The sequence below is a fragment of the Tetrao urogallus genome, assembly GCF_951394365.1.
Source record: "Tetrao urogallus genome assembly, chromosome: 21".
NCBI lineage: Eukaryota > Metazoa > Chordata > Aves > Galliformes > Phasianidae > Tetrao > Tetrao urogallus.
Window position 1 is genome coordinate 2,244,667 of NC_136834.1, and position 140,015 is coordinate 2,384,681.

Consider the following 140,015-nt stretch of genomic DNA (forward strand, 5'->3'; position numbering starts at 1 on the left):
GCACCTTCCTTTCCTTGTTCCAAGGGGTTCCAGTCGCTGCCCCGTCTTCCAAAAGTCCAAAGGCAGCAACACAAGAACCACACAGTGATGGTCGGCCACCCCACGCCCTCTGCAGGGCTCAGCACAGGGAAAGGCGACCTCCTGAGGTATCTGATTGCTTTCTCGTTGATCCACCACTGGTATCAGAGGGGCTCGAGGTCTCACAGCAGCAGTGCGTGCCACCAGGCCAGGCAGAACGTCTCAGCAGCACCAATCCATCTCTGCCCTGCATCCCCCTTTCCCCAGCACCACGCAGAGAAGAGGACAGGACCAGGAGCGCTGCGGTCACCCTGTCAGCTGTCACCGTGCTCAGCAAGCAGTGCCTCTCGCTCCTCACCAGCGCTGGGCCGTCCTGTGCGATAGGCGAGGAACTGGAACGAGATCTGAGGAGGCCTTAAGGATCTTTGCAAGGTGAGGATCGGCACAACAAGCCTGCAGAGGCCGTCTGCACCGTGAGAGCAATGAGCTGAATGCAGCTATAAGCAAAGCATTCAGCTCTTGCAACACTGCATTAGTTACAAGCGTGGGATGCAGGAAGTCACAGCCCCAAAAACCATCCCCACCCTGAAGGAAAACATGGAGGAGGAAAGGATACGATGACATCCAGGGAGAGGACACCCAGGCTGCCGATGAGCCAGGGCAGGTGATGCAGGATGTAGTCACCTTCGCTCTGCCCTGGCTCCGGGTTCTTCAGCAGCACACTGGTACCATACAGCAAGTTCCCCAGCATCACCAGGGCAAAGAGCAGGAAGGAGACACCGGCCGTGGATTTCCTCCGGTACTGGAAGGAGAGGCTGTGTTACATGGAAATAAGCTCTGAAATGTACTTATCCATTTGGTGTTAATCATCCTGCCACGGGAAAAGAGAAAATGGGAACTGACGCAGTGCTGAGTGCCTTTTGGTTCCCTTTTTGCTGGCAGATGTGGAAAAAAACAAAAGCTCCACGCTGACAATATTGTTAAGTTGGAGGGGAATGAAAATGAATCGGGCTTCAGAGCATGCTGTGACACAGTGAGAAATGAGGGAGCTGCAGCCAGCAAGCAAAGAGGAAGGAAGAAACTCACTGCCCTGTTCAGACCAAGACTTTGTGTGCCTCCTGCCCTCACTTACGTTGGTGTAGATCTGGGGGAGCCGGGAGCAGAGATACAGCACGGAGGAGACGGAGCCGATGGTGAAGCCAATGATCTCAGTCTTGCTGATGGGCTGTGGACAAGGTCAGCCCTGAGCAAGGCCTCACAGCCACCCACAGTGGGACTCCCCCAGCCACCCCCATATCCCACCTCAGGGCCAGGCCCCTCCAGGCCCAAGGAGAGCAGAGATCTCCCTCTGAAGGCCGCAGGATCGAGGGCTGGGCCTGCGTCACGGCTCAGCACCGTGAGGGTCGTGGCTGTTCCCAGCAGGGAGAAGAGGCAGGCGGCGTTGATGGAAGCTGTGGCTGTGGGGAGACAAGTGGGGGATGCTTGAGGTGGGCTGTTCCTTCTGCAGGGCTGGGTCTGGTGCTGGGAGTGAGTCTGAGCCCTCTTATCTCCATCTGCGGCGTTGGGATCCAGCAGTGGGGCATGTGGGTTTTTATCTCAGTGATAAGAGCCATTTGTAACTTAGCAGGGAGGAAACCACTCCTATCTCAGCAGTTTCTGTGGTTTAGGGTTAAAATCACTCCAAGCTTTTTGCTAACTGTTCTGCCATGCTGCCCCAACCCTGCAGCCCACCCAGCTAAGGGACAGGGGTAAGAGGGGCTCTGTTTTTGTCACAGAATGGCTTAGGTTGGAGGGGATCTCAAATATCACCCAGTTCCAACCCCCAACCTGGCCTTGAACACCACAAGGGATGGGGCACCCCACTCCTTGGGGGCGTCCCCAAGGTCCCCTTGCCCCACTTATGTCCCCACAGATGGGCATTAGCCACAGCTCACCTCCTGCACCCCAGTTCTTGGCTTTATAATAACCGTACAGGGAAAGCATCACCAGGTCTGCCAGCACGTAGTACACAGCGGTGTACACCTGCAGAACAAGGATGGCAGCTCTGAGCACACCCAGACCCCAGCCTTGGGGACAGGGGAGCGATGCAGGGCAGAGCTGAGGGTACCTGTAGGGGCAGCTGGTTTGCCAGGAAGGAGCCGATGAGGTTCAGGAGGTCTCCACCGAGCCAGCCCAGCAGGAAGTAGATGGAGAGCGCCCGGTCCATGATGCCTGTCTTGCAGGCTTGGTAGAACTGCCTGCAAGAAGGACACAAAGCATCAGCTCCAACCTGTTCCATACCCCCTGAGGACCTCGTGGGGTTTTTCTCTTGCTCCCAGCACTCAAACGTGAGGCTTGACTGAGAGTGGGGGCAAAAAGCTGGAGCACAGATTGTAACGAGAACTCTAGAATGGCTTGGGTTGGAAGGGTTAGGTTAGAAGGGACCTTAGGGACCATAGAACCACAGGATGGTTGGGTTGGGAGGGTCCTTAAAGATAATGTAGAACCATGGGATGGTTGGGTTGGGAGGGTCCTTCAAGATAATGTAGAACCATAGGATGGTTGGGTTGGAAGGGTCCTTAAAGATAATGTAGAACCATGGGATGGTTGGGTTGGGAGGGTCCTTCAAGATCACACACACACAGGTTGGCTTTGGCTGGAAGCTGCCTCCATTTCCTCCGCACTCAGCACACCCAGACCACCAGAACTCACAACCACGACCCCTTCCTCGTCCCCCACGTCCCTCCAACCCAACCCCAAAGCTGGGCACTCACGGCAGCGCGGCAGCAGCGAAGCAGCCGATGGAGATCAGCCCCAGCAGCGCGCTGCCCACATCGCGCCCGTCCCGTGCGCACTCGCCCAGCAGCCGCAGCACCCAGCGGGCGCCGTCGGGGCAGTCGGAGCCATTGCCGGGTGGAGGCGATGCCCAGAGCCCCTCCGCCATGGGGAAACGCAAAATACGGGCAGAAAAGGAGGTAACGCCTGGAAGAACATTTATGCGTGACGGTCACGGAGCGACCCGACCGAGCTGAGGTTGGCTGTAACGAAGCCCGAACCGCACCATCACCCCCTTACCTCGCTCGCCGCTTTTGGTTTGCTTTTGTTTGTTTGTTTGTTTTTAAGGGGAAAAAGTTACTTTTTGAGAAATCTGCTGCTTTCCAGAAGTTGGGATGTTGTTGTTTTTTGTTGTTGTCTTTCTTTTTCTTTCTGGAAGTTCCGCTCTCCCCAGAAGCGCGCTGATTCCTTACAAACCGCCGGCTTTCGGGGCCAAGCAGCGGCGTTCCGCCAAACTTCGGCTGTTTTTCCCAAATCCGCCCGTTTTCGCGATGAGATCCTGACCCGGCGGGGCCGCACTGCGCACGCGCGCTCTCACATAGCCCCTCCCACTCGCGAAGAGGGCGTGGCCTGACCCTCCTCACGCGCATGCGCAGTGTGGGCACAGCGAGATCCTCCCTCCCGCCCCGCGCATGCGCAGTGGCGGCGGCAAGATGGCGGCGGGCGGAGCGCGGCCGGGGATCGTGCTGGGCGCGATGGAGATGGGGCGGCGCGCGGGCCCTGAGGCGAGCTCCGCCATGTTGCGCGCCTTCCTGCGGCGCGGACACCGCCTGCTCGACACCGCCCATATGTACGCGGGCGGGGAGTCCGAGCGCATCCTCGGCACGCTGCTGGCCGGCGGGGAGCAGTCGGGTACGGGGCGGGTTGTGAGGAGAAAAGCGCGATCTGTGGCGTTATGTGGGGGGAGGTGTCTCCCCCCGGACCCGGGGAGAAGGGAGTCCCTGATTGCTGAGGTAAAAGGGACTGGTTTTGAACGGTTGATCCCTGATTCCAGAGGAGAAGGGCTTTCTTTGCTGGACTGAGGTGTTTCTGAGGTAAAGAGGCCGTGATTTGTATGGTAGAGCCCTGATCCATGAGGAGAAAGGCCTGTCCTGTGCAGCTGGCATCTTCCTGAGAAGGGCTCCGTTTCCGTGGTGGTTCCCATTTCCAGGGCAATCTTCCTGAGGAATAGGGCCTCTGCTCAGCATTTCTGAGAAAAACAGACCTTGGTTTGCATTGCAGAGCTCCTGGTCTGTGAGGAGAAGGGTCCTCCCACTGTGCTGATGTATTTCTGAGGAAAAGGGGCTTCGAATTTTAGGGCAGATCCCAGGGCCTCAAGGAGAAGGGTCTCCTCTGTTATCCTGAGGTATTTCTAAGGAAAGGAGAGCCTGGTTTCTATGCAGACCCCCAATCCCTGAGGAGAAGGACCTCCCTCTGCAGGCTGACGTATTTCTGAGGAAAAGGGCCTTTGATTTTGGGGGCAGACCGTCACCCCAAGGAAGAAGGTCCCACTGACATTGTGTTTCCAAGAAGAACGTGCTTTGAAAGCACCCTGAGCACACTGTACCCCATTCCCATCCGGGTTTGGGAATATCACTGCTCATTCCTCCTTTCCCTTTGCAGTGGAAGTGGCCACCAAGGCCAACCCCTGGGAAGGGAAGACGCTGAAGCCAGAGAGTGTGCGGTCACAGCTGAACACATCCCTGGAGAGGCTGCAGAGGACGAGCGTTGAACTCTTCTACCTCCATGCCCCCGACCACGGGACCCCAGTGGAGGAAACGCTGCGTGCCTGCAATGAGCTGCACAAGGAGGTAAAGCAGAGCTGGGGCTGCTGCTTGTTTCCTTCCTGACACTATTTCAGTGCTTGCTGTGCTCCTATGCAGTGCAGGGTGTGCATGGTGCTCAGGGGAAGGAGGCCAGGTGACCAGGGGAGTGCCAAGAGCTGCAGCACTGCTGCATGTTCACGTGGTGCCCTTTGCTCTCAGGAGCATTGGAAATTGTTGGAACTGATGAACTTTGCTTTCTGCTGTGTTAACTGAGCCAGTTAATGTTATTCTCATAATGGGCAGGGAAGAATTCATCAACTCCATTAGTCTGAGAATTGAAACTGGAAGGTGTGAATTCAAAACATGAAATGAGGGTTATGTTTTTGTCAGGTGTTACATTGCAGTGGGACTAACAGAGAACTCTGGGCTGACTTTCAGTGGTGTCCCCTTCACCATACACGTTTTGCTTTTCATAGGTTTTCATTTCATAGGTAAACTGTTTTTAAAAGCTGGATCTGAATGCTTTTTTGTTCCTCTGCAGGGAAAGTTTAAAGAACTTGGCCTGTCGAACTACGCAGCGTGGGAGGTGGCAGAAATCTGCACCATCTGCAAGTGCAACAACTGGCTGATGCCAACTGTGTACCAGGTGAGGTCTGTGGGAACCCTGTGCTCTGTGTTACAAACACAGGGGAGCTGCTGCAGTTAGCCCAGGGAGTCCTTTTGGGACATGGATTTAGAGAGCTGGGTGAGATCACTTCCCAGAAAGAGCTGAGTGTGTGCTTTGTGCTTGAGTCAGTGACTCTCGTGATGGGGAACTGAAGTAATTGTTGCATTGTTTGCAGTCCTTTAGAAAGTCTGTTCCTAGGGAATTAATCATGTTGTCTGACCTCAATCCACCCTTCTGGGTAAAAGAACTCAGAGAAGGGTGGGGAAGAAGCTGTCCTGGCTTCTTTAAAGCACCATTGATCAAACACCCCTCCACTGTTAAAGGGAATCACATTTCTGAGGAGGAATTTTGCTGCTGCAGTTGTTTGTCTTGGTGAAACGCTGAATAATTTTGCCAGGGTGTGCATCTGCTGCAAGGGCAGATCCCAGGATGTTGGGTTTTGTTTGTGAGCAGCCATTAAAATGAGAGGAAAAGCAGGATGAAGCATAGAAATGCATAACTCTACCCATTAACTGCACTGCTGGCAGGCAGGCTTGGAGTCACTGCTAGATGACACCCTGGTACCACCTGATAAGCAAATCCAGGTCGTGGTTTAGCAGCCAGGATTTGTGCTGGGAGGTCTGAGGCCACCCTGTGCTCTGTCTTTGTGCAGGGCATGTACAACGCAACCACCCGGCAGGTGGAGCTGGAGCTGTTCCCTTGTCTGAGACACTACGGGCTGCGGTTCTACGCCTACAATCCGTTGGCTGGTAGGGGGAGCTGTGACGGGAGGGATGTGGCTGTGGGTAACCGAAAGTGGCCACGGGGTTTGTTAAGGTGTCACCTGGATTGGAGATGCCTGGCTGGGCGCGGAGGCTCGGAGACGAGGCGGTGCCTTGGAAGGCAGTGTAAGAGCTGGTGCTAAACATGCTGCTGACACTTTGCAGGAGGGCTGCTGACTGGGAAGTACAAGTATGAGGACAAAGACACACGTCAGCCCACCGGAAGATTTTTTGGGAATGACTGGGCTCAAGTCTACAGGGACAGGTGTGTCCTGAGCTGATGAACAGGGAGCTGGGGCTGCATTTGAACAAAACCACCCGAATCCTAACGATCAGCTGGGAGGGAACAGAACGGACTGAAGCTCACCCTGTGATTCTGCAGGCTCGTGTCCTTTCTCAGTGATGCTGCCACCCAGGGTTGGGGACACTGAGCACCTCGCTTCCTCCTTTCAGAGGCGGTTGGGCTGTGCCTCGTGACTGAGCTTTGCAGAGCAGTTTTTAGGGTCAGCTTCCCCCTGCCTGGATTGCAGAAGCCTGGGGGCTACAAACAGCTGTACAAAGCTTTTTCAGAGGCCTTTCACGCTTGCTTGGAATTTATGATTCTCGAGGGCAATGATGTTGATTTACTTATTTTTTCCTTCTTGCAGGTACTGGAAGAAGCACAACTTTGAAGGAATTGAACTAGTAGAAAAAGCTCTGAAAGATGCTTATGGTTCCAATGCACCAAGCCTGACCTCGGCCGCACTGCGTTGGTTGTACCACCACTCCAAGCTGCAGGTCAGAGTTGAACAGCATTCAGAATTTGGCTAGGGAGGCAAGCTGGGGTTATTTGGGGATGAACGATTCCCCTTCTGGCTTCACAGGGCGCTCTTGGAGACGCGGTGATCATTGGGATGTCCAACATGGAGCAGCTGGAGCAGAATCTGAACTACAGTGAGGAGGGCCCACTGCTTCCACCTGTAGTGGAGGCGTTTGACAAAGCCTGGAAGCTGACTGCACACGACTGCCCCAACTACTTCCGCTAGACTGGGGAGGGAAGAGCAGGCAGCCGAGCAGTAGGGAGCATAAATGTGAGGCTCTCACCCACGCTGCCCTCGGGGTGGCAGGCTGTGATTTGTCCCGTTAATGGAGCTTTGTAGGACCGGCCGTTCTGTGCCTACGCTGCCCCTGCCAGCACTGCAGGCGTGGGGCCTCGTGCTTTCTCCCCTCGGGGACCTTTCCCCAGCACATGCTGTGATTAAAAATGCACTTAATCAAGGGAAGTGGAGCACATAAGTGAAGGGTTTAGTTCTGCTTTCAGTTAATAACGAATCTTGAGTGTGGATGAGAATAAACCATTTTTTCTAATGCAGTCACTGTCTCTTAACAGCAGAGCTTTAATCTGTTTTCCAGCTCAGAAAAAAACCTGAGCCAAAATGCCTGCAGAGCTAAAACTGACCGTAGTGAAGCAGAACTGTGGCGCAGGGCAGAGCTGGCTCCCCACGAGCTGTGGAGGCCAACTTGGGCCTGAAACGTATCTCCCATTCCTCAGATCCACTGTACTCAATAACAGGCAGCACTGGCAATTTCTGAGAGTTTTATATATGTTTTTATGTAAAAAGTAGTTAGATCATCTTTAAGAATGTCGAGTTAATCGCGGGTCCTGCTGCAGACAGGGAAGGAAAACATCCTCATCTTTCAGCTCTAAAATAGAACTGTCTAGTGTCCGAGCACAAGGACTGCTACAAGTCCTCACTGATGTCAACGTCCTCCTCTTCTTCCTCCTCTTCCTCTTCTTCCTCCTCATCCTCCTCATCTCCTGCAAGTTTCTGGAAGTCTCCGGTCTCAGAATTCCACAGGAATTTGATGGTCACTTTGAACTCTGCCATCTCGTAGCCGAAGAGTTTCTAGGAAAGGACACAGACTCGTCATCCCACCTCGTCATCCCTGCGGCCAGGCCAATGGTACAGATATTAGGTAAGCTGATCGTGAGAACCACACAGAACGGTGCATTTCCCTGGGGCAGTGACTGTGCCTGCAGGGCTGTGTTGCATTCTCACCAGGACCCGTGCTTGCTCGGGGGTCAGAATGTCCCCTTCTTTGCAGACTTCATAATCTGAAAGCAGCGTCACCACTCCTGCAAGAACAAAAGCTCTTGAAACAGCCTAAGAAAACCCACATCTGGCTTCTCAGTGGAACAGTGCATCACTGTTTGCACTGCAGAAGCAGAGCACAGGGCTGGCTTCCTTCCTTCCTGTGACAGCAGTCAGGGAAGGCTGATGCAACAGGAAGAAAACAAGGCTTTGAGCACCAGCTTTTCTCCAAAGCTCAGTCCCAATATATAATGTTCTCCTTAAAAGACTTTGCACAGACTCAGTGCAACAGAAGGGAAGCGGCTCCCTCACGTACCTTTCTTTAAAGCTGTTGGCAATCCCAGCTGTCGCAGCTGAGGCTCCATGGAATGGGGGAACTGCTCCAAGGGCCCCGTGTCCAGGCTGACGGTGTACGTCGCCTTGTTCCCTGCCCTCGCAAAGTCCACCTCCTTGAAGCTGGAGAACCACCTGAGGCAGATTGGCAGAGCTGCAGAAATGGTGGCCCAGGGACATTTTTTGACAGAGCAGAACAAGACGGTGCTGAGCTGTGGGCTTTGTGCTGCGTTCTGCTGATGGAAACGCCCAGAGGACCTGGGTGCAGCTCACGGCGGTGTCGATCAGAGCAGCAGTGAGGGAAGGAGCTGCCTGCGTGCATTGCAGGCTCAGCTGCACAGGGGCTTCACACACACACATACTTACTCATCCACCTCCTCCTTGGTGCGATTGGTGAAGAGGAGACCAACCTCCCCCCTCAGGTGCTTGCTGACCTGTGAGACAGGAGCACAGAGGTGCCGAGGCAGCATTGAGGCTCAGAGTTTAGGCTGGAAAAGACCTTCACGACCACTGCAACCCACCACATCCTGCAGTGCCACACCTACAGCCGTGCCTGTTCTGTTTCCAACTGAGACCCCCCACCTTATGCAGGTTCTCCCGATACTCGCTGCTCGGCTCCCGGCCCAGCGCCACCATCATCACTTTGTTCTTCCCGAAGAAGATCCTACAACGCAGCGGAGAAGATGATGAAGATCAGAAGGCTGCGAGGCCCGTAGTGTCTCAACCCCCACCCCAGCCCTGCGCTCACCGGCTGTGCTTCCAGGCGTTCCGCACGTCCTTCAGCTTGTTGTTCCTCATGTTGGCCACGGAGAAGATGAAGATGTGTTTGTAGGTGTCCACGCATCGCCGCAGCTGCACGACAGCGGTTAGCGGGGCCGGAGGGATCGGGGGGGGGGAGCGGGACAGCACGACTCACCTCAGCGATCAGGGCCTGCTTGGCTTCCAAACCCTTCCTGGGCGTCCGCGTCAGGGACACTGCGGGGAGCGGAGCGGGGGGATGCGGTTAAAGGGGAAGGGGGAGGGGGGCACCGCGGTCCGGGCCGCGCGCTCACCCTTGCGGTCCCGCTTGGACTTCGGCATGGCACCGCCGTGCTTCGAGGCCCCCCGGGCGCCGCGGGGGCTGCCGGGATGTTGTGGGCTGCCCCGCGCGATGCCTGAGCGCAGCCGCACGCCGCTCTCCGTCGAATTCCGCTCAGGCAGCGCGCGGAACAGCCCCGTGAGGCGCGAGGCCCCCGGAGCTCAGCGCGGGGCACGACGGGAGCGCTGTCATGGCGGCGGGGCTGTGGGCGCTGCTGCTGCTGCCGCTGGCGGCCGCCGTGTACGAGGACCAAGTGGGGAAGTTCGACTGGTGAGTGCCGGGCCCACACCGCGGGCTTCTCCCTGCGGCTCGCGCCCGTCTCACGCTGCCCGTCCCCGCAGGAGGCAGCAGTATGTGGGGAAGCTGAAGTTCGCCTCTCTGGAGGCCGCGCAGGGCTCCAAGAAGCTGCTTGTGGGCACCGAGAAGAACGTGGTGGCAGCGCTCAACTCCCGCAGCGGCGAAATCCGTGAGTGGGGCGGGGGGAGCCGGGCACGGGGTGCTCGGGGTGGGCCTGCGGTGCTGCTGAGGGCGGCTGCTCCTGCAGCTGCATTCTGCCGGTGAGTTGTTTGGGGTGGAAAAGAGCTCCTGGATCCCCCGACCCAGCCGACCGTCCCGCTGCCCGTGTCCCTCAGTGCCACATCTCCACACTGAACGCCTGCAGGGATGGTGACCCCACGCCTCCCTGTGCAGCTGTGCCAGCAATCACCGCTATTTCAGAGCAGAGATTGTCCCTGAAACCCAACCTGCACCTCCCACAACGGGCAGTGAGGACACGGCTGTTTGGGAAGTCCCGAGGCTGTGGGTTTGAGAGCAATAACCAACAGCTTCGTTGTGCCCACCTCCTTCTCCCTTTCTGTGTCTCTCAGTGTGGCGCCATGCAGATAAAGCCACCCCTGAAGGAGCGATCGACGCGATGCTGATCCACGGGCAGGGTGAGGAAATCACAGCGGCAGCACACAGGAGCCGTCCTGCTGCCAGAGCTCCCGGCTCTGCTGCCCCGTGCCGGGCACAGCTTCTGGGTTCACCTCCCCTTTGCTCTCTGTGCAGATGCCATCACCGTATCCAGTGCTGGGCGCATCCTGCGTTCCTGGGAGACCAACATTGGAGGGCTGAACTGGGAGACGTCGCTGGACACGGGCAGGTAGTGTTGGTCGGGGCTCTCTCCCACCTTTGTCCCAGAGATAAGTTAGCATTAAGTTAGCAAGCTTAACATACCTGGACTGCAGGACAACAGTTGGGAGATTAGACTCTGAAAATCGGGATGTTGTGAGAACAGCTGGTTGGAGGTTGGATCCAGGGCTCTGTTAACTCCCAGTGATGAAAATGTGGCCTTTGGGCATCTTGCATGCACAGATAATGAAGTGACTCAGAAGCTGTAGGCACTATGGCTATTAAGTGTTCAGCAAAAGGAAAAATTCACCCTGTTTGATAACCTGCAGGCTCTCTAATTTATCACGTCTGACTTATGCTTAGTTTCCAGACCGCGAGTCTGGTGGGGCTGCAGGACGCAGTGAAGTACGTGGCAGTGCTGAAGAAGGCAGCCATCTCCCTGCACTACCTGTCCAATGGGCACCAGAAGTGGGTAGAACACCTGCCAGAAAGGTGAGAATGTGTTTGAAGCAGAAATTTCAGATTCAGAGCCTGACATCTTGGGAGGAAAAGATGCTGCGGTTCCCTCATGTTCTTGAAAAGCTTTGGAAGCGACAACATGAGAAAACGACGCTTCGTGATCTTTGTTTCTCTCACAGTGAGAATACTCAGTACCAGGTGTTATATTCCCGTGGGGCTGGAGTGATCCACGTGCTTGGAGTTGTCCCCCAGAGCCATTTGAAGGTTTTAACGCTCAGAGTGGAGGATGGAGAAGTCATAGAACAGGTAGTGCTCGATTATGGATCCCAAACAGCAAATTTGATACGAATGAACGCAGTGCGTGGAGTTGTGTCAGTGAGTTCATTCTTTAAAGACAGTTTTGCTGTTGACATCTTTGTCTCTTGATGTCTCTCCTGGCAGACCAACGTAGCAGCGCCGTGGCTGACAAGCTTAAATGGAGCCTGCGGTGTGGTGGGGGAGGCAGTGCTGGTGTGTGCAGACACAGCCACTCATTCGCTCTATGTTTGCTCCTTGGAGACTGAGCAGGAGATGAAGCAGATCCCACTGCAGGTAAGCAGTGCTGAGGGACTTCATATGCACTTATCCAGCTGATTTAGTGCCTGCCTGCACCTTGGAGCACAGCGGTTCTCCTACAGGTAACCTGCACACTGACTGAGGATGTGTGTGATCCATAAGTAAGAGGGAGAAAACTGTACGTTGTGTCTGTCTTAAATCAGTTTGTCTGGATTGGTGTTGCCACAGCCTCGCTTCAACAGCAGTCCAGGTCTTATTGCTTTTGCTCTTTGTTTCCCATGATAGACGTAACTTCCTCACAAAGCGTCTCTTGCTGCTGATGAAAGGAAGCGATTCGTTTCACGGGGGAAGAAGTTTTCATGAATGCACGTCTTGTCTTCCTTCCACAGTCACTTGACCTGGAGTTTGCTGATGGCTTCCAGCCCAGGATCTTGGCTACTCAGCCCAGTGTGATCAACGCTTCGAGGACTCAGTTCTTCCTGCAGCTGTCTCCGGGCCACTTCTCTCTGCTGCAGTGCAAACAGGGGCTGCTCAGCCACCTGCGAGACTTCCAGCAGGTAACCAGGAAAAAGGCATTGCACTGGGAGGCCAACAGAGCTTACCGTTCCTTACGACAGCCAAACACCCCTCTGCGTTCCGACCAAGCTGCTGAATTTCTCTTTTCACTTGTGCTCTCTGCTGCAGCATTTGGAAAGCATTTGGTTTTATTTATATCATCTGCTGACACGTTTCCAAGCATTTGTTTAGTTGTGCTTTGTTGCTGACAGCTATCCTGGGTTTGGGGTGAGTGGTTGCTGTGTTTATATTTGAGGAATGTTTTCAGCTTCAGAGAGATTTTCTTGTCACGCAACACAAAACTTGACCATGAAATCTCATCTCCTGTTAGCTGCAGTCTGGATTAATTTGCTACACAGGTAGTTTTTGTTGAGTTTTTGTTTTTTCATGGTGTTGTATGACTTATTGCTGCTCTTTTTCTTTTTTTTCAGGCAGCTCTGGTGAGCTTTGCAACAACTGGGGAGAAGACTGTTGCTGCTGTGCTGACCTGTAGGAACGAACTGGTGGGTACAGCTAGTCAGAAGTGTGTGTTGAGCACAGCTCTGTGATCTGAACGTGCCTTGGGAGTGGGTTCCACACTTGTATTGCTTTTCAGGTCTGGATGATGAGTAACTTTGGAAAGAGTGGGATTTAATGCAGTGGTAATGCATGCAGATGTTGGTTACACCCAGATAAGGCTCACCTTGTCTGAACTGTTGGTATGCAATGCAGAAGCCCACCTTACTGATCTGCAGCAGATTTCAGTTCTTATGGGCTCTGAGCTGAGCACAGCCTCGTTTTTAGCAGCACTGTCTGCTGTTTGCAGAGCCAACCTGAGACTTGTCAAGCACACAAAGCACTTTATTTATCATTCTCTCATGGTGTGTGGAGCCACGTTACCTCCTGTCTTCCTCGTTTCAGAAACCTGGAAGTTCTGACGGCCTTCATGGAAGTGCTCTGGAGGATCCCCAGAAACAAGTATGAGGGGGGTCGTTCCCATATGCAGTAGAAGTTCTTGACAGTCCCTTTCCTTCCTTTGCTTGTGGGAACATAGAGCATAGAAGATGTTAAACCTGGGTTTTGGAGGCTGATGTTTCACGCCAGCTCCAGATAAATAATCTAAAAGCATTTTGAAGCCATAGTTCTTGCTCACGTGAGATTCTGCTGCAGAATTTGGTGTGACAGGTGAGTTTATCTCAGTGTTTTTCTGCACGATGTTACAGGAATCCTTAACCTGTTCCAATCAAACCTACAACATCAATCTTTACCTGGTTGAAACTGGACAAAGGTTGCTGGATACCACGATTACCTTTAACCTGGAGCAGAACGGTGCCAAGCCAGAGCAGGTGAGTGGGAAAAGATTGCTTCAATGCTGTGATCTGTGGAGCCTGCAATGCCCTTCATACCCTGACGTGGCATCATTGGTAGGGCTGTTGAGATCAGGTGAAAAGATCACTGCATGCAGCTGTGCTGTTTGCTCTTCTTTCACCTGAGAGTTCGCTTTTATCCAGGCAGATGCTGTGATCACAGACCTGACTGCTTGGTTTACTCTTTTTCTTTTTCCCTCAGCTCTATATCCAGGTTTTCCTGAAGAAGGATGACTCGGTGGGCTACCGAGCCTTGGTGCAAACAGAAGACCACATGCTGCTGTTCCTCCAGCAGCCAGGTGATTGGCACAAACAGCAAACCTGGCCTGGGTTTTACCAGCAACCTTCTTGTTCTGGAGGAGAAGAAAACTCCAGTGCTGTAGAACCCAGGCCCCATGTTTTAGGATTGCTTTCTTTGGAAACTGATATGCTGTGGAAGATACTGCAGTCTTGCATCATCTTTCAGCCTCAAAAGATGCCTCAGCTAGGACAGCTGTTCTGCTGTGCTCTTTGTACAGGGAGAGCCTGTCAATTTTATGGTGTTTTATTTTTAGTTTAGGGTGTTGGGTTTTTTTCTGGGAGGGTGAGGGCACAGATTTCAAACATGTTACCGTAGGGTGAGTCTGAGCCATGTTGTAGATCTTGGTGTTTCTGCAGATAACACATATTTGCAGGAAGGGCTGGAGGTCCATCTCAGGGATGGGAATGTCCCAGGGCTTATGTCCTTACGCTTCATTTTGATTTTTCCAATATCCTGTACTTGGTTTTTTTAACCAGGAAAGGTTGTGTGGAGCAGAGAGGAGTCGCTGGCAGAAGTGGTGAGCTTGGAGATGGTGGATCTGCCTCTGACGGGTGCACAGGCTGAGTTGGAGGGAGAATTTGGGAAGAAAGCAGGTGAGCCATAGACTAATGGAATCACCCTTCAGCGTATGAGCCTGTTCGTTTTTCTCCCTGAAGAAATATATCACTTTCTTTCTCCTCTGAACTCTGATTAAGATTCAAATTTCCCCTCCTGGCAATTAAAGCGAGCAGAAATAAACCCATTTCTGCCTTGACTTTTAAGTCTGATGCCAAAGGCAGAGGACACAAACGTATTGCAGTCAGAACCGATCACCATCTGTGGGTGATTTCCACCACTCCCCCTAAACATTTCCCTTTGATCCCCTTAGAGAGCCCTTTCTGGAAGACCCATTTGCAATAGCTTTTGTTTTTGCTTTGTTTTATTCTTCTCGCTGTCCTGGATGCAGCTATTCAAGGTAACCTCAGACTGCATGCAGTGTTTTCTAATTGCTTCTAACTAACATTTCTCAGTGGAACTTGATTTTCTTTCTGTTTGCATTCCTAATAGTGAAATACACTTCATGCCTGGTGTTTTGCTTCTTTCAAGTAGCTGAATATCAACTCTTATTGGACAGAATGGTGGTTTTTGATGTGTTTGGTTTTTTTTATCTTAACAATCATTTCTATTGATCTGAGTGATGGATGTAGAGGGAGATGCAGACCTCACAGGTTGGTTAGCTTCAGGAGGACACGAGCAAGAAGGGATATTAAAGAAGAGGTTATGCTCTCTAGATGAGGGTTTGCTTTCAGTTGATAAGAGCATATCTGGGGCTGAGATGTAAGGGGGAAAAGGTTGGTAAAAGCCAGAGGGTCTGTGACAGAAATGGGTATAAATCTGCTGCTCTGGAGGGAAAGGCAGAGGAAAGCAGGTGGTGTAAATTCATGCATGGCAGCGTTTCTTCTCCTTGCTGAGGCTGTAATCTCAGATATGGAGGGGGATGTGGGTGATTTCCCTTCGTTACCACCACTGGTCTGTTTGCAGATGGATTGCTGGGGATGTTTCTGAAGCGGCTGTCCTCCCAGCTCATCCTGCTGCAAGCCTGGACTGCTCACCTTTGGAAGATGTTCTACGATGCCAGGAAACCCCGGAGCCAGATTAAAAATGAGATTAACATTGACAATCTAGCCAGGGATGAGTTCAACCTCCAGAAAATGATGGTGATGGTCACTGCTTCAGGAAAGGTGAGGAAGCCAGAGCAGTACTCTGTTTCTAGACTGCAGTGAAGAGCCTCAGTGCTGAATTTCCCCCGTTTTTACCTGGGTTTTGAGAATAATGTCTCGAAGATGTGCAGAGTACATTGTGGTAGCTTTGAGGAGGAACTGAAACTCTTATTTCGTACCCCAAAAGAAGGTGCAGTGCTTGAATGTGAGAGCAGTGTTCTTAACTTTTGGTTTTGCTCTATCTCTGCTCAGCTTTTTGGCATTGAAAGCAGTTCTGGCACCATCCTATGGAAGCAGTACCTCAGGAACGTGAGACCGGGTGCCTCCCTCAAGCTGATGGTCCAAAGAACAACAGCCCACTTCCCCCACCCTCCACAGTGCACCTTGCTTGTTAAGGATAAGGTTGGTCCCTCTCCTCCGTCCCTCAAAGCATGGTGTCTCATTAGAGAAATGACTTCAGTGCTAAACAGAATGCTCTGATGGAGCAGCTGAATTCTATTCTTTTGAATAATGAACAGTGGCAGATAACTGGGAGGAAACCAGCTCTTTTGTCTGTCTTAGATAAAGTTCTGCATCTTGTTTTGGTTCTTAGGAAACCAAAATGAGCTTTCTGTACGTCTTTAACCCCATCTTTGGGAAGAGGAGCCAAGTAGCACCCCCTGTTTTGAAGCGTCCAGTTCTTCAGACTTTGCTTCTGCCTATTATGGATCAAGACTACGCCAAAGTACTGCTTCTGATCGATGATGAGTACAAGGTAAATTGCTTTGCCTGGAGACAGTTTTCAGTGATTCCGTTTCCTTTGGGAGCAGAACAACAACAAAAATTGCCGTTAAGTCCCATTTTACCCAAAACTAGGGGGCTATTCTGGTAAGGCAGACCTCATCCTCCTTAACTGATTCAAAGTAATCTGCTGTGTTTTCTGTTTGCCTGTTCATTTTTCACCTCTTCCCATTGTTCTTTGCTTTCCCAGGTTACAGCTTTCCCAGCAACTAAGAATGTTCTTCGCCAGTTGGAAGAAATGGCCCATTCCATCTTCTTTTATCTAGTGGATGCCGAGCAGGGAAAGCTCTCTGGGTTCAGGCTGAAAAAGGTATGGAAGGAATATGACAATCTAAACGATGTCACCTTCTTAAATGCTGTTTGGGTAACAGTAGATTACTTGGTTTATTGTTTTTTGCTTGGAATAAAAGCACTTCAGCTGACTTGAAAATTCTTTCAAGCTTTAAAACGTGTCTCAGAAGCATTAAAAAGGAAGCTCCTCATGTCTTACTGGTTGAGGTGGTGTCTGGTGAGGACAGATAAACTTTACCACGTGGTGCTTTTTTTCCTTGCAGGACTTGACAACAGAGGAGAGCTGGCAGGTGGCCATACCCACCGAAGTACAGAGGATAGTGACAGTGAAAGGGAAGAGATCCAGTGAGCACGTGCACTCCCAGGGCCGTGTGATGGGAGACCGCAGTGTTCTCTACAAGGTGCCGTGGGAGCTTTCTGCTGATGCAAGATTTCGGCATTTGTGGACACTGCTTTGAGCCTTTGCCACTTTGTTATTTCTTTCTATTTATATGCATCAGTATCTCCCATCTTCCCAAACAATGCTAATTGTGTTGCAGGTTTCTTCGGCAGTTTTTTTTTTCTTGCTGCAGTTAACTCAGGCATCAAATGATGGGGAAACTGCTTGATTTCTCCCTCTTTGCTCTAATAGGACAATTGGTGATATGCCTAGCTCAAGGTGAAAGGCAGATAAATGCAGTGCCTGGGAGGTGAGGATCTTACCTGATTCTTCTTTTCTTGCTGCTACAGTCCTTGAATCCAAACCTGCTCGCAGTGGTGACAGAGAGCACCGACACGCACCACGAGCGCACTTTTGTCGGGATATTTCTGATTGATGGAGTCACAGGCAGGATCATCCACTCATCAGTACAGAAGAAAGCCAAGGGACCTGTCCACATCGTCCACTCAGAGAACTGGGTGGTGGTAAGGAGCGTTATTCTGTTCTTACTCTTGATTTTTAGGAGCTAGGGGGCAATTGCCAAACTTAACTGGAGAAGACTTTTGAACATCATCAGTGATTTCCTGCTACATCTTTGCTGTTGTGCCCTGCGTTCCTAAAATCCTACTCTCATTTCAGTACCAGTACTGGAACACAAAGGCACGTCGGAATGAGTTCACTGTGCTGGAGCTGTATGAGGGCACAGAGCAATACAACGCCACGGCCTTCAGCTCCCTGGACCGCCCCCTCTTACCTCAGGTCCTCCAGCAGTCGTACATCTTCCCCTCTGCCATCAGTGCTATGGAGGCCACCATCACTGAGCGAGGCATCACCAGCCGTCATTTGCTGAGTAAGTGCTTGCTGCTCTGGTCTGAACATGGCGGTTATTCTTGCATCAGTCAGGCACTGTGCTCAAAACCAGGCCAGTGTGCTTCTCTGGCCAAGATCTTGCTTGCCTGTGGGCTGCCCTGGATTCCTGGCAAGTGCTAGAATGTGCACTAGGAGGGTGTTTGTATTACCTATTAGAAAATGCTGTCAGAACGGATGGTTTTTAAGATTCATTTCTTCTAACATGCAGTCGGACTTCCCTCCGGTGCCATCCTCTCCCTTCCCAAGGCTCTGCTGGATCCTCGCCGACCAGAGATCCCCACAGAGCAGAGCAGGTAAGGAAGGCACAGCAGCTGTTATTCCTGTTTGAAGATGGATAGATTTTGTGTATAATAAGAGAACGTGATGTAGTGTTCAGATGTGGGGCAATTCTTGCAGGAATTTAAGTGAAGCTGCTTTGTTCCCTGTATGTGACAATGGAATATATGTAATACAGCAGGTCTTATCATCAGCAAAAACCCTAAGAGACAAAAGTTTGAGTAACTGGCTGTTAGAGTGACACATAAAACATTAGAACCCTAAAAGGAAGCTGCTGCAGTGCAGTCTGACCCATCTGGCGTACTTGATTGCTTTCTTGCAGCAAAAACAAATCTGCACTAGAGCAGAGCTGTTCATTTTGCTGTTTTAGGGCAGTAGGCTGTGCTGATCAGATGAGGAACTGCAGATGATGTCCTTTGCACGCTGTTTGGATGGGTTATGATATCTCTTTAAATGCCTTTCAGAGAAGAGAACCTGATTCCCTATTCCCCAGATGTGCAGATCCACGCTGAGAGGTTTATCAACTACAATCAGACCGTATCCCAAATAAGAGGGATTTACACAGCCCCCTCTGGTCTGGAGTCTACTTGTTTGGTGAGCACAAGGCAGCAGCTTCTGTGTGGAATTGTGCAGTTTGTGGGGAGAGCAGCAGGCACTTCTGATCATGTGGCTGCTCAGCACTCCGTAATTCCTTCTTTCAATCACAACTGCAGATATAGGATGATTATTTTATGAAATACCAGCTCATGATGATGTCTCTTTAGGTTGTGGCTTACGGCCTGGACATCTACCAGACCCGTGTGTACCCCTCAAAGCAGTTTGATGTCTTGAAAGATGACTATGACTACGTGCTGATCAGCAGCGTCCTCTTCGGGCTGGTGTTTGCCACAATGATCACAAAGAGACTGGCCCAAGTGAAACTGCTGAACCGTGCCTGGCGGTAGGGCTGCAGTCACAGAACAGTGGGGCTGGGAATGGCACCTGAGGACTGTTCTGGCTGAGGATCTGCGACCCAGCAGGGCTGTGGAGTTGTTAGAAATTCCAGCTGGAGTGACTGCAATGGCTGCAAAACATCTTGCATTTTTACTGGAAGATACTTGAGAAGAGCTCGTGCTGCCTGTAAAGAAATGGAAGAGAAGCGGTGGAGAGACACCGTAATGTAATGACTTTAAAATCTCCCACACCTCCCAGCAATCTCAGTTAAAGCCCTAAAATCTGCAACCTTCTTCTTTTCCTGATTTTAATGAAGGTAATACCGAGAATGTATCTTTGAGGGCCCCCTGCTGCCTCAGAGCCCGCTGTGCCCGGACCTTGGGTGTGTGTGAGATGTGAGGATGAGATGAGATGAAATGAAAAATGAAATGAAATGAAACGAAACGAAATGAAATGAAATGAGCATACAGCTCATTTCATTCACAAGGCTAAAAGTTTCCCACCTGCCCATGGAAAACTGCCTCTTAATTAAATTGATGGGGTGTGGGAGCACTTGGAATGTAAAATCTCACCACGTTCTTTATTTATTACGATTAAAACATTACTTTCTTCCGGTTTTTAAATGTTTCTGCATTGAAACTGTAACACAGTGTACAACTGTGGGCCTGTTAAACACGAAAAGCACCACTGGGACGTGGTTTCTGGCAGCACAGATCCACTTCTCAGCAGGGTTCGGACCCGCAGCCTCTGTGGGGCTTCTCATCTCCGTGTGAGATTTCAAACCCCCCTCAGCACCCCCTGAGGCTGTGATTGGCGCCGCCTCCTTCCCGCCTTCAGTTGTGCGCATGCGCCGCTAACCGCGCGCAGTACCGCGCATGCGCCACCCCTAATCCTGCTGACTCACGTACTGCACAGGCGCATAGGCTCGCCGTTCCTCCTCCAATCAGGGTGCTGGACGCGCGCATGCGCTTTGCCTCACTTCCTGTCTCGCTGCTCGCAGTGGGGGGGGCGCTTCCGGCCCGTTCCTTCCCCCCCCCCCCCCCCCCCTCCCCCCGGCCGCCGCCGCCCCCCCCGGCGCAGCACAGCGGCAAGATGGCGGCGGGCGGCGGCGCGGCGGAGCCGGGCTGGGAGGTGGCGGTGCGGCCGCTGCTCTCTGCCTCCTACTCGGCCTTCGAGATGAAAGAGCTCCCTCAGCTTCTCGCCTCCGTTATCGAGAGGTGAGGACGGCAGCCGCGGGGTGGGCACCGGGCCTTGCTTCCCTTCAGGCTGTGTGCGGCCCTGAGGTGTTTTGGCTGGGCTGCGTGGGGCCGCTCCTCGGTGCTGTGTGCGTGGTTGGGTCCCTCGGTGTAAGAAAGGCGTTGGGGCTCCAAAGAGTGGAGCTGAGAGGCGTGTGTGCTACGGGGAGCTGAGGGAAGGGGGTGGGTCGGGCTGGGGAAGGGGAGGCTCTGAGAACTCATCGCTTTACGGCTCCTAGAAGGAGGCTGTGCTGAGGTGGGATCGGCCTCTGCGCTTCTCCGGTGATAGGATGGGAGGGAACGGCCTCGGGTTGCTGCACCAGAAGAGCAGTGATGTGCTGGCACGGGGGTCACCGGCCATGGAGGTGTTCGGTATGGAGATGTGGCATTCAGGGATGTTGCCAGTGGTTACACGGGGTGGGTTGGGGTCGGACGTGGTGACCTTGGAGGACTTTTTCCAACCTGAGCCATTCCTTGAAATGCTGCTGGGAGAGGTGTGCTTCCTCCCCTGGCGTTGAGGAAACCCTGTAGAACTGTGGAGTCCTGCAGGGCGGAAGATTTTGTCACGCCTAGTGCAGAGGAAAAAATAGCTCATTACTGTGCAGAACCGTGCTCTGCTGTTCTAAGAAACAGCCTGTCTATAGATTTTTCATTGAAAGATGCACTCTTTGTCACTTTTTTTAGAAGATCAGTAGTGAGGGGGTTGGCATCCCAGGCATCCATACAAACTGGATGGAGCGGTCCTTGAGAGCAGCCCTGTGGAGAAGGACCTGGGGGTCTTGATAGATGAAACACTTAACAAGAGCCAGCAAATGGGATCCTGGGCTCCATCAGAAGAGGGGTGGACAGCAGGGACAGGGAGGTGATTCTCCCCCTCTACTCTGCTCCTGTGAGGCCCCATCTGGAATACTGCATCCGAGTGTGGAGCCCCCAGTACAAATAAGACAGGGAGCGGTTGGAGAGGGTCCAGAGAAGGGCCATGAAGATGATCAGGGGACTGGAGAACCTCCCCTATGAAGGCAGGCTGAGAGAGCTGGGCTTGTTCAGCCTGGAGAAAAGAAGGCTGCAGGGTGACCTCATTGCAGCCTTTCAGTACCTAAAGGGAGCCTACAAACAGGAGGGCAATCAACTCTTGGAAAGGGTTGATAACAGCAAGACAAGGGGAAATGGTTTGAAGTTGGGGGAGGGGAGATTTAGGTTGGATGTCAGGGAGAAGTTCTTTGTTATGAGAGTGGTGACGTGCTGGAACAGCTGCCCAGAGAGGCTGTGGATGCCCCGTCCATCCCTGGAGGTGTTCAAGGCCAGGACGGGGCCCTGGGCAGCCTGGACTGCTATGAAATGTGGAGGTTGGTGGCCCTGCACGTGGCAGGGGTTTGGAGACTCATGATCCTTGAGGTCTCTTACAACCCTGGCCATTCTGTAGTGCTGGTTGGTCCACAGTGTGGTTGGGCGTCCTGGTGCTACAACAGTGAAATCGCCAACGTTGTTTGCTTCAAAATGAATTAAGATGCTCCTTTTCTTGATAGTTCTTCTATTCCCAAGTTTAAGAATTATCAACTCCCTGACATCCTCTTATTAGAAGATATACTCAGGAATGAATAGATGTTGGTCTCATTTCTTGACAAAGGTCATAGGAGTACTAACATAGAAACACCCAGCTGCAGAGGAACACAGTTTAGAGTCTGTGACAGTCAGATGATGCTGATTTTTCAGGAAAGGTTTTCAGTAGTGAGAGAACTGCACCTGCTGTTGTACCTTTCTGTGGTGGAGGGTGTTTTGTGCTGCTGCCTTACATAAAGGGTCTATTTCTGGCTGGTTGAGATTTGGAAGCAGAAGTGAGAACGAGGTGGTATTCGTTGCTGAAGTGTTATATTGATGGCTGGCTTCTTAGTTAGCATGAGTAATGATTTTCCCTGGTAAGCAGTGTTATTTAAGCAATAAATCACAGCACAGTAGCCTGAAGTTGTTATCAAGTGTCACTATATATATATATGTATATACATATACAGTATAACACTTGAACACATGACAGGTTAAGCTGTTACCTTTTTTCTTGTTATTTGCAAGGACTTGATGACGATGATTAGCAGACAGGTGCCTTCCACTTTGCACTGCTCTAACAAGACCACAGCTCGTTTAAATAAATCTCAAACCTCGTATTGTCCAGTTGGGATGAAAATGCCTGTCTGGTTCAAGTATCTGCACTTTTCTGTTCTTGTCCCTGCAGGTATTGTGTGTTGCTCAGCTTGACAGTGAGCTCATTTGGAGCTGCCAATTTCTTCTGTCCTCCGTTACTCCCAAACTGTTCTAATTTCTTCTCTTAAAATACATTGTGTGCACCTACAGCCCCTTATTTAGAGCTGGCTGTAAAGCAGAAGGTGAGCAAAATGAGCGTCTGACAGCAGCACGAATGCGTTGGCGCATCCAATGTCTGCTAGTGCTGGTTGTTGCCAAGCCTGAGGAATCGTCCCTTTGGTTGGGAGTGGAGCCTCTGCCTCCCAGCAGCTCCCCTGAATTGAGGTCTTTTTCCCAGAGGTGGAGGAGCCGCTGTTTTCAGAAGCAGAGTGAAGCTGTCGTGCCATCTTTTCATCCAACTCGCTCATTGCCTGAGCGTTTCTGCCATCTGCAAATGGGAAGGCAATTAATTTAAGTATTTAATGAGCGGACTTCCACACCACTTTGTTGTGTTGGAGGACTCGTGGGCTGGCCTAGCCCTGCAGGCAGAGCTCTGCTTCTCACTGTGGCCGCCTTCAGGTTGGTGCAGATGGGACGTGGGGCGAAGCCTTCCCACAGCTGCCTTCAGTGTGTCATCTGTGCAAAGCATGGACGCTCTCTGTGGCCAGCAGGCCTCACAGGGAAACCTCAGAGATTTGACTGTACTGACACATCTTTTGCTTTACAGTTTTTACTTTAGCTTTGAGTTGACACTGAATTTTCACTTGGTGTTGATTTGTGTGCAGGGAAAGAACGGCAAACGGCTGTAAAGCTCTGAAATCACCACCCTCTGCCCACGAGGCTGATGACAGCAGATGCATTCTTTTGGACTCTGTGCTACCTGCCAAAACTCTTTGCTCCTCTGCTTGTGCACATGCCGCATTGAGTATTTGTTGTTGTTATGCAATGGGCTGTTTTGATCCTTCTGTTTTGCAGAATTGCATAAACTGCTGTTGGCTCTGCCTTGTCAGAATGGGAATGCCTGTGCTGCAGCCCTGGCATCAGCAGAACAAACAGCCCCAACTTTACGGGCAGCTGACTTTAGAGGAACTTAAAGATTAATGAAAGCTGACAGGAGGGTGATTGTTGGAGAGGCTGACTTCTGGTGATGTAAAGGAAAAGTACTGGCCATACTGGGGGCTGGTTTCTTAAACTTCCAGTGCAGGCAGTAATTCTGATGCCCTGATCTGTCTCCTGCTGCAGGACTCAAGCTTGAGGATACACAAATGGGACGCAGGACAAGATGCTGTCCTCAACACTTTGATTTGGAAAGAGCGTGTGATCTTAATGATCTTGTCTTACACGTGTTAATGGATATATCTTGTTCTGAGTGTTGTGTGGCAGCCACTATTGTGCCGTATCAAATTGACGTATCCCTTCTTCTCCTATTGCAGTGAATCAGAAATCTTGCACCACGACAAACAATACGAGCCTTTTTACTCCTCCTTTGTTGCACTTTCAACACATTACATCACTACTGTGTGTGGTCTCAGTAAGTGTTCTCCATCCTCCAATTTTACCCTTGTACAGCGACTGAAGGATAGTGAAAGTAGGCCCAAGCTGTTCCTTTGGGATTTGTCTCAGGCCCCATTTGTGAATCAGATATTAATGTAGAGCACAGAGTGGTTCATTCCTGCTGGCAGATGGAAAGGGAAACTTGACTCGTTTTGGCATTTGGGCACCTCCTGGGGGGTGGTGGCAGCTTTTTGGTTGCATATTTCTTTTCTCAGCAGAAAGGTAGTTTGGGTGAGCTTGTTTTGTGTCCATCAGTTCCTTTTCTCTGAGCTCTGACAGTATTAACTCATAAATGTTGCAAGGAAAGCCATCGTATATGCCTGTGTTAGAAGGTTTTATCCTTGCTTTCCTGACATTTCTTAGGTTACATTTTAATGAGACCAAATTGACACTGCATTTCTCTGTTAGACATACAGTGCATGCATGCATTCTGCCTAGCATTCTGCTTTATTGAAAGCATTAAGAACATGCTATACCAATTTACTTAAAGACTTGCTCTAATTGGTGCAACCATCTGCTTTTTCAGTACCCAGAAACCAACTGCAGTCGGTGGCAGCAGCATGTAAAGTCCTGATTGAGTTTTCCCTTCTGCGTCTAGAGAACCCAGACGAAGCGTGTGCTGTTTCACAGGTAAGTACAGATTTTGACCACGTGGCCCTGAGAGCAAAAATGGACTCTGGCCTCTAATTCTATAAATATTTGCTCTGATGTTGTGCAGAGCAAGAATGCCATCACGATCTTTGCTATGAGATCCGATTGGATCTGAGATGCTGTGGTTACATTACTCATAATGCAGCAGCTGAGGGTAAACAGTGCCACAAAATAATTGGAATAGAGATGTTTATGATGTATTTGATACCTTTTTCTTTGTAGAAACACCTCATTCTGCTGATAAAGGGGCTGTGCACAGGCTGCAGCCGCCTGGATCGAACGGAAATCATCACTTTCACAGCAATGATGAAATCAGCCAAGCTGCCTCAGACCATCAAAACCCTCTCTGATGGTGGGTGGTTCAGTTTGTGATTATATTGCTGTGGCAGTGGAGCGAGCTATAGCAAATGTGAAGTGCTTTGATGTATGAAATGATGTTTTGCTGTTCGCCCCGCAGTAGAGGACCAGAAGGAGTTGGCCTCCCCAGTGAGCCCAGAGCTAAGGCAGAAAGAAGTACAGATGAACTTCCTGAATCAGCTGACATCAGTCTTTAACCCCAGAGTCTCAGCATCACCATCTATCATGCCAGAGACGCAGGTAAACAGCCCCAGAATAAAAGCAGCCTGATTTCTAACATGAATATCAGTGCACTCAAGGACTTCTCTGAGTTCTGTTGCTGGTGCACCTTGCTGCTTTGTGGAGTCATTGCAGTGCCCTATATTTTTTGTGCTTCTGTGATATATTTAGTATGTGCTTGATTTTAGGTGGAAGGAGAAAACGAGGATCAAGCTTCCGCAGATCAAACCTCTGCAGCAAAAACAAAAAGCATATTCATTGCTCAGAACGTAGCCAGCTTGCAAGAACTGGGTGAGGATCAGCTTTGTAGCACTGCGGGGATAAAGAGCGCAAGAGCAAGCATTTCTCCCGATGGCTGTTAGATCTGTTCTGCTTAGAAGCTCTCCCGTGGCACAGTAGCAGTAAAACACTGTTTTTGTTTGGTAGGTGGCTCTGAAAAATTGCTGCGAGTGTGCCTGAACCTCCCGTATTTCTTGAGATACATCAATCGGTTTCAGGATGCTGTGTCGGCCAACTCATTTTTTATTATGCCAGCCACGGTGGCAGATGCCACTGCTGTACGTAACGGGTAAGACTGTGCCATCACTCTTCTTTGGTGTATGCTGGATACACTGTATGAGAGAAAACATTGTGCTGCTCCCACGAGCACTGCATAGGTTGCATTGCTGATCCTTAACCTGTGTTGTTACTGTAGGTTTCACTCGCTGGTGATAGATGTGACCATGGCACTGGATACTCTGTCTCTGCCTGTGTTGGAGCCCCTGACACCCACACGGCTCCAAGATGTGACTGTTCTTGCTCTCAGCTGTCTCTATGCAGGTGACTGATTTCCTCTATTTTTAGGTCTCTAAGTCATTCTTGCTTCTTCTCTCTGTTACCCACACGTTCATGGCTCACCCCACAAGTAATCTTCGTTATGGATGCACCAGTTTGCCCCATACTGCTAATGCAGGGCCTGGGGCAATGTGAGCTTTGTTCTGGTGGTACTGAGGTTCTGATATGTTCTGCAAGTGCAACTTGGTGACTCAGGACCTTTTTAATAACCTGTAATTTCTTCCCTCTTCTAATGTTCAAAGCATAACGCGTGCATGTCTGATACTGCTTGTTTCTATGTGCTAAATGGGAAGATTGGCTTATAAGAAGACTGTTCCCTTTGCTTATTTTCATCCAGGTGTGAGTGTGGCAACTTGTATGGCCATCCTACACGTGGGTACCACACAGCAGGTACGGACTGGATCTACGAGTTCCAAAGAAGAGGATTATGAAAATGATGCTGCTACTATTGTACAGAAATGTGTAAGTAGATGGGAAGGAGTGCATTTGTTTTGTTTTTTTTTTTCCATTCTTGGCAAGTGAAATGTATAGAATTCGTATTTGTTTGGATGCAGCAGATGTATATTATTTCTTGGTGTTAGTCTGGCTGATAAAGTAACTGGGTTGGCTAATTGTGGATAGGAAACAGCAATCATATCAGGAGTTTTAAAAGTGTGTGGGCTGGTTTAGTTATTGCCCAGTGCTTAAACATTATTGTGGTTTTGTATCTATTTGCAGCTTGAAATCTATGAAATGATTGGACAAGCCATCAGCAATTCACGCCGAGCAGGGGGTGAGGTAAGATCTGTGCCCATCAGGAAGCTCTTATAATGCTGTTGTGTTTTGGCATTTGGATTCACACTATTTCGTCTTTTTTTTTTTTTTTTTTCTCCCCCCTCAACCTTTTGGATGATAGCATTATCAGAACTTCCAGCTGCTTGGGGCCTGGTGTTTGCTAAACAGTCTCTTCCTCATCTTGAACCTCAGCCCCACAGCATTGGCTGATAAGGGGAAAGAGAAAGATCCATTGGCTGCTCTTCGTGTCAGAGACATTATTGCTCGGACGAAGGAGGGCGTTGGGTCTCCCAAGCTGGGACCTGGAAAAGGGTATGTAAAGACCCCCTTGGAGTAGTCATTGTCCATGTAACTGTGCAGAGCAGAATTACTATGGAGTCCTGTTGGTCTCGCCACGTGAAATTCAAGTCTTGATTCTTGAAAAGAAAATGAGTCACCTTTTCTTCCTCAATTTAGCAAAGCAGTTCCTCAGTCACCTCACTCAATCTGCTTTTTTTTCCCCCCCTGCAATTACGTTTTATCTTTTATTTTTCTGTAGACATCAAGGGTTTGGTGTTCTGTCAGTGGTGCTTGCAAATCATGCCATCAAATTGCTGTCATCCCTCTTTCAAGATCTGCAAGTGGAGGCATTGCACAAGGTCTGTAGGTAGTTCTTGTGAAACACTTGCCCTTCTCCACTGAAACACATTTTGAATTCTCTCTTCAATGCTGTCTTCCAGGGCTGGGAGAGTGACGGCCCACCAGCAGTGCTGGATATCATGGCTCAAAGCACATCGATCCAGAGAATCCAGCGGCTGATAGATTCTGTGCCACTCACTAATTTGCTGCTGACTTTGCTGTCTACATCATACAGAAAGGTAGGAACTGACGTGCAGCTAGGGAGGTATCTGAGCAACTCCTACTGAGTGTCATCTGCATGGAAAATTCTCTCTTTACAATCTGTGAATATGCAAAGAAGAATTCTGTCAGTGTCAACCAAAGGCACTCTCCCTCCTCGTTTGGAGACGGTAAATTTGACAAACTTGTTCTAACAAAATAGCTCTGTAAGCACAGTGGCATTTGTGAATTTAACGACAAGATGAAAAGGCTGTGTTCAGAACAGATGCTTTCATGTTAAAGCTGTTACTTGAAATGTTGCTTAAATTCTTGGCATGCATAATTTATTTTCAGCCATCCTGCATAAATTCTGATACAACTTTAAGGGAGAGGAATCTTGAGGAAACTGTTAATAAAGCGCTTGACTAGAATTGACTGGAAGCAAATTAAAATGCTTTAGGAAGATAATTTGTTTTCAAATTCTTGTCTTTCATAATCCTAAAATTGAATTTGTTCTGCTGTTCTTGTAAGGCGTGTGTCTTGCAGCGTCAGAGAAAGGGCTCCATGAGCAGTGATGCAAGTGCCTCCACTGATTCAAATACTTACTATGAGGATGATTTTAGCAGCACTGAGGAGGACAGCAGCCAAGGTAATAGAGTTTTCAACAAAGAAATGAAGTCAGGATTTTATGCTGTTTTTCAGACTTTGTGGAAACCTGGCTACTGGGATTTTGCCTTCTTGGGCTAAAATAACATGTAATGCTGAAAATATGAAGCAGTTTGTGAGATCTGTTTGGCAGAAGCAGTGCTGACTGTACTGTTTTATGTAAACTGAAGCCAGAGAGGCTGGTATGTGGCAGTATTTGCTTGAGAGGAGAGTGGAAATAATTTCTTCTTGTAAATTCCTGCTGTAAAACTGCTGAGCGTTGTGACTGGAAGGGAGAAATGAAGATTGCAGATGCCTTAAGTCCCTTGCATGAGGTGGTTCTTCACAATCCTGTGCTTTTGGTTTGTTTGCCTCCTGTGTCAGATGATGACAGTGAACCAATCCTTGGGCAGTGGTTTGAAGAGACGATATCTCCAAGCAAAGAGAAAGTGGCCCCACCACCACCCCCTCCACCACCACCTTTGGAGAGCTCTCCTAGAGTCAAAAGCCCAAACAAACAGACTGCTGGAGAGAATGGGAACATCCTGGCCAGCCGCAAAGACCCAGAATTGGTATGGAAAGGTCTCCAGGGTTGATGAAATGATGTGTGCTGTAGCTAGCTGGGTTGCCAGGTAACGTGATAAATGTCAGGTATTAAGTATACTGCTGATGGAGGATTGGCTTTGAAGAAGCATATTTGGTTTACTCTTCCATCAAGTGGAATATTGCTGCTGTATTGGTTATTGCTAGGGAATCAGACTGAAAGTATCAGTTTGGGTTACAAAGGAAGAGGGAAAATGAGGGCAGAGCTATAAGTAAGATAAGTTGCTGATAGAACGCTGTAAGCGTTGGGGAAAGACAAAAATAAATTCTGCTGCCAAGAGCTTTGGAGACTTGAAACTTTTTTTGGAGAATTACTAAAATTATACAGAGTGCAGTGAGCTGCATTGCAGTGAGTAAAGTAAATCTCTCTGCTGCCAGGGATGTTATTAGGGAACTTGATCTGTTTTGCTGACAGTTCTGGCTTTTTTAATGTTTTCTTATCCTCCCTCGGGTTTTGTTGCTTCTACAGCATGTTTCTCATTTTTTCTTTTCAGTTTTTGAGCCTGGCTTCAAACATTTTGAACTTTATCACTTCTTCTATGCTGAACTCCAGGAATAACTTCATTCGCAACTACCTGAGCGTCTCTCTTTCGGAGCAGCACATGGCAACACTTGCTAGCATCATCAAAGAAGTGGATAAGGATGGGCTTAGGGGTGAGTGAGCAGTACTTCTCCTTTAGAAAGCACAGATAGTAGAATTTGCAGGTGTCTATTTTCATAGTTCCATACAGAAATCATAAATATGGGACAGCAGCAGTAGTGAATGTCTCGATCTCTGTATGACAGGCACTTCAGATGAGGAGTTTGCTGCTGCACTGTACCACTTCAACCACTCCTTAGTGACCTCAGATCTTCAGTCCCCTGCCTTGCAGGTAAAGCTGTGATGAATATATAAATGAAATGAACAAATGTTGGTGTCTGTCAATGCCTCTGTGTGGAGTCTGCAGCTGAAGTAGCGTGTTGTGATTCCACTTGGCCCTAGAGAATGGTATTTTTCAAACAGAGCTTGGGATATTTTGGATCCAAGTTGAATGACACTTTGCAGTGCATAAGCTTAACATCAGAGTTCAGGTTAATCCGCTGAATTTCGAAGGTGATGAAGGCTGAAGCAGAAGTGAGTTTGTGTGTTGTGTTTTGGAGACTTGCCTCTGTCCTGTGTGTTAGCAAGAGGCATTCCTGCAGATTGACTTTGCTGTCAGGATTGATGCCAAAAGGCCTTGGAATTCTCTCAGGAGAATCAAGTTAATCCCTTTGCTTTCATGTGCTAACTCTGTAGCCTCTAGGTTTCTTTGCTGGGTCATGGGCTGACCTGACCTAACACTCTAAGTAGGGCTCGCTTACCAGTCAGTGTATTCAGAGCCTATGCTTTTAGTTGTCTGCGTTTAAAAAACCTTTTTTTACACTTTTGTTTTCCCCCAAAAGCAGCTAAACAACCTTTTTGCTGAAGCACAAACTGCAGGCTGATCTGTATGATTCTGCCAAAGCCTAATCTGTCCTGCTGTGATTCTGTGGTGAATGAGTAGAGATCATTAATGCCATTCTGTCCTGCGTTGGTGCTGAAGTTCAAAATGTGTAGTGTTTTAGGTGGCAAAATGACAACGTAAACATCCTCAGTAGCTATGTGATACATTTAGGATTAGAGAAATATTGCTGTATTAGCTTTTTTCAACCTCTGGGAGCAATATTCTTTATTCAAATCATGCTTTTAATTAAAGAAAGCAGGCAGGACTTCCTTCTTTTCACCAAGTTTCTGCTTTATTCCAGAACACACTTCTTCAGCAGCTGGGGGTTGCCCCTTTCTCAGAAGGTCCATGGCCTCTCTACATCCATCCCCAAAGTTTGTCGGTGCTCTCAAGACTTCTCCTCATTTGGCAGCATAAAGCCACTGCCCAGGGAGACCCTGATGTCCCAGAATGCCTTAAAGTTTGGGAAAGGTGAGATAATTTTATTTTAACTTGAAAGTCAGTCACCATCTTTGTGAAATCGCCAGTATTGATTAGAAGAACAAGCAGAAAAATGAAACAATAAAAATATTTCTGTAAGCCCTGGTTAAAGAGATCTTCAAGACGTATCTAAGCGAGAAGGAAAGGAGTGCATGAACTTTCTGTCCTGTTGTCAGGTTTGTGGGCACGCTGAAGCAGAATGCCTTGCAGGGGACCCTTCCCAGTGACGCAGAAGATCTGAACGTTGAACATCTCCAGCTGCTGCTGCTTATTTTTCACAACTTTTCTGAGAGGGGCCGCAGGTCGATCATGATGCTCTGTATCCAGACAATCGTGGAGCTGACAGTGAACATGGACACCCAGCAAAGTTCTGTACCGCTTATTGTGGCACGCCTGCTCTTGGTGTTTGACTATCTGCTCCATCAGTATTCCAAGGCCCCCGTGTACTTATTTGAACAGGTAAAACTTTGTGATGCTGCAATGTAGTTCATTGCTCAGCAGAGATCTGTGGCAGACAATCGTTTGGTGTGTTCTGATCTCTTTGGTTTTGTTACCAATCTTTCAGGTTATAATAAGAGATCAATTCCAGTTGTTGATTCCTAATGGCAGGTTCAGTTAGAGTATACATTTGTGATGTAACTGCTGTCCTAATAAATCCCGCTGAGGTCAGGGTGAAAGCCCTGCCTTCATCTTTCATGGCTATTTTGGGTATTCACACACCATTTCAAATGCCTTGTATGCACTGTTCTTGCTTTAGCTTGTCCCCGTTGAGTTATGGCACTGTTCTGATTAATGAGATGCTAATATTTTGTGTGTGGCTTTCTCAGTAGCTGGAAGCTTGTTAGGTAGGATCCAGGGCTTCCCTCAGAAGCTGAGAAAACTGTTGTAGGAATGGGATTGTTTGTATCTTATGGCTCTTTGTTTTGTTACTGTGGTTCCCCTGCTTAATGACTTAATGCTTTTCTGCTTAGGTGCAATATAATTTGCTGACTCCACCCATTGGTTGGGTGAGTGGATCCCAGGACAGTAGCAGACGAACTTCTGTTCCACTCTATCATGGTTTTAAGGAGGTGGAAGAAAACTGGACCAAACACTGCTCATCGGGTAAGAAAGAACACGTGAGCAGTTTTTTCTTCCAAGATTTGCTTTTGCAAATAAGTGTGAGCCATTCCTATGGCCTGGGTACATTTTCCTGCCTTTGACAGGCATACTTAAAACAGATGAAAATGCGTGTAGTTATGCTTAAATGATTTTAAACAAAATTATTGCTGTTTATCACTTTCCAGATGCAGTTCCACAGCCCAGGTTCTACTGCATCCTATCTCTAGAAGCTTCTGAAGATGACCTGAACCGTCTAGATAGCACGGTACTGGGATTTATATGTAGAGACCTTTCTGTAAGCCTTCCAAGGGCAGCGTTGGCTTGACAAGTGCCAGGGCAAACTGATGAGAAGGAAGGGCCTGATGCAGTGGCTAGAGCAGGAATTTTATCCAAATGGAGTGAAGAGTAGTGACTGAGTAAGACAATGTGGGATTCTTTGCACTGAGTTGTGTGTCAGGGAAGTCCACTTGCAAATTCAGATGTGCTACTATGAAGCTGTGTTGGACAGCTTGTAATGCATACGATTCAGTTATTTATGCTGCAAAGCAGAGTCCTACCATACCCACAGTTGTTTCTCAGTGCTGCTGAAACATCTGAGGCAAAGATATGATAAGTAGGGTTACTTCTCCATCAGTTTGATCAAATTCTCTCAGAACACCTGACAGAATTAACTTCCTGAAGTCACGTTTTGCATAGTTTTGGTATGTGGGCATGTTGAATACTTAACAGAAAGTATAAATAAGTGCAGATGCAAAACAGTGATCATGACTTGTAACCTCTTGCAGGTTTGTGAGGTCCTTTTCTCTAGGACTATGAAGTATGATGAGCTTTACACAGCGCTGACTTCACTGCTTGCAGCAGGGTCACAGTTTGATACACTCAGGAGGAAAGAGAACAAAAATGTCACTGCACTGGTAAGACTGTATGTGTTGCTGGAGTGTTGTCTGTGCTGAGCAGTAACAGATTTTCAGTCTTATTGTTTTCAATGAAGTATTAAAAGTATTCTGGACAAGTGGTTGGAGTAATGGAGAACTTAAAAATCCTATGGCTAATGGTAATCTTTTTGGTGGTGGTATATCACTGGAGGATTTTTAATCCATAGCGTGCTTTAGACTTACTGTTCCTCCCTGGTAATGCCAGTAGGTCTGCCTGGAATATGATGAGACAGAAAAATCTTGTGTAATCCTTCTTTTTTTTCTTTTTTCTTCTTTCTTGCTCCTCTTCCTTCTATGCCTCATTGCATAATATGACAGAAATTCAGTTCACCACGCGTTCGCCCAGTTTAGCACATCTACATGAGTCTATGACTCTAGTCTATGAGTCTAGAGCCCTGATGAGATAATTTGAGCAGCTATAATGCTCGAAACTGATCTTCCTTTACTAATTTATCCAACCATGCTTTTGTTTAGGAAGCCTGTGCACTTCAGTACTACTTCTTGATACTGTGGCGGATACTGGGGATATTGCCTCCATCCAAAAACTACATGAATCAGTTGGCTACAAACACACCAGAGATGAGTGAATGTGATATTTTACACACGTTGCGCTGGTCTTCTCGCCTGCGAATCCCATCTTATGTCACATGGATCAAGGTTACAGTCTCATCTTCATTGGGCTGTTTTGTAATGTTGTTTATTAGTAAGAATGTCAGTTTCTTGTTCTTTTGTGCTTAGTGCATGTGGGATTTGTTGTGTGGGCATGGTGAGAAGTGGGAACTTGTCTGCGTTTTTGAAGTGTTCTAGCCTGGTAGTTGGCAGAATGCTTAATTATAGAGTGGTCTTCTTCTGGCATCTGTAGGATCACCTTACCAAGCAGGGGATGAAAGCTGAACATGCTGCTTCTCTCATTGAATTGGCCTCCAACAAGTGCAGCTCAGTAAAATATGATGTGGAAATAGCAGAAGAATACTTTGCTCGACAGGTGAACTGATGCAAATGTAAATGTGCACATGGAACATCTGTTCTTGTGGAGTGATTTACACTTACAGTTCCATTCCTTTGTATTTTAAGATATCTTCATTTTGTGGCATCGATTGCACAACTATTCTCCAGCTGCACGAAGTTCCCAGCTTACAGTCCATTTACACCCTTGATGCTGCAATTTCCAAGATCCAGGTTTCTCTAGATGAGCACTTTACCAAGCTAGCTGCAGAAACTGATCCACACAAGTCTTCAGAGATGACCAAGAACCTCCTACCTGCTACACTGCAGCTTATTGACACTTATGCTACATTTACCAGGTAAATCCATGGCATCTCTGATAGAAATGATGTTTCCTTCTGTACGTGAGGGTTTTTATTTTATTTATTGTTTTGGCAGAGAGAGGTTGGTCTGTTAATAGTCCAGTCCAGTTACTCTAACTTAGATCCTTCAGACTGACCATTGCTTTTTAAAAGAAGACAAAGCTATTCAAGCTGTAATGTGGTCATTATTTCCAAGTAGCTTGATCTTTCAAGATTTTCCTGCAAGTTTGTAAAATCAGCTTTTCCTCCAAAGATGAAACCTCTTCTTACCACTCTGTAGAACAGTGCTGCTCAAGGTTATTTCACTCATTATTGAGACTGTCAGAGACCATCAGAGAGAGGAGGGGGGTGTTAATTCTTAGATTAAGAGTCTGAAGTCTTCTAAACTCTCATTAGCCTCTATGTAGAAGAAAGCAAAAGTAAATCAGCTTTTTCTTTTGAGCAGATGCTTTTGCTGGTAAGAAGCTTAGAGGAGATAAAAGCCTCGAACTCTCTTAGTGGTATCACATGAAGTGTGGGGCAGAACTTCACAAGTTTGCTTTCTTATCTGTCACCATATTGACACATTTAGTTATGAAATGCAGAACTGCTTCCTTGAAGTGAATCCTTTCCCTCATGAATGCAGATCTTACTTGCTACGTAGCCTCTCTGAGGAGGGCTCCAGTGAGAACAGACCTTCTGAAGAGAAGCTACGAGGTTATGCTGCTGTCCTGGCCATTGGATCCAGCCGTTGTAAGTCCAATACTCTAGGTAAGCATCCTGCAGAGTTCAGATTTCCTTTTGTGCACAGGTGAAGCTTTCTGCAGTGTTTCCAACGTTCAGCTTCAAAGCTGTGTGCTGGCTAATGTGTTCTTTTTCTTCTACCACTGTGTTCAGATCACTGTATTATCCTGTATTATCCAGCAGCACACGGGGAAGTCTGTTCTTGTTAGTATTGTAGCAGGTGAAAAAGAGGGGCAAGCCTTGAAAAAGTAACTAACTTGTGAGCTTATCTGGCTTACTGAAATGCTTTTATAACTGTGCTGGTGCTCCACAGAATAGCATGGAAGCGTATGGCAAGATGTGAAATAGTAATGCGTTGAAGACAGCTGTGAATTTGTATTTTTGCCACGTCTCTTGTTGTACTGATGAAGTGAAAGAAGCTGCTGCAAACTTCAGGAGTATTTTTGACTGGTAGAAAAGTGTGAGAGTGGCCTTCAGCAGGATAATAGGTTGAACTTAGCTGCAATTGTGTCCTGGTTAACTCATGATCTAGCTTTAAACAGTTTTTGGAATCATTCTTGTTTTCAACAGGACCCATGGTATTACACAGTGACTTACAATTCTGGATTGATTGCAGGTCCAATGCTTGTTCAGAACTTACCATCAGCTGTGCAGACTTTATGTGACTCATGGAACAACATTCATACCAATGAATTTCCAAACATTGGCTCGTGGGTGAGTCCAGCCTCGTGGGTTGAGCCCAATAATATAAATTGGATAAAATAATCTTAACTCTGTAGATTAGTGGGAATGGCAAGTAGTCTGTCTTTCTGCTAAACACAGGTTGTTTTGATTGTCATGTGTGTGTCTCAACCCTTAGCGCAACGCCTTTGCGAATGACACAATCCCTGCAGAAAGCTACATCAGTGCAGTTCAGGCTGCCCACCTTGGTACCCTCTGCAGCCAAAGTCTACCTCTTGCAGCTTCCCTAAAGCACACCCTTCTCTCCTTGGTCAGACTTACTGGGGATCTCATTGTGTAAGTGATGTTTTTTATATTGGATTCTTGCTTCTGATCTTCTGAATGTCTGTCTTGATCAGACTGTTCTGTTGAAACACTTACTGAACTGGCTCTGTACTTTGAACTGAGCCTTAAGCTGTGCTATATTCAATGTGCAGTTCTGAATGAACAGCTTTTCAGTCTTGGTGTGGTAGGTAGAGTCCTGGATAGGAACACTTAGTCCTTCTCAAGAGGCACAAGACAGGGAAGTTTTTCACACAGAGGGTGGTGATGCCCTGGAACAGGTTGCCCAAGGAAGTTGTGGATGCCCCATCCCTGGAGGCTTTCAAGGCCAGGCTGGATGTGGCTCTGGGCAGCCTGGTTGATGACCCTGTACATAGCAGGGGGTTGAAACTAGAAGAACATTATGATCCTTTTCAACCCAGGCCATTCTATGATTCTATGATTAGCTCAGGCCATATTGATCAAATCTGATTGTGTTTTATTTTCATGCATTTGTATGATCTTTTCAAAGCATGAGAAAGAAGTGACATGAAAGAATTGTTCTTTCCAGGCATTTAACACTAAGATAATTTCAAACAAAATAATTGTCTGCACTGCATGTAATTACCTACTTTTCTTTTCTTTTCAAGCTGGTCAGATGATTTGAACCCACCACAGGTGATTCATTCCCTGTTGCCCCTCCTGTTGGAGACCAGCACGGAGAGCGTGGCAGAGATAAGCAGCAACTCCCTAGAAAGGATCTTGGGTCCTGCAGAATCAGATGAATTCCTGGCACGTGTTTATGAGAAGTTGATCACAGGATGCTATAACATACTGGCCCATCACTCTGATCCAAACAGGTAATGGACTGTGTGGCTTCTAGTCCTCTTCCAATTAAGCTGTGTACAAAGAATTACTACAGTATATTTAACAATCAGTGTAGTTTCTTGAGCAGCAAGACAGAGAGGCGAAAAATCAGCTTATTTTTATCTGTTGAAGACTATTATACTTGTTGACTGAAAATGTAAGATACTTTATTCAGCTCACCAGAATTTTCAGCATTGCCGTTTAGGCAGCGTGGATTTGAATCATCTCTTCTAACTCTGGATGGATCATGTACGTATCTGGATAGTTTTTTATTTAATCAAATAGAAAATTATGTAAATACAAGCACCAAATCAAAGCTGGAGATGCCGACCTAACTTGCTTTATATTCCTTTGTCTCTATTCTTGCTGTTTATAAGGATGGCTAATCCCTTCTTTATCATGGCCAACTAGCCAGATTTATCCTTCCCACCCCTTACTTGCTATGTATATAGAGAGAATAAGCTTGGTGCACAGATGTTGATTCTGCCCATCTGAAACATAAAACCATTAGGCGTGATGATATTGCATCTTTTTAACACTGATCCTCTCTGGATGGAGGGTATTCAGAAGGAGATCTATTGAGCTTCCTGTTAGGGAATGTAAAAATAATTGGATTTTGCTTGCAATATGTGTTGTGGAGTGAGGGTGAGCACAGTAGAGAATGGTGGAGTAACTCTGAAAGAGATTTAAAGTGTAAAAGAACAGCAAATTGGAGGAATTTGTAACATGAGGAGCTGGAAAGATGTAGATTATTCTAGATTTCTAAGCTACTGTGTGGCCTGCCTACAGTGTTTGCTACTGTTTTTTCCTGATCATTTGGTGGATATGTTGGTGTCTTTGTGATGTTTGTTGATGAGTTGCTTTTCTCTTTTCTCTTGGAAGGAGAATCTCTTATAGCTAGTGGAAGGTTTGTTAGAATTGTGTTAGCAACGTTGGTTCTTATTTTTCTATTGGCTCTCAGAATTATTGAAATTATTCTTATATATATTCTTACTAATATGCACTTTTTGATCTTCAGTGGCCTGGATGAGTCCATCTTGGAGGAATGCTTACAGCACTTGGAGAAACAACTGGAGAGCAGCCAAGCTCGAAAAGCCATGGAGGAATTCTTTTCAGAAAGGTAAAATCTGTGTGAAAGTTGTAAGCCAGACACTTCACTTCTTTCAGTTTATCAGCTCTTCAGGAATGTTAATGCCTTTGTGCAGAGCAGTGCAGACCTGTGTAAGGACAGGACAGCCTTCAAGCAGTGCAGGAGAGTGAAACAACTTAGGATTTTGTCATTCCAAGTAAAACATGAGCAAATCCTTGTAGTGACCGTAGCGGAGGTCTGGTGAAATAAAAAGCATCAGGAGTTTTATGAGAGATGCTCTGTACTGTAAGACAGTGCAGTTTGAGTTGTGAAATCCCAGTTTCTCTCAGTCCCTCCCAGAGCAAGAGATGGCTAATTGCAGGGATGAAGGTGGGGTATTGGCATAATTTAGAGTTATGAAGACTAATTGTGTTGGAAATTGCTAACACCACAGTGGTCCTGTGACAAGATATAGAGTGTTAAGTGGAGGAAAGTTTTTCCCCTATTGGAAAGCTGACTGTTTTCTGGTTTTGGGCTATTTTATAAAGCTGGCTTTAATTCTCACTCCTTTCATACAGTGGAGAATTGGTCCAGATCATGATGGCAACAGCCAATGAAAACCTCTCAGCAAAGTTCTGCAACAGAGTGCTGAAATTCTTCACCAAACTCTTCCAGTTAAGTAAGTGGTTGTGTTGAATATCCCTGTCATCTCCTTGTCTACCTACTGCTGTTGTTGGATTGGAGAGACTGCAATAGGAAGGTGCTTAAAAGAAAAACTCCAAAAGGAATTGGAATGGCTTCTTAACTTTTAATGGTTTTGTGTCACCTCTGTGTGTTGCTCATTCCTTTCTCACTTCCTCTTTTAAGCTTTCCAAGTTTATTTGGCTCTTTTTCCTTTTGGTACTGGATAACAGTTGATTTTAGTGTTAGAGAAAGATGAAGATGATTTATGTCTGAGCTCATGTCAGGGAATAAGTGAAGCATCCTGAAAAAAATTGCATTTACTTCTTATAGCTGATTGGTTTTCCTAAGTAGGAGAGAAAGCAGGTGCTTTGACCAGTTCCCCATTCCAAGTGAAGTTTTTATGAGTGGGACCATTGACAGAGGGAGAGCCACCTTCAAACTCATTCACAGTAGCATCTGTCACTCACTGTGGTTTTCTCCATCAGCTGAGAAGAGTCCCAACCCCAGCCTGCTGCGACTTTGTGGCTCCTTGGCTCAGCTGGCTTGTGTGGAGCCCGTACGCCTCCAGGCCTGGTTAACCAGGATGACCATGTCTCCACCCAAAGATTCAGACCAACTGGATGTTGTCCAAGAGAACAGGCAGCTGCTACAGCTCTTGACAACTTACATTGTTCGGGAAAACAGGTGAAGTACAGCTTTTGTCATTATTTTGTGCACTGTTGATTTGTTTCAATCTCTAGCTATGTAAATTAATTGAGTTACCAATTGCTTCCTTTTGCCAGATTTCAAATATGATGATTGGGACACAGCCGTTGCCTATGAGGGCATTGCTGGGTCCGTGTTCTAGCAATGTGGGCCTTAGCTGCCCTTCCTGTAAGTGATGTGCAGCATCTGAGATCTTCACTTTTTTTATTAGCCAAGTCGGAGAAGGCGTGTGCACCGTTCTGCTGAGTACTCTGATACCAATGGCAACGGAAATGCTGGCCAACGGTGATGGCACAGGCTTTCCTGAACTGATGGTTGTGATGGCGACTTTGGCTAGTGCAGGACAAGGTGCAGGACACCTCCAGCTTCACGGTGCTGCTGTTGATTGGCTAGGCAAATGGTAAGAGCAAACTGTACACTGCTATTTGTTCATTTGCTTCAACTAAATGTCTTTTTTTCTGATCATACAGGAACAGAAGTGCATATTTACTGATGCTGATGTTCATTTTGTTGTTTGGGATATAAGGTGTGTGAGGCAGGCTAGGCTGTGTTCCCCCACAACAAACAAACATGGTTTTGTCATCTTTTCCACTCTTGAAGGTTTAAGTAATCACTACATTGGTACATTTCCTGTTGCTGAGCTAGAGCGAATTCAGTGCTTGAAGTTAAGGTGGAAACTGAGTTTATACCTTCCAAAGACCACTAGTTGTAATGATCTTTTCTGTGTGTTACAGCAAGAAATACCTGTCTCAAAAGAACGTTGTAGAAAAAATGAATGCTAACGTCATGCAGGGGAAGGTAAGGCACGTGGCTGTTGTTTTATTGGCAGAAACAAATCTCAGGCCAGAGATGCATCAGCTTTCTTGTTCTTGTTGCATAGTGACAATTGGAAAACAATTTGACTGGGGGTGTGTGTGTTGTATTTTACTGCTTCATAGTAACTGCTGTGGGATGTAAATGTTGCCTCTTGTTTTTATTCACCTCAATTTCATAGCATGTTACTATCCTGGAGTGTACGTGCCATATCGTCTCTTACCTGGCTGATGTCACTAATGCACTGAGCCAGAGCAGTGGCCAAGGACCAAGTCATCTTTCTGTTGATGGCGAGGAACGGGCAATTGAGGTGGATTCAGATTGGGTGGAAGAGCTGGCAGTGGAAGAGGAGGACTCTCAAGCTGAAGATTCGGTAGGCAGCAGGCACAGTTAATGCTGCAAGTGAGCTAGGTGGTGCTAGAACTCACTGCTGGTAAAATATTCATGTAAATGTATGAGAAACACATTTTGTACCATCTACCTTTGCTGTAGAAGTGCAGTTATAATACCTTACTGGAACGCATTTCTTCTTAATAGGATGAAGATTCTCTTTGTAATAAACTCTGTACCTTCACCATTACACAGAAGGAATTCATGAATCAACATTGGTAAGAATCTCTTGGTCATAATTTCAGCCTGCTAGTTCTGGCCATTAAGAAAAAAACAAACGCGGTCTGTGGAGCCTTCTGGAAATCCAGTGCTTCATAACTCAACTGGCTTATTTTGTGCAGGTATCACTGTCACACTTGCAAGATGGTTGATGGGGTTGGTGTTTGCACCGTCTGTGCTAAAGTTTGTCACAAGGATCATGAGATTTCTTATGCCAAATACGGATCGTTCTTCTGTGACTGTGGAGCCAAGGAAGATGGCAGTTGCCTGGTAAAGTGTCTTGATTCCATCTACCATTGCAGTGTGCACAAGTTAGCCTAAGCTGCACAGCTGATACAATCTTTTCTCATGTTTTCCACCAGCAGCAGAGTAACTTGATATCAAAAAGGAATGTTTTGCTGGTATTTGGATGCGGAGTGGCTTGCAGGACACTGTTTTTTGAAAAATTGCTGCTTTTTAAGAGCTTTGCATTCTGTTTCTTTGGAATTGCACTAGTCTTGTTGCTGTTGCAATCCGTATTCAATTTGTCAGTGATGAAAGCTGGTTTGGGCTTTTAACATTCCTATGTCCTCCCCAGGCTTTGGTGAAGAGAACTCCTAGCAGTGGTATGAGCTCTACCATGAAGGAATCAGCCTTCCAGAGTGAGCCCAGGGTGCCCGAGAGTGTCATTCGACATGCGAGCACCTCTCCTGCAGAGAAGGCCAAGGTTACCATCAGTGAGGGGAAGGGCCCCGATGAAGAAAAACCCAAGAAGAGCAGCCTGTGTAGAAATGTTGAGGGCTGTCGAGAGGAATTACAGTCCCAGGTATAGTTATCAGCTGGCTGTTGGAAGGAAAGTGGTTAGTGTAGAGGATCTTAAGCGAGCAGTGTTGGTTATCAGCCAAGCTGCTTGATTTTTGTGGTCCTCTTTTTGATAGCAGAGATCACAGAAGCAACTTCAGGTTTTAGAAACTAGTTGAGATGCGAATCTTATGAATACCCAGCAGGAACATCTTGATCCTCACTTGCCATATCTCTTTCTTGTAGGCCAACTTCTCCTTTGCTCCTTTGGTGCTGGAGATGCTGAATTTCTTAATGGATGCAATTCAGATAAACTTCCAGCAAGCCTCAGCCATGGGGAGCAGCAGTCGTGCACAGCAGGCACTCAATGAGCTGCATACGTTGGACAAGTCAGTAGAAATGACAGATCAGTTGATGGTAAGATACTAAAGTGGTTGTTCTGGGTAATTAAATTATGGGTCGCTTTTTGACGTTCAGTGATGCACTTTCTTCATGCTTTCTTCATTGCTAATGGCTCAGGTCCCAACTCTCGGCTCCCAAGAGGGTGCTTTTGAGAACGTCCGCATGAACTACAGCGGTGATCAGGGCCAGACAATCCGGCAGCTGATCAGTGCACATGTGCTGAGACGTGTGGCAATGTGTGTGCTGTCATCCCCACATGGACGTCGGCAGCACCTGGCTGTGAGTCATGAAAAGGGCAAGGTGAGTGAATAATGTCTTCTGTCAAGTATGGCGTGGCTTAGAACAACCACTTGCTCTTCAAGAAAAGAATTCTTAGAGCAGAAATGGTAAAAAGTGCAGGGATGGCATCATAGAGCTGGAATGGAGATGACTTTCTCTCCAAAATTCTAAATGTGGGTAAGGAAGTTCATTTCTTTTTGCAGATTACAGTCCTTCAGCTCTCGGCATTGCTGAAACAAGCAGACTCTAGCAAAAGAAAACTGACCCTCACACGCCTTGCATCTGCACCTGTTCCCTTTACTGTACTGAGCCTAACTGGGAATCCCTGCAAGGAGGATTACTTAGCTGTGTGTGGACTGAAAGTAAGTGCCTGGCTGACTCTTTCCTAGGCAGCTGGAAACCTCATCTCAACACCATCTGTAGTTTTCTTTTGAGGAACTGTATCAGAGCCAGCTCCAAAGGTCTGTCATTAATTCTAGCTTATGAATCACTTTCTTACTAGATATATGAAGTAAAAGAGGCAGTTCCTATATAAGTAATGTAATAAATGGGGCAATGCCTCAAAATAATAGTTCTTACTGTATTTAGGCCAGATTTACTTGAAGACTGAAGTCAAGGTTTATCCATGTGGAACTTAAAGTGTGTTGGAACTAGTCTGTAACAGCTGGTGTGTAGTAATAAGGACTCACTTTGGTATTCTCCCAAGTTCAGATTCAGCTTTCACAGTGCAGAAGCCACAAATCTGTTATTTAGCTAAGAAACATCTGGAACAGAACGTGTATTTTTTTAAACTGACTTTCATGTCACTTATGTTAAGTGCAGGAATTTTAGATTCTTAGTGCATGAGTCGTTACTGAAGTTGAAATGAAAGCCAGCTTTTAATTGTTCTTGGTTTGAAATATACAGGTATTCTGTTCTGATAGTTGACCAATTATTTTCATTACTCCAGGACTGCCACGTGTTAACATTCAGCAGCTCTGGATCAGTCTCTGACCATTTGGTACTTCATCCCCAACTGGCCACTGGAAATTTCATCATTAAAGCTGTGTGGCTGCCAGGATCCCAAACAGAGCTTGCTATTGTGACTGCAGACTTTGTGAAGGTATGTTTGCTCATAAGCTACTGATGATTTGTGATTGTCTATCTCAGACTTAAAGTCTGGATCTCTGCAGACCTGCATGCAGAGGAGTTATGTTCGTAGTTAGAAATAAATTGGAAATGTATGTTTGTGCTTCTGCAAGAAAAGGCAAAACCAAATAACTCAAAGAGCAGAAAAATGAGCTATAGCATGTACCAGGCATTCCCTGCTCTTGACTTTTGTCTATTTGTGCTGTGAAAAGAAAAGGCTGTTTAGTTTCACAGTGGTTGATTCTTTTCTTAATTCTCCCCACAGATTTACGATCTCTCCGTGGATGCCTTGAGCCCAACATTCTATTTCCTTCTACCAAGTTCCAAAATCAGGGATGTCACTTTCCTCTTCAATGAGGAGGGAAAGAACATAATAGTGATCATGTCTTCTGCCGGGTACATCTATACTCAGCTCATGGAGGAGGCAAGCAGTGCCCAGCATGGTCCATTCTATGTCACCAATGTGCTTGAAGTCAATCACGAGGACCTGAAGGTACTGATGACTTCTCTTTCTTGTAGTATAGGCACAGTGATTTCTCATGTTTTTAGTCTTACACTCAAAGGCAGAAGTTTCCCTTCCTGTTATTCCCTTTTTTTAAAGCTCACTTATCTACATCAATGAGCTTGCCATTCTTCTGAGGAGAGAAATATCCTTGCAGCGAAAGGGAGTGGGGGTAAAAATTAAACCCCCTGATCCTTTCATCTAGAAAATGTAGCATGTTTTTCCATGGCTCCCTCTGAAGTTATGCCCAGCAGGATTTCTCAGCAGGGAGATGTCTTGAGAGCAGTGCTGATCAGAGAGGCATGGCAGAAAATGAAGTTATTGACCATTGCTGGAGCTGCATAGGTGGAGTGAGCCTTTGTTTCTGGTCCATAGTAGCTCTGTATTCTTGGATTGTGCTATGCATGCAGGTGACTTTAAAATCCATCCACGTTTTGCTCAGTGCTTTTCCTTCAGCCTGCATTTCTGTATCAGGGAAATAGATGAGAAGAAGGCCTGCAGAACAGCTCTGTTATGAGCTGGGAACATGGGGAGTGCTCCATGTGAGACTGTCATACAACATTCAAGCACGCAGTAGCTGAGGGCACTACCTACAGTATGCAATCTCAGTATCCCGTTTGGAAGTCTTTGAAGTATCTGGTGGATGACTTCATCAGGGAATTTAGCTTAGAAAATGTCATTTTGGACTTACTTTCCCTCACGGGTGGAAAGGGAGTGGTGGAAAGGCTTGTGGAATAATTTGATCAGTTGAGAAACTTAAAAGCCTGGCTGCTTGAGAGTGTTTCGGCGGATGCACATTAATCTTGGATGTCCTTATTTCTCTCATCCTACAGGACAGCAATGGCCAGGTAGCAGGAGGGGGTGTGTCAGTGTATTACTCCCATGTCCTACAGATGTTGTTCTTCAGTTACTGTCAAGGCAAATCCTTTGCAGCCACCATCAGCCGGGCCAGTCTGGAAGTGCAGCGGCTATTCCCAATTAACGTAAAGAGGTGAGACTCAGGTGCAAAGCTCCCTTGAAGTTTTTCTGTCGATTTATTGGAAATAAATATCACTGATTAACAACCCAGTCCCAAATAGCCAAAGCCTGTAGTGAAGTTCCTCTTTCTGACTGATGTTTTTTTGTTACTTTTAATGTTATTATTGGCCTAATATCGGGATGAATTGAAACCAGAGCTGACTGTTTCAGCGGTGGGATGCATATGCATCTCTTCCCACTAGGATTTCACAGCAGAAAGGTGGTTTCAGAGCAACCTTACTGCGCTGTGTGGAGCTGCTTCTGGTGCAGCAGCTGGAACTGATGGGATTACCCACCCTCACGGAGGCTGCAGAGCAGGAAGCCTTTGTTTCCTTTCGGCACCAGGACTGCAGTGGACCTTGTGCGTTGTGCATATTAAGGCTTATTTTCAGGCTCCCTCGAGGGAAACCAATCTCTTACGCTATGAATGTGGCAAGAAAAAAGCTGTTCTGTCATCTGCTCTGACAATTGGAGCTGGGCATTTCAGCCACAGGCTCATTGCTGGCTTGACACAAAGCCACTATCTTGAGTAGGCCCTGTGGAAGGGTCAGATTCCAGGAGCTCTCTGTCTTCAGTTAAGTTTAACTTAGTGGGGGTTTTTTGCCTTTTCTTTTTTATTATTTTCAACCTGTGGGCAGAGTCACACAGATTCTCCTTGCTTAGTGCCACTGAGCGTGCTGAAGCATGATACTGTGTATCCATGTGAATTTTAACCTGCCTGCTGGCTTCCTGTGCTCAGACATAGCACTGTGTTGCTATCCCTAATGGTAGCCTGATCACAGGAGCTTGTGCTTGAAAGAGAAAGCTGAAAACCATTTTAAAATTACTGTCTAAGCTTTGGTCATACAATTTTACTAGTAAGTGTGTTTCCTTGAGTTCTCATAGTACAGATCAGGGCTGTGTGTTGGGATGCTCGTGTCTTCTGCTTGCTTTAGTTGCAGTATCACAGAATTGCAGGGATTAGAAGGGATCTCAAGATATCATCGAGTCCAACCCCCCTGCTAAAGCAGGTACCCTACAGTAGGTTGCACGGGTAGACATCCAGAACCTTAATCTCAGGTCTCTCATCCATGAACCAGGCACGTAGTGTTCCTGGCTGTTCAGTGTTATGAATTCCTGCAGTGGAGGAAGCTTTAACTGGTCCAGTGCTCGTGAATTTTTGTGTGTTTCCACTTGTTGCTTGATATCATTCTGTCCTTCATCTCTTACAGTTCAAATGGTGGGAGTAAGACTTCGCCAGCGCTGTGCCAGTGGTCTGAAGTCATGAACCACCCTGGCTTGGTGTGCTGTGTTCAGCAAACCACAGGTGTCCCACTGGTGGTGATGGTGAAGCCAGACACCTTTCTTATCCAGGAGATTAAAACCTTGCCAGCCAAAGCAAAGGTCTGTGGAGATTCTCTGTATTTTGGCCCTTGAGATGTAGTCTCTTTTTCCAATAACAAGATCTCTAGTTTTGGCACCCTTTTAATCCAAAGTGTTTGTTTCTTCAAGCAGCAGTTACCAGGTCGTTTCCTTGACTTCCATTGTCTGTGTTCACAGATTCAGGACATGGTGGCCATCCGCCACACAGCCTGCAATGAGCAGCAGAGAACTACTATGATCCTCCTGTGCGAAGATGGGAGCCTAAGGATCTACATGGCCAATGTGGAGAACACCTCCTACTGGCTCCAGCCCTCCCTGCAGCCTAGCAGTGTCATCAGCATCATGAAGCCTGTCCGCAAGCGCAAGGCAGCTGCTATCAGTAAGGGACTTCTCCTGTATCTCATGCAAGCTAGCAGTGGCAAATACAAACATGAAGATTGATCAACATCGTGTAGATACTTAAGGCATTCACTTCTGACAGTTGCAGTTTACCTCAGACCTAAGTACTGGTCTGGGTGAAGTCTTTCTATAGATCTGTGTAACAGTACATAGCTATCTGGCTAGCATGGGTGTTTCCAAAGGAGCAGAGCTCTTGCAAGTTGTTTTGCCATTGATTTGCCTCTTGACAGTATTTCATGTCAAAAATATCAATCTTCTCTCTTTTAGCAACTCGCACATCCAGCCAAGTGAACTTTCCTATTGACTTCTTTGAACACAACCAGCAACTCACGGACGTGGAGTTTGGAGGCAATGATCTGCTGCAAGTCTACAATGCTCAGCAGATAAAGCACCGGCTCAATTCCACTGGCATGTATGTGGCCAACACAAAGGTAAATGGGGCACTTTGGGCATTCTGTTGGGCTTCTAGGTGATGCTCTTGTCCTGAGTGATGGTACTCCTTTGTGATTTGTCTTCTGCAGCCTGGAGGTTTCACCATTGAAGTTACAAACAATAACAGCACGATGGTGATGACAGGCATGAGGATCCAGATAGGCACACAAGCAATAGAGAGAGCACCCTCATACCTGGAGATATTTGGTCGCACTATGCAGCTGAATCTGACCAGAGCTCGTTGGTTTGACTTCCCTTTCACTCGTGAGGAAGCCTTGCAAGCAGACAAAAAGCTAACCTTCTTCAGTAAGACTCTGTTAATTGTTTGCTTTGCCTGCCTGTTGGTTTTGTTTGACTATGTTGAAGTTACTTGAGCTCACAGTAAGGAGAGCTTCCACAGGTTGTTCATTTGACCTGACCACAGAAACAGTTTGAGGGGCAGATCATGCACTCAGTAGCTGTTTCTTTACAGCCTGGTAGGTGAATGTGCAGTAGCCCAGCTGAAGAATTTTGGGTGGAGATAATACGGAAGGGAAGTAACCTCGACAAGGAGATGAAACTGTTAGTGTGGGCATACATTCATGCAGCTTGTTTTGTTAGTCATTAAACAGATTTCTCTCCTCACCACAGTTGGGGCTTCTGTGGATCCTGCTGGAGTCACGATGTTGGATTCCATAAAAATTTATGGCAAAACCAAAGAGCAGTTTGGATGGCCTGATGAGCCCCCTGAGGATTTCCCATCTGCTTCTGTGAGCAATGCTTGTCCCCCAAACCTGAATCAAGGGAATGGTACTGGAGACACAGAGTCAGCTACCCCTGCTGCTGCCAGTGGGACTGTCCTGGAGAGGTATCTCTGCAGTCTTACTTGTTTTGCTCTTTGTAAATGAATAGTAGCTCTAGAAGGCTCCTAGGCACGTTTGTGTGCCTTTCAAAACTTGGAGAACTTAGGGAATTAGTGCAGTGTTCTCACTGCCATACAAAATAACAACTGAAAAGTTGATGATTCTAAGAAAAGTGTTGTGCTCTCTTGATTTATCTGGTGAGTTAAAGGGAGAGTTCTGTGTGCGTGCTTCATGTTGCTAAATTAGTTTGCTGTAGGAGTCTTGAAGGTCTGAAGTAGATTTCTGCTTTCTTTGGTGCATTTTCTCAAGTTAGTCCTCTTCTATTTTCTGGAGCTAACCAAGTTTAGGCCTCTATGAAGTTGAATTTGAAGGTGTGTTTTTTGTGTGACCTTGCTTAGAGCGCTTCCCAGCAGCTTATCTTAAGAGCCTATATATTGCAGGCCTAACTACTTCAGGGGAGAAAGTGTTGATTCCCCCTCCAGTACCCCTACTGAGACTCATAGGAGTGATCTGGGGATATATTGGGCAGAAGAAATAGAACTTTTTTGATGTCCATCCCAATTTCTTTGAGCTTATACGGTCTGTGCTGTATAGTCTGGCAAGTTAGCAAGGACAAGAGGGTAACAGGTCAGAGGAGAATTAGTACTGCTGAAAATTTGGTATTCTAAGGTGTATGCTGCTTGACTTTGAGCAAGTCACAGCTAATTGTCTTACTGACATTCTCACATAGAAGTTCAGGACTTGAAGTACCAGTAGCATCCAACTGAATGACCTGTTTGGACACTGATTGCTGTCCTTTAATATTTTATCTTGGGATTTTTTTTTCCCTGCATGTAATTTCTCTTCCCCCCTCTGCTGTGACATCTCCACCAGATGTCTCTCTCTGCACAGACATGCCTTCTGATTTCCCAAAGCAGGGGGATTAGATCCTAAAAATTTGGAACCAAAAGGAATGATTCCTTTTATTTTTACATAGGAGTTACAGAACGCAGCACGATTACCTCACAAAGGGCCTCTTGGGCAGGAACAGCTGAGACAGCTTTTCCATCAGAACTTCAGTGCCTGTACTTCGGATTTAACCTCCAGTTGTGCTTTAAGCAGTGTGCTTGGCTTCTCTGTGCTAGGTGGCCTGGGTCTCCTTTATCTGTTGTGCTGTTAGGCAAGTGTCTGCTGCCCAAACTGAAAGAGTCATGCTTAGATTGACTGTATATATCGCTCTCCCAGCTTCCTGATTTCCCCATTTAATTTGCCTTTTGCTTAGAATGTGTTGTAGGGAGTTTTTCTGTGAGCTTTACACATTATTATTATTATTTTTTTTTTTCCTTTTTCTTTGCTCCCCCAAAGTTCTGAAACTGAGTCCCTAACCACCCTGGACCGGTTAGTATGCCATCCTTTTCTCTGCACGAATGAGTGTGTGTCAGAGACAGAACACATGGTGTGGCTTTTGTTGACTGTTGATTTTCTGTTTTCCAAGTGACATTCGCTTCTTTACATTCTGGTCATTGCATGGCAGATGATTTAGCAAAATGTAAAGATGAGGCGGTCTGCGGATTTTTGCTGCATACAGCTTGACTGTTGCTTGTTGGACAGATTCCTTTCTGCTGCGTCCCTCCTTATGCTTTTTTCTCCCACTTCTCTTCCCCTGTTGGCTTTATGGCTGCGGGTGCGGGAAATCAATGTTACTTATCACCTCCAGACCTCAGAATTGTTGTTCCTTCTGCCTCGTATCCAATCCAATGCTGTCTCATCCCTCCTTTCTCCCATACTCTTGCACTGCTCCTGGTGTGCCAGGTGGCACTTCAGCTAGTTCTACTTCAAGGCATGAAAGAGTGCTGCAGGGGAGGGTCAGCACTTTGCTGCAAAGGTGTAAATAAGGTTTTCCTTGGGGCAAGTATTTTACCAGCCTGCCTTATTGCTGTCAAAACTTCAGCAGCTCTCAGGCGGGTCGTACGCAGTTAATTTTCCTCCGGAGTATTTTGTGCTGAAACTCCAAATTGGAAAGAGCAACCTGTGTGAAAATAGCAAGCAAATAGAATCTTGCTCCCTTAGAAAAGTCGGTTACGCTTTTTCCCATGTGTCATACCAACCCTTGATCTGCAGTCATATGTACGTCTGTGGGCCATGGTGAATTGGTACTGTCAAGACAATCCAAGTTATCCCTGCTGCAGGCTGCGTAAGGAAATGTTTTATCCTCTTTGGTAGAGAAAAGCCCCTGTCTTTCAGCTGTGGATTATTAAAGCAGTCCTAAGTTTGTCTGTGAGCGTGAGCCAGGTTTAACTCTGGTCTGTAACACAATGAAATGATATGCATGGTGCCTGTGGCAGGTTTTATCATGCTTTGATTTTGTACTTGGCATTCGTTAGCTGTCTCTGAGCTACTCATGACTGTAGCCCGCATAAAGCAAAGTGCTAAGGAGAGAGAAGGGTTGCTGTACTCAAGCCTGCTTTCCTTTCTCCCTCCAGGCTAGTAGTGAGTTCTTTAGAAGCACTGGAAAGCTGCTTTGCTGTAGGACCAGTCAACGAGAAGGCAAGTAACTTTCTGAATACATTCTTCTGAAACGGGGAGGAGGGGTGAGATCAGCAGCACCTCCTGCAGCCCCTGGGGGCCTGATAGGAGAGAGCCACATCCGTTTTGCTCACAGCACTGATCTGAAAGTTGACTTAGCAAACAGCATTTGAAACTAGTTTAGAATGACAATTGGCATTTGCATTTATTGCTGGTGGGATTTGTGTGTTGTAGGGTGACCTCGTTTACAAAAACAGCGGGGTAGAAGCCCATAAATCTGAAAAGGACTTTTCTTGTTTAGGCATGTGAAATGTTCTTTAAATGTCAATTAAGACATTGAGGGAATATCAAAACTGTGTTGCAGGGAGGTAGGGATGCAGAGAAATTGGAATCGTGCATCACCTTAATGGTTAGTGAACTGAAGAATGGTTTTTTTTTTGTCTGTTCTTGAAAACAGGAGAAAAATAAGGCGGCTGCTCAGGAACTGGCTACCATGCTCCTGTCCATGCCTGCTCCTTCCAGTGTCCAGCAGCAAACCAAGAGCCTCTTGGCCAGCTTGCACACCAGTCGCTCAGCATACCATAACCACAAGGTAACATGGTTTGAAGATTTCAGCATCTTCTGTTTACTTGTTAGCTTATGGTAGAGGTGCAGCTGGCCCTAGAAGCACCTTTTCCTTGCAGTGTAGTGCTGTGGACTAATTTTCCTTCAGATCCTGCTGTCTGCCATGCTGATACTGTGTTTCCTCAGAGTTTCACTAGCTAAAACGCTCTTTGAAGATTTTGTTGTGGAATAATATCTGCTAATCAAGAGAAATCAGGATCTTGAAACGCTGGTTTGTTTGTAAACTGTGTAGCTCAAGATTTCCATTTCCCTATGCGTCTGGCTTAGGGTGGTAGGAAAATACTAGGGTAAGAAGTGGTTAGGATACATGCTAACATAGTTGCAGTAAATGCAGAGAAGCCTGCAGATAGCCTTTGCTAACCACTTCAGTGGTTATGGTTTTACAATGGTCTTCCTGTCCATATTTAAGCACAAGGGAAAGAAAAAATGGATTCTCCAACCAGATATTTTTTTTCTTGCTGTTGCTGGGTGACTTTATAATACTAGTTGTCATTTCTAGATGACACTGGCCAAGAAAGTTAAAGCAGATTTCCCTGTGAGCTATCCTACGGTTGTGTTTCAGCTGTTCTGCTCTTCTGCTGTGCACTGATTCTCTTTGCCAATGTTTTTGCTCTTTTTCCAGGATCAAGCATTGCTAAGTAAAGCCATTCAGTATTTGAGTTCCTCAACCAAAGAAGGAAAGGACCTTGATCCTGAAGTGTTTCAGAGGTTGGTCATCACTGCTCGATCCATTGCTATTATGAGACCCAACAATCTGGTCCATTATACGGAGTCGAAGCTGTCACAGTTGGAAACAGGTAGAGAAGTCTGGATTTTCTCTGTCTTTTAGGCTAACTCAAAATGTTTTGTGGTATGTGGGTCAGTGTGATGGGGCTGTGTTTGAACTATGATAGGCCTGAGATGGTCTTTGAAATGAGGACGTCAGGGCCTCTAGCAAAGGCCTTTTTCAAATAAACTTAATGTTTCCCTGCTTGTTAATACTTTTCCCTGCACAAGTCTGACAGCTGTTCTTCCAACTGCACAGAGAGTGAAGAAGGGCAGGAGGCTCAGAAACATGCCGAAGGGGAGGGCTGCACCTTTATTACCCAGCTGGTAAACCACTTCTGGAAGCTCCATGCATCGAAGCCCAAAAACGCCTTCCTTGCTCCTGCCTGCTTGCCAGGTGTGCTAACTCTTCATTTGCTATAGACAAGCTTGTATATTTTGGTCTATTTTAAGCTTGTAAATGGAGAAAATGATTTATTCCAAACTAGTTTTAAGCTGCTAGTCTTGCCACACGTTTTCTGAGGTATATCTGTAAATTCTACACTAACACTTCTGTTAAAAATACATGTATACTCTAGTAAAAAGGAACTGATGATGGGTTTGTGCATAGTTGGTTATGCTGCTATTAGGATATTCAGTGGTGTATGGCATGTTCAATGCTCCATATGCCCTACAGGGCTGGTGTGTAAGCTCATTTTGGATTGAAGCTTCAGGATTTTTGTTGACACAATCATTGTGCCTTAAAGTCTGCAAGTAAGAGATGCGTCCTGCAGTGTCGTGTTCTGTGCTGAAGTGGAAAGGGAGTTGATTCCAGGCCTGTTTTTGTTCCTCCTTAGGTCTGACTCACGTTGAGGCCACAGTCAATGCTTTGGTGGATATTATCCATGGATACTGCACATGTGAACTGGATTGTATCCATACAGCATCCAAGATCTACATGCAGATGTTACTTTGCCCAGTATGTAGTCTACTCTGCTCTTTATCAGTCTATAATGCAAGTAACACAAAGAGAGTTAAATTCAGGTGCAATGGTAAGATGAGGCTGTACAAAACAGAGACGTGCAGCCAAAAACATGGAGCCAGAAGTGAATGAAGGAGAAATGTCTCTCACTGTGTTTTAATAATGTTTGTCACATACTGCTTGTGTAATGATAAGTATTGCTTTATGGCTGCTGAGGAAGACAGGGGGTTTAGAAGTTAGGCAGCGATGTAAGCCTTATGTGAATCATGACCAGCAGAGAGTCACAAGCATATTTCCCATCTTTGCACATAATGTGAGTAAGCACGTGAAGCTTAAGAAGTTTAATGGTTAACTGTTAACCCTCTAGGATCCTGCAGTGAGCTTTTCTTGCAAACAAGCTTTGATCAGAGTGCTGAGACCAAGGAACAAGAGGAGACATGTGACCTTGCCATCCTCCCCTCGCAGCAATACTCCTATGGGTATGCAAATCTGTTCCTCTTTAAATGACCATGCCCTACTTTATTTGTCAGAAAAGATGCACACACACACAAAAGTCTTTTTAAACAGGACCAAACTAGTTTTTCTTATTTCCTTTCTTCCTTCTCTCTTTCCCCACTAAAAACCGTTGGGAATTAATTTGTGAATTAATCCTTTGTAATGCAGGAGATAAAGATGATGATGACGACGACGATGCAGAAGACAAGCTGCAGAGCTCTGGGATAGCAAATGGTGAGCATATCCGCCAGGAAAGCCAGGAGCAAAGTGAAGTTGATCATGGTGACTTTGAGATGGTGGTAAGTCCAGAGTGCTTCTCTTTGGAATCTGTGAAGTGCTTGGGTTCAGTTTAGTGCGTGATGAATTGATACTTACTGTTCCATTAGCTGATGGTGGTTTGACAAAGGCTCTCTCGCTGTGTTCCTTTTCCACAGTCTGAATCAATGGTTCTGGAGACTTCTGAAAATGTGAACAATGGGAACCCTTCTCCCCTGGAGGCTCTTCTGGCTGGAGCAGAGGGATTCCCTCCAATGCTGGATATCCCTCCAGATGCAGATGATGAAACCATGGTGGAATTGGCTATTGCCCTGAGCCTGCAGCAGGATCAGCAAGGTAAGATGTCAGCATTGCTGTTACTCAAAAAGGGAAACAGAATATGAGGAAACTGAGAAAGAAGCAGAGCAGAAGCTATTGATGTGACCACCATCAAAGCAGAGGTAGTGGAGCAAGGAAATGCACACAGAAGGCCAGAGGTAATGTAGTTTGTATGTAGAAAGGTATTCATCATTTGTTTTCTTCTTGCAGGTAGCAGCAGCAGTGCACTTGGACTGCAGAGCTTAGGACTGTCTGGCCAAGCACCCAGCTCTTCTTCTCTTGATGCTGGAACGCTCTCGGATACGACAGCATCAGGTAACTGTTCACTGCGAGGAATCAAGTTGTTTTTTTTAATTTCAGGCTAAATAATGATTTTTAGATTGTTAGCAAATGATGTTTTGAAGAATCAATCCTTATTTATTGGCTTCGTGTATCCTTAATAGTTTATACAGGATCTTTTCTTGCTTTGGAGGACCTTTCTTATGCACTTCTGAGGAAGTGTTTTCCTCTTCTTAAAATAAAGCAGACAAAGTAAATCAAATACAGTATTTTCTTTGCATGTAAAGCAGGCAGACATTGCCCTTCAAGTTGCTAGTGTGGTGGACCATTTCATAATGTGGTGGACTATTTCATAATGTGGTTTCACTCGCAGAGTATCTCCCCTGCACTGCTTTTAGCAGACTTAAATGCACTGATGGACAGTGCAAATTCCTTTTGGGTTTGTAGTTGAAAATTGAAATACAAATCTTTGTGGCTTTTCTTTTATACTATGTACTTCTTTTGCAGTTATATTAAGACAGTGTTTTTACTTGTAACAGCTCTCTTTATTCTTCTAGCTCCAGCATCTGATGATGAAGGCAGCACAGCTGCAACAGATGGCTCAACTCTTCGGACTTCACCTGCTGACCATGGTGGAAGTGTGGGCTCTGAGAGTGGTGGCAGTGCTGTGGACTCAGTGGCTGGTGAGCACAGTGGTGAGTATGTGTTGCTGGAGCAGTGTTTGTGTATGTGATTTCTACAGTAAGAAGAATTACCAGGAGTGTGTGGGATGAGAAATCCCTGAAAGAGAAGGAATCTGTTCTAGATTGATGATGCCATGCACCATTTTGTGATTACTATCAAAGTGCCCTACAGACTGTGAATATTTCCTCACTCTTGTGGTTGTCTAGAAATGTGGAATAGTAGTTTTTGCTGATCTGTAATAAATTACACAGTGAAGTAGCCTAGAGTGAGAATAAAAGAATGCCTTAAAATACAGGGTAAGTTTAAATGGGATTAAGGTAATTTCCTCCCCTTTGTTTGAGATTGATACCCTGATAAAACTAATTGGAAAAATAAATTAATGATTTATTTGAAGGCAGCAAACAGACTTCTGTGAACAATTGCGTTCATGCTGCCTGTCCTGTATACCCTTCTTCTAACCCACCTTAAACTTACTGCTGTGGAACCAATTCAGTTTGTGCCACCAAAGTGAGGCTGGTGAACAAAGCACTGCTGAGGGTGTTGTGTTGCATCTGTGGAAGTGCTGCTCTTTTAACCTTTTGAAAGTGATCACAGACACTGTTTGCTAAGAACCATAATTCCATAGGGTAGTGCTATGGTTGCTGTGAAGAGGGCAAGATGCATATTCAGTTCTGTTTGTGTGTTTTTCCCTTTTTTTTTTTCTTCCCCTCATTGTTTTTCAGTGTCTGGCCGTAGCAGTGCCTATGGGGACACGACAGCTGAGGGCCATCCTGCTGGACCAGGCAGTGTCAGCTCCAGCACAGGTGCAATCAGCACTACCACAGGCCAGCAAGAGGGAGATGGCTCAGAAGGAGAGGGGGAAGCAGAGGGAGATGTCCACACCAGCAACAGGCAAGGGGCTCTGTTTTCCTTGTCAAAAAGTCATTCTTCTGCTCTGCAGTGTGATTGTTTGTAGAGGAGTTACGTGTTGGTAATCTTGTTGGTCTAGTATTTCTTTCAGTGTGTCTGAAAATGCTTCACCTTTGCTTGCTGCTTTCTGACTTGTCAGGCTGCACATGGTCCGACTGATGTTGCTGGAGAGGCTGCTGCAGAACTTACCTCAGCTGAGGAACGTTGGGGGAGTGCGGGCCATCCCTTACATGCAGGTAACTGAGGAGGGCTCAGGTTTTAAGCCTTAGTCAAAAAGTTAATCACTGCCCCTAGTGCCAGGCTTTTGTTTGCACGTGCTTTTAACCTTTTCTCTTTCTTGCCCAGTCACAGTGTCACAGTGAGTCCCTCTCTGAAGCATTCAATCTGTTGCACTATATTCCTTACCCAAAGAGTTAGACGTGTTCTTTCTCAGTGTTGTATGACTGTTGAATGATGACCCTAAGGGCTGAAGTCCTTCAACTCTTATATATCTGGGAGGGTCTTTCACATTTATACTGAATATTCCTATGAAGGTGTCATGATGCAGGGAGAATTTGGGAAAAAGCATAAATTAATTAAGATATAAATTACAGAAGTTTTGTAAAAGATTGTATCTATTTTGAAAACAGATCTTCTGTTCATTCTATGACTTCTATTTCCAGGTTATTCTGATGCTCACAACAGACCTGGATGGAGATGATGAGAAGGACAAGGGAGCTTTAGATAATCTCCTGTCCCAGCTGATTGCAGAACTGTGCATGGAGAAAAAGGCAAGCTGTAGTACAGGCACAGTCTTGATTTGCTCCTTCTAGACAGGTTTTCTTCTCATGGAGGAGTTGGGTGCATGGGAATCAGAGCAATAGACTGCTGTATGGGTATGTTCAGACAGTTAATCTCACAGAATGTATGAAATAACTCACTGTTACCTAATTCCAGCATCATCAAGTGAGCATGAAAACTTGCATGACTTGAATTCAACAATTAAAGCAGGGATGATTGATCAATGATGTAGAATTGACATATGGACACCCAGGCTACTGTCTGCTCTTATACTGAGGAATTCAGACTGCTCTTTTTGTTGTTATTGCGTGAGCTTAGATAAGAAACACTTTGTGAGGGTCAGAGCTCTGACACACTGGTGCAAGGACATTATGCTCAGCTCTGTAAGCAAGCCAGCTCTCTCTTTGCAGGATGTGTCTAAGAAAAATGAACGCTCTCCTGTGAATGAAGTACATCTGGTGGTAATGAGGCTGCTTAGTGTGTTCATGTCCAGAACAAAGTCAGGATCAAAGTCTTCCATTTGTGAGGTATGTTCTTCAGGGTGCTTTTTAGGGATGGGATGTGGTTGGGGAGCTTTTCTTCATCAGAGATGGTATAAAAGGTGCACGTACATGGTGTAAAACTGAAAAGCAGTTTAAAATACTTTGCAAAAACAGTGTTACTTGACTCTTACCAAAAAAGGATCTTTGCTGAAACTCAGAACACAGGAAACCAACATAAGATGATGACTGGAATAATTTGTTTTGTGCGCAGTTTCTAGCTGAAGCTGAGGCCGGAAGATTATTAAGGTTATTTAAAATGCTCTAGCAGATTTGTCATTGCTTCTTACTAGCACTGAAGGGGTTAAAAAGGATCTGTAATGTGATTATTGGAAAGCAATATGCTGCTGTGTCAACGTAAAAGTCGCTAAGAGGATTCCTTAGATATTTGTTGCTAAAAGGTACAGTAATAAGGCATAAAAAGCAGTATGTGTGGTGGGAAGGAGATTAATAAAAAAGCATAGAGGTTAAAAAATTTAGTCTGAACTGCATCAAATTTTAATGAGCTTATGAGCTGTGGGGTTTGTTTGGATTTACAGGGCTGCTTTAATAGTTTTATTTACAGTAGCTTTTTCTCCAGCCTTTGTTATTCACTTGAGCTTCCCACAAAAATCAAAGCTCATCGTCTTGCAGAATGCAGGTGGAGCAATACCTGGGTGGAGCAGAGTCTCTGAGCAGCATCTGCAACAGGGACTCTTTCTCTACCAGAATTCACCCCCAGCTGGCCAAATCCCAGATAAACAAATAGAAATCCCAACTTAAAGGAGAAAAAAATGAAAAATGAAGAAAAGAGAGGAGGAAAAAAAAAAAAAAAAAGCCCTAGTCGTCTAATCCATAGCACAGTGGCCTCTGGCACATGTGTCGAGGGGAGATTAGACTTAAGAAGAGATTTTATTTGTTTTCCTTTACTAAGCGCTTGTTCAAAAGAGTCTCTAAATATTTGAGTTGCTTTTCATAAACAAAATAACAACAACAACAAAAAAGAACCCAAACCCAACCTCAAACAAACCCCAAACTTAAAAGCTGCCTGTAAAGTTTCGGAAGAAACGACAGCACAACCCTCCTCTCTTACCCATAATGTCAGCACGTGCTGGCTGATTGTCACTGCTCAGGTGCTCTGGTAATCCTCCTCCTCTTCCTTTCAGTCTTCTTCCCTCATCTCCAGTGCCACTGCAGCTGCACTGTTGAGCTCTGGTGCTGTTGACTACTGTCTGCACGTGCTGAAGTCTTTGCTGGAGTACTGGAAAAGCCAGCAGAACGATGAGGAGCCTGTTGCCACCAGCCAGCTCCTGAAACCTCACACTACTTCTTCTCCACCTGACATGAGCCCTTTCTTCCTCCGCCAGTATGTGAAGGTGAGTCCTGCCCTGTACCTAGCAGTTGCTGGGGATTTCCACATTAAATCCCAGACTTGTTCAGCTACCTTTATTCCAGTAGAGACCTTTGATATGTGTACAGGTGCAGGGAAAAAAGGCTAGACGCATATAGAAGCATGTGTCCTGAGTTGAAAGCTTGTATATTAAAATGCCTTAGGGCTACAGAGCAGCCTTACTGCATCTTCCTTGTTGCCTATTAGGTCAGCTCCTCGTGCAGGTTTGTCAGCTTGTGTTTGTTTATCAGTTTGAAGTGTTTCTAAAGTGCAGAAGAGCTCTGTTTTTAAACAAGTGCACCGGGTAGCATGTCAGAACAACACACTGGTCCTGACTGATGTCTCTCACTCCCAGGGTCACGCTGCAGATGTGTTTGAGGCCTACACTCAGCTTCTGACAGAGATGGTGCTGCGGCTGCCCTACCAGATCAAGAAGATTGCAGACACAAACTCCCGCATCCCACCTCCTGTCTTTGATCACTCCTGGTTCTACTTTCTGTCTGAGGTGAGAATGTAATACACCTACAGGTTTCAACCAGAAAATCCCACTGATGTTTTACCTTACTTGGGAGAGATGAGGACTTCTGTAGGGCCAATCTGATCCACGTCTGATTTTTCTTTTCCCTCTTGAATGAAGATTAATTCTTGGCTTTGTGTTATTCCTGTTGAAGAAAGGATGTGTGAAAAATCAGGTGTCTTTTGGTCTCTGTAACTCAATATTTACCTCCAGAAAACTCTAATATTAAACCTCACTGATGGTAAAATGTAACATCATGCTTTGCTGTTGGTGCTTCACTTAGTCCTTAAAATAGTAAGATTTTTGGAGTATGTATTTTCAGTTCCTTCATCTGGTTGAATAGCTCCCTACATAACAACAAGTTATCTTACATTTGCACAAGTTTGTGGAAGGGATTTCTTAATGAAGCTTGGCTAGCTTTTTATCTGAGGTTGCAGAATGGTTTTCAGAAGCAGTCTCCAGTCATCTAGCTCAGGATTCTGCAGTATTGCTGTGCAGTATCTTCTGCCTCTTACTTGCTTTTATGGGTGACTTTCTGATAATGCATCTCCAGTATCTTGTCTTTTCTGTAAGAAAGCAAGCCATGTTTCTGTTGGCACAGGTTGCCTACTGGTGATTCCACAGTGCTGATGCTATGGTCTTTTCTTTGTTTAGTACCTGATGATCCAGCAGACTCCATTCGTGCGTCGCCAAGTCCGCAAGCTTTTGCTCTTTATCTGTGGATCCAAGGATAAATATCGCCAGCTCCGAGACCTCCACACTTTAGACTCCCATGTTCGTGGAATCAAAAAGCTCCTGGAAGAGCAAGGCATTTTCCTTCGTGCCAGTGTGGTCACAGCAAGTTCAGGCTCTGCTCTGCAGTATGATACGTTGATCAGCTTGGTAAGGAGAAGCGTGCACCTGAGCTTGGAGAAAGTCTGTGGTGCATTTCTGTAAGAAGTCAGTCATAGAAATACTGACATGGTGTTCAATCCTGTCCCATTGTGCCTTTCAGATGGAACATTTAAAGGCTTGTGCAGAGATTGCAACACAGCGAACAGTGAACTGGCAGAAATTCTGCATTAAAGATGACTGTGAGTTCTTTCTCTGAGAGTGTGCAGGAGAGCAGAGGGTTTGCATTGCATGCCTTGATTTGAATGAAGACTTCTCAGATGGGGAAGCTCAGCAGACAGAAAAGGGGGAGCAGAGCTGAGAGTTCAACTAGGACTGAACTGTTTCCAATACTAATTATCACAGTGCTTTAATTGCAACTGTTCCCTAGCTGAGGAACACAGTATGCTGTAATGGAGAACTCAGAAGAACATGAATTAGGAGATCTGCATTGTTTGCACTGCTTTGTGTAAATTAGGACGTGACACTTGACCTTGGTGTACCCAAGTGTTTTACTTCCATAATGTAGGGTTCTGCCAGCTTGTGGGATGCTCCTTGTCATGTTGGAAGGTATTTTTGTTGGGGTTGGTAGTTCGGTGTAGGTGCATCTAGTTTTAATTGAGGCAATAAAAATTTTCTTCCTTTCTCCACAGCGGTTCTCTATTTCCTCCTTCAAGTCAGCTTCTTGGTAGATGAAGGGGTGTCTCCAGTTCTCCTGCAGCTGCTGTCTTGTGCTCTGTGTGGCAGCAAAGTGCTGTCTGTGGCTTCATCCTCTGGATCATCAAGCACTTCTTCCACCTCTGCTCCTGCAGCATCAGGCTCTGGGCAGCCAGCCACACAGAGCAAATCCTCCACGAAAAAGAGCAAGAAGGAAGAAAAGGAAAAGGAGCGAGAGGGTGAGCTGCAGCTGTGCCCAATTCTGTAGTTCTTTTAGGGATGAAGTCTGCTCCTCTCAGCTTTATGTACCTCTATTTAGAGAGCACTGCTTGCTTCTGGTTGTGATAAATACCACTGCTGTGAAGGGGGCACGAATCTTGGCGTGGGTGCTTGAAACCTTTAGCAACATCTAGGAGAGAAGAGCAGTTTCACTGTATATAATAATGGGTTCAAAGATGGAGTACTATGCTGTAAGAGTTGGGGCTGAAATTGGGTACTGGACGTATCCCAAACCCACTGTGAGTATTTATTAATTTGAGTGGGCTTTGAATTGTCTAGAAGAAGTTGCTTATACCAGTGACTGAACAGCTTCTACCTAAGTTGCTTGTCTTGGGATGTAGGAGGCTGAAATCCTGATGGGAATTAAAACAAATTCTGTTGATGCACACCCAGTTAGCTCTGCTCCTCAATGGTTATGTTCAGACTTGTTTCCTCTGTCTGACTTGTAAGCTATGTTGGAGCCAGGGCTGCTGCTTAATGGATGTCCACAGTCTTGGGAAAGTAATTAAGCTTTCCTATAAAAGTCATGGGCATAAATTCTCTCTTGGCTTTTCTTCAGGGAACTGTTTTGGCTTTCTCTGACAGACGGTTCTTTGTGACTCTGTTCACTGCCCTGTTATTGTTCCTTTTTATCAGGACATGTAGCACATTTCTCATGTCCTTACTGGCAAGTATTGCAGGAGTTTTCTTCTCTAATAGTCAGGAGTGTTAAATTATAATTTTTGAAAAAGAGAAGGACATTATACGTGTTGCCTTAACCGCTGTCATTTATCCCCATGTCCTTTCTCTGTGGCCTATAAAATAGGAAACTGGACTGCCTGTGAAGTACTCAAATCATCTGCTTTATTAACTCTTTCTCTCTTGTGCCACCCGGTGTCCCCTAGGTGAGAGCTCAGGCAGTCAGGAAGACCAGCTGTGTACAGCTCTGGTGAACCAGCTGAACAAGTTTGCTGATAAGGAAACCCTCATTCAGTTCCTGCGTTGCTTCTTGCTGGAATCCAACTCATCCTCTGTCAGATGGCAGGCACACTGCCTTGCACTCCACATCTACAGGTGAGCTGGGAGGGAGCCTCTCTGAGCCAGCTCTTGTGAATCAGTCCCAGCTCAGTTCTGGAAAGATGAAATAGCTCTTTCTCTGCCCTAAAAGTTGCTGAGGCTTGCAATGATGGTATCACCTTGTGTTGCTCGTGTTATTCTGCAGTTGTTGGGGCCAGAGGTGTAAGTTGTGACTTACACATTAGTGATCAACTTGATCTGCAAGTAAAATCTCATTTCTGCCTTTAGAATCTGGCTCCTGACATCCACAGAGGCAGGTGTTTGTGGGAGAGTGAATTCCCAAGCTGGACAGAATCTGGTGCAGATAAAAAGATGGCAGTTGTGTGTGTAAAGGCAGACTTCAGGGTGCTGAGCTCCCTCAGCAGTCTGTTGTTACTAGAGAGCTCTTCCATTTCGAAGAGTGCTGGAACACTGCTGGTGATGGGAAGAGTTGACATTTGATTCTGTGAACTCTCATGTATGGCAAGATAATAGTTACCTTTTTTGAACTGTAAATATATTTTCCTTCCTCTGTGTATAGCTGTCTTGTCAGTGTAGCTATCTTGACAAGCCTACTTGATCTGTAATCTGTCCAACAGGAACTCTAACAAGTCTCAGCAAGAATTACTGTTGGATCTCATGTGGTCAATCTGGCCAGAACTCCCAGCCTATGGGAGAAAGGCTGCCCAGTTTGTAGATCTCCTGGGATACTTCTCTCTGAAAACACAGCAGACTGAGAAGAAGGTACAGTGTCACTCAGAAGAGGCTGAACAGCATCTCAGGTCCAGCTGTTAAGAGTTTTCTAAGTGTTCATTTATGGTACAGCTGGATTCCTTGAAATGGAGAGTGGGGATTTTTCTTTTGTTGTGTTGTGGGTTGAAAACTCTTCCTTGGGAATGCTGTGGGGAAAGTACTGCTAGTTCTAATGCTAGCTCCGATTTACAGATTTGGTATTTCATCTCTTAACTGTGACTTCTGAACAAAGGCAGTGGTGGAATTTCTTAAGGGGCCACAAACAGAGAACAGATAGTTTAGATGCACTGGTAATTGCGTGTGTGTTTGTAAAGAGCTGGAAATGTTCTGTGAATCCTGGCAAACATTTCCAGTCATTGGCTGTGACAAACAGCACTGTTGTTGTGGTAAAGGTCTAATTTTAGGATCTGTTACATTCTTGGGTAATGACTTAACCACACAAATACCTGTGGGTACAGTGCACACATCGTCTGGGGGATGGAGCATGGCACGTGATGAGAAATCTTTGCATTAAAAAGAAAAAATGCTGAGCAGAGAATATTTCCTAATTGTATTTCAGTTGAAGGAATACTCCCAGAAGGCTGTGGAGATCCTCCGGACTCAAAACCACATTCTTACCAACCACCCTAACTCCAACATTTACAAGTGAGTTACTTCTGCCTTTGATCCATTTCGCTGAAGGAGCTTTTTAGCAGATGAGCTGCAATCCACAGAGCAATACCCAGTTCTTCTAATGAAATTGTGGTGGAGGAAGGACCCCTACTGAGATTACATGCTTGCTGCAGCTGGCCTTGAGAGAATAGCAAAAAAGAGAGAATCTGCCACGTGAAAAGAAATAAATATATGCCTTATTGGCAGTAGTTTTAGCTTTTTTGCTTTCCTTTTTGGTACATTAGAAAATAGTAGGAACAATTGGAGAGTATAGATTTGCCAAGTTGTTAATTATGTTCTCAGTCATACCTTGGTGGTTAATTGTTTTATTTTCTTCCCCTTTGTTCCAGCACACTGTCTGGGCTGGTGGAATTTGATGGCTATTACCTAGAGAGTGATCCTTGCCTTGTCTGCAACAATCCAGAGGTGCCCTTCTGTGTAAGTACTGCTGTTCTTAAGCCCTTTCCAATTAGTCACAGGGATCCCAACATTTACAGCAGCTGTGTTTCTGTATTTTTGGGAGATGTGATCGTATTGACAGTGTGTCCTTATTTTTGTCTTCTCAGTACATTAAGCTTTCCTCCATTAAAGTGGATACCCGGTATACGACCACCCAGCAAGTGGTGAAGCTGATTGGCAGCCACACCATCAGCAAAGTGACAGTGAAGATAGGAGACCTGAAACGCACCAAAATGGTCCGAACCATCAACCTCTATTACAACAACAGGACAGTGCAAGCCATAGTGGAGCTGAAAAACAAGTATGTTCATCCATGTGTGTCACTGAGTTTGACATTAGGATTTCTGGTGAGGTGGAATGGGTTAAACGTGTTGCATTTTGGAAACCAGTGTTAGTATCAAGAGCATCTCGTGGGGATTTTGAATCAGGAAGGAATTTGGACTTTGCAACGCATCCAGGAATGTTGAAAGTGTGAACTCTACTTGTTTGAAGCTGTATAGTAGGACTAAAATCAGCAGATGGATGGCCTTGCTCTCAAGTGCTGATGTACTCAGGAAAAACCACTTTCTTTCAGTGCATGGCTCAGTCTGGAGCCAGTTCTGCTTATATGCTTTCCCTTCTCACTTCTTGAGATCTTCTCACCAGAATCAGATCTCTTTGGCTTAGGGATTAATCTGTGCCTGCTGCTTATTGCTTATTTGAAGTCTTAATCTTCTGTGACATCACAAGTGGCTGCTGTGGAGAGGATTATGATGTCACAAAGAGAGGATTCTGACTTCAGGTTGAGAATAAGCAGTGGGAGTAGATGAGATCTTTAGAAATAAATATCCTGTTTTCATGCAAATGTCTTTACTAATAAAAAAAAACGGAGGTGAAAATCCCTAGAAAATGTCTGTAGAATTAAAGTTCTTCCATGAGGCATCAACAGCTCTCTAATCCTAAACAGTCTCTCTCTATGAAGAGGATAAAGGCTTAAAATGTATTTCTGGCTACATATCATGTCAATACAGAAGCTAAGGAAGCGAATCCTAGAACAGCTCTCCATTCATCCCATATAAAGTAGATTTGGAGCCGAGGTAGTTGTGCTTGGCTCCTCTTTGTGCGTGGGCAGGAGGGTTCTTCCCCGTTGGAAAGCCGTGCGCTTCTCTTTTCTTTCCCAGGCCAGCTCGATGGCACAAAGCCAAAAAGGTCCAGCTGACCCCAGGCCAGACAGAGGTAAAGATCGACCTTCCTCTGCCCATCGTGGCTTCCAACCTGATGATTGAATTCGCAGATTTCTATGAGAACTACCAGGCTTCCACGGAGACCCTGCAGTGCCCTCGGTGCAGTGCGTCCGTCCCTGCCAACCCGGGGGTGTGTGGGAACTGTGGTGAGAACGTGTATCAGTGCCACAAGTGCAGGTAGGTCATCCCAGTTCCTCCCCACGGAGCCCCTCGTGCTGCTGCTCACGTTGGATGTTCAGCAGAATAGCCTGCTATTGAAATGCACCATTCTGGTTAATAGGAGCACGCAATCAAATTAGTCGAGAAGTATAAAACAGGCTTACAGAGGGATTTAGCGTTAATGCAGGCAAACAAAGGAAACCTGATGCGACAGTGCTGAAAGAATGCTGAAGTTCTGAAGCAAGCCCTCAGAAGTTTAAAGCAGCAAATTCCCAGGAGGAGGTTATTTTTGGCCTCCTCGGTTCAAGCAGGACCTGGAGTTCAGTTGTGGGGGGGTTCCCCCCAGGATCCCCGACGTGGCGTGCAGCATGGACTGTGCTGGTTTGTCTTTTCATAGCTTTTGTTGTGCTCTCCTCATTCAGAGCAGGGCTCAGGGTGTAATTTACTGTGTGCTATTCAGGCTTTTACTACAGTATCACAAATCCTCCTCTTTTGTGAGTTTAGTTGCCTCATTTGGAGTCTCTTCTCCCATCGTGTTGTCCCACATTCCTCTCAAATCTGCAGGGGTTCCAAGTTGTTCAGCAGATTCTTTGCACAGATCAGTTGATTATTGCTCTGCTGAAAGGTTTCCGTATCCTATATTGAAATATGGGAGCTATAAACCAGTTCATGTCATGCTGCTCTAGTCTGCAGCAGAGGATATTAAGTATGCTGCAGCTAGTCCCACTGCAACTGTGTACAGAGTGAAAGCTATTCAGGGCCCAGGCCTTACAAAACTGTTTCTTTTAATCTGTGTCCTCATAAAGGGCACAGTGTCCTCATCTGACGTTCTGCTGGGAGTTACTGTTGTTGAAGCAGGATTGTTAGGCACAAACTCAAGCCTGTTTCTGCTTACTGCACAGAATCCACTACTTCTACGTGGATTTTTTGGTGCCTAGGTTTTGATTCTCACATACCACGTGTGCTTTGCTCATAGCAGCTTCCTTAAGGTAGGTTAGATGTTTTGGGGGCCATCCTTCTCCTTTACCTAATTAATGAGTGCATTCAGAGCTTACTTGCTTTATTCCCCTTTATTATTAGTTATCTCGATAAGCTCAGCTGCATTCTCTGACCTTCCTGGCTTGCCTTCCAGGTCCATTAATTACGACGAGAAGGATCCCTTCCTTTGCAATGCCTGTGGGTTCTGTAAATACGCACGCTTTGACTTCATGTTGTATGCCAAGCCTTGCTGTGCAGTGGATCCCATAGAGAATGAGGAGGATCGAAAGAAGGTTGGACCAACAGCAGATTCATTAACGAAACGCTGTATCTCTTGGCCAAGTCAACAATGTAGAGACATCAGAGGCCCATCTGTCTTGGGAGTAACACGAAAAGCAGTGCTCCTTCAATGCTTTTTACTGACTAATGCATTTTCTTTAATTCTGGTGATCTCTCAAAATCCTCATTCTTGTCTCTGGCATTTTGAGAAGTATGGAATGCAATCCCTTATTTACTCTCTTCATCCACTAAGTAGATCATTCTGCAAAGACATTATTCAGTGCTCTGCATACAAACCATCTAGCACTGCATCTCTTAGGGTTAATTTGGGTTGTGCTCTGTACATTAGCATCCCATCTGAGGAGCCCTGCTAATGAAAGAGGAGCCCATTGCAGTACATGTGGTACTGCATGTGTACATGTGGTACACATGTGGTACATGTGGCCTGTCACAAAGTCTGAGTGTGCAGATTATGGTGTTGCACACTGGATACCTGTGGAAGAAGCAGAGCTCACACTTTCCAGTAACACAGAGAAGTTCAAAAGACGTGGGAAAACTTGGAGGGGTAGCTCAGTAGAATTAAAAATCTTTTCTGAACATAAACCAAGAGTTTCCTTTCTTCTTTTATTCTTAGGCAGTAACAAACATCAACACCCTCTTGGACAAAGCTGACAGAGTGTATCACCAGCTAATGGGACACCGACCACAGCTGGAAAACCTTCTGTGCAAAGTGAATGAGGCAGCTCCTGAAAAGCCCCAGGTATCAAAGGACAAATGGATTTTGCACAGAAAAAACCCTTGTAGAAGGCAGGCAGGATGCTGGCTTTTATATTGCCAAGGACAGCTGAAGGCCCTTGCCTCAAATGCTCTTTTGCAGTGGTTATGTTTTGTGTGTAGCTTCCACATGTGATGCATTTCATTTTCCCCTCTGTTCCAGGATGAATCTGGTAGTAGTGGAGGGATCAGTTCTACCTCAGCTAGTGTGAACAGATACATACTGCAGTTAGCCCAGGAGTACTGTGGTGACTGCAAGAACTCGTTTGATGAACTTTCCAAAATCATCCAGGTATGATATGCTTTGACTGGTATTTGGGTCATGGGTTTCCTTCCACTTTAGTGTGGACAACAAGCCTTAAAACAGAGCAGATAACATGGAGTTAGGCTGATCTCCCCCCCCGGGTGGCAGCAGGGGGTGACATGAGTGGGTGACATCAATGGCACCGGGGCACCCACGGGTGGCATCAGTGGGGGACATCAATGGGGGACCCAGTTCATTTCTAATGAATTTCCCAGGTTTGCCACTGACGTGAAGGATTTTGAGTTTTGTGAAACATAACGTATCTCCATAAAGTGTACAGTGGAAGTAACTTGTAAATAAGTTTAGTGACTGTGTAGTGCTTCACAATTTTCAATTCTGTGTTTCCAGAAAGTATTTGCCTCTCGGAAGGAGCTCCTGGAGTATGACCTTCAACAGAGGGAGGCAGCAACCAAATCCTCACGGACCACCGTCCAACCCACGTTCACTGCCAGCCAGTACCGTGCCTTGTCTGTTCTAGGCTGTGGCCACACATCATCAACAAAGTGTTACGGCTGTGCCTCAGCTGTCACTGAACACTGCATAACATTGCTCCGGGCTTTGGCAACCAACTCTGCCATCAGGCATATCCTCGTGTCCCAGGGCCTTATCCGAGAGCTGTTTGACTACAACTTGCGGCGGGGCGCAGCCACCATGAGGGAGGAGGTCCGTCAGCTCATGTGCCTTCTGACCAGGTATGGGTTGCTTCAGTGCTCACAGCCCTCTTCTGGTAAAAGCAGAATTGGGAAGGTGTAGCTGTGCAGGGGAGAGATCTTACATGAGCAAACTGTGGACCGTGACTGCTTGCTGTGTGTTTGTCATCAGCTAAGCTGAAATCCCAGGAGCTTTTGGTATTTAGTAGGAGCACAGCGTAACAGTGTTCTCTTTTTCCTTCTGGTATTAGGGACAATCCAGAAGCCACGCAACAGATGAATGATTTAATCATCGGGAAGGTTTCTGCAGCCCTGAAGGGACACTGGGCAAATCCAGACTTGGTGAGAGACTCCAGTGCTTTCTTTTTTTTTTAATTATTTTTTCCTGACCCTCTACAACTGCTGGTGTATTCCAGTCATTGCATTTTCTCTGTTATCATAATCTGTCTGTAATACATAAGGTGTCTTGATAGGAATGAAGGTAAAGTACAACATTACATTACAGTAACGTGCCTGAGCTTTCTCAGACTGCTCCACATGCCTTAGCTGTGGTTTGCAGCTCACCTTGCAGCTCTCTCAGGCTGACTGCCTGTCATCTCAGTTGGGGATGGGACTAGATGTACTCAGATCAATGTGTTTTAAAGCTGTATTTTTAAATACCAGAAGGCAAAAGAGGCTGCTGTATCACCTTCTTAAGCTTTTACTCTTGTCTGTCTTACAGGCTAGCAGTCTCCAGTATGAGATGTTGCTGCTCACAGACTCCATCTCAAAGGAAGACAGCTGCTGGGAGCTCCGACTACGCTGTGGTGAGTTCAAACAGCTGGAAGTGAAGGCTTTATTTTAAATGCTATACCCAGGTCCATGCGCTTTGTCTCCAGGGTCTTGAAATAGGAGTGCTAAGAAATAGAAATATGGAAGTGCTTAAAAAAACTGAATGTTTTCCATTCTTGGCTCCATGCGAACGTGATAGCTTTGCTTGAGGATAGGAGGTCTTACTTTGTTCCAAGCACTTTTGAGGTGCTGTACAGAGCTGTGGAGGGGACCCATGTGCAGATCTTGGTGGAAGAGCATGTCTCTCTTTCAGCTCTCAGCCTCTTTCTGATGGCAGTGAACATTAAGACTCCAGTGGTTGTTGAAAACATCACACTCATGTGCCTGCGCATTCTTCAAAAGCTGATCAAACCACCTGCTCCAACCAGCAAGAAAAACAAGGTATTGCCCCAGAATTTGAGCAAAGTGTCTGAAAATGAGCTCATTAGAGTCTGCTTTTTAGGGACACGCACTTGGTGCTCCCACCAGTTTTGTGAAATCAAGTACATCTGACTCAGATTTTTGAATACAGCTATAATTCTGATAAAGGCAATATTTGTTGGCTGCTCCTTGACTGTAATTTAGCTGCAGTTTGTGGCTTTGTCAAGAATCAGACGAGCTTTTTTTGTCTGCTAGGATGTGCCTGCAGATGCTCTCACCACTGTGAAGCCTTACAGCAATGAAATCCATGCACAAGCTCAACTGTGGCTTAAGAGGGACCCCAAAGCATCGTATGAAGCTTGGAAAAAGTGCCTCCCTGCCAGAGGTAGTTCTGTGTTTTTAACTCTGTTCTGTGCAATGTTGTGAAAGAACATGCATGTACTTCTGTCGAGTTGTGTTGGCTTCTGTCCCTGCCATCTGATACCATCTTCACACTTAACCATGCAGTCTGTGGAGATGGCAGCACTGACCTTTCTAAGCTGCGTTGCTCAGCCTCTGAGCAGAAAATGCACTGTGCCTGAAGATAAACATTTCTCTTGAGCTGTGATCAATATTGCAGGTGTAGATGCCAATGGGAAATCTCCTAGCAAAGCAGAGCTTCACCAGCTCTATTTGTCAGAAAAATATGTTTGGAAGTGGAAACAGTTCATGAGTCGCCGTGGGAAGAGAACTTGTCCTCTGGATCTCAAGCTGGGACACAACAATTGGTTGCGACAGGTAAACATGGATGAAAGCTCCAGTGTGATGCACTGGCCTGTCAGCACCACGGGGCACAGTTAGCCACCAGGGAGTGTTGGTAGTTTGCCATATTTTGCATGCTGTGTGGATGAGTGCGTGGTAGAAATGTTTTGATGTAGAACATCATGTAGGCATCCTCTTAGAATGAAGTCTTTAGAAGAACAAGTGAACACTGCCATCAAGTCATCAAACTGCCCCAGTGTGTGCTGTCTCTTTCTGGTGAGGTATCTCTGGTTTATCTCTGTGCATCAGATGATACCTTCTTTTACTGCTTGTGCTTTAGGTACTGTTTACTCCAGCCACTCAAGCTGCAAGGCAGGCTGCATGTACCATTGTGGAAGCTCTGGCTACCATCCCTAGCCGCAAACAACAGGTCCTTGATCTCCTTACGAGGTATTTCCATGATGCCACACTTGGCAGCTCCAGGATTATTTTTCTCTTAATTCCCGTGAGAATCACTCCCTTCTTCTTTTATCACCTCTGTCTATAGTATGCTTTTGATTGGCATGTTGTTTTGTGCTGGCTTCTTAAACTTAATTAGCTTGGTGGATATTTTTTTAGGAAGACCTTTTTTTGTTGCTTGGCAGTGTGTGTTTTCCAAAGGTAAGCAGATGGTATTCAGCTGTGTGGAGATAATTTTCCTGGTCTTTTAGACAGCAAGATAACAGGAGAACTCTCTTCTAACTAACATGACACAACTTAGCACAAGTGACACTGTTAGCACAGTTGGTCACCATCTTTTTGGGACAGAGTCTCACTTTAGCAGTAAGTAATGAATACTGGTAATGCTGTTAGGGAGGAACGATAGAGTGTGAGGGGGACTTGTTGCTGAGAGTTGCTTGTCAGCATGTGCTTCTCTTTACCAGCTACCTGGATGAGCTGAGCATTGCTGGTGAATGTGCTGCTGAGTACCTGGCACTGTACCAGAAACTCATCAAACCTGCCCACTGGAAAGTCTATCTGGCAGCCAGAGGTGTTCTGCCTTATATTGGCAGCCTCATCACGAAGGTATGGACATGTTTGGAGGAACTAAAAAGTAGCAGAAAGCTTGTCCCAGACCCGTCAGTCTATCTGGCTTTTGTGTTTTCGTATCTTCATCTCTTTGTTCAGTTGCTGATCACTGCCAGGTTTATGAATTTCATGCTGTTGCCCTGTCATCTCTGAACAGAAACAGCTGCAGTAGTTTTAGCCCCAGCAGTAGAAGGCCTCTGTGTAAACTACCCAGTACATAATTAACTGCTAGGTGAATGGCTGTGCTAAGGGGTATAAATATTGCTCCCCTGACTTGGCATCAGGTCCAAGCTGAAAGCTGTCTTAGCTGCCAGGCTGGACGCTGAAAGCTCTTCATGGCAAGGGAAAATTAGGTTCCTTGAAAATGAATTTACAGACTGTTGGAGAGGAAACACATTGAAATTGCATTTGTCAGAGAGGTAGGTCTCAGCACTTAGATGTTGTGTCCTGCTCCCAGCTGCACTCCAAAGGAAGTGACAAATTCAGTGGGAGTGGAGGCCATGAGTCCATCATGGAGGGCCCCTAGAGCAAAGCAGTGCCCATAGCCATGAGGTGGGTACAGGAAGAAGATAAAGGAGGATATTTGGATCAGTTTTTCTCTCTCCTCTTCCTTCTCACTGCTGCACTGCAGTTGTAGTTTGTCTGTGGTTGACTCTGTTCTTTTGCTGTGTTCCTCTGCACCCCACAAATCAGGTGTGTGTTAGGTTTCAGTCTGTGAGACGCTCACCAGCTCATCAATATTGACATTGCAGTTTGTTGTCCTAATGGACTTGTTAATTATTTTCAGGAAATAGCTCGCTTACTTGCCTTGGAGGAAGCAACGCTCAGCACTGATTTGCAGCAAGGATATGCCTTGAAGAGTCTCACAGGTATCAATGCAATCCGTGCAGTAGGATTAGTGGCAGGATGATCGTTCTTCTGTCACAGCATATAATGAAATTTCTGAGAAGTGATTCAGTGTTTTGTAATTGTCAGCATTGGATTTTTGCCATCAGTTCAGCATTCAGTCCCAAAGTAGACTTTTCTATATCTTCTGTGGTCAGTTTCAGTATGCAGTTACCTGAACTGTGGTAATGTATCATGAGTAAACTTTGTCATATCACTTTTCTCCTCCATTTCTTGATTGTATTTATTGACCACTGTGATTCCTGGGGCCACTACTCTTTGTTTCTCACTTAATGTATCATAGCTTTTCATTTTTTAATCTTCTGATGTATGCTTTTTTCCACTCCCATTTTCTTGGAAATGGGAGTGTTTTATATTAACTACTTGTAAAAGAGGTTGCTCTTTTTTCTATCATCCTGCACATTCTTCAGAAATGAATGGACTAACCCATAAGGCGTGGCTTCTAGCCAGAAAAGACATGTTGATAAATGTAATGGGAAAGAATCCAAATGTCCACTGATTCTTTTCTTTGCTGTAGGAACGAGGAGTGTGGTGATGTAACTGATGACTCGCATCATCAGAGGCAACTTAAACATTGGAAGGGGAGCAGTCATTTGCTTTTGAAGTATCTCACAAGAAAAAAACTCCCTGTACCTTTTCCTCATTTCCCTCATCATGTTCCCATATGGTATAATTTATAGACAGCTTTTGCAGGCCAGGATTTTTGCTTCCAACCACTCAGTTCATAGGCTTTGAGTTTTAAACCACAAACTGACAAGAGGAGTTGGAACAAGCCAGTTCATCGTGCTGTTTTATATTATTTTGCCCAGTTGGCTGGCCACAAATTCAGAGCCAGCAAACCAAATTCTCTTTCCCTCTTCCTGAATATCTCCCTGCTTTGTAGGCCTTCTCTCTTCCTTTGTGGAGGTGGAGTCCATCAAACGACACTTCAAAAGCCGCCTGGTGGGTACTGTCCTGAATGGGTACCTGTGTTTGAGGAAGTTAGTAGTGCAGAGAACAAAGCTGATCGATGAAACCCAGGACATGCTGCTGGAGATGCTGGAAGATATGACAACAGGTAAAGCCACCTTGGTTCCGTAAATACGGGCTGTGGGTCAAGCAAGATGAAAAGCAGATAGAGCCACGTGAAGAACTTCTCCCTAGGAGAACTTTTATAGCAAGTTGTTTTGGGGTTTTTTTGTGGCTTGGACCCCAGTTTTATACTGATTCTTGTGCCTTTTGTAATACTTGTGTTTCTTGGCAGGCACAGAATCTGAAACCAAAGCATTTATGGCAGTATGTATAGAGACTGCAAAACGTTACAGCCTGGATGACTACAGGACTCCAGTTTTCATCTTTGAGAGATTATGCAGTATTATCTATCCTGTGAGTATACAGATGGCTGCAGCATGGTGTATGAAATCAGAAGTGCTAGCATATTGTCAGAAAATAGTCCATGGTAATGATTTACTGTGAGCCAATGTAAAACTGCCCTATTTGGGGAATTTAATATTGAGGTTTCCTGCTACAAAAAGCAGTATTTCTTCAGGAATTTGTTAACTAAGTGATGTATGTGTGACAGTGTAAAGCAGGATACACCAGTGATGGAAGCACTTTACGTTTAAGGGACATCCTGCTAATTGCTGCCATAAGAAGGCAGGAATAGGAATGTGGCTAGGAGGAAACTCCTTTACTCTGCCTCTGCCCTGTTGTTCTTTAGGAAGAGAATGAAGTAACTGAGTTCTTTGTAACGCTGGAGAAAGATCCTCAGCAGGAAGACTTCTTGCAGGGCAGAATGCCAGGAAATCCCTATAGCAGTAATGAGCCTGGCATTGGGCCACTCATGAGGGACATCAAGAACAAAATCTGTCAGGACTGTGACCTGGTAGCTCTGCTGGAGGATGACAGCGGAATGGAGGTGAGAATGCACGAGTGTGGATTTCTTGCACAAATGTGTGGGGATATTTCTAGGCAGCTGAATGCGTTGTGGGCTTGTTCTAGATCTCTTATTTTTCCTCTTTCAGCTTTTGGTGAACAATAAGATCATCAGTTTGGATCTACCTGTGGCTGAGGTCTACAAGAAGGTGTGGTGTCCTACTAACGAGGTGTGTGTTATCTTTATATATGTGTACATTAAGAGCACAAAGCACTTATCCTTGATATCAAGAACAGATAAATCACAAGTCGGTATTTATTTCCTACAAAGAATTTCTTCATACAATTGCTCACGCCTGTTTTGCTCTATTTGGATAGACTGTTAGTCAATTCTGCAATGTAAGTGATTTAAAGGCACATAATGCTGACCCAACTGAGTCTGCTGGACTTACCTGTGTAGTATATCAGATGCCTGATCTGCCTTCTTGAGTGACTAACTTTCTGAGCTTCCAACAGGGAAGAGACCGAGCTTCGTGTCCCTTCCTTTCAAAGCACATTTCACCCTCCATGTGCACATGGCAGCTTACTGCGTGCTTGCAGTCTGAGGCACCTGTCTGCCCCATCAGTCTGCACTTCAGAGAGGAGCCCGAATTATTTATACAGAGAGAGCATCCAACGTTGCTCCATGTTGCTTTGCATTTCTGTTCAGCTTGAACACAGGAATGAAATGTCAGTCTCAATCACTGAGGACCTGCTTGAACTTGAGTGCAGTCCCAAAGGGAAATGAGAACCCCCATGGCACACACTGCCCCAGCCCATTTGCCCTTTCTGAGCAGCACCCAAAGCTCTGCTCTTCTGAGATGCAGTGTGGCAGGGAGAGGCAGAGTGTGCTCAGCATTACTGTCACCAAGCAGCTTTCATCTGTCTTCCTTTGTGAGCACCTCTGCAAAGCACTTCTGGAGTGGCAGCTTGTGTTCCCTAGGAAATAGACAGGCTCACAAGAAAGCAACCTCAGGCCCCTTTTTGTTTCTCTTGTCTCTCACTGGCTCTTTTTTGTTCATCTGCCATTTTACCAGGGCCCCTGTGGTGTTAATTGCTGGTCTCTTGCGTGGCCTTTGAGCAGATCTTCCCCCCGGGGCTTTCCCTGTGCTTATGTATTTGCTGTGACATTAAGCACTGCTTATTCCACATTAGGCTTAGCGCTCTCTGACAGGTTTTCTCTAGCAAGGTCTCCTGCTCCCAAATCTGGGATTTTTCTTTTCTGCTTTTTATTCAGACTTATGGATTAAAATGGAAAGTTTAGCGATATACAGTCAATATTTCCAGCTGGAAAACTCACCTTTTCCCAGGGCAGAAGCACAGCCCTTTGGTGGGTTTGGTTGTACTGCTGTAATAACATCCCACCTTACTAAAAGCACATTAAATTGGCTTCTACTGCTCCTCTTCCATTTTCCATCACTGCGGATTTTATCTGCTTGAAAGCATTCATCCAATCTGCTTTTCTTGCTTCATTCCCTGGTCCCTGTATTTCCCAGGTATGCTGTGAATACCCTCAGAGAAGTTGCTGTGAAAAGCAGATGTTTTTCTAGAGATGAACACGTTTTCCTTGCCTGCATCTGTCACTAGTGCTCAAGGAAACCATTGGAGGAAACATAAAAAGGAGGCTGTTTATTACAGGCTATCCATCTGACTTGACAGCCAGACAGATGATTAGTAGAGGTTTTTGCAGGCTTTACTGTTTTCCTAATTCATCTCAGTACGGGGAGAATGAGGGATTGATTTCTCCATGTTACCATCAGCTGTCAAGTCAAGGATGTGTGTATGCGTTTCCCCAGGAGCACAGTTCCTATAATGCTCTCCTTCCTTGCAGGGGGAGCCAATGAGGATCATCTACCGCATGCGAGGGTTACTAGGAGATGCAACTGAGGAATTCATCGAGTCTCTCGACTCCACCACTGGTAATGCACTTGTCTCCTGAAAGCTGGGATTAGATTTGAAATCTGAAGTTCGCTGCAGAGCAGTGACACTATTATCCCCACAGCTTACAGTTGATTGACATTCCTTGTGCTGCATTTACCTGCTTCACCTAGCGTGGAGGAGGATTTTAGCAGCACTTCAAGTCTGTGCTTTAAACACAAACACTGGCACGGCACGTGGCTGCTCTGCCTGGCCCTTCATCTTCCTGCTCCTAAGCCCTTTCAGATTTGACACAGTCAATGTGACTTGAACTGTTGGTAAATGTGCACTACTGTGCTCTGGTTTTGCCTTCATGATCCACCTCTGGTCCTGTAGATGAAGAGGAGGATGAGGAAGAAGTCTACAAGATGGCAGGTGTCATGGCACAGTGTGGAGGCTTGGAGTGCATGCTCAACAGGCTGACTGGAATTAAGGACTTCAAGCAAGGCCGGCACCTCCTCACCGTGAGTCTCAATTTCTGTTCTTTGGAGTCAGAAGATAACAAGCATCAGTGGAGTTTCCACTTGTGGCTGGCTGCCTTGTGTTGCATATTAAGTGTTGGAACAGAAGTTACAATTTACGAATTTACAAAAAAAAAGCCAAAATAATTCCTTCTTTTCCTCTTTCGTTCCCCTTTGGTAACAATTCTTTACACGGGCTTTGAGGTAAGGCCTTGGCACTACTGCCCAGAGAAGTGTGGGTGCCCAAGGTCATGGATGGGGCCCTGGACAGCCTGAGCTGGTGTGGGACAGCCAGCCACAGCAGGGCTTGGAACTGGCTGGGCTTTAAGGCCCCTTCCAACCCAGTCATTCTGTTTCTATAATCATTCTCTACTGTCCGGTGTTTTTAGCTTCAGCAAAATCCCAGTGCTCACTTTGAAGGTACCCTAGGGAACACATTCTGTGTTTTGTAGGTGCTGCTAAAACTGTTCAGCTACTGCGTGAAGGTGAAAATAAATCGTCAGCAGTTGGTCAAGCCAGAGATGAACACTTTGAATGTCATGCTGGGAACTCTCAACTTGGTAAGGACATCCTGGACTTCCATGACATGCTTTCAATGGACTCCAGTGAATTTACACTGCCTCTTGACTGTCATGCTTATTTTTGACAACTGCAAGAGATCTTAAGTGCTGCTGGACTGCTGTTTCAATCACTGCTGCTGTCTTCCCCAGGCTTTGGTGGCTGAGCAAGAAAGTAAGGACAGCGGAGGTGCAGCTGTGGCAGAGCAAGTGCTCAGTATAATGGAGATAATACTGGATGAATCCAATGCAGAACCTCTAAGTGAGGACAAGGTGAGTACCTGGGGCTTACTGCACAAATGGAAATGTTGACTGGGATTCAAGGATCTTATTACAGGGATGCTGAGCTTCAGGAGCTGTAGAGGTGTGCTAAACAGGAGCCTAACCCTTGTTATGCTTGCTGGCATGTCTTAGCAGGCCTCAAAGGTAGGGCAGGAGGAACCAAAAGCACTGCAGAGTTATTTGGGATGATTCTTACACAGTCCAGGTGCAGGTTAGTAAGCACTGCTTGGATCACTTCCCTGGTGCTTTGGGCCACAGAGCAATGAGAGGCAAGAAACGACGCGACTCTGCCTTGTTTTGTCAAGTGTTTTTGTACCTACTGAAAACATGCTTGGTTTTACAGCTAATTGAGGATAAGAGCTGTATCTCAAGTACACTGAGAGTGAGAAGAGTTTCTTGCTCATCGTTTGAGGCTCTTGTTTTATAGGAATCTGCCTTTCTTTGGGCTGGGATTATTAGACTAGAAAATAGTGATAGGTAGAAAAAGTTAGGTGTCAGCTAGGAAAGTTTTGCAACCATTCCATAAACTGTTTAGAAACTGGGATGGAATTTTTCCTTCATCAGGGTCTAGAACTCTAATCCTTCAAGAAGGGGTTTCCTTGAAGGCTGTGGATTTATTCCTGAACGTAAATCATGCTTTTTTTTGTTTCATTTGCAGGGTAACCTCCTCCTAACTGGTGACAAAGATCAGCTGGTGATGTTGCTCGACCAGATTAACAGCACCTTTGTCCGTTCCAACCTCAGTGTCCTGCAGGGCCTGTTACGTATCATCCCTTACCTGTCCTTTGGGGAAATGGAGAAAATGCAGATCCTGGTGGATCGGTTTAAGCCCTACTGTAACTTTGATAAGTATGTTGTCATATTTCAACTAAAAACATGTGAAATCAGAGGTACTGATAGATCTATACCTTACTGATGCTTACCTCGGTGTAATACAAAGCCTCAGAGATTCCTGGTACATAGGCTTGATTTCCTATTTCGTTTCTTAGCCATTTAAACAACTATGTGAGCATGTAGCTTGGATAACGGTGCTTTAAAGTATATTCTGAGATGACAGGGGTCTGAATTGGTTTTCTGAGTCTTCGAGCTGGGGTATGTACATGCCTTCAACGATAATGTGATGAGAATTACAGGCAGAGATTCTTGGAGAAGCTCCAAGTCACCCTTTGTTCTCCTCTTTCAGGTATGATGAGGAGCATAGTGGAGATGATAAAGTTTTCCTAGATTGCTTCTGTAAAATAGCAGCAGGAATAAAGAACAACAGCAACGGCCATCAGCTGAAAGATCTCATCCTCCAGAAGGGGATTACACAGAACGCCCTTGACTACATGAAAAAACACATTCCCAGTGCAAAGAAGTAAGAGTCACTACTTAATATGATAATATGAGACAGCCTTGTCTCATTTCTGCATTGCCAAATGCAGAGATCTTCCAGGACAGCTATTAACAAGTCCACCTTCTGAAGCATTTAGACTTGGTACAGCTGAAAAGCAGAGGATCCAGTGAGAAAATGTTACTGTAGAGAGAGGCTAAAAAGCCTGCAGCCATCCCATTTGCTACCCGTCACAGCTGAGTATCGTGCCAGTTTTTTTCTGCCTGTGCCATACCTATGACACTGGAACAGAGGTTTTGCTGTTGCTGCACAGCTCACAAACATAAATCCCAAGGCTAAGAGTTGACAGTCTGGCTATTAACGTGCACAACATGGAAGTGAGAGTGTGAATGTCAGTTCATTAATTAATGGAGAAGGGACAGGGGGGGAGGGGTGCTTGTGCCTGTGCTCTGCAAGCTGTGCAGCTGGCTGACTGCCAGCGGCCTTTTTGGAATGGGTGACTGCCCTTCAGCTGCTGCCTTTTTCTTTTCTGTGCAGTTTGGATGCAGACATATGGAAGAAATTCTTATCTCGACCTGCACTTCCTTTTATCCTGCGCCTGCTCCGAGGACTTGCCACGCAGCACCCTGCTACACAGGTGAGGAGACCACATTCAAAGCTGAGCGTGACAGGCTCAGTATGCTGCTTTTTGTGGTCATAGCTGAGCAGGTTTTTCTATAATATTTGACTCTATGCTTTTTGTTGGGCTTGGAGAGGGACAGTATCACAGTAATGGCCAGTGTAGAGGCAGCTTGTTCATGGCTTTAAGACCCAGGGTCCATAACGTAGGAATAAATTAAGTCACTGCCATTGGCAAAAGATTTCTTTTAGGTCAGTGCTTCTGCCTAGCTGTGATGGGTGGATCAGAAAGAGGAATCACCATCGTGTGCACCCTTTTTCTGAAGAAGGTGCTGTGTTTGAATCTCTGCTAGGTGCTGATAGGCACAGACTCCATTACCAACCTGCACAAGCTCGAGCAGGTGTCGAGTGATGAAGGGATTGGGACATTAGCAGAGAATCTTCTGGAGGCACTGAGGGAACATCCGGAGGTAAATAAGAAGATCGACGCTGCCCGGAAGGAGACACGGGCAGAGAAGAAGCGTATGGCCATGGCAATGAGACAGAAGGCCCTGGGCACGCTGGGGATGACGGTAATGTCTGTTTGCACTGATGACAACTGGTGATCTAATGGTCTTTGGTTTTTGTCCTGTTAAAACTGCCACATGAGGAATTGTGTGAAATGATTTATTGACAAATATTGCAGAGCTGGAGCCCACGGTTTGCTTGGAGAGTAAATATGGTTGCTAATAGCAGGCTGGGAAAAGGGTTGGGCATTCCTGTCACAGTGGTGGAGATGGTGCTGCTGATTGTTGTCTTTTTGACCTGCTCGAGTTGTTTTCTTTTCCAGACGAATGAGAAGGGTCAGGTGGTGACCAAGACTGCACTGCTTAAGCAGATGGAGGAGCTCATAGAAGAACCAGGTCTGACTTGCTGCATCTGCCGGGAAGGATACAAGTTTCAGGTAAAGTGCAACACGTTTGCAAAGCACTCTCACCACCTGAGGGGACTCAGCATCCAGCTTCACAGGGCTGGGTGCGTTGGTTGGTCAGGAGGTGCCAGGTTTGGTTCTTGGGGTTCAAAGGTGGTTGGGATGTGGAAGCATGTTCCAGTGAAAGCTGGAAAAAAATGTACTCAGTGTGTCTGGGATAGGTGAAACTGGGTGTCAGAACGACACAAAGTGTGAACTGTTCCAAACAATTGATGATCTCTAACATGACTGTTGTCCTTGCAGCCTACAAAGGTCCTAGGTATCTATACTTTCACCAAGCGTGTTGCACTAGAGGAGTTTGAGAACAAGCCCCGAAAGCAGCAGGGGTACAGCACAGTCTCTCATTTCAACATTGTCCATTACGACTGTCACCTTGCAGCTGTACGGTACGTTCTGATGATGAGCAGAATCGTGGTGCTCACGTGCATGGCCTTATAATGGGTTTGCTTAAGAATTTGTCCCTTTGCAGCCTGCAGATAGCCACGCTCTTCTCTTTTGCAGTCTGCTTTAATGTGCTAAATGCACATCGGGCTTAGAGTTTGCATTTTAAACTGTGGAATTGCCAAGTTGTTCATAGTTCCTTTGAAAAAATCTTGCATGTTTCTAACTTGCTGGGTGTGTGGCTTGCCCTCTCAATACAGACTTGCTCGTGGCCGTGAAGAGTGGGAGAGTGCAGCCCTACAAAATGCCAACACCAAGTGTAATGGGCTCCTGCCAGTCTGGGGACCTCATGTGCCAGAGTCTGCTTTTGCTACTTGCTTAGCACGGTGAGTAGTTTGACTTCTCATGGTGTTTTGCACTTGAGTTAGGTGAGACCAGCAGAATCCTTTTGTAGATTTTAATGAGTTACAGTGTCCTGACCACTTATCTAGAATGCTTGTAGATTGATCATCCCATAGTCTATATTCTGGTTCACTTTGTGAGGGGCTTTTATACAGTCATGTTAGAAGTTAGGAGTTGTAACATCTCTAATGCTTTTCAGCCAAGGAGCTGTATCTCAAGCCCTGGACATAGGAAAATAGCATTGATAGGAAATTGTGTGTGTATGCACGTGGAGTTGGGTTGGCTTGAGTAAGCTCAGAGCCTCTCTTTGGGGAGATTAATCAAGTGTGGGGGAGATTAATCAAATGCATCTTCGTATTCCGTGTGTTCTGTGGAGCTTTGCTATGACATAATTGCTAAGACTCCAAGTTCTAACTTCTTCACAGTGTGGAAAAAGAAACTTTATTAAAAAGCCTTCAGACTTTTCATGAAAATGCCACTTGACTGCTGTTTTTCAGACACAACACATACCTCCAAGAATGCACGGGGCAGCGGGAGCCCACCTACCAGCTCAATGTCCATGACATTAAACTGCTGTTCCTGCGTTTTGCTATGGAGCAATCATTCAGCGTGGATACTGGAGGGGGAGGAAGGGAGAGCAACATACACCTCATTCCCTACATCATCCACACGGTGCTCTACGTCCTCAACACGTCAGTATCTTTCTCTTAGTAGCAGGGAACTGCATGAGGAAGGGCAATTGGGAATTAGGTTCCAATAATTACACCCCCATTCTAGGTGTAATTATTACCTCTGGGGTGAGCAAAAGGGTTATTAGATTAAAGAAACACTGCCAGCTTCGTTTTCTGGAGCAAACAGTGGGGAGACCCCGTGAGGAGGTAATTGTCAGCTGAAAGCAACCTAGGTGTCATTTTTGTCTGATGTGTCTTATTGGTTTTGGTTCTGCTTTTACCAGGTTTGTCAAGACAATCTGAAGATCAAATTTATTGTTAGCAATAGACAGCAATGTATGAACACTTCTGTTGAAGTGTTTCAGCAATATCTTCTTTATACAAAGCAAAGGTGTGAGACTTTGGCTTGACACTGTGTCTAAGCCTCTGAATGATTAGATACCAAAGTACTTTTGAATACATGAGCTGGTTCTGATAATACAGCAAAAAGTGATAATACAGTGCCAAAAGGTAATGCCTTTTATTTCTGCAGTTAGATATTGAAAGGTAATATTAATGATAAGAGGCTGTAAATGTTAAAACACATGCCTCTTCAACCGAGGTCGTTCCAAATGGAGTGCAGTGAAATCTCTGCCGCCTGGAACTAATCAGCATTTTGGCTCTAATGCAATTTGCCTCTTGTTTTTAATATCTATCTCCAGATCCTTGTCCTATTGTTGTTCTCAGTCTCTCGAGAGACAAATAAATGAAACTATTCTTTTCATCTTGTAAGTCTTCTTAGTGGCACCAGCGAGCCCAGCACCCGCTGTGTGGCTGTTGCATAAAAATGCATTATGTCCTTTCCAGACACAATTTTTTTTTCCCCTAAAGATGTGTTTGGTACTAAATGTAGAAAATAGAGCTACTTGTTGGCTACCAGCTGCATAATGTAGCAAATGTGGTTTACGCAGAACACCCAGACATAGCTTTATCTGCTAGGGATACTGCTTGGTACCTCCTGATGGGGAGGACACAGCTAAATTTAAGAGACTTCATGCAGCAGAGCAATGGGCTGTGATGAAGGGCTGCACATCTTCATAGGTGTTTACACCGCTCTTCTGAGGAGATCGAAGCAGGGAAAGGAGACAAATATACATCCATGAGTATAAATATGGAAGCTTACAGTAAGCACACCATCTTTTTGGTTTGGAATTGGCCCGTGTCTCCTCCTTGATTGCTTTTGCAGCAGATGAATTGCACAGATCGATCCCGAGGTCTGGCTTAGGAGCAGCAGGAGCAGTTGTGCTTAGTGTCAGTTGGGCAGAGGTTCAACCCAACACATGGGATGCCTGGCCTGACTTTTTCCCCTAACAAAAGGAAAAATAGCTTTACAGTATTATTGTCCTCCTGGAGCAGTGCCAGCTGCCTTGCAGACCTCTCATACTTATGCTGCTCCAGGGAAATGAGTTTGCTGGGCTTGCATGCTTCACTATGAGCAAATACAGACTCAAGCACTGGATGAATTTGAGAAGCAGCAAACAGCATGCAAGAGCCAGAACAATTGCTAAAGCTTTTTCTTGTGTTTCAGAACTCGAGCAACGTCGAGAGAGGAGAAGAACCTCCAGAGCTTCATGGAGCACCCCAGGGAGAAGTGGCTGGAGAGTGCTTACGAGGTGGATGGGCCCCATTACTACACCGTGCTGGCACTGCACATCTCACCCCCTGAGAAATGGAAAGCCATGCGAGTGGAGATCCTCAAGAGGCTCCTGGTGACCTCCCACGCCAGGGTGGTGTCACCAGGGGGAGCCAGCAGGTCAGCCACCAGCTGCTCTTCCTTCCTGTCACTGCCACGGCAGTCAGAGCCACACGGGGCAGCTTGTGGGGAGCTGAGGAAATGCACACGAGTATTTTAGAATAGCAGTTGTCAACCTTTTCTGTGTAGCTCTGTGTTCAGCATTGCAGAGGTGTGAGCAGGAGCGCTGAGTTTGGGTGATTTGGGGAGTGGATCCGTCAGATGATGGCAGAGTTGTTAAGGTTGGAAAAGCCCCCCAGATTATCTCATCCATCACTACTGTGCCCACTCATAGAACCACAGAAGCAGAGTCATTAAGATTGGAGGGAACTGGGCTTGTTTAGCTTGGAGAAGAGAAGGCTCCAGGGTGACCTCATTGTGGCCTTCCAGTATTTGAAGGGAGCATATAAACAGGAGGGGGAACGATTGTTCACAAGGGTGGATAGTGATAGGACAAGGGGGAACGGTTTTAAACTGAGACAGGGGAGGTTTAGGTTGGGTATTAGAAGGAAGTTTTTCACCCAGAGGGTGGTGAGGCACTGGAACAGGTTGCCCAAGGAGGCTGTGGATGCCCCATCCCTGCAGGCATTCAAGGCCAGGCTGGATGTGGCTCTGGGCAGCCTGGGCTGCTGGTTGGTGACCTGCACACAGCAGGGGGTTGGAACCAGATGATCACTGTGGTTCCTTTTCAACCCAGGCCATCCTATGATTCTATGAAAAGACCACTAAGATTGCCCAGTCCAACCCCAGCCCACCCCCACCATGCCCAGTAAGCTGTGTTCCCCAGTGCCACATCTCTGTGTGCCTTGAACACCTCCAGGGACAGTGACTGCACCACCTCCCTGGGCAGCCTGCACCAATGCATCACTGCTCTTTTAGAGGAGAAATTTTTCCTAGTAAAACTTTCTGCGCTTCGCTTTGTGAGAAGGCTCCTTCTGTTCTCTTTGTGATCAGTGCAACAGCTTCCTTAAATAGAAAAATAGAAATAGAAATCAAATGCCATTGCTTTCAAAAAAGAAAAGAATCAATAGCAGCTGTCAGGCACTTGAGAAGTACGAGAATAAGTGGCTCTGCTGCCTGACAAAAGGAAATATTTCCAGAGCAGGAAGGGGAATTCCAGTTTCTGAAAAGATGATTTTAAATAGCTGTCATAATTAGGAATGCACTCATTATTATTCTAAGTCGTCTTACAGGGCATTCTTACTCTGATGACATTAATTACGTGTTTGATAAAGTCATTACATTGTAGTTACATAGAACACAGCGTGCATCAATGCTATTAGAGGCATCAAAAGAGCTTCCTTGCCATTAAAGGGGCTATTGTATTGATTGCTGTGTTACTTTCTGCCATTCCAGCTCAGCCTGCTCTGTGCTTGGCTCCCATTCCTCTGCCTGAGTGCTGGGAAGGGGGTGCAGCAGTTACAGGAGATGCTATCTTAGAGGGTTGCTTGCTCATGCTTTCATGTGGTCTGCAGAAGAGAAGGGTGAAGCAGAACCCCTGTGTGGGTTTGCTGGTGTTCTTGAAAACCCTGTGCGTGGTGTTGTTTCTTTCCAAACATATCTGCAGGCACGTAGGCAATAAAAGCAGATTGAAGTAGGAGGATCCTCCACCAGCCCCACAGTCTCTGGGATTGCAGGGGAGAACGCTCAGAAATGGCTCTTGGGAATTATGTCAAGGTTTATTCAAGGGCTTTCTTTAATCCCTGCGGACTAAGAGAGCACAAAGCCTTCCTCTGATAACACCAGCTCTGATTTCCAAGGTCTCAGCTTATTTATTCTTGTGGGAAATCAGGAGGAGGGTGATGGACAGTGAAACTCTGCACAGATAAGTGCCAGTACCTCAGCAGTGAGGTGGAGAGGAAGCTTGTGTCTGTAACAACAGGGTGATATGTCTGTATGCAAGAGATTAAAATTAGCATTCCCTGTTAGAAGCAGTGCAGAGTGTTAGTGGAAATGCTGCTGTTCACAGCACTTTGGAATGCTGAATAGAAACAAGGACCCACTTCCACTCTTGCTGGCAGAGATGCAGGAGAGTTGCTATAGCAACTATCAGTGCATCTGAAAGCAGCTGAGCATCACCTCCAGCTCCCAAAAAGGACCTGGAAATCTCATTATTGAGGATGCAGAAACACTGTGCTAAGTGAAGGTGGTAAATGGTGCCCATGTCCAGGTGTTGTAACCTCAGCACCCTTTCTGTGCTGTTAAGTGTGAGACAGATTTGGGGAGAGCCTAGCCAAAAATGTGGGGCTCATGAATTCTGACAGATTGTACCCCATCTTCTCCTCCCCACATGAGGATGTTTGGTGGGCACAGTGGTGATGGGCTGATGGTTGGAGTTGAAGATCTGAGTGGTCTTTCCCAACCTTCATGATTCTATGGCTCATGTGAGTGACCAGGTAGCAGTATTACATGGAGCAGCTGCTCCAGAAGGAGCCTACCCAGACTGACCCCACAAGGGCCTTTTAGTTTTCAATTAAAGGAGCAGACAGCAGTTAGATCAAAACCAGGCACATAAAAAGAAGCTCTGGCTTGCAGTATTTGGGAGCTTAGAATTAGCCTCGCTTTACATTGCTCTTCTTCCCATGTAAACTTAGTCACCTTTACTAATTGGTTTGCCTTTAAATAATTAAGCCTAGCTGTCACCCAGCAGCATGTTGCAGCTGATGGTCAGATGATCGAGCTGTCCCTATTCATTGCAGGGGAGTTGAATTAGATGACCTTTAAGGGTCCCTTCCAACTCAAAGCATTCTATCATACTCTCTGTCCCGCTCCCTGCTGTCAGTGGCAGCTGGGCCGGTTCTGGATACCCAAAAAAGGCCATTTTCAAAGCTTTTGAGTGGTGATTGGAAGTGGCTGGTGACGGAGGCAGCTGTACCTGAGGAAAGCGTGCAAGAGGATTCCAAAGGCATGAGAGCTGCTGGCAGGAGGCTCTGCCGTGCCACAACCTGTTGGTGATTCATCCCACAAGCTTTGGGAGTTGGTGCCACCACGGCAGCTCTGCTGCTTTTGTAGCATTTCTGCAGCTGGCTGGTGGACGTTCCAAGGCACAAACCTTCCCATGGCCATACAGGAATCAAGAAGCGTTAAGCAGAAGTTGTTCCATTGCACCAAGGCTCCTTTTTGGGGCTGGGATCAGGTTCTGCTGTTGCCCGAGACCCATGTTTTATTATTTCTTTGGGAATCCACTAAACTGCAGCTGGTGGACACACACGTGAGAGCTGTGCATTATTTTCCCAGCTTTGCTGTTGACTTCCTACTCAGCCTTAGCAGTCCGCTTCTCTGCTTGATTTCTCCCCATGAAACACGTTTTTTATTGGTTCACCTGCTTTGGTAACAGCAGCTACAACTCATAAAGCAATTTCCCAGCCACAGGAACGAGTGCAGGATGCCCAAGGTTTGTTTTGTGTCCAAGAGCGCATAGCAGAGCTCCCCAAGAGCCGTTTCCCACACATTATTGACAGCTTTGGGGCCGTTTCAGCTTTCACACTATTCATCACATGGGTTACCAAAGCATAATAAAGTGATTAACTCCGAGATGGATTTCATTATCTCCCTAGATTGGCAGATAAGGCGGTGAAGGAATACGCAACGTACCGCTCTGGCCTTCTCTTCTGGGCCCTCGTAGATCTCATTTACAACATGTTCAAGGTAAGAGAATCACGAAGGTTCTGCTCATGCATTTGCTAATTTTTCAACCAAGGGTGTTGAGAGGGTAAGGAGCGAGGTGGGGGCATCACCAAGTAGCTTAAAGCTTCCAGGGAGGGTTAAATAGTTAGAGCAAGAAGACGCCTCATTGCATCCTGTACAGAGAGACTGGGAAGCCATCAGTGGGGTGACTTTGTAACGGGGCTTGGGACAAATCCAGTGACAGCAGGGCTTGGTGTCAGAGTCCTGAAGGTGTTCTGTGGACCGATGGGCACTGAGCTGTCCTGCTTTCTCCTCTTGCAGAAGGTGCCTACCAGTAACACAGAGGGAGGCTGGTCCTACTCTCTTGCTGAGTTCATCCGACACAACGACATGCCAATACACGAAGCTGCAGACAAGGCCCTGAAAACCTTCCAGGAGGAGTTCATGCCAGTCGAAACATTTTCCGAGTTTTTGGATGTGGCTGGTAAGCATGCACTTTGCTTTCCCTTTTATAGGCTGCCTTATGCAACTCGTGACTCCAGACAGCAGCATTCCCGACACAGCAACGGCTTGTTTGCAGGGAGGGAGGAGACCTTGGCACCCAGCTATGGCCTCAGCTATTTCCCAAACACGCTTGAGCATCCCCAGACAGGAAAATTTCTCTCACCTGATCCTGCGCGTCCTCCCCCTGCTCTGTTCAATAACTGACATCACAGCACAAGGATGTTTGGGGGTATATGAATCATAGAACCATAGAATGGTTGGAGTTGGGAGGGACGCTTAAATGCCATCTGGTCCAACTTCCCTGCTCTGAGCAGGGACACCCACAGCTCCATCAGTGCTCAGAGCCCCTCCAGCCTGACCTTGGATGTCTGCACCACCTCTCTGGGCAGCCTGTGCAGTGCCTCACTGCAAAAAACTTCTTCCTTCTATGCAATTTAAATCTCCCCTCTTTTAGTCTGAAACTGTTTCCCCAACAGACAGTGAAGCAGTGCTTCAGTGCAATGGGAGTCCCGGTGGCTTTTTGTTATCTCCAGCCTCTGAAAATTCACCTGCAGAGGAGCTGCTCTTCAGCTAAGAGTTCCCAGTGCCCCTCAGTCTCTCATTCTCATACATTTTCATGTATGGAGCTAGCTGGGTCTCTGCAGCAGCTCTGTTCCCCAAAAGCTCTGTTCCCTGCTTGGTTTTAACACGCACACCTCAGCCCCATGCATACACAAGGGTTTATCTTTTTGAGTCCATACTTAAAATAACATCGCAGCTGTCATTATTAACTTAGTACACACATGCCCTAGCACCAATCTGTAGTGCTGGCTGGAGAAAACACTTCTTGGAGCTAATTACTGTCATGTCTTCTTCTGTTTAAAGGTCTCCTATCAGAAATCAATGACCCCGACAGCTTCCTCAGAGATCTTTTGAATTCCATCCCCTGAGCCACCAGCGATGGGCAGAGACCACACTGCTTGCCTTCCATCCCCATGTTCCTCCTCGTGCAGTCTATCCCTTTCCTGAGGAGTGCTGCAGTTTATTGGGGTTTTGGTTTGGTTTTGGTTGTTGTTGTTGTTGTTGTTTCTGTTGTTTATTTTTCTTTTGTTTTTATTTTCTACAGGTTTTTTCTTCCTGGAGTGATGTGGAATTTAGATTTGTTTTATCTTTTATTTCAGTGCTTCTGTCTGTAAAGCCTTGTGTATTCAGCTGGTTGAAAGAACTTGTACAGAGAGGAATCCATACTAGTAAACCTTAATGCTTTAGTGTGCACCTCTTTGAAGTTAAATAAATCAAACAAATAAGTAAGATGGGTTTGACGAGTATTTTAACCTAAATGCCAGGTTCTTTCCCATCTTTTTTTCTTTCAGAGCTCTTTATTTCAGGGCTTGCTGCTCTTACTGGAGACATAGGAAGCAAAAGCCTTGCAGGGAGCAGGCTGTCACTGATGCACACACGGAGCAGGTTTCCCTTGTGGGATGTGAGCCTTAGGAACACGTGTGTTGCACACACACCCCTTCCTCACAGCTGGCCGTGGGGAGCTGTGTAGCATGGGCTCTGTCCTCACTTTGCTCTCACCAAGGCTGTACTCAAAACAGGTGTGCATGTGGATGGCAGCACTGCCTCTCTTCTACCTGGTACAATTTTCAGCTATGGAAAATGCATGGAGAACAAACGCCACATGCTTCTAGAGCTGGGTGCTTGCTCTCTGCTGGTAAATCATGCACTTTGCTCTGCCCTGCCCCAGCACTAAGTGCCTGCTTTGGACACAGCCCTGCCTTTCTCACCAAGCTGTGCGCGACGGTAAGCTGCCTCTACCTCTGCTGTCCTGTTGCCCACCTGCCACTTGGCTGAGCTGGAACCCAATAAAGCTTTCCCTGTCATCTTCATCTCTGTTTGAACTTGAATTTCTGCAATCCTAACGCAGTCCTGTCACCATAACTAATAATTATTTCAAAGGATGAATAACTCGCCGGCCCGTTTGATGCCTTTTAGTGCTGAGCATGTGCTGTGCTTTGGCAGTGAGCAGATGGGTGAGTGCTGTGTTTTCCTTCTCACCTCTGCTGGTTCTTATTTCGTTCCTCTGCCTTGGTCCCTGTGTTCCCAACCAGGGCTTGAGCCTCTGCTTTGTGTCTCACTGTTGTTGCCTTGATATGTTTTCATTACAGCCAAACACAAACACACCCCAGTGTCTCTGGGCATCACGGAGGATTCCCTGCAGTTTTTCCAGTGTAGAAGTCATTTATGTCCCTGTGTGGCCGCCCAACTGCTGCTTTCTGGGCACAATGTTTGGGTCCCATCTTTTTGGACATCAGGGTAGGAAAACCCCTGGGTGCTATTAAGGGAATCCTTGCATAACTGCTTCCAGCAGGGCCAGGTCTGCAACAAGGACCGTACAGGAGAGGCTTCAGTTGGGGATTCAGTTGTGCTTCAGCCAAAGGGATGCTCAGATCTGGGGAAAGGTTCGCCTCTCCCTGGAAGGGGATTCGAAGTCAAATCACCTCGATGAAATGCCGAAGTGATGAGTGTGCCCTGAAGCACACCTGTGTGGCTTATCGGGGTGGTTGCTGCTCTTCTCGGTGCTGATGCAAATATTTGGTTACTGGGGAAGCAGGCAACACCTGCCACCATCACCAAGGACGTGTCCCAGCGATGCTCTGCCTGCAATGCTGTCACCTGCACCTCCCATCGCTCCCTTTGTGTCTCCTGTGGGTTTGTTTCCAAAGTATTTCTGTTATCTCCACGCAGAAGGGGATGTTGGTGGCACTGAGATGGCATTGTCCTGTTGTTTGTGCCTCAATCTGCGAGAGATAATGGTAGGAAATCCCAGGGTGCAGAAATTGGGAGAAATATGTGGAGGTGGGAATGCCTCTGCCATGAAAAGCCCGAATTATTGGGAAGCTTGGGGGGCAGCAGCCCCATGGAGGGAGTTGGTGCCCATCCATTCTCCCTCCAAATAGCATCACAATTAAGCAGTGGCTTTGATTTGCGGGTGGCTCAGAGCTCCAGGAGCTGCTTATTAAGTAACTTTAATTATTATATCATCAGAGTAGCGTTAGTTAGCACTTAAGCAATTCTCTGTCTTCAGATAACCGCTAACAAAATTAATCTTTTATTGTTCAGTCTTAACAACTAAGCAATTCCCCTGAATTCCAGAGCATCTTGCAAGGCATGTGAGGGAGTGTGGCTCACAGGGCACAGTCACAGTTTGTCTCTTATTTGATGCCAAGTGATTCACCTGGGATTTGTGCTGACACCATACATGGCCCTATATTGCCCCCAGCACTTAGCAATGGTTCTATATAGGGCCACTGATGGGATTTGGGAGCTATATGGTGCCCACCAATGGCCCTATACAGCCCTGAATACCCACCACTGGCACTATATGGTGCCCAGCAATGGCCCTATATAGGCCCCAGAACCCACCAATGGCCCTTTATAGCCCCCAAAACCCACCAATGGCCCTATATGGTGCCCACCACTGGCCCTGTATAGCACCCAGTACCCACTATATAGCCCTGTATAGCCCCAGTGACACTATATAGGCCTCAAAACCCACCACTGGCCCTATATGGTGCCTAACAATGGCCCTATATAGCCTCCAATACCCACCAATGGCACTATACAGCTCCAAAAACCCACCAATGACACTATATAGGCCCCAGAACCCACCAATGGTCCTATATAGTGCCTAGCACTGGCCCTGTATAGCCCCCAGCACCCACCAATGGCCCTACATCGTGCCCCCAATGGCTTTCTATAGCCCCCAATACCCAACAATGGCACTATACAACTCCCAAAACCCACCAATGGCCCTATATGGTGCCCAGCAATAGCCCTATATAGCCCCCACAACCCACCAATGGCCCTATATGGTGCTCAGCAATGGCCCTGTATAGCCTCCAATACCCACCAATGGTCCTATACAGCCCCCAGCACCTACCAGTGGTCCCATACGGTGCCCACCAATGGCTTTCTATAGCCCCAATACCCACCAATGGCACTGTACAGCCCTCCAAAACCCACCAATGACACTATATAGGCCCCAAAACCCACCAATGGGTCTATGTATCCCCCAGCACCCACCAATGGCCTTACATAGTGCCCAGCACTGGCACTATATGGTGCCCACTTACGGTCCTATTTGATTCCCCAGCACCCACACAGCCCTCAGCACCCCGCAGATCCTCTCCAGGTCTCTTCCCTCCCTACAATCTTCCACTCCCCCAAATGAGCCCCACTCCCCTCCAACTCCCGGCAACGAACACGTGGAGCGCGGGCGGTGGGGAGGGGGGCGCGGCCTCGTCGTGTGGGGGGCGTGGCTTTAGGAGAACGAAGGGGGCGTGGCCTGTGCGCCAGCGGCGTTGCGGCGAGGGGGCGTGGCTACGGAGGAGAAAGGGGCGTGGCCTGGCGCGGTGGGCGGGGCTTGGTGCCGGTGCGGCGGTTGCGGCAGCCGCAGGAACGCGCGGCGGCGGCGGCGGCGCTTCCTCCCCCCCCCCCCCCCCCCGCTCCGTTCATAACGGCCGTTCGCCTCCCCGCCGCTCCCTTCCGCCATGAACTCGCTGCTGTTCGGCGAAATGGCCCGCGCCTTCTCTCCCGGCGTTGCGGCGGCTGGAAGCGGTACACCGGGAACGGCGGGCGGAGCGGCGGGTGGGCCACCGGTAACGGCGGCACTGCGGAACGATCTGGGTTCCAACATCCATCTGCTGAAAGGTCTCAACGTGCGTTTTCGCTGCTTCCTGGCTAAAGTGCACGAGTTGGAGCGGAGGAACCGGCTGCTGGAGAAGCAGCTGGCGGCCCAGCAGTGCGAACGAGACCGCCGCCTTCGTTATAAGACCTTCAGCCGGGATCAGGCCGTGCAAACCGACGGCGGTCTCCCGTTAACCGGAGCTGCTCTGTCTACGAGCCCGGCGCCCGGCCTGGTTCCGTCACATTACAGCCGTTTACCCGGTACTATTTGGAGCTACACTCAAGTGAGACGTACCGGTGGCGGTGGATTGGAAACGGTTCAAGGGCCGGGAGTGTCTTGGATTCATCCGGATGGTGTCGGGGTGCAGATCGATACCATCACACCCGAAATCCGGGCGCTTTACAACGTGTTGGCCAAAGTCAAGAGGGAGAGAGACGAGTACAAGAGAAAGTGAGTGGGGTGTCGGGGTATCGGGGGGCTTCATTTGGCTGGTGGGGACCCCCTCCTCCTCCTCCTTTCCTTTCCCCCCCCTTCCCTTCAAAGGGGTTTTGGACCCCCAGTTGGGGATGGGTGCTCCTTGATGCTCCAGAGAAGGGATTTGGGCTCCTCCATTTGGGGATGCCCCTCCCCCAGCATCACAACAGAAAGGATCCCCAGCCAGGGATGGGGTTCCCAGCACAACGATCCCTCTGGAGGATGGATTTGGGCCCCCTTCCCCCCAGTTGTGTGGCATGCACTGGGGGCACAGGGATAGACCCTCCTGTTACACCTCCATCCTATGGAGAAGGGATTTGGAGCCCCCAGTTGGAGGTGGGACCCCAGCACTGCGACCCGTTGGAGAAGGGATGTGTGGGACCCCAACAGGGGATGCCCTCTTCCCCCCACCCTCCCACCCACCCTATCATCCTCTGGAGAAGGGATATGGGGACTCCAATGAGGAGTGGGCCCCCTCCCATACGCTGTGATCCTTTAGAAAAGGGACCTGGGGATTCCAGTTGGAGTTGGGCTTCCCCCAGCACTTCAATCCTTTGGAGAAGGGGTTTCCTTCCCTCCCCAGCAGGATGGCACAGCCCTGAGGGCAGAGGGATATGGGGGACCCCAGTTAGGGTTAGGCCTCCACTGCACCGTGATCCTTTGAGATGAGATTTGGGTTCCTCTCCCGTTGGGAATGAGTCCCCTTCATACTGTGATCCTCTGAAGGAGGAATTTGGGGACCCCGGGTTGGGATTAGGCCCATATTTTGCCATGATCCTTTGGAGAAATGGTTTGAGGAGCCCAGCTGAAGTTAGGCCCCCATTGCACCACGGTTCCCTGGAGAAGGAATTGGGATCCCCCAGTTGTGTGGCAGAGCCCTGGGGTTGTGGGGATGGGCTTCCCTTGAAGCCTTTGGAGAAGGAATCTGGGACCCTCTGAGCCTCCCAGCACCGCAGCCTTCTGGAGGAGAGATTTTGGCCCCCTCAGCCCTAGGGGGCACCTAGGGATAGGATTCCCTAGCACCACAGTCCTCTGGAGGCAGGATCTGGAGACCCCAGCTGAGGATGGGATCCACTTTGCAGCCTCTGGAAAAGGGATTTGCAGATGCCCCCCCCCTCCCCACATCATGATCTCTAAAGAAGGGATTTGGCACCCTCCCCTCCCCCCAAGTTGGGTGGCACAACCCTGGAGGCATAAGGATGCCCCCCCCCCCCCCCAGCACCACAATCCTCAGGAAGGATGCTGGCAGCCCAAGCTCCCCTCCTTGGGAAGGATGCTCATGGGTTTGATGGGGGGGGGAACCCTTCCTGAGGAGGATTTTCTCCTCCGCCAGCATCCACTGCAGCACAAGGAGGCTGGGTGTTGCAAGCAGCGTTGTCAGGCTGTAAAACCCCTCCAAAACCCCCTTTTTGGAGATGGGGAGTTATCTGTTGTTAATATTGCATCGTGTCGTTCTTCCTAAATTTAGCTCGTTCTTCATTTTCTGGCTTAATCAGTCGTCGGTTTTGTCTGCCAGTTCTCTTAAATTAGCTCAGTGCTGCAATATTTGGGTTGCAATTACTGCAGGGGAAGGTTTGCTTGCAAAGGAGCTTCTTTGAATTGGTCAAAACAAAACAAAAGCCATCCGGCAGCCTTTGTGAGCCCTGGGAATCTTGAGGCTTCCTTCAGCCTATTGGGGTTTGAAATGGTGTTCTTTACCCGGTGATGGATAGCATTCCCTTTGCAGTGCTGTGTTTGCTGCTCAACGCATCTGTGGTGGAGATGGAGGCCAAGGGAGGAAAAAAAAAAAAGAGAGAGAGAGAGAAAGGGTAGTTGGGATTCTGCAGGGAAATTCCTGCATTGCCTGAGAGCTGCTGGGCAGTGGGATTGGTGTGAGTGCTCCCATCTGGGGGGTTTTTTAGGCTTAAAATGTGTTTTTCGGCTTGTGTTTTTTGCTGAAGAGCAAATGTAATCCTTTATTTGTTTGTGTTTCTTTTGGAAGCAGTCGGGGTTTCTGGTGGAGCTGCCTGAATGTCTTCTGCCTGTTTAACAGAGCTGCAGCGTGTGGCTTTTTGCATCCTTTCATAACAGAACTCGTGAATTGGTTCAGAACAAGCAGGAATATATAAGCAAGAATATTCTGCTCGAGTAATGATTTCTGCCCTCTGTGTTTATTACTCATCTCAGTGCATCTCCTGCAAGCTGCCGTGCCTTCATTGCCAAGCACTGGAGCACCCACTGCATCCAATGGGGAAAGAAGTCTCCCTCTTTGTTCAGCTGTGTTTGTTTGGTTGGTACCAGGGAGATGGGAGGAAGCTGCAATGTGATGGGGATGGGTGTTGTGTCATTGTGCTCCATGCACACCCTTGTGCTCCTTTGCTCACCCTTGAGCACCCTCCTGCCTGCTCATCTGTGGTGCTGGCGATGCCTTCTAAGATCCCTCAGTTTGGTTTCATTATCCTGAGCTCACGTGGTGCTGTGTTTGTCAGCAGCCCTGGAAAGGTGGGTGTGAGTGTGTTCGTGTCTGTTTGTTTGCAGGGCAAGGGTTCTTTGTTGTGGCGCATGTGGACGTAATGTAAACTCAGAGCGTGTATTTTATCTTGCAGGAATATATTCAAGTTATTTAGGGAAACAATCTGGCAATGGAAATGAGCCTCGTGCTGTTAGGGCCTGCATAAAGCTAAGTGCACACATGAGTTTCTGACACAGATCTACAAAGCCATGCAAGTGCTTAAAAACCAATAAGTGCAGCTGAAGGCAGGCAGCCCTTTGCAACAGCCCTGCTCCATTTATTGCAGGGACGTTCATGCTGGGAAGACTTGAGTTTGCTGGGCCTGCTTTTATGGTTTGAGCTCTGCTGGAGTGCAATTCAGGATCATAGGATGGCTGACGTTGGAGGGGACCTTAAAGATCATCTATTTCCAACCCCTGCCATGGGCAGTTTCTGCCAGTACTGATGGCTTCTTGCAGGAGGAGGCACCCATCTCCTTGGTTCTGCCCACCAACATCACTTTTCTGGGATACCCCAACGCAATGCACTTTGGATGAAGCCAATACTGGGTGTGCAGTCAGCAGAGCACCTGGGCTGTGTTATACCCCTGTTTTTATAGAGTCACAGAACAGCTTGGGTTGGAAGGGACCACAAACAAGCAGCCCAAGCAGCACACCACAGTTGCTTTCTTTCTACAGGCTTTGGGTTATGGCTTTGTCTGCTGCCCAGCAAGAGGCAACCCTTTGCGTTCAGCCACCTTTGGAATCACAGAATGGTTTGTGTTGGAAGGGGCCTTTAAGATCTCCTTTAGGACTTGAGTGCACCCGTGTGCTCTGCCAGCAGAACGCTGCTGCGTGTGGCCACAGCTCTGCTGACGAGGTGAAACCCTGCTGCAGTCCTGCCCTGCTCCCCCTTCTGTTCCTCTCCCCCCCCCCTTCAACTGCTGTGGCAAGCTTTGCTCTGAACACTTGAATAGATTTGTCTATTATGGTTTCAAAATTGTTCTTAATTGGAGCAGATATTGAGCTGGCCAGATGTTGGTTGTCTTTTCCAGCCCAGATTTAACTCTTAGTAAGGGTTGGACTGGAAATAATTGTTTTACCCCAGGATGGTATTTCGTTGGGAAGATTAATCAAGTCCACTTGAAGAAGAGATTATCTTAAATTTGCTGCAGCTGGAAAGGACAAAGATTATCATTGTGAAAGGCACTGAGCGTCAAAACTCACTGGGTCTCATTTTTTAAAGGAGGGAACTTAATAAAAATGTGCTTAAGAGAAGCCCTGGAGGAATGTCTGAGAACTTTTAAAGCTAAAATAGCAGTGGTAACAAGATGCAAATGTTGTGCATAGAGCCAATCAAAAACAAATAATTTTTTTATCCCTCCAGAAGAATGCAATCATGGTGCAGGACTTGTGTCCACGTTTCAATTGGTGACAGAGCTGGCAATAATGCAAAAGCCACGCATATACGTGTGGGCATACATTTAATTCTGGTGCATAGGTATATTTTGGTATGTGTAGGAATGCATTTAAGTCTGGGATGTGTGCTTTTCCATTTCCTATTGCAGTTGTGCTGCAATGAGGTTGGTTGTGTTCTGCACCACTTCCCATGGGGATGCAGCCCGAGATTTGAGGCACCCCTCATAGATGTGAATCACAGAATCAATCAGGCTGGAGAAGACCTGTGCTCCAGCTGCCCAGCTGATGTGAAGTTTGATGCTAAGCGCTCACCCTTGGGAAACTGGATATTCAGTCTTAAAAAGAGAAATTTGCTCGCCCTGAAAGGGCAAAAGACTGGGATTTCTGGGTTGTAGTAATGCAGGAAAAGTTTGGGAGAAGAGCACAGGGCTCCCTTTGATCCTTCTATCCACAGAACCAAGGGATTGAGGCTCTATTTGCTGAATACTTACCCAGATGAACACTGTGCTTTATTAAACTGGCTCGGGATGGGAACCACCAGGGTAGGGTTGAGATGCAAGGACTGATTTCAAATAGCACGTTAGCTGTTCATTCTGTGCTTTATCTTTGCCCAGCTATTAGCTCAGAACCCCAATTAAAATAATGAATTTGCAGATGGACAGGATCGGAGAGGGAGGAATCGCCGCGTCGTGCCGCGAGTTTCAGAGAAACTTGGGCTGTGCTCTTCAAAGAGTGGCTTCCCCTGTTGAAAGAGAACCACAACGCTTTCTGCGTGTGTTGAATTCACCTTTTGTTCCTCAGTGACTCACGGGTGGGAAACGTGGATTTGGTGAAGGGGAAAAGCCAGGCGGAGAGCACGGCTGTGGGGCTGCAAATCCCCCAGGTGCCTCTGATCTCCAACCTATCAACGCCCCGAGACCCTTCCGATGTGGGGCTGAGGCGAAAACAAACTTCGACCCGAGTTATTTCTGGCTCTTCATCATGGGTAATCACAGCCTTTCTGCAGCGAGTGCTGGGACGGAGCTGAAGGAAGCGCCGAGCCCATGGACAGCTCAACAGCTGCTTTTTTGTGGTTGGGTATTTGTGGTGAAGCTCTGTCTGGTCTTAAGTTAGCTTCCTGCGTTTCCTTCTCTGTGACTAACTGACTATTCTCAGTTTGCTGGAAGTGTTCACAGGACGTTGCTCTTTTTGGCTCCAGTCTCTATTTTAAATGTACAGTCCAGCTGTTTTCATGGAATCATTAGGGTTGGGAAAGAGGTCTGTGGTCACCAAGTTCAGTCGTCAACACATCATCACCATTGACTGTGTCCCTAAATAGAATCATTACAGTTGGAGAAGACCTCCAAGATCACCAAATCCAACCATCAACCCATCACCACCATGTCCCTAAATAGAATCACTACGGTTGGAGAAGTCTTCTTCAAGATCACCAAGTCCAACCATCAACCCATGACTGCCGTGCCCACTGGCAGTCCTTAAACAGGCCCATTGGTCCTTAAATAGAATCATTCAGGTTGGAGAAGACCTCCAAAGTCACCACATCCAACCATCAGCCCGTCTGATGCCTGCTAACCATATCCCTAAATTGAATCATTAAGGTTGGAGAAGGCCTCTAAGATCAAGTCCAACCATCAGCAGATCCCTATCATGCCCACTGATCGTGTCCCCAAATTGAATGATAGAATAATTAAGATTGGAGCAGACCTCCAAGATCATCAAGTCCAACCATCAACACATCCCCACCTTGCCCACTGGTTGTATCTCTAGATAGAATCATGAAAGGTGGAGAAGGCTTCCAAGATCATCAAGTCCAACCATCAACCCAACCCCAAATAGAATGATAGAATAATTAAGGTTGGAGAAGACCCCCAAAGTCATGAAGTCCAACAATAAACCTATCCTCACCATGCCCACTGATCATGATCCTGAATAGAATCATTCAGGTTGGAGAAGACCTCCAAAGTCACCAGTCCAGCCACCAGCCCATCGCTACCATGCCTGCTAACCAGATCCCTAAATTGAATCATTAAGGTTGGAAAAGACCACTAAAATCTTCTAGGCCAACCTCAACCCCACCATGCCCACCGAGCCATGTCATGTTTTGTTTGGGTTTGTGCAAGAAAGGAGATTTTGTAGTTTGGTCTAATGTAACACAGCGTAGTAGTTTAACTGAATTTAGTTTAAGTGAAGCTCTTCTGCAGCCTTGTGACCAGTTCATAGTGAAAGATTATCTTGTTCCCAGAACCCTGAGCTGATCTGTGTTGAGAAACAGAACGAGGCACTTCATAAACGTACAGCAGGAAAGCTGTATGGCTTCTCCAGGGTATTATTTTCTACATTTTGCTCTCTCGTGGTGTGTTTTGTATGGGTGTCCTTGGGCTGCTGTCACGTGCCAATGATAGCAGCAAGTGAAATGATTGAATGCATCTCCATTTTATGTTCAGAACAGGAGAGAAGAAGTAAATTTGCTGCAGCATGATGTGAGCTTGGATGCACTGATAGATCATAACGTTTCAGATATATTGCTGGAAAGCCTTGGTTTGAGGTTGGAGATGCCCACGCTTGCTGGTTAATGACTCACGTTGGAGGGTGGCATTTGGTTCTGGTGTGAAAGAAAGAAGTCATTTTGTAATCCCTGGCTGTCTCTGGGTCTCTCTGCTTCAAAGCAGGCATGAAAAATCCCAGTGGTTTACCAGTGCCTGCTGGTGAGTTCAGTAATGTAGAAATCCCTACAACATAAGGGAATTCCTCTCCTGCTTTCTGTGCTGGTCAGTGTGCAAAAACAGCATTGGCTCACACTCAGGGCTCACTAATAAGCCCACTGCTGCTGTCAGAGCTGGTTCTCAGGGTGCAAAATAGAATTCCCTCTTGCAGGCATAAGGCAGTGTGACATATCCACCCCATGGCTCTTCCTGTAAAGCATTGGCCGCGTGATGAAGCACTGGGCAGTCTGGATTCTGTCCTTACTCTTCCCCCAAATACCTCCCCAATGACTCTACCAGCACCCCTGACCTTTGGTTGTTTCTCTGTTCCACACTGCTTTGAAAGCCCCACTCTCAAAAAGAAAGGAGTGCAGAGCACTCAGGAGCTCCTCATTCACAGAGCAATGTTTTTCCACTAATCTGTATTCTTACCCAGCACGTGGAGCTGCTGGCTGCCAGCAGGGACAAAGCGACCCTGGGAACGAAGCCCCTCCTGCAGTGATGCCATACAGGATTTCAGCCCTTCCAGAACAGCTCTGGGACTTCAGTAAGCTCATTTGGGGACAGCTGTCCCTTGGGTTAGCTGGGCTTGGGGCTGTGACTCAGCCTGGAGCTGCAGGCAGTGAGCTCACTGCCCGCCACGCTGCTCCTCCGACAGCCCTGCTGCCTTCAAACCAAGTTTGTCCTGCAGCTCCTCAGCCCTCCATCATCTCTTCCCTTCCCTAAATAGCACAAGCATTCCACTGCCAGAGCTTTGCATCCCACTAATAACCACGTTGCTCATTTAGCTCTCAGGTAATGTCAGCGTTTGCTCTGCAAAGCAGATCTCCAACGCCAGCCTCTGTTCATCCCATTTTCCTCATTGTTCATCTGTGCATTAATTACTGAGCAGTTATGTCACTGGGAATTGATGCAACAACAAAAACAGCCATTGTGTCGGTGTGAATTTAGGGCTGATCTGGCTTTTTCCAAGTACTGAGAAACGCCTGAGCTTGAATGCTATATCCTCCTTGGTGTCATCTTTATTAATTTGCTCCCATTTAAATGGCAGGGTACTGCTGTTTAATGGTACTGCTGTAAAGACCAGTCACTGTAATTAGCCAGGAATACTAAACTATATTAATCTACCCATTGTACCAAAGTGATTAAAGCAGCTTAAACACAGTAAGCACCCTCACAGTTCTTGGAGGGCTGTGTCAGGAGTGCTGTGTGTTTCCTCAAGTGTCGCAGCAGGCTTCCAAGAGCTGTTTACTTCCTACCTTTTGCTATCACTTGCTGTCTCAGAGCCCTGATGTTGCATGCAAATGTTGGTGGTGGGTGAACAGTTGGTGTGGATGATCTCAGGGGTCTTTTCCAGCCTTATAGATTCTGTGAATTCACCTTTGCAAAGATAATCCAGCTCGTAAAATAGAGGTAAGACAAAGCTGGGTGCATAGGAACACAGTGTGGAGACTTTGCTCTGTATCTCAGCCGTGACTTTGATTTCCTGAAAGCTGATAAGAATTATCTCACTCGATAAAACAGCTTTATTGGGTTCAATCAAGCCTTCAGTGTTGGGGCAGAGATTAAGACAACTTCTGGCTCTTGGTTTTGAGGCTGGTTTTGAGGAGGTGGAGGGGAAGGGAGGACAGAGAGAGGCTTAGCATTTACTCTTGGCTTTTCAAGCTGAGATATTGCAGAAGTGAACGAAGGCATCACAGCAGTATGCTCCAGCAGGAGCTCTGCTTGCCTTCTGCAGAAGAATAACTGCAATTCTTTTTATCACTTGGCCTTATCAAGACTTGTGCCTTCCAGGAGTGCTCTGCGGTGGTCGCAGTGTGGTTACAACACAGATGAGGACTGACTGCTTTATAGCAAACCCAGCTCCGAGATCAGGGAGACCTCTTATGTAAGTGTTACTCAGAACTCCGTGCAGAGAGCAGAAGACCCACAGGGCTCAGCCTTTCCCCTCCATAGCATTGCTGTGAGGTCCGAAGGCAGTGCTAAAAAGAAATAATCCTCACCCTACATGGGAAAAACTTCCCTGAGTTAAAAGCTTGCTCGATTACTGCTTAGAGCTGTGATGTAAGAATCTTCCACGCAGTCATATGCACCAGCTGAGATAATGTGCTGTTTTAACTTGGCAGCCTCCGAGAGGACATTCATGAAAGCTTTCAGTAGGTGTTTATAGCAAATAGAAAGGAAATTCATGCCACAGAAGTTTGCCTGTTCTTTCCGACAGCTTAGCATTAGATCTTATTATGGCTCTAAATCTCTTCTGTAACTACTTGTCTCCTCGGCTGCCAGGCTTTGGCAAGTAGAAGTGTTTTGCTAAGAGAGCAAAGCGTGCCTTGCTTGGTTTTCCTTTTTTCCTCCTGCCCCCAGAATGCTGCCTCCATGTTAATATTTGTACCAGGTCTTGAAGTGTCTCCTGCGTGGGGATTTAAATATATATCAATTAAAAAGAACTAAGAATTAGAGGAAAAAATGATGAGGCTCTGGGACGGGCATGCTGGTGCCTATCATCTTCTCTTTAAATCCATTTGATTAAATGATGAGCATTAAGCAATTTCTGAGTTTCTCTCAACAATGGATGGATTCTTCTGTGATTATAACATGACTCAGCCATAATAATCCCCTTTCATTGTGCACTTTTGTTCCTGAAACTGAGCACGGAAGGCTTCTCAGTACCTCCCATCCTAACATCCAACCTGACAATTTGGTGAGGAAACCTTTCTCGCTCCGTTCTGCTCTGCTGCAGCCTGTATTTATGTCAGTAATGATGCAGATGGTGGGGATGAGCTGCCCAAAGGAATCACGTGGCGTTTTTGGGACGCTGTGATAATAGCACACTGTATTCTGCAGCTCACAGTCCCCTTTGTGTGCACGGGGTCTCTTTGAGCTTGTTTTCCCCAGCCTTCCCAGTGCAGCTCTATGAGTTCCTCACATTCACACTTGCACCAGGCTCTTCCTAAAAGAATCTGAGGTGCTGAGCAGGCTGTGCAATAACTGAAATATGATTTTTTGCAGCTTTGCATGGGCGACTGTGCATGCCCTGCTGTTGGAGGGTTAGGAAAAAACACTATTTCAAGATGTCAAACTAATGCTTCTTGTTTGCCCGAGGAGGCTGTGGATGCCCCATCCCTGCAGGCATTCAGGGCCAGGCTGGATGTGGCTCTGGGCAGCCTGGGCTGCTGGTTGGTGACCTGCACACAGCAGGAGGTTGGAACTGGATGAGCATTGTGGTCCTTTTCAAGCCAGGCCATGCTGTGATTTGCTCAGAGATGCTTGCACATGTCTACATGAGGCCCTAAGAATGGAGTTCAGCACATGGCACTACTTCAGGCTCACAGCCTCTCTTCTGCTCTTTGTGCCCCACTTGAGTTTTGCAGCATCTGTCACTCTGTTTTGGAAATATTTGGAAATACAGGCAGGAATAACACATTTACTCGGCCAAATCTCAGAGCAGTTTGCAAAGCATTGGGACCGAGCACCTGGATATCTGACACAGTGCCTACCAGAATGATGTAGCTGCAAAATAAATGTCTATACACAATCAGCTGTCCTTAATGCACAGCATTTGTAGTGCTTGTGTTTGTGGGAGATTTCCTTACATGGGAATTGAGCATTTGATAATTAACTCGTAGCTAGCAGCGCTATACAGTCGTGTAATCCTGTGCTTTTGAGATTACCTGTTTCAAAATGAGTCAGAGTAATTACTTTATCTGCAGTTATGACAACAGTTTCACAGGAATGTAATGTTCTTTGCTGTGGCTGTTTCATAAGCTGTGCTTGCAGTTGTCTCCTCTGTACCTGGGTGGCAGAGGAGATAAGGGCTCATCGTGTTCGTGCACAGGAGCAGCTCAGTGCTGCTGCGTTCTGCTCAGCCAGGGCTGACTGATGAGCTCTGTAGATGGAGGCTTTTGAGTGGTTCCTCTCCTGCACAGCATGTTTTCCCCCTTCCATCTTTGCCTCATCTTGCTAAGATACTGCTACGGTTTTGTCCTCACCTCGTGCCCTCCTTTTTGTTCAGAGTAAACGCTGAACTCCCTGCCCACCCTCCAAAAAAGCAAACCCCCAGGCCTTGCATTTTCCTAAATTGCTTTATTTTTTTTTTTTCCCTTTTTTTTTTTTCCCCCCAGAGGGCTTTTTTGTGAGAAACTGAACTGGGTCAGCTTCAGTTACCACGAGGCTCATTGGAAAATGGAAGGCAGGCAGCTCTGTGTTCTCACGTTACTGAACAAATCCTTCTCCCCTTCCCCAGGGTCTGCTGTACCGCTGGAAAAAAAAAAAATGGCAAATTTCAGCTGTCAAAAACTGCTGCAGAATTGTTTGTTCATGCTTAAGAGAAGTATATTTGTTCAGGGCTTGTAAACACCATCAAGAAGATTTTGACAGGAGTGAAAAATGAATTTAAGCTGCTGGTGCTGAGTGGGAAAGAGCAAGCATTAATCCAGCTGGAAGCTTGGCTGCAGACTGCCGTGCCCAGCACTCTGAGCTCAGCACATCCAGCTCCATCTGATCCTTCCTGCCTTCAGCCAGGCTCTTTGCTGCCCTGGCAAATACAGGAGGAAAGCAGTGTTTGGTTCACTTTGTGTAGTAGTTAACGTGTTGTGCATGACATCATGAGGCTTGCTGCTATCTTATCAGCTGCGGCCGGTGATGACTGACCAGAAATCTCTTTCTGCAGGAAATGATTGGGTTCCAGAAGCTGGTGTGGAGAGCTGCAGAGTTAAATGTGACTCTAATTAATGAGATTCTGATGCCAGGGTATGGACGCTTCGTAGAGGAATACCAAATAGGCAGAGGCCTTCTGTGGTTTTGCTCCTTACAGCTCCATTCCTCCTGAGCAGTTTGGATTTCCACACGCCTGACCTGAGCTGGAGGAGCAGAGCAGCTGTGTAGAAATGTAATGATGATGTGAGCTTGCAGGAAACATGAAATAGAATTGCCTTACCTAATCAGGTCCATTTCAGGAGGGTGTACAGAGGTGTGGTTAATGTGTTAATCTATCTCTAATCGCTCACAGCTGCAGAATAGCAGGTCAGTGGTGTTGCAGGCTTAGTTTACAGAGCCATTAATGGTTAGGAAAGACCACTAAGACCACGTCCAGCCCTGCAGTGGTCAATGGAAGGCCTTCAAGGTGCATGTGCAGAAGGGAAGGTGCAAGGCTTGTCTGAGTATCAAAAGATGCTTCAGAGTAGGAACTTAATTGCAGGGTCGTCATACAGGAGGTGTCTTGTAGCTGTGTCACTTAAGATGCATTAAATTTGGCTCTGAATCTTGCACTATTATATGCAGATTCTCCTAATGTAAGAAAAGCAACACCATTTGCTCTCTAAAGGAATGCCAGCATGGCTGCTGCCGCTGCTTGAAGTTATTGAGCTCTTGTGACATTATGCATGGCTTAATGAACTTAATGAACAAATGAACCTGCAGCTGATTTTTATTGTGGTTCCATTAACAGGCTCGATCATCATTCCAGATGAATATAATCGAGAGGTATAATTACACAATGCTTTTCTGTATAGTGAGTTCTTCCACTAATTCTCTTCACAAGGAATGGAGCCTAGCAGAGGGCTTTAATATTAACCTCTCCTTTGTAACGAACCCCCTGAGCTTGAACAGTGCAATTTACCTGTCTAACCTCAACCACTGCCACAGGTTCAGGGCACGGACACCCATGGACAGGTTCCATTGCATGGACACCCTCGTTGCCCTGATCTTTGGGAAATCTGATGCTGCAGAGTACGAGCAAAGAGAGCTGTGACTTGTGCAGAGCGAATGCTGCCCTGCCTGTTGCAAACAACAGATGACTTCATTCAAGAGTGCAGCTTGCTGCTGCTGTGTTAGAGCCAGCCTTTAATGGAATCAGATGTGCACATTAAATTAATACGTTTTACATGGAGCCCATCAACAAACATTTAATTTACTTCAATACGAAGGCAGGGCATGTGGGAGCAGAATGGTCTGTGCTTGGGATAGTCTAGGAGAATCCTTGTGTGGCAAAAGCTTTTTTAATCAAGAGGCAGCATTTGTGAACAAGCTAATTGTTCACAGTTAGCAATTGCTTGACGTGACCTCCCAGCTCACTGGGTGCAAAACACACCGGGTGGAAAAATGGAGTCTGAAAACAAGGAGAAGGTTGGTTGGCTTTTTGACTCAACAGAATAGAAAATGGTTTTGTGTGGGTTTGTGTAGGAGCGTAAAGCTTCGTTTACATCTCTCCAAAAAGCCTCAGGTCCCCTCCCCATAAAGTCCAGATAATCTCTCTTAGCCTGGGTGCCGCAGTACATCCCAGCCAGCGTGCCCTGCCCAAATTCTGCCTCCAGCCACGCACAGGATTAGCATCCTCATGTATGGGAGTGCCACAGTTTGACTTCTGAAAGGGCCGTTAAGTGAAATCAGCGTTTAATGACCGGAATTATAAAGTGTAATGTTGATAGTTACGATCTATGTGGTGGAGAAGGGATTAGCAGGCATGTTGCTGCAGCCCTGGGTGCGTAACCGTGATGGTGATGAAATGGGATGGGCAGCGCATGGTGCAGAGCGTTCAATCCCGTGCCAGAGGTGGTGAGAAGGCAGCACACCTTCCATTTGGAGCTGCCATCAACAAGGGATGGGCATCAAAGGGCTGAGAGCACAAAAGAACAAGCAGTGCTGGCACAAAGGAAGGCGAGCTCCGAGACGTGTCTCCATTGGAACGGCTTGGTGCTGCCATGGGGTGGGGGTTTTCTCACTTCCTTGCAGGTGTGGTGCAACAGAGAATGCAGCCTAGGTGATACATTTCTTAGAGATGAGCAAGGCTGGGTGCATCTCATGCCCAAAAAATGGAACGGTGGTGCCTTAGCATGCAAGGAAAGCCAACCGGAGTCGTGTATGTCCATGAGCATTTCAGCCACAGTTCGAATGCACAGTCTTCTTTTTCCTATGGTAGATTTCAGCACTTGAGCTCTTTGCTTTTTCTTTGTCTCCCTGCAAACTGATGAGAAGGCAGAGCTGAAAGATTCCAAGTCCATACCTATACCATCACTAAATGTTATTTGAGGAGGGTTTGCTCCCTTGAGGAAGGGTGTTTTTAATGAAAGAAACGAGTGCAGTGGATGCCACCAGGCATCATTAACGATCAGCTGCTCTATTTGCCTTTCTGCCTTGAGCAAAAGTATATTTAGGGCCGTATGTTTATATCTGGCTTATTTTGCAAACATCTTATCTGTTGTCTAAATAACACTGCGCTCCTGCATTCATAAAAGAAACTCACCGAGCAATTTTTGCCAAGGCAAATGTCTCTAAATCTCTCTTTCCTAAACAGCTTTTGTGAGTCTGATGGGCAGTTCTCTCCTTCTGAAGTTCACTTTGATGATACTAAGGGAGGAGAATTAGGCTCAGGTTGGTCGGTGCAGGTGATGCAGGAGAAAGTTTGGAAGCCTGTTGTGACAACCTCATGAGTGCTGGAGGAGGTTTGAGGGGATACCATCGAGTTCCTGAGATACCCTCCTTAGCAGTGTTGGTGTTGGTGTAGCTGCTCTCCCAATTTCAAAGGAAACACACAAGTTTGCGGTGTGACTCAGCTTTACAGGAATAAGGCTTTAAGCAACTTTAATCCTAGCTGACTGCTGGTGAGTATTGTTTGTTTAATAGCCCTGCAACGCTGCTGTTCCCTTTAAAGACAGCAAACAGCCTTTGTTCTCCTCTAAGCTATGCAAGACACTGACTCTTAATCACAGGGCTGCAGAAGTAGTTTGGGGCCCGGAGCTGCAGTGACTGCACACTGCTGGAATGTAATGTGTCACATCTGGTAAAAGGGAATCGGTCCGGATCTGCTCCAATGCACACTAGCCCTTTTTTGGGGGTGGTGGCTGTGACTAAAGCACCTTTGGTAGGTGAGAAAAGTGGGAAAAAGCCTGGCTAGGCTTGAAATATGTATTTGTGATGCAGTGACCAGTGCAGCCTGCTGGGGTTGAGCCTTTGGGAAAGCCACAGAACCATCAAGGTTGGGAAAGACCACTGAGATCACAAAGCACAGCCATACCTCTGATTCCTCTGCACTACCCCAGTGACCACATCTTCTGCTGTCAAATCAACATCAAGAAGGCACTGACTAACATAAAATGATATCAGGAGAGTAACTTGGAGCACGTTGATTATTAACAATGCCAGTGCCATACTTAGCATCTTCTCAGTGGCTTCTTGTTGCGTTTGTTGGAGCGTGTGATAGCAGCTGCCAAGGGCCCTTGTAAAGCCCTGTGTGTTACAGCAAATAGAGCATGATCATATGAATGAGCAATCTTTCTATTGTCTCACTTGCTTGGAAGTTTAAATGGAGAATGAATCAAGTGCCTGTCAGCCTCCAGCTTCTCCTTCCCCTTCTTCCCTACCAATGACCTGATCGCTCCTCTAATTAGGAGAAACAGAAACCAGAGTGGGGTGTGTTGTGTGTAAGAGAAGATGGCCTTTTCCTCTCCTTTGACTGTGAAGGAAGGGAATTAGGGCTGTAAATCACCGCTCTGTGAAATGCACTTGAAGTGACATAAAGAGAAGAAATGGAACGACTGGAATTTTGTGCAGGATGAGGGAGGTTGGGCTGAGCAGACGTTGAGATGCGTAATTTTGGCAGCTTCCCAGCATGGCTGAACTGCTGGGGAGGAATGCTAATGCTTTTTGCTTGCAATCGCTCAAAATATGCAGCTCCATCTCCCGAAAACACATCCCTCTCTGCAGACTGCATCGTGCTCTGTAGGAATGCAGGTAATACAGCAGGGTAACCAGAATGCAGCCTCTACTGCTGATGGAACAATTAAAGCCTGGAGGAGCAGCACGCAGTGCCAGCATTGACTTGCATCCATACAGGACCAGGAGGAGTGATTTAAGCTCAGCAGCACTGCTGTATCTGAAAGAGCCTATCACAGACTGCAGTATTACTCTCTGCTTTAATTTCACCTTCTTGACTTTAATATTAAATCTGGAAAACGAAGTTACTATTTTTATAGGACCGTATACATGCAATCAGGAGTCAGAAAGGAAACAGGATGTGTAAATACAAGCTGAAATATTTGATGACAAATGCAAATTTCAGCCTAAATATTTTACCCTGCTTGGCAGCAAATCCTCCCTGGTAAAAAGATGCACCACAAACCTTCCTGTGTAAATCAACCATGGGTTGTAAGGGGAGAGTGCACATGCTGCTTTGCTGGCTGTTGCTGCAGCACAATGGCAGGAGGAGCAGCCAGCATGTCATCGTGGTGCTGCTGCAGTGAGCTGTAACCCCTTCAGGTGCTTCTGGTTGTGCAAGTGGCACCGTGCATCCTCCCCTGCAGGAGATCCTCCTCACCTTCCAGCTCAGATGGGATTAAATTTGCCCTTCAATGCATTATTTGATAAAGTTTTGGCCTCCTCAGTGCCACATCTCCACTGAACACCTCCAGGGATGGAGTCCACCGCCTCCCAGGGCAGCCAACACATCACCTCTCTTTCTGCTCTTTGCTCATTGTACTTTTCTTCCCAAACTCAAACTGTATTCACGTGTATGAATGAGCATGGCCACATTTCTGAGAGCTTTGCTTTCAAGTCAGCAAATGACAGAAGTTGCCAGTGCCCTTTGAAACGTTTGTATGCTTGCAAGGAGGAGCTGCTGCATGGTTCTATACCCAATCCAATAATGATGCTTGTAGTGCAAGGTTTAATTACACAGCTCGTAATGACGAAACTCCTTTTCTTGTACCCTCTCAGTTCTGTGTATTCAGAGACACTCATCTGGGTGCTCTACTTGAGACTGCAGAGGCGTGCAGGTTCTTGCAGGTTTTGATGTACAGAGCACGTAAGTGTTTGAGTTGATTGGACTGAACAGGTGAATAGTGAGAGTGCTGATTCGGGTGATTTAACTTCAGAAGCCTCCTATTGCTCTGAACATTTCCCACCTTACTTGGAACCAAAAATTGCACAGAACTGTAGGAAGGGCGCCGATCCCAACGAGAGCTGATTTCACTTCTACGCTTTTATAGACTTACACCCCTGCTTTGAGGGTGTGTTAATGAGGGGGACCATCTGCTTGACGGCTGAAATAACTGTCATCATCCTACAGCGAGCAGAAAACTTGTGATATGGAAGAAAAAAATACATTCTTTCCCACAGTTAACACTCCATCTGCACATCTTGTCTTTCAGATGGGAAGAGGAACTGACGAGAAGAATGAGCCTGGAGTCTATGGTAGAAACCTTGCGAGAGGTAAGGCTGGAATAGAACCCTAGGAGCATTCAGGTTGAAAAAGACTTTGAGGATCACCAAATCCATCCATCAGCCCATCCCCCCCCCCGTGCCCACTAACCCATGCCAAAGAACCAGGAACCATTTAGGTTGGAAAAAAACACTAAGATCACCAGCTCTATCCATCAGCCCATCCCCACCATGCCCACCAGCCGTGTCACTCAGTGCACATAGCCTGTGCTGAATGGCAGTGCTTTCTCTACCCCTTTCACTGTGCTAATCACCATCCAAACAGTTGTTGTCTTTTAATTAAAACCCCTCCTGTAGTCCCAGCAGCTGAATGCCTTGCTGTGTGCTAGACAGCAGGGTGAATGCTTGGAAGCTGAGTGCAGCGTGGGGGTGGTGATGTGCCTTATCAGCCCTGCTCAGGTTAAGTGAGGAAGTGTGTGTTGCCCTGTGGCCCCTGAGTTCTTTGTGTGCTTTCTCTTGCAGGAGGCGCAGGAAGCGGAAGCTCTCCAGGAGGAGTTAAATGAAAAGATTGAGAGATTGAAAGCAGAACTTGTGGTGTTTAAGGGGCTGATGAGTGATGTAAGTACACTGGAGAGCAGAGTGGCCAACTCCCACTGCCTCTGTGAAATGTGTGTGTTGTGCAAATGGCTTCATTCATGAAAAAGTTACGGTCTTAGTGAGTGCTGCTTTGTAGTTAGTATTACGACTGCCTTTATGATCTAATGCATCAGACAGATCTCCCTTCCCCCTGCTTCCTGTCTGGTCTGTGTAGAGATGCATTAACTTGCTGCTTAGCCCATAAACTGGACTCTTCCCTTCCTCCCCCGATTCCACTGCTGGCGATGCTGGCATTCCAATCTGCAGCCATGGGGAACGTGATGGAGAACTCCCAGGTTAGGGAAAAGGATTCAATCACCATGCAGCTGTCTTGCAGTTTAGCCATACTGATGGCACAATCGTGCAGATATCTGAAAGAAAAGCTGGGTGAACACTAAGGTGGCTTTCTCCATAAGACTGAAGCAGTGTGCTGATGCCAGTTGTCTAATGAAGATGTTCTCTTATGCTTATTTATTCAGTAATTTTGTTTAGAAACCGCTTCCTCCGGTCTTTATATGAGCTTGCAGAACCTGCTCCCTGGTGTCAAATGTATTCTCTCAGGGCCACTGGATCTATTCATGCGAAATTTGGCAATTAGCTGTCTCTTCTTCTGGTGTTTAATGAAGAATAGGCATGCTTGGTTAGAGGCAGTGTGAATCTTGTTAGGGCTGCATCACTTAGAACTGGTTCACAGAGGGAAAGGTGTTGTTCAGTGTGTACAAAAAGGGTGGTGGTGAATGCAAACATCCTGCTGGATTCGAGAGAAGGTGTGCTCTGAACTTTGCAAGGTGGAAGAGAGCCTAAGGAAAGCAGCAAGAATGCTTGTTTGAGTCCTTCCATGTAAATACGCAGAGCAGAGAAACACAAAATGTTGGCATGTGCCTCGTTCCTTCCTGTTGATAAGAATCACTGCTACCTGTTCAGTTGATAAGAGTGTGTTTAAAGAGTGTCATTGTTCATAGCCTCCTTTTTTTTCAGTGTGTTTGGAAAATAAAAACCTCCCCAGGTTGTCGAGAGGTGCTTGCCAGAGGCTGGAGAAGAATGAGAATCATAGAATATCCCAAATTGGAAGGGACCCATTAAGACCACTGAGTCCAACTCCTAAAGAAACCTACTTGATGTTTTAAAGCAAAACAAAACCAAGTCCTCTTGCTGGAAAGTGAATTTGCTATTGAGGAGTGCTCTGCAAAGAGTTTTTCCATTTTTCTGGTCACTGGGATGATTTCCCAACCACTGAGATGCTTTCCAACAGAGAACATCTCACCTGGGCTGGGTGTCTGTAAAAACACAGAACGGCGTTACTTTGTGGATCCAGCAGTACTGTCTGAACAGGAGCAGCCCTTATACATCCAAAAGCTGTGTTGGGTTGGGCATAGGTTGTTCAGTGGCAAAGAACTGAGCTGAGGTTTTCTTGGAATTGGACATGAATGTTAATTCTGTTAGCTGTGTGGTCTGCTTTCCAGGAGAGCAGGACGTAATATTGTTTAAGGATGGTAAGCCCTGGGGTTAGAGAGATACTATGGGGTATCTCTGCTTTCCTGAACTGTATAATAATAGAAGATAATCACTGCTGTCCTTCCTGCAGCCCATGACAGACCTGGACACAAAGATTCAAGAAAAGGCCATGAAGGTGGACATGGACATCTGTCGGCGAATCGATATCACAGCCAAGCTGTGCGATGTAGCGCAGCAGCGCAACTCTGAAGACGTTTCCAAGATATTCCAGGTGATTAGGCTGTGAATTTTCTGTAGGGCAGGACGAGCAGTGATGGGTCAAGAGGGAGCAGTGTCGAGCAGCGTGGTCCAGGTCGCTTCCATTTATTGAAATTTCTCTGTGCAGAACCATTTTCTTCTTTCTCAGCGTTGGAGTGTAGCTGTCTTCTGATGTCGCACTAAGAGAAAAAAAAGAATGGGGAGAGTTTTCACTCAAGATGAACTTTAAGATATGATGTTAGTCTTGATCCCATTCGGTAATGAATGCATTAAAAAAAGCATTCCAGGGCCTAGGTTTGTATAAATGGCTTCCTCCTCACAAGTGAGAGGTTTTAAGCTGTCATCTGAATGTTCTAATTTCTGGCTCGAGCACCACAGCCAGAAATAACACTTCTGTGGTGGCGAGTTATGATTGCATTGTCAGACCTGCAGCTCTAATTGCTTTCCTTGAGCTCCTATGGCTCCTTGGTGCTAGTAGGAAAAGCCGTATAATTTGCTACAAAAGCAAGCAGTTATAGCTCTGTGTTGAGCAAACCTGTAACTCCCATTGCAGTTGATCTTGTGTCATACCTGCTCTTTCAATTGTGATTAATCCAGCTTCACTTTGGTCTAAACCTGTCCTGTCCAATCCCTGAATAAGTCCAGTGCTTTTCTCCGTGTTGTGATGCCGTGTGAAAACACTCTAAATACCCTTGTGGTCTCCACTGGTTGTGTATTTTGGTTGTGATGAAGTTGCCTTAATGTTTGGTGGTTTGTTTTTCTGTTCTTGTCTTCTTTTCCCTTTCTTTCCAGAAAGATTCTGATCTCCTTCTTGGAGACAATTTTTGTAGCATGTTGAGCCACTGCGTTGTGCTCGTGGTTCCTTCTTGTCTCTGAGCTGAATTGCTCTGTCTTTCTGCTCAAAGGTAGCTGCAAAGCACACTTGTGGTCGAGCATGCAGTGGTTAAAATGATCAGTATGGAGAGCAACACCAACAAAGGATGGCTCACGTGCCAATTAGAGGGAAAACTGTAGGGCTGGGAGCAGGCTGTGTGTGACTCAGTGGTGCTGCCTCTCTTACAACGATGCTCTCTGCCCTTTGTGGCACAGTGTCCCTTGAATTCTCTGCACATCTGCAAACTTCCTTTCTTTTGAGGCTGTCCAGGGATTGTCATGGTTGGGTCGATCCTCCTTCTGTCAGTCTGAAGACTAAACAGTCTGCCTCTGCTTATGGGGAGGGAACAAACCTGACTTAAAGAATCTCTGCAGGGTTTCTTGTCTACTCTTCACGGTTCTTCAACACTGGGAGCAGCGGCCTGTGGTGGTGGCAGGAAAGGGAGAGTTCTGTCATTTGCTCTCAAACCTGCTGCCTGGGCACTCCTGCAAGCTTTTGCTTTTCCCCTGTATCATTCTAACCTCTGCATGTTCTCTGGTAGGCCATAGGCTGTTGTCAGTGAACAGATGAACATCTGTAGAGCGCTGACAGCCTGCAGCTTGCTTTGCTCTTTGCCATTTTTGAACTGCTTTCTTATGCTCTTTGTTCCCCACTCACTAATGGATGCAAATCTTGAATACATGCAATCCCTGAGCTGCCTGGGAGCTGATGTGGTTATAACCACCCCAACCTAATGCCTCTCCTTTATTTGACACAGCATCTCAGTCGAACCTTCTAGTTACAACTCTTCTCTTCAATTAAGGTGGCTTCCAAGAAGAAAGAACGAAAACTTGCCTCTGATGATGACCTCTCAGAACAGGATGCAGACAACAGCAGGTTCTCTGACGACGAGGTCAGCTGTTCTTTGAACATCACAGATGAAATGAAGCGTATGTTCAATCAGCTGTGAGTATCATGGATAACGTGGGGAGGACTGAAATGCAGATTTAATCTCAGAACTCAAATACTGAGTTACTTCTGTAGGCGTTCAGAAGGTTTTTCATGGTAGAGAATTCGAGTCTGTGTTTTCCCTGTCTGTTAGAGGATTTTAGGAGGAGCCTTGCTGCTTTTTGGGCTGGACGGAATATGGCATCATTGTCACTGAAAGCTCAGGAGTGATTCCGATTTCTCTGGTGTTTCCCATGATTTTCAGGTCAGCTGTGGGTATGTGGCACTGGTGGATGTGTCCAGATCAGTGGTAGCAGAGGATGACAGTCGTATAGATTCCATGAATGTCAAAGGGCAGGAAGAGTTAATTTACTTAGCCTAAAGGTTTGTCCCTGGTGTCCACGGGATAGTGAGAGTTAAGGGTCTCTGCTGTTTTCTCTTGGCAGAGGGAGCCCCAGCCAGCACCGTAGGTCTGATTTCAGTAGCATTTCAGTATTTGTGTCTTCTGCCAACTTCTGCAATGACTGTGCTGGGAGAGGCAAGAATTCCCAGTGCTTTCCCACACAACAGTATTTAATACGGAGGAGTACAGAAGTCTTTCTCTAAGGAGCACTGGCTCCTCTTCTGTTGCCAGCTGTTGCCAGAAGTTCTGTTTTCAGGCCATGCCCCCTTCCTTCCCTCCTCAGTTTCATATGTAGGAGGACACGATGTGCCCAAGCAGTGCAGGTCATTCTTCATGTTATAAGTCTTGGTGCCGTGTTTGTGGCTTACTGAAGATGATACATGATTAAGTAAATGCTTGGTTTGGGGGCTTTGTCAGGTGGAAGGTGTATTTTACAACTAGATGATCTTATTAACAGAAACCTTATGCAACTTTTGTTGTGTCTGTAGTGATGACCCTAATGCATAAGTGCCTAGCACTAAAAAGGCAAAACGTGGTCGATGTTGAACAACATTTGTCTGTAACAGACAGCAGTCAGAACTGGGAGTCTGCATTCTGATAGCGCTTGCAGCAAAAAGAAACTGAGCTGAAGGAATTCAATTGCAAAAGACAGAATCGTGTATGTCCAAAATGTTTATTATTTTGTGATGTGAAGATAAATGCCATCTCTTGTGCCAAGCTTCTCAGCTTTCTGAAGACAGTGGGGAACTCAGCTTCCGGATTGAGATGTTATCTGCCTAAAAGGAAGTGAGCTAAAGAACCAGAAATGCATCAGCCAGAAATGAGCAAACTGCTGCTTCAGGTTTTTGCCAGGCCTCCTTAACAAAGACAAGAAGCAGCTACTTATGTTTCACCGCCTGCTGTTCAAACCAAGAGGGACCTGGCTGCCTTCTGAAACTTTTTCTTTATTGCACAACTGGCCATATTAAAGGGGCTTGACCAAATAGCGAGGTTAAAGGCCACTCTGCCACTGTTTTTTCTCAGTCTTAAATGGCATTAGTAGTATCTTTGCTTGTCCAGCTCAATAGTAAGTACTTATGTTCACTTGTGCATCATTCTAGGGCTCAGTTTTCTCTTACTTACTTTTGAAATGAATGTTTCTAAGTGCTGCAGGGGAAAATGTTGGCTGAACTTCAGCGTGAAACCAGCAGGGAATCTTCTAGTGGCTGTTTCCTGTATAATTCCCCAAACTGTGGTTGAGTTCATTTTCCCATGTATAGAAAGAACAGTTTAAAACATTTTTGTGGTTTTGCAAACAGGGGAAACTAACAAGCAGCACCATCTGGAGGACAGAACTAGGACTGTGTGCTTGGGTTGGGAATGCTAACAAGGATCTTTTATTCTGCTTTGGAGTGGCAAAGAGCCCAGGAGTTGAAGGACTTGCAGGCAGTGGCAAAGCCTGTTTTTAAAATCTTTCAGGATTTTCAACTGCTTTGTTTCCTTTGTTCAGTTCTTGTAAGCCCTTTTCTGTTTTCTTTTTTCCTTAAACGTTAAATGAGGGGCTGAAGGAGTGGGGCTGGAGTTCTTTTTCACTCATGCTTTTCCATTACCTTAACAGTCGTGAGACATTTGATTTTGATGACGACTGTGATAGCTTGACGTGGGAGGAGAACGAGGAAACGTTGCTTCTTTGGGAGGACTTCACAAACTGCAATCCTTCAATTGACCTCCAAGGAGAGGTGAGTATTTCAGTTAGCTTATTAAACTCTTCTCTTCAAAACTGGTATCCCTCAGCTGCTCTTTCAGCCATCTGAGCCTTTGGGTATTTGACTGGTGATCTAGTTTGCCATGCAGACTTGCTTTGATTTTAAAATCCTCTTAGTGCTTTCTCTCCGTGGTTGCTTTTCAGTTTATTTACCAAACTTTATTTCTTCTGCTCCTTCAAACTGAAGGAGATAGAAATATCAAGCTAGTGTCAAAAGATCCAAGGCTCTAGCTGTTGTAGGAGCATCACACCACCTGTCACCCTGCCCAGCGAGGCAGCTAAAGCCCTTTATCTCCCATGCAGCATCTCACTTTCTCTGTAGGGTATCATTCACCCAAAACCAGTACATGCAGTGTGTGAGATGATACCGTGCCCTCATTCCAGCAGGGAGAAAAGTAAACTTGGTGTGTGCCATGTGTGATGCTAAGGTATATGCAGCCTGACACAAAGGGCTGTGTGAGGCCCGAGGGATCTTCTGAGCCCACAGATCTTTTGCTTCTGTCTTCCCAGTCAATAGGAATCTCCTGGTGCTGGTGGATAATAAACAGCTTGCTCTTAATCCTTAAGATCCCATGCAAAGTAAGCTAATGGCTGCACGCTGCCTCATTCAGTGACTCCTGAGCCTTTTAGAACAGGCCTAAAGAGAGATTGAAATGGCAAGGTCTGGCTCTGTGCAGGCAGTCTTAAACGTGATGCTATTATTTCATTACTGAGCAGCATGACAGCAGTAGGTAGGCAATAATCCTGCCTTCTCCCATCATTGCCGTAGTACAGAGATGCTGAGGCAGCAGTCTCCTGAATATTGTCTTGTGCTGACTGCCAGGGGTGTGTTAATTTACATCTTCCCATTTGTGGATCATCTGGCATAGCCTGAAACTGCAGAGATTATTTCAAAGTGCTGGGACTGCAGAAAGCAGCATACTTAGCTGTACGTCTTTTGAGCAGGAAGAGTGGCAGAGTGATAACGTGCAGCCATGTACTGGAATTAGTGACAGATTTATTTGCATATACCCATGTGTGCATGTATAAGCACAGCTATCAGAGGAATATTGCCGAACTCAGACCTTCAGTGCAAAAACTCTAAAGGTTTTAAGAAGCTTAAATCCTTCTAAATGAAAATTATACAAGGAAAGGGTAGATCCGTCTTGTAGATGGAGATTCAGAATAAAGACTGCTCCGTCTGTGCCTGGTCTTTAACACAGTGCTTTACATGCCTGAATCTTCCTTCCACTGGCTTTATTCCTTTCAAGTTCTTACACGGTGCCCTCACCACCTTCTTTGAAGGTCTTCCTGCTTCTGCATATAAAAGGATAAGTGGAGTGATTGTTGTAACTAAAGGCTGGTTAGCCTGACGTTGATCCCATGGAGGATCCTGATGAAGCTGCTGCGGATGTGGCCGAAGGACGGTGGCAAAATGAATGCTCATCAACTCAGTTGTGTTAAATTGATTACTTTGCCTAGCATTTAAGTAAGGCATTTTGACAGGGGACAGTGCGTGTAGGCTGTGAGATGATGGAAACTGAATGGTCTTGGGAGTAGCAGGATGGAATCAGAAAATAAGAATTCCAGAGCGATGCTGTAAGTAGTGGTGTGCTCAATACAAGGGGAAAAAAAAAGGAGTTTCATGTCTGGAAAGTGATTGCTGCATATGTCAGCGTGATCAGACTGGGAAAGGTTCAGCAAATGCAGTAGTTTCATTCTTTGGCATCATCAGGTATCTGTTTGTTGTTGGAGTCTTGATCCAAGGTTCCTTTTGCATGGGAGGGTGTAAGAACTTGTGCTTCCCAGTGAGGTTCTGTGAGAAAAATCCACAGTCTGCTGCTCTGTCGGTTTCTTGCTAATTCTTTGTGTCCTGATTTCCCATCAGGAAGAAAACCTGGGAAACTTGATCCACGAAACAGAGTCTTTCTTTAAAACAAGAGACAAGGAATACCAAGAAACAATAGGGCAGATAGAGGTAAGGAAGTGATTCACGATCATATAAATAATTAGTAATGGACAAAACGTGTGCAGTGCTCTGGTCACAGATATACATGCACACACTGCCAAGGAGGAATGTGTATCTCTATCAAGAATGCAGAGGTGTTTTCCTTTGACACAGTTTTGGATATTTTTTCCTAAATATCTGTTTTCCTCACTACTGATGACCAAGCACAGCTCTGTAATCAGTGCAGTGAGAACCTTCAGAGCAAAGAATCAAGGTGCACTGTTTTTTGTTCCGCTGTTTGTCTCGCATTGCCCACCATCAGACTGGGAAATGTTTCACAGGAAGCCACCTCAGGGGTCGCCAGGCACAACATCTGTAGCTTCTCACCATCTTAGCCCCGAATGTGCTTTCATTCACTGCTATGTGCTGACAAAGGAAGCAGCAGAACAGGATATAAGAGCTGTTCTAAAAACAGAGTTGAGCTCTGATTAAAATGCACCTCATAAGGAGATGAATGCACTCTCAGCATGCACCACTGGCATAAAGGATTTATGTATCCCCAGCAGCGTGTAAAGCTGAGGGAGGCTGGGAGGAGCTGCTAGCAGCTCACCTTGAGCTGATGTGTTTTTCTTCTCCTCCAGCTGGAATTGGCCACAGCCAAGAGTGACATGAACCGCCACCTTCACGAGTACATGGAGATGTGCAGCATGAAGAGGGGCCTGGATGTACAAATGGAAACCTGTCGTAGGCTTATCAAAGGTTCAGCTGACAGGTAGTAAGATCTTGGAATCCTCCTCCTTACCATCCCACCTTTTATTTACTGCAAAAACTGAAGTTTGTTGGTAATGAGAGCTATTCTTAATTGTTTGAAGAGTGAAAGTGACGATTCCCTCCACAAGTCCCACGTTTTCTTGCCTGTCAGTGGTGTTTAATGCTTTGTCTAAACCTTTCTCTGAATTTTCTGCAGAAATTCTCCATCTCCCAGCTCTGTAGCCAGCAGCGACTCAGGAAACACAGATGAAATTCAGGATGAGTTGGACAGAGACGCGGATGTGGAGCCCATGGTCAGCTGATACGTGGTTGGAGCACTCAGTGAAAGGGAAAACACAAGCAAAGATTGGAAAACAACGCACTGATGGGGGGTGAAAAGAACAAAATTAAGACTTGTAAGCCCCTGCATCGGGCTTCTAAGGACTCATTCCTACACGCATCCCCACCCCACCCAAGGATTGGTGCTGTAAATTTCTATTGTTATACAATTCACAAATGCAGAGTCCTGTAAGAAAACATGGTGTTTTAATTGTGCCTTTGCCCCAAGCTGAGCCACTTTGAGCTCCAGTGGAATATTACTAGCAGGTGTTTTTATATGAAAAAAAAAAAAAGTAAATTATATACGTATCTATTGAGAAATCTGGTTGCAGCAGAGAACGGTGCTGCAAAGGCTCTGGATATTTCAATAAGCTTCTGGTTTTATGGAACTGCTGCACTGATTGGCAAAAGAAATACTGGCAAACTGAGCAAGGAACCCGAGACAATTGTGGTGTAATTACCAAAGCCTGGCACACCAAAAAAAAAAAAGAAAAGAATGCCTGCAAATTGATCTGTAAACATTTAAAAATAATCCAGGGTTTCGAGACCGAAAGGAGTTTCTTCATTCCCTCTTTCTGGGTGAAGGAACCTTTGAGATTTGGACAAGGTCTCTGCCAAACTCCAGACTCAGAGGCAGCAGGTCTCAGCTCGGTGGCAAAGCAGTGGGTGAGGGAGGGTTTATTGGGGTGGGACTGTCACTGATAAACTTCTATGCAACAAAAAATAAGCGCGCCTTATTGATATGGAATGTTTGATCCCTGCTGGGCTACAGTTATCTCTTGGGGGAAGGAAAGCTCAAAACACTTTGCACACGTTAGTTATCTGTAGAGCTTCTTTTGAGGAGGAAAGTCTTGTTTCAATGCCTTTGTTTCCAGTGGTTGGATGGAGGGGGAAGTGAGACCTTCAGTTCGGGAGTTGTTTTGTGTTTTCTTTTCCTTCAGGATATTGTTTTTAAACCACAGCATTTGCAGATTTTACTTTGCTGACAGGGAGATAACTCCACTTTATGCTGCTTTCGTGACGTGGGATAGTTGAAGCATCGGGATGAACTGACATGTTGTGCTATGGATGTGGGCTTGAGATGACACTGAGAGAGCTCCAGACCACCGTTCTTCAGCAAAGCTGAACAACAGACAGCACTGTAATCCTTTTTAGGGCGTAGTAAAATCAATCCCAAACTGCTGCTGCCCTGAAGTTAGGGAGGAACAGCTGTGTGCTTTCTCTGTGAGAAGGCTTTGGCAATCTGTGTCAGAAGTCTGCACCTCTGGCATCATCGAGCTGTTTGTGGTTATTAGTGGGAGTCGTAGCACCTCAGCCAGGTAAAAACAGGGTATAAACCTAAGCCAATAATGTTTTTTGTTTGTATTTAAGAGCAAGATTGCAAGTGTAGTTAATACTGCCTAAAGGTAGCTCTGTAGTTAACTAGCAGTTGCAAGAGGAGTAAATACCAAATGTGTTTTGTACCTGCCAGAAAACTTAGCAGCTGTTTCATCTGAGCAGTGCTAGGACTGGGCAGGGAAATTCCAGATTTAAGCACCCTCTCAGTGTTATATAAAGGTAAGGTGGCCATCTTTTAGCTTCCTGAGTATTGTTTCCAAGCCTCTCTTCTTTATTGATCCGAAATCAGCAGGGCTGCATCGTAAGCATACAGCCAGCAGAGATCAATATTGCTTTCTTGCAAAAAGAGCACGAGTGTTTCAGCAAATGGGCTGAAAATACCTCTCCATCTCGTGCTGCTGTGCAGAGGGGGCGGGAGCTCAGAGGGATTCTCCTGGTTGTTCAGAGCGAGGAGAACTACTGGGGGTGACCCATCTGGATTCACAGCGTGAGCATCCACGGCCTCCGTCCAAGAGAAGAGATCCAAGGTTGTGGTTCCCTCACTGGTTAAAATACTCAGCGCTGTTATTCGTAGAGTTAGCAGCAGTTCTTGTGGTGTGTTTTAGGGGCTTCTTCATCACGTAGGTGAGGAAGATGCCTTATTCCAAAGTGCTCATTCCTATTATTTCTTTGGTGGCCAAAGTGGTAAGTGTCACGTTCACTAGGGCTGCGAGTGCGGGGCGGGTGGGAGGGGGCAAGAAATACCAGATGGGATATTTTTGTGACTGCATGCTTTCAATAAAGTACTGTTAGGGTTTTTGAGCCTGTATGAACTTCAGCTGCTAAATACGTCGTTTCTCACGAGGCTGGGAAACCGTCTGCCAAAGCTGAATGTCTGTAATGCTTTAGTGACTTTGGTGGAGGCATTAAGCAATCTCCTTGCACAGTGAGTCAGCCTCGTTGGAGGCTGATGTGTGGCTGTCCTCAAATTATGAGATGTTCTTTGGTACTGGAGAAACTGAGCAATTTCAATGACCGTCCAGCTTAGCTGCTGTTAGTTTTGTTGGTTTTTTTTTTAATTATCATTGTTTTAAAACTCAGTGACGTAGCAAGAAAAAGGCTGAGTGGTCTTGCAGCGAGTAGCTGGCGTGGTGAGGTGGTAAAGAATATCCTTAGTTTGATAGTGGGAGCCAAGTGAGGAAGCAGAAACGGAGCTGTAACCCACAGCTCATCTCGTAGCCATAATTATGAGAAGCATCTGTCATAGGTTGTATTTTTTGGTAAGTGTAAGGGACGTGGGATCGTAGTAGACAGTATAGAAATAACGTGTGCGATGGTGATGTGTGTGATGGTAGGTTACCATGCTCGTTGGTGTCTTTCTTATAACCATATGTAATCCATTTTCTAGGACGAAAAGAACAAAAAAAAAGGTGTTTTCATACTTGGGATTGGGGTTTTATTTTCATGTAGGTCTCAGCGGGTCAACCTGTTGGATGTGAGCAAGGTTGGTCCTTGATAGTTTCCCTAGGAGGTCTTTGGTTGGTTTAGCATCAAGCTAGGCCCTGCTCTGTTTGTGTTGAACCACTCTGTAGCAACCAGATCAAAAGCTTGCCAGAAAAAAAAAAAGAAAAAAAAAAAAGGTGAAAATGCTGGAAAATGATTTTGGTGACCTCTTTCTTTTTCTTTTCTTTTTTTTTTCCCTTTCCTTTGTAAAGCTGTAAATACTTTATTTTTGTTTACTACTCATAAATGCGGTGTCATATTGACACTTTTTTAGACTGATAATCAGAAAATCCTCCTCATTGTTTCTCATTTTTTAAAAGGGGGTTTCAAGGAAGCAAATTTTTTTGCTCGTTAGCGGTGTAATAATAGAACCAATTCCTAAAATGGGTTTGTACAAAAAAAAAGATAACGTTTTCAGTAAACACTGGCGGTTGCTTTTGTGGATGCATGTCGTTCAGAAATGTCCAAAGAATAACGTGATACAAACACTTTTTCAAAGATGTAGTAATTATTGTATTAGTTCAGACAACGTAAAAACAAATGTATTAAAAAACAAAAGGTATGGGGGGAGGGAGGGTGTAATGAAATTCAACTAAGCTAAATATGTAATTATTTATATAAAAAAAAAACCCACACGGTATATATTCTATTTTTATTAGAGGTTTTTAAAGTGCAAACAGAGTTCTGTTGGCAAATGCAGCTGTTCCCCTGTGAAGTCTCTCCTGCTTTGATGGGACTCCGAAATCCCCGACTTGTTTTCAGGTGATGATGTGGAACGATGGGATGGGTAGGGCTGAGATGTGTTCCCCATCGCTTCCTCAGAGGTAGGGAAGACCAGCAGGCTGACAGCCTCAACCTGCAGAATTACTGCTGCTCTCAGCCCATTCCTACTGCCCCGAATTGGCTTCGTGTCCTTCCCACTTGGAAGACGCGTTGCGTTGGTCTCCGCCAGCGTAAATGGGAATTAATGAAACAGAGTAGATCTAAATAGTGCCTGGCTGTAGATCTAAAGCTCTTTCCACCCAAGACGAGGTGTTTTTCCATCGCCTTTGCTGCCAGCAAAAACACAAGCTGAGGTCATGGTCCAAGAGGGCGACGGTTGGGTGCGCGCAGCCTTACGTGGAGCAGCTCTTTGCTCGTGTTTCCTTTGGCTGTGGGAAAAGCTGGGAGAATGTTTGTGCTGGAACTGCAGTATGGGGAAGTCTCCAGCTGTGTTGCACGTTTGTGAGTGCTTTATTTTAGAGATGATATTTAAAGCAATTATAATGCTGTGGTCAGTGCTAAATCACAGTTGAGCTCTGGTTGACCAAAGGGGTTGACCAGACTTTTCCATGCCGTGCTTCCATGGTGTAATAACACCCCAACGAGGATTTTCCACATTTTGCTTCAGGATTTTTGGGTTTTGTTTCTTATGCACTGCTCCAGGACTTGGGTTGCTGGGGGAACACGCAGGTTTTAGCGATTTGTGTCACCCAAAATGCTCCATTTTAAGCTTTTATTACAAGATAACTTTATCAGTGTGAGTTTTAAACAAGAGATTGCTGCACTGTATCCTGGTGTTAATGATGCTGGTGGTAGAGGTGAACTAGACATACTGCCTGCCAAATTCTTAATTCAGTCCCTCCCCAGCTGTTGGTGGAGAGGCTGGAGGTTTGACCCCAAGTCTTTGGCAGAGTAGTGAAGAAACACTTGATTATTTCTTGTTGTCTGTTTTTGTGTAGAGTTCTGTGTCTTAAGACCCTTCCGCGTCCGTGGGAGCCGTTCCGAGCTTCTCTTTTGCAGAAGCAACAAATTGTGTTGGCAGAAATGGGTTACTTGATGCTTCTGGAAACGACGATTCCCTCCTATCTAATTCCATAGGATCATAGAACGGTTGGGTTGGAAGGGGCCTCAAAGATCACCCAGTTCTGGGTTGGGTCTCTGTAGAGGAAATAATGCTTTAAAAACCCACCAGGCTGGGGTTCTTTGAGGGCCTTGCAACTGACAGCACCGTTTCCATGGCAGAGCTCCCCATCCCACTGGGCCACAAACCCAACGCTGTGGGGTTCGCTGCTTGAAATGATGCTCCTCCCATAGCCGTCATTGGAACCCCCAAAGGTTTATTTGTCATCAAGAAAGAGCTGAAGATGACTGAAAAGCTCAATCACCAAACGCTCCTTTCACTACAGGAAACACAATTTAGCCCTTGCTCAAGTGTACGTAGCTTCAGTTCTGCCAAAAAGAAAAAAAAAACCCAATTATTTATTATTTAAGGTGTCGGAGTGGAGGGTGTCAATGAATGAATCACTTCTCGTCAGTCCCTCTTTAGGTCATTGTAAGAGTTTTTTATACACATCAAAACAGACTACTGATGGGTGTTGGAACCTGTTTACCGTCCGGTTGTAAATATTGTGCTTTGTATTCTGTATATTGGCTTCTTTTAAAGAAAAAAAAAACAAACAAAAAACAAAAGAACTGGTGATGCCAGCTGGGATCCAAGGTGAGGATGGAGCAGCACCGGGTCCTGAGCTGAGCTGGGGGTGGATTTGGGCCCGTGGTGTCTGACACCACTGACGGCAGATTTGGGACCATGGAAGGCTCCTGTTGACCTGAATCCATTTTAGAAGGAGCAGCAAGAGCCAGAAGGACTCCAGCTCCTTTGATTTCCAATGGATTATTGCAGTTTTTCTTCATTAGTGCCAAAACCCACCGCTCAGTTCTGCTCGTCGCTCCCTCCGTCGTCCGTCTGTCCTTCCGTCCGTCCGTCCCGGCTCTGCTCTGCAGGAAGGGGGGGCTGTGCTGGGGGTCCCGGCTCTTTGGTTTCGAGGGGAAACAAAAAACACTTTAAATAAATACCAAACCTCCTGGTTCCTGCCTGTGCCTGCTCGTTCTTGTGCTGCAGCCTGCAGTGAAGGGGTGGGGAGGGCTGGGGGAGGGACGGCCGTCATTTCTTCCTGAAAACCCCAAATTTAGGGAATGTGGGGAATTCTGAGCCGATCCCAAACCACCCGAGTATGAAACGGAGACCTTTCAGCTGCTCACGTCCTTTGCGGGGCATTAAAGCACCCGATGCTCACCCAGCCCCGGCTGCTTTGCAGCCCAGCTTCTCCCTGCCGAGGGCCAGGGATCCATTGAGGGCTAAAATTTCACTTTGTTCAAGTTTTTGTTCTTTAAGGAGGTGTTCTTTAAGGTTCCCTTAAGCTGCTTTCCCTTCCCCCTGAGCAGGGCAAAGGCTGCAAGCAGGCCTCATTCGGGAGCGTTTTTCTTTTCTTTTTTCTTCTTTCTCTCCTCTTTTTCTGTTTATTTTGCCTTTTTTCTCCTCTTTTTTTTTTTTCTTTTTTTTTCTTTTATCCCCTTTCTCTCTTTTCTTTCCTTCTCTTCTCGTCTCCTTTTTTCCTCTGCTTTTTCTCACCTTTTTCTCCTCTCCTTTTCCTCCCCCCTTTTTTTTTCCTTCCCCTTTTTTCCCTCCCCCTTTTTTTTCTCCTCCCCCTTTTTTTCTCCCTTTACTTCCCTTCCTTATTTCTCCTTTTTTTTCTCCTCCCCCTTTTATTTCCCCTCTTTTTTCCTCCCCTTTCCCACTCTATTTTCTTCCCTTTTCCCCTTTTTTTCCTCCCCTTATTCCCCCTTATTTTTTTTCTCCTCCCGCTTTTATTTCCTCTCTTTTTTCCTCCCCTTTCCCCCTCTATTTTCTCCCTTTTTCCTTTTTTTTTTCTCCCCTTACCCCCCGCCTTATTTCTCTCCTTTTTTTCCCCTCTCCTTTTTCTTCCCTTCTCTTTTTTCCCCTATTTTTTTCCTCTCCCCTTTCAACCCCCCCTTTCCCCTCCCTTTTTCCTCTTCTTTTTCTCCCCTTACTTTCCCTCCCCTTTTACTCCCCCCCACGCTCACTTTTCTCCCCATTCTTCCTCTCCCCTTTTTCTCTTCCCCCCCCTTTTTTTTTTATCCCTCTCTTTCCTCTCCTTTTTTTTCCCCCTTTTTTTCCCTCACCCCCTCCCCCTTTAAAGAAAAAATAATTAATTAATCGCCTTTATTTAATTATTTTCCCTTATCTTTACGCTCCGCCCCTTCCTACGTCCCGGCCTCAACCACTGCCTCTCCGCACCCGGGTTGATCCCCATCACCGCCCTCCAACCCCGCAGACTTTACACCTCGATCCCGCATTCCCCGCGCGTTGGCCTTCAACCCTCGGCTGCCGGCACCTCTCTTCCTTTATTCTTTATCCCACAACAGCGATCCATCCTCTGTTGTTTTTAATAACCTCGGGGTTTTTTCGTTCCTCACCCTCCCCGCCCGGAGCGTTGCGGGCGCTGCCGTGTAAAACCTAGCGGAGCGTTGCGGGATGTGGCGGGCGCTGCGGGGCCGCGGGTGAGTGCCGGCCGAGCCCACGTCCCCCCTGCTGTCCCTTCGTCTGTCCCCCCCGTCTGTCCCTCCGTCCCGTCTTGTCGTCCCTCTGTCTGTCCTTCCATCCCCTCGTGCCGCCCCTCTCCCCCTTCAGTCTCCTCCTGTCCCCCCCCAGGCAATTCCCACCAACCCCAAGCGATGCCCAATGGAGGAGGACACAACTCAAGGAGCCCCGCGGGTGCTTGGCTGCCCCCCGACCCCTCACCGCGGGCACCGACCCCACCGCCTTCCCAACCTTTGCCCCTCTCTCCGCCCCTTTGCGGCGGGCGTTGGAATGGCAAAAGCTCGGAGCTGCCACGCTCCGGTGCCCCCAACCATTTCCCCATCCCGTAGAAACCTTTGATCCAGCATCTTCAGCTTTTTTTTTTTTCAGCCTGGGAGCACCGAAACCACGTTTTGTTGGGGGAAAAAAGAGAAAAGAAACGGGTTTTGTTGGGATGAAACCAAACCTTGTTGGGTTAAATAAGTGTTTATTGGAATAAAAGCGTGTTTTATTGCAGTAGGAACACGTTTAGAGGAGGTAAAACTGCGTTTTAGGAGGATGAACTCGGGTTTTGTTGGGATAAAAAACAAAGTTTATTGGGGTGAAAATACGTTTTTGGGGAGAAAACCACATTTCATGGAGATAAACTCATGTGTTGTTGGGACAAAAACAAATTCTCTTTGGTTAAAAACACACTTTATTAAGATGAAACCACATTAAGATGAAAATGTGTTTTATGGGGATAAGCACACATTTTAATGGGATAAAGGCATGTTTTATTGGAGTATTTTTGATAAAAAACATGGTTTGGTGGGGTAAGACCACATTTTGTTGGTGTAAAACCTCATATTTGGGGGATAAACTCACCTTTTTATGAGATAAAACCGTATTTTGTTGTGACAGAAACACATTTTATTGTGATTAACCCAAATTTTGTTGGGATAAACCAAGGTTTTGTTGGTATAAATCCACGTTTTGTTGGGGTAAACTCATATTTTATTGTGATAAAACCATGTTTTATTGTGATAGAAACACATTTGATTGTGATTAACTCAGGTTTTTGTTGGATTAAATCACGTTTTGTTGGGATAAAACCAAATTTTGTTGGAATAAATCCACGTTTTATTTGGATGAAACCATGTTTTATTGTGATAGAAACCCAGGTTTTGTTGGGATAAACCCAAGTTTTGTTGGATTGAAAGTAGTGTTTTGGGGGATAGGCCCAGGTTTTGTTGGGATAAACGCAAGTTTTGTTGGGTTAAAGTCAATTTTTTGAGGGGTAGACCCAGGTTTTGTTGGGACAGATGCAAATTTTCTTGGGTTAAAATCAGTTTTTGGGGAGATAGACCCAGGTTTTGTTGGGTTAAGGTCAGTTTTTTGTTGGGATAGACCCAGGTTTTGTTGGGATAAAACCACATTGAAATAAAACCACATTTTATTGGGGCAAAATCCCACTTTTGGGGGGATCCAACCACCTTTTATTGGAAGCACGAGTGGGATTTCGCCATCCCTCCCTCCCTAGGCAGAGATGCTTGCACCATGCAGCCATCCAGGTGACCAACGAGCCCATCCTCGAGTTCAAGCCCGGCAGCCCCGAGCGCGCAGCTCTCCAGAAGGTACCCACGCATGGCATCACTTTGAGTCTTTCCCCCTTTTTTAAACCCATCTCCATCCATCCCCAACGCTGTTTTCTCCCCTCTCCAGGCACTTGCTGAGCTGAAGGGCCGGACTGAAGCCATCCCCTGTGTGGTTGGTGGGGAGGAGGTGTGGACGTCGGCGGTGCGCTACCAACTGTCGGTGAGTTTTGGGGTGAAATATCACGTTATGAGGGGTGCATCAATCAGACAGGGAATTATTGATGCTACGTTCTCTTTTCAGCCCTTCAACCATGCGCATAAAGTGGCCAAGTTCTGCTATGCTGACAAGGTGAGCACCCCGCTCCTGGCCCTTTTTCCCTTGAGTTTTCCTTATGGGGACGGCGCAGTGAGCACAGATCTTTGGGCAGATGGCCCTTCATCCCCCCACCCTGATCTTCTGTGATGAGCATCTCCTCATGGCTGCCATTCCCCTTCCACAGGACCTCATTAACAAAGCCATTAATGCCGCTATGGCTGCCAGGAAGGAGTGGGACTTGAAACCCATCCAGGACCGGGCCCAGATCTTCCTCAAAGCAGCTGACATGCTGAGCGGCCCACGGCGTGCCGAGGTGCTGGCCAAAACCATGGTGGGGCAGGTGAGTGGGATGGGGTGAGTGGGAGGGATCTGGGGTCTTGGGAAGGAGCAGTATGGGGTCTTGGGAGAGATTGAGGTGGGGTCTTGGGAATGGGGCTTTGGGAAGGATTGAGATCTTGGGAAGGTGTGAGATGGGGGGGGTCTTGGGAGGGATTGAGATGGGGTGGGTTTGGGAGGGATTGAGATGGGGGGGGTTTGGGAAGGATTGAGATGGGGGGGGTTTGGGAAGGATTGAGATGGGGGGGGTTTGGGAAGGATTGAGATGGGGGGGGTTTGGGAAGGATTGAGATGGGGGGGGTTTGGGAAGGATTGAGATGGGGGGGTTTGGGAAGGATTGAGATGGGGGGGGGGTTGGGAAGGATTGAGATGGGGGGGTTAGGAAGGATTGAGATGGGGGGGTTGGGAAGGATTGAGATGGGGGGGTTGGGAATGGGGCTTTGGGAAGGATTGAGGTCTTGGGAAGGTGTGAGATGGGGTCTTGGGAAGGAGCAGGTATAGAGTCTTGGGAGGGATTGAGATGGGGGGGGTTTGGGAAGGATTGAGATGGGGGGGGTTTGGGAAGGATTGAGATGGGGGGGGTTTGGGAAGGATTGAGATGGGGGGGGTTTGGGAAGGATTGAGATGGGGGGGGTTGGGACGGATTGAGATGGGGGGGTTGGGAATGGGGCTTTGGGAAGGATTGAGGTCTTGGGAAGGTGTGAGATGGGGTCTTGGGAAGGAGCAGGTATAGAGTCTTGGGAGGGATTGTGGTGGGGTCTTGGGAAGGATTGAGATGGGGGGGGGGTTGGGAAGGATTGAGATGGGGGGTTTGGGAAGGATTGAGATGGGGGGGGTTTGGGAAGGATTGAGATGGGGGGTTTGGGAAGGATTGAGATGGGGGGGTTGGGAAGGATTGAGATGGCGTCTTGGGAAGGAGTGGACTGGGGGCTTTGGGAGAGATTGAGATGGGGTCTTGGGAGAAATTGAGGTCTTGGGAAGGTGTGAGATGGGGTCTTGGGAAGGAGCAGGTGTAGAGTCTTGGGAAGGGATGATATGAGGCCTTGAGAAGGAACAAGAATGGGACCTTGGGAGGGAGTGGGGTGGGGTCTTGGAAGGAGTAGGATGGGGCCTTGCAGGAAGCCGAGCCCTCGTTGTAAAGGCCAAACCCCAATGCCATCTGTTGTTTTTGTTGGCCGTGACCAGGGCAAAACCGTCATCCAGGCAGAAATCGACGCGGCAGCGGAGCTGATCGACTTCTTCCGCTTCAACGCCAAGTTTGCACTGGAGCTGCAGGGCAGCCAGCCGCTCAGTGTGGAGTCCAGCACCAACAGCATGGTGTACCGTGGGCTGGAGGTGAGCAGCCAGGCAAACTCATGGCCGTGGGATGTCGTGGGGTGCCGTAAGGTGACGTAGGATGCTACAACCTGTCCTTTTCCTCTTCCTTCCATAGGGTTTTGTGGCGGCTGTCTCTCCCTTCAACTTCACAGCCATCGGTGGCAACCTGGCAGGAGCTCCGGCTTTGATGGTGAGCATCACGGAATGATGTTTCTCTGTTTTGTCCACCAGTCCCAACCCCAAATCTCTGGGGTCCTGACACTAAATCTCTGAGTGATTTGCACTTGGGGATGGAGGAGCTCTTTGGGGCCATTTCCAAAATTGGGTCCAAAACTGGGCGCCTCCATGCTCAGCCCAGCCACACCCTTCTACAGCCCCCCCTGAATTTTGTTATTAGGCTCAGGGGATGTTAATTAGTCAGGCATTCCCCTGGCTGCTGGGTAGACCTGTCCACCAAACAGCTTTGATGGGCAAGTGTTGGAAAAAGGGAAAATGTTCCCCACATCTGAGAAGTGCCCCGTCCTTGGAGACATTAAAGGCCAGGTTGGAAGGGGGCAACCAGCCCAATTCAGGAGTTGGAACTGGATGCTCCTTAAAGTCCCTTCCAACCTAAACCATTCCACGATTCACCTGTAGGTTGGGCTTTACACAGAGCGCAGCTTGGGGTGCTCTAATAGGTGGGTGTTAATTAGCCCTCAGCAGGTGTTAATTAATCCCAGGCTGTTCTCCTCTATGCACTGCACTACTGAACCTTGCTCATCGTTGCAGCGATGGTGACACAGGGCAGGTCACGAGCTGCAGCCATGGTGGGGGCACAGAGCCAAAGGGGTGGGAGCACAGCGGGGCCACTGTTCTGTGTCTTGCAGCCAATCCTGCTGTTTGTTTGGGCTCTGTTAATACATGCTTGGGAGGTTTCTCTGCTCCCTCAGCTGGCACTGGGTCATGTTAGGGCCGGAAGCCTCTCCTTGTGCACTCACTGTGCTCTGTCTGCAGGGAAACGTGGTGCTGTGGAAGCCCAGCGACACGGCCCTGCTTTCCAGCTACGCCGTCTACAAGATCCTGCTGGAAGCTGGGCTCCCTCCCAACGTCATCCAGTTCGTGCCAGCTGATGGACCCGTGTTTGGTGATGCTGTCACCAGCTCTGAGCACTTCTGCGGGCTCAACTTCACTGGCAGCGTGCCGTAAGTCAGGGTGGGGAAGCACAAGGAGCTGCTTTAACCAAAAACCGAGGAGTGAAAGGGGAAGAGGAACTTCTGCTCGGTGCTCTCTGCTCTGGGTTTTGCGCGGTGCCCGGTGCTTTGATATCCAGGGTCTTATTCTCACCGACATCTCTTCCATTTGCAGAACATCCCTTCTTCGGGGATGGCCAGATGGGCTTGTTGGGGTGTCACAGCAAGGTCAGGGCCCTGCCACACCTTTCCCAAGTTTCCCACACCTCCTCCTTTCTCCCCCAGGACTTTCAAACGCCTCTGGAAGCAAGCATCCGAAAACCTGGACCGCTACCGCAACTTCCCACGCCTGGCTGGAGGTGAGCTCGCGTTGTGGGGAGGGCGCACGGCGAATACCCATCCCTATACCTCGTGCTAACTCCTCTCTTTCTCCTTTTTTCTCCACCAACCAGAGTGTGGGGGTAAGAACTTCCACCTGGTGCACAGCTCGGCCGACGTGTCCAGCGTGGTGAACGGCACCCTGCGCTCCGCCTTCGAGTACGGCGGCCAGAAATGCTCGGCGTGCTCCCGCCTCTACGCCCCGCGCTCGCTGTGGCCCCAGATCAAAGCCAAGCTGCTGGAGGAGACCAAGAAGATCAAAGTGGGAGACGTGAGTGGAGCTGCCGGGCTGCTGAAGGGCTTTGCGGCTCAGCGGGTGGCTGATGGGATTAGAGACTGCGGTAACTGGCTACTAATTCCTATTGAACCGAGCTTTTTATCCACTGGTTCTCCCCACCACCACCACCACCCCTCCATCCTCCCCCTCCTTCATCTTTCTTTTTTTTTTTTTTATTTTTTTTTTTTTTTCAGTGATTAGAAATTAACTTGTAGCCAGCATCTGCGGGAAGGATTGTGCAAGGCGCTGAATACCGTGGGCTAATTGAAAAAGGGGAGGTTGGTCCCTCCAAACGGAGGCGTGCTTTGGGAAGGGATGCGTTGCTGTGGGAATTTCAGTTTTAGGATCAGCTTTTTGGCACAGTGTTGACCCCAGGCCCTGGTGGTTGCATGTCCTCGTGCTGTCTCCTCCACCTTTCAGCCCAGTGAGTTCATCAGGAGCAACCCACGTTGGTTGGACGCAATGATGTTGGAGGTCTTCTTCAACCTTAAGGATTCTGTAGTCCTACGAGTGGATATGGTGGGGTTGGGTTGATGGTTGGACTGGATGACCTTGGAGGTCTTCTCCAGCCTAATGGATTCTGTGATTGGGCACAGTGGAGATGGGTTGATGGTTGGATTAGATGATCTTGGAGGTCTTCCCCAACCTTAAGCATTCTATGAGTGGACATAGTAGGGATAGGTTGGCATGATGAATTGTGCTTGATGATCCTGGAAGTATTTTCTAACCTTCATGATTCTGTATTGTCTTTTCTTTGCCCCTGCAGCCTGTCCAGGACTTTGGGACCTTTTTCTCAGCAGTGATTGATGACAAGGTGAGCTCACGTGTCCTGTCTGCTTGAAGGTAGCACCACAAGGCTGCTGGTAGAAGTTTGATTGGTTGGGGCTCATTACACTTAGCAAAGCTTTGAGCAGTATTCCAGGAGAGTAACATACTCAACTGTCACATATTGCCCCATTCATGAAGACATTAAAGGCCAGACTGGATGGGGCTCTGGGCAGCCTGGTCTGGTGGGGGGCAACCAGCCCATGACAGGGCATTGGAACTCGATGATCTTTAAGCATCGATGCTGTTTAAGGTCCCTTCCAACCTAAAGCACTCTATGATATGTCACTGCCTCTTTTGAGAAGTGAGATATCTTGCTGAGAAGCCATCTCAGATATAAGGCTCAGTGCACAGCCCTCATCCTGAGCTGGAAGCGAGCAGCACAGTCCTGAAAAGCAGCACCCAAAGCTCACCTCCAGCCCTACTTCAACGACCAGTGTAAGGTTATGTACACCTTTCATTATCCTTCCTTTCCTCAGTCTTTTGCACGTATCAAGAAGTGGCTGGAACACGCCAAGACGTCCCCCAACCTCAGCATCTTGGCCGGGGGTGGCTGTGATGACAGCGTTGGGTACTTTGTTGAGCCATGCATCGTGGAGAGCCAGGACCCAACAGACCCCATCATGAAGGAGGTGAGAAAGGTGGAAAACACGGGATGTGGATCCACGTCTTGGGCAGCACGTTGGCTGGTTGATGGTTATTAGCTAACCTGGTGTTAATTTCGAGACGCTGGCGGTTGGAGGAGGCTGGTTTATATCAAATGGCTGAGCGATAATGATTTATTTTTTTTGCTTTTCAGGAAATTTTTGGACCCATCCTCACGGTTTACGTGTACCCCGAGGAGAGGTACCAGGAGGTGTTGGAGCTGATCGACACCACAACACCCTACGGCCTCACGGGGGCGGTGTTCGCCCAGGAGAGGTGAGCAGGGACCGAGCGGGGACAGGAGGAGGGGACAAGAGGAGGGGGCAGCCGGGGTGTTGGTCCTCCCATCCCCTCCCAGCCACTAGTCTATGTTCCAGCCCCTCAGGGCTTGCACAGTGTGCTTTTTCGGTTAGAAACTGGTTTCAAGAATCCTGTTCTGAGTTTTCTTTTTACCACGGGGAAAAAAGAGATTAGGAAAAGAATGAGTTATTTCGTTACTTCAGAAGCCTAGAAGAAAACAGGAGAGCTATTTCTAAGTGATGAGGAGAGCCAGAAGCTTTTTAGATTGTATGAAAAGCAAGTTGTTGCATTGCATCTTTGCGTTGTCGTATTGTATTGCTTCGTTGCGTTGTTGCATTGTGGTGTTCTCTTATTTAACACTTTCTGGTGTTGTTGTGAGAAAGTTTGAGGCTCACACAAGGCAGATATGGAATTAATTTTTCAATGAATATCTAAGAATAAACTAAATATTAGTGAAGCTAGTGAGCAGGTGTAGAATAACGTAGGAGGTCATTAAACCTAGCTTACTCGTCATTAGGATGAGTTGTCCTAACTTAGGAGGTCATTAAGTTGGGCTGTCCTTGGACTTCGGTATAAAGAAGTAACAAAAAAATAACAAAAAAATCTTGAAAAGGAATTAGAAGACAGAACTGCAGTCATTTAATTGAATTTCAAGCACACAGATCCCATTGGAGTGCGAGTTGAACTTGGCTCGGCAAAACATGCAGAGCTGGAGGTGCAGGTAAAGGAAAGCAGTGCCCAAATTTGTTGCTGTTAGGGTGAGGGTTAGAGTTAGAGCAGAGGCCCCCAGTTTTTATCATCCCCCCCATGCTGACATCCACCATCCCTCCCCAGGAGCATAATTGAGGAAGCCCGGAGCCGCCTGCGCAACGCAGCCGGCAACTTCTACATCAATGACAAATCAACGGGCGCCGTTGTGTTCCAGCAACCCTTTGGGGGCTCCCGCATCTCAGGTGAGACCCTTCAAAACCCCCTTCTTTCAGCAGCACGATGGGACGCATCCCCTCCAACCACATCTTTCACCCCGAGGTTCTACTTCTCATAGAATCACTCACGTTGGGAAGGCCCGCTACGATTGCCGAGTCCAACCATCAACCCATCACCCATGCCCACTAAACCACGTCCCTCACGTCCCTTTTTTTTTTCCCCTCCCCCCAAAAACAGGAACCAACGACAAGCCTGGTGGCCCCCACTACATCCTACGCTGGACCTCTCCTCAGGCCATCAAGGAAACCCACGTGCCTCTGTCAGACTGGCGCTACGCCTACATGCAGTGATGCCTTCCCCCAACCCGTGCCCTACTACTGGTGCTCGACGCACACCGTGGCTTCCTGCCACAGCCTTGAAAGCACTTCAATCAGCAGCTCTTTAGCAAAAGTTTTGTTTTTAGGGGGTGATTATTTTATTAAGTTAACTCACGCGAAAACAGTGTTAAAAGTAAAGAAAAAGGACTAAGTTAGCTGCAGCAAATCCACAGAGCACTGCGGCCTTTGGGAATCGATTCCTCTGCTCTGCTTTATCTAAGAGGGTAATGCCCCATGCTGCAGGAGTGACACTTCTTCCACCACATAAGGGCTTTTCCATAGTGTATCTCAAGAGCTAGCAGCACTGTGCCTCTGCAGAGAGCTTTGAGCTCACCACGGGATGCTGGATCCAGTTCCCCCTTTATACTTCTGATGAGTGTCCGATGCCCTCAAAGCATCCTTTATCCTTGGACAGAGCCTAGCACAGCAAAGTGAATGGAATTTAGGGACTTACCAGGAAGTTTGGTTTAAGGCAGTGTGAGATGCAGCGGGAGCCTTGAGCCTTAGCTTTTCCTGGCTTCTGAGCAACGTCTGCAGGAGGTACATTTTGCCAAGAGAGGGCAGCTGCGAGCTCGGCGCTGCTTAGAAATTATCCCAAGTGCCTTATTCTACTGCAGAAGGCACTTCCAAGGCTGCATCCCTGCCGTGAGCTCAGCAGCTCCCATGTGGTCCCCAAGTTTCCTTACCCATAGGGATGCCCAACTGTCCCCACGCGTCCTGTCGTTGATCCTTGGACGTCAGCTAAGAAGTGGAGGGGTTTTCTAGAACCCTCAGTGCCATTCTGCACAAGGGGCTGCAGCATCCCTCACCCCAGAGGCTATCAGGATTTGCAGATAGTGTGGCTAACCCTGTTACAGCTGCTGCAATAAGCACTGAAGTATCGATCTTGTCCGTGCCTGGGCCGGTATTCAGCCTGCAGGTAAAGAATGAGTTGCACTGACACCTGCAAATCCAGGCTTAGGTGATGCAAATCTCAATAAAATGCATTGCAAAAACTTTTTGTGCTGTTTTAATGAGTTATTTCTTCCAAACGTTGCCAAAGGATGAGCTGAGACAAAGCATGTGTTCAGTGCATGCGGTGTTTTGAGCAAGGATGGGAGCGATGAGTGAGAATAACACCAATAATAGTCATAAATAATGATAATAATAAATAATCTCCCATGGGGAAACTCCTCCTCCTTGCAGCCTTTGGGAGATAAAATAGCTTTGGTGTTGAATATAGGGGAAGGGGACATCCTTGGTGCCTTGTTCAAGGGAGCTGAGAGCCACTGCCTTTGGCTCAACGCCTTTTAGGACTTAAGGGCAGGGTGTCAAGTGGATTTTTGAGCCTTAACTCCGATTTTCATGGCTTTTGTGGCTTCAAATCAGCCCCCTAATGCTATTGAAGCAGTTGGCTTTTTGAAGTCGGGAGCGCACTGGGGGGGGGGGGGGGATCACAAGATTCCTTGGGTGCTTCCGTGCCTGCAGGGATGGGGAATGGAATTGCCTTAAGGGAGAGCGATGGGGAGAAGGGAACAGCTCTTCTACCTCTGGAAAAAAACAGCATCAGGGGGGAAAAAATGGTCAGAGAGATGCAGAGAGAGCACATCCAGCCCCACAGTGGGACTTTCCCACAGTGCAGATGGAAAACCCAAGCAGCAAGAAGGGGACGGGGCGTTGGATGTTGGCCCTGTTCAACAAATAAACGCAGCCCCTCCAAAATGCTGCGGAGCCGTGGAGAGCTTGCTAATATTTGGCATTTTTGTGCTAAAGCCTCAGGTCCTGGAGTCATGAGAATGCAGCAGGATGTCAGCCTCCAGCTAGAGTAAATAAAGCCTGGCTTCCATCCTTGGGGCTGGAGCTGCGTTGTGTGACCCTTTGGGACCAGAAGAAAATCCCAGAAAGCAAATAAAGGGGCACAGAGACCAGCCTGCTCCCACCTATGCCATGGGATGCTCTGGATTTCGGGGACTCCGATCCCACCGGTGCTTTGGGGATCAGCATCACACGCAGCATCGCATCCTTTGGGTGTTTAAAATGTATCAGCAGTGCCATCACCGCCGCTGTTTTCCATCCTTCAGTGATAAGGCATCGGCGTGTACACAGCACCCAGAAAATCACCGACAAACACCGCTTCCTCCCCCCTCCTCACACCAATTATTAACATTTATCACAGCGGCAAACCCGCTCAGGCTCTGTTCTCATTTCACATTTTCTTTCTTTTCTATGCTTTTAACACATATATTTTTTGCCCCCCACTCCACATCCTGGAGATCACAAACGTGACATTTCGGTGCCGGAGTCGCGGTGCCAGGCGGGCAGAGTGGGCAATGACAAATCAATTCTCCCCGGATCGTCCAGCAGTGCTGTCCAAAATGTTTAATTAGTGCAAAATCAGCCCTTCCGGCAGCTTTCCTTTATTATTATTATTATTATTGTTTTTAATTATTATTTTGTTTTTAATTTGTTTTCTCCCCAGCCTGCGAAAATGCACGACACCCCCAAGTGGGGCTCGAGGCGTAATAGTGGGGGAAGAGAGGAGCGAGTTGGAGTGGGTGGGTGGATGGATGGCTGCATCCATCCAAAATGTATTATGGGGTCCTGGGGGGGCTGTAGACATTAGGGTGAGTTGGGTTTTGGGCTCCCAGCTCCAAGCATCTCCATCAGTGTTCCTTGGGTGGAATAATGGGATGGAGTCTCTGCTAGGAATGGTGGCAGGGAATCCTCCAAAATGGGTCCTGGTGGTAAACTGAACCCCCATATTGCATTCATGGCACTCTGTGTATTCACAGCTGTGTGCCAACACCAGGGAATCCCTTCTTGGTGTTTGGGTGCAGAGCTGTGCTGTGCCCATTTTGCAGATGGGAATGTCGGAGCACAGCGATGGGAACAGCTGCACCCAGACCCCACTGCTGCCCCATTGCAAACAGCAGCAGAACATGGGGCTCCCAGCCTTTGGCTCCATCCACAGGAGTGACGCTGCCCCCCAGGAATGTACCCCCTCCCACCCCATCCCAGTGCAATGCTCTAATCCAGGGGACGCTTTCAGACAGCTGCACTGCGCAGAGCCCTGACATCAGCAGGCAGCTATGAGGTCTGCTTGGCACAGTGCTCCTTCTGTAGGGCTGGCTGCCTGAAAGGGGGGGAAACAGGGACACATGTATGGGATTTCATGTTCCCTGTTAGGGAGTGAATATGGGAGGAGGTGAATCATTGCCTTTTCTCCTACTTTGGCTACTGTGTTGGGAACTGCCTAGCCCTTTGTGGCAGCCCCATCCCTCTGTGGTGAATTGAGACTCCCCTAAAGGGCACAGGTGACCACTAAGCCTTTGATCCTAATTAGGACATGATGTATTTTCATCATGTCAGTGTTGTCAGCAGTGCTGGAAACTGCTCCTGGCCCAAAGCTCCCCAAGCGTTCCCATCTCTGAGCATCTTCATCCCCAAGCATCCCCATCCTTGAGCACCTCATCCCTGAGCATCCCCATCCTCGAGCATTCCCCCACCCCGAGCAACATCTTTGTGACGCTGATTTACTGCAGCCCAGCCTGTGGGGAAGGCGGTAATTCCCTGCCAACACCTGCATTTTCTGCCTCTCCCACTTGTCAGCTCCTTTTAACAGCAGCAGATAACTCGTCCCTGGCTCCTGATGGTGATTTCCCCCCCACGTTGGGCACCGGGGCCGGCAGCTGTGCATGGAGCAGCTCTCATCTTTCTGTTCCAACCCTGGGGGACTCAGCCGTAACCTCCACACTAAGGCTCTGGCACCATTTCAGACCCTTCCCCTGTCCCAGGCGGGTGCAAGCCAGCTGCGATGCCTCCTCACAGCCTGGGAAAATAACGCAGAGCTCGACTTTTCCTTGAGAGCCCTGAAATCCGAGTGGCCGCTGCTCCTGCTGCCCCCTCCCTTCCCTTTGCATTTCCCTACCCTACACAGCCTACACAGCCCTCGCTTTGGAATTTAGCGTTCTTCCTCCCTTGCCAGGTCTGGATTGGGCCACCCATCCAGCACCCTACAAGGACTCTCAACACTATGCCCACCCCCCCATGAACAACAACCCATTCCTTCACCACACCATCATTTTTTTGAGATTACATATCTAACTATTCCAAGATTTTCCTTGAAATCCTACTCTCCTCTTCCATGTCACTGAGACCATACCTATTGGATAAGGAGGTGGAACAACGTCTCTGTACCTCCTTGGGGTCACAGCCCACAAACCAAAGAACCCACATCTATTTCTTGGGAGATCCCTCAGTAAACTAAGCCACAGCAGTTGAAAAAGCCACTTATCCCTGATTTTAGATGTGCACTCATGGTGTATCTCGACAACAAGGTGTAAAGAGATTTCACAGCATCTCAGCATCACAGAGCACAGACAGCACATGGTTGGAGATGGACCCTCAGCCCCCCAGGAGCACCAAGTCGATGAGCACATCCCTGTTCTACCAACCAGAACCCCCCAGATGATGATTTCTGTTGTTGATTAGCATTAAGAACGAGTGTTACTGTTAGTATGCACCTCCTGCAGGAGGACAGGGCCTGTGGGAAGGGACCGCTGGGTCTCCAGCAAAGCTTTGGGTGCACATCCCAACCCACCCCATGGATGGTGGATCAACAATTTGTTCCAATCCCCCCGGCCTCATCGGGTTTCAGAAATGGGAAAGATGCACAGATGTGCAGCCTCAGTCCTATGGCTTTGACTTGAGATTGGATTGACAACCGTATGCAGTTGGATTTCGGATTCAGGTTCAGGCACAGCTGAGAGCTGTTATCGCAGCACTATGACCAAACGTGATCAATAAATTTGGTGGTGGGGACAGAAACAGACAGGAAGGTTTCCAGAGCAGGAAATCCAACCTTCAAGACAAAGCCTGAGCTCAGGAATCCTAATGCTGGCCTCCATCCACATTTGCCAATCATCACTCAAACCAAAATCTCTTGATGTTTGGCCAAAAAGCAGGTTCACAGATGCTGGTGTCAGTGCTGTGTCCTCCTTGGGGCAATTAAATGGGTTGTGAGGGGTTGGAGCATGGGAGATCTGATTCCTCTCCTCCAAAAGCAGGAATGCAGTGCTTCCAAACCACAAGAGGGGCTGGAGACCTTCTCCTACTCCACCTTGGCATTACCCTTGGCAATGGGAATGCAAGTTGGCGAGGTTCTTACTAGCTTCCCCATACAGCCTCCCAAATAAATATTTTAAAAATTCTTCCATATATTCCCCATCATTTCATCTCCACCCATACCTGGCCAATACAGAAAAGTAAAGTCTATGAGCAACACATCCTACATTTGCCCATGGGGGTCCTCAAATGGAGGAACATCCCTTTCCATGGCAGTCAGCGAGCGATTGAGTTGGAAAAGGAAAACTGGGGGTGGAGCAGCACTGGGCTGCTCATATCTAACATCCGTCTGCCCATTTCGGATTGAGCTTCCTGATAGAGAAGAAAGGTTTCATCTCCCGTGGAGATGGAATGAACCTGGGGCTAGCTGCTCCCAACCATGCGACGTCGAGGTGCCACGTCTCTATTTGTTATTTCAGGGAGGCTCCCGTTGCTCTGCATCACATTCAGGTGCTTTCCCATCACCACACACCCGAAGTGCTGGGGATGTGACAAAGCAAGAACAGCTCAGCTGACATCCTGTGAATTAATCAGTGAGAGGGACCAGCCTTGATTAAATTAGAAACTCGCCTACTAATAGGGATGGCCTTCGATAAACAAGGGATTGGGTGGGAATAGTAGGGAGGGAGCAGCATGAGAAGGGATGACTTAGGCCACAAACACAGAGAACTCTTGGGGTTAAAGGGAGGCTAGAACAGACCCCAAAGTATCATCTCCCATTTGGGGAGCATTTATCCCCACTTTCATACGTATGGAATAATGCTGAGAGCTCTGTTCCTGACCAAAAGAGGGAAAAAAGAAACAAAATGGGTGTTACAATAAGCTGCTGACTCTTCCTGGTGACAGAAGAAGGGATTTGGGATCAGATAAAGCACTT

The 140,015-nt window shown here is 46.9% G+C and overlaps 7 protein-coding genes across 8 annotated transcripts; 5 read left to right on the top strand and 2 right to left on the bottom strand.

The window, feature by feature from the left end:
* Nucleotides 1–332: 332 nt before the first annotated feature.
* Nucleotides 333–2,941, bottom strand: SLC66A1 (solute carrier family 66 member 1; the record flags this gene model as incomplete). The annotated part of the gene is made up of 7 exons (XM_079545675.1): nt 333–422; nt 635–820; nt 1,151–1,243; nt 1,321–1,475; nt 1,953–2,040; nt 2,126–2,255; nt 2,772–2,941. The coding sequence occupies 7 exons, from the start codon at nt 2,939–2,941 to the stop codon at nt 333–335; spliced, it is 912 nt and encodes a 303-aa protein (XP_079401801.1).
* Nucleotides 2,942–3,485: 544 nt separating this feature from the next.
* AKR7A2 (aldo-keto reductase family 7 member A2) lies at nt 3,486–7,030 on the top strand (the record flags this gene model as incomplete). The annotated part of the gene is made up of 7 exons (XM_079545449.1): nt 3,486–3,684; nt 4,435–4,622; nt 5,119–5,223; nt 5,897–5,993; nt 6,171–6,270; nt 6,653–6,782; nt 6,869–7,030. 7 exons carry the CDS (start codon nt 3,486–3,488, stop codon nt 7,028–7,030), a joined length of 981 nt encoding a protein of 326 aa, XP_079401575.1.
* A 696-nt stretch (nt 7,031–7,726) lies between these two features.
* On the bottom strand, nt 7,727–9,490 carry MRTO4 (MRT4 homolog, ribosome maturation factor; the record flags this gene model as incomplete). The annotated part of the gene is made up of 8 exons (XM_079545541.1): nt 7,727–7,891; nt 8,045–8,121; nt 8,394–8,545; nt 8,777–8,844; nt 8,993–9,074; nt 9,159–9,262; nt 9,327–9,385; nt 9,463–9,490. The coding sequence occupies 8 exons, from the start codon at nt 9,488–9,490 to the stop codon at nt 7,727–7,729; spliced, it is 735 nt and encodes a 244-aa protein (XP_079401667.1).
* A 188-nt stretch (nt 9,491–9,678) lies between these two features.
* EMC1 (ER membrane protein complex subunit 1) lies at nt 9,679–19,093 on the top strand (the record flags this gene model as incomplete). Of its 2 annotated transcripts, XM_079545367.1 has the most annotated exons (23): nt 9,679–9,758; nt 9,830–9,954; nt 10,355–10,420; nt 10,536–10,629; nt 10,962–11,090; nt 11,237–11,363; nt 11,499–11,648; nt 12,002–12,169; nt 12,599–12,670; nt 13,068–13,124; nt 13,370–13,492; nt 13,716–13,812; nt 14,291–14,407; nt 15,336–15,535; nt 15,767–15,916; nt 16,107–16,268; nt 16,485–16,604; nt 16,849–16,986; nt 17,315–17,488; nt 17,643–17,853; nt 18,082–18,166; nt 18,614–18,743; nt 18,914–19,093. In XM_079545367.1, 23 exons carry the CDS (start codon nt 9,679–9,681, stop codon nt 19,091–19,093), a joined length of 2,955 nt encoding a protein of 984 aa, XP_079401493.1. The 2 variants fall into 2 exon arrangements, with proteins under 2 accessions (XP_079401493.1, XP_079401494.1); XM_079545368.1 differs by lacking the exon at nt 13,068–13,124.
* A 1,081-nt stretch (nt 19,094–20,174) lies between these two features.
* Nucleotides 20,175–88,415, top strand: UBR4 (ubiquitin protein ligase E3 component n-recognin 4; the record flags this gene model as incomplete). Its single annotated transcript, XM_079545426.1, has 106 exons — nt 20,175–20,299; nt 23,926–24,023; nt 24,573–24,676; nt 24,920–25,049; nt 25,155–25,294; nt 25,462–25,564; nt 25,700–25,841; nt 25,968–26,092; nt 26,445–26,569; nt 26,825–26,884; nt 27,003–27,193; nt 27,420–27,519; nt 27,601–27,738; nt 28,229–28,346; nt 28,727–28,914; nt 29,440–29,599; nt 29,732–29,817; nt 30,710–30,879; nt 31,065–31,347; nt 31,860–31,992; nt 32,175–32,254; nt 32,775–32,903; nt 33,399–33,581; nt 33,787–33,909; nt 33,999–34,228; nt 34,857–34,981; nt 35,571–35,668; nt 35,814–35,971; nt 36,586–36,795; nt 37,821–37,922; nt 38,450–38,550; nt 39,041–39,239; nt 39,472–39,660; nt 39,995–40,058; nt 40,255–40,446; nt 40,611–40,681; nt 40,805–40,952; nt 41,260–41,487; nt 41,709–41,879; nt 41,982–42,164; nt 42,347–42,505; nt 43,093–43,245; nt 43,537–43,764; nt 44,607–44,764; nt 46,002–46,173; nt 46,330–46,531; nt 46,819–46,982; nt 47,073–47,289; nt 47,614–47,830; nt 50,288–50,351; nt 50,788–50,922; nt 51,577–51,751; nt 51,979–52,116; nt 52,556–52,677; nt 53,048–53,159; nt 53,344–53,474; nt 53,610–53,787; nt 53,980–54,084; nt 54,606–54,743; nt 55,455–55,623; nt 55,781–55,877; nt 56,304–56,411; nt 56,832–56,948; nt 58,106–58,315; nt 58,685–58,834; nt 59,501–59,728; nt 59,841–59,919; nt 60,370–60,612; nt 61,537–61,705; nt 62,287–62,431; nt 63,000–63,085; nt 63,442–63,529; nt 63,658–63,851; nt 64,711–64,950; nt 66,065–66,203; nt 66,824–66,949; nt 67,127–67,255; nt 67,616–67,959; nt 68,169–68,259; nt 68,639–68,723; nt 69,002–69,129; nt 69,364–69,493; nt 69,728–69,885; nt 70,190–70,299; nt 70,773–70,914; nt 71,705–71,786; nt 72,707–72,880; nt 73,067–73,188; nt 73,523–73,720; nt 73,827–73,907; nt 75,548–75,635; nt 75,970–76,097; nt 76,547–76,654; nt 76,805–76,924; nt 77,592–77,782; nt 78,117–78,290; nt 78,804–78,903; nt 79,238–79,456; nt 79,714–79,827; nt 80,098–80,240; nt 80,496–80,621; nt 81,135–81,329; nt 82,876–83,100; nt 86,637–86,727; nt 87,028–87,190; nt 88,075–88,415. The coding sequence occupies 106 exons, from the start codon at nt 20,175–20,177 to the stop codon at nt 88,137–88,139; spliced, it is 15,483 nt and encodes a 5,160-aa protein (XP_079401552.1). The 3' UTR covers nt 88,140–88,415.
* Nucleotides 88,416–91,745: 3,330 nt separating this feature from the next.
* IFFO2 (intermediate filament family orphan 2) lies at nt 91,746–118,395 on the top strand (the record flags this gene model as incomplete). Its single annotated transcript, XM_079545435.1, has 9 exons — nt 91,746–92,332; nt 109,089–109,149; nt 109,621–109,716; nt 111,320–111,460; nt 113,124–113,266; nt 115,249–115,369; nt 117,263–117,352; nt 117,964–118,094; nt 118,290–118,395. 9 exons carry the CDS (start codon nt 91,746–91,748, stop codon nt 118,393–118,395), a joined length of 1,476 nt encoding a protein of 491 aa, XP_079401561.1.
* Nucleotides 118,396–125,546: 7,151 nt separating this feature from the next.
* Nucleotides 125,547–134,008, top strand: ALDH4A1 (aldehyde dehydrogenase 4 family member A1; the record flags this gene model as incomplete). Its single annotated transcript, XM_079545670.1, has 15 exons — nt 125,547–125,572; nt 127,114–127,207; nt 127,296–127,388; nt 127,470–127,517; nt 127,669–127,824; nt 129,006–129,155; nt 129,253–129,327; nt 130,131–130,318; nt 130,592–130,665; nt 130,759–130,955; nt 131,728–131,775; nt 132,266–132,418; nt 132,586–132,707; nt 133,566–133,684; nt 133,896–134,008. 15 exons carry the CDS (start codon nt 125,547–125,549, stop codon nt 134,006–134,008), a joined length of 1,656 nt encoding a protein of 551 aa, XP_079401796.1.
* Between the last annotated feature and the right edge of the window lie 6,007 nt (nt 134,009–140,015).